We start from the raw sequence: 144179 nt of genomic DNA, 5'->3' as shown, positions 1-144179 counted from the left end.
AAACAGTTCAGGACACAGGATACACTGGACTGGCAAGAACTTTTTAGATAAGGCCTGAAAAGCACAGACAGAAGAAGCAGAAATAGAGAAATGGGATTTCATTAAACTAAAGAGCTCCTACACAGGAGCAGTCAAGAGAGCGAACTTACAGAGTGGGAGAAAAGCATTCGCTGAGAGCCGGTTTGTGGACAGAACTCAACAGCAGGACGTACATGACCCAACTTAGAAACTGGCAAAAGGCCAGGCGGCGGTGGCACACACCTTTAATCCCAGTACTCAGGAGGCAGAGCCAGGTGGATCTCTGTGAGTTCAAGGCCAGCCTGGTCTACAGAGCGAGATCCAGGACAGGCACCAAAACTACATAGAGAAACCCTATCTCGGAAAAAAAAAAAATGGGCAAAAGACTCAGATGACATTTCTCAAAAGAAGATATATAAATGGCCAAGGTGTATACAAAGTGCTCAGCATCATTAATCATCATAGAAATGCAAATCAGAACCACAGTTCGTTATCACCTCACGCCAGTTAGGATGGCTAGAGAACATACTTTCCCAGCATCAAAGCCAGCCTTCCTACTTACCCTGCATACAAACACACCCTCAATCCAAAGGAAGCATCCTAATGCCTTCCTTCCTGGAATTCAGTAAGATAACGTCCATGAGCAAAGCTATATTAACATGGTTTCATAAACTACACTAGTAAGATCCTTCTCTTCAATTCCTGTCAGGTCAGTTCCCATCACAAAGTACGACAACCTTATTCTTTAACACACAACGGTTTCTTTCTCCTGAGTGTAATTCTAATTGACTTCAGTGTTCACTCATTCCAGGGCCTGTGCTAACGTCTGGAGATATAATTATTAGTTCGTGGATATGCTACTGTTTGCATGAAATAGATGGCTGGCCCCACGATAGAGGAAATATTAGAGGGAAAAGAATAAGGAGGGATGGATAAGATCTTGTTCTCAAACAAGGCTGTACTTTGGGTCAGCAAAACAAGATCCACATTTTGTGGAACACAAAGGAGATTAAAAGCAGCATTAGCAAGGGTGGTGGCTTCCAAGTGTGATGCTAGCCTTGGGAAACTGGGGCAGGAAAAGTTTAAGTTTGGGGCCAGTGGTTCTACATAGTGAGATGCTGTCTCAGAAAGAAAGAAAGAAAGAAAGAAAGAAAGAAAGAAAGAAAGAAAGAAAGAAAGAAAGAAAGAAAGAAAGAAAGAAAGAAAGAAAGAAAGAAAGGGAGGAAAGAAAGAGAAAAGGAAAAAAGACAGCAAAAAAAAATTACCAAAGTAAATCAATGAAAAAAAAACAGCAGTCTTTCAACTTGATTTTGATAAAGTCAAGGATAAAATGTTATCATTTTAATTAAGTAATTATTTAGCAAATGTTGAAGAAGGCGCATGGTATGGGTTTCAAATAGTACCAACAGGCAGGACAGGAAAATTCTGCCTCCTGCTGAAAAGTCCTGCCTTTGTAAGTCTCCTTCCTAGGCCATCGCTACCAATCTCTTGTGTCTTCTTCCAGAGATGCGTCACCAACAAAGAGTGTGTTGAAGAACGGTGTCTCCATCTTTCAGAGGCAGCTTTGATACTTTCTTTAGAAATGCCAGTTACTAAATACTTCTATAGACTTATTGACATCTGAAGATGTAATATATCTGAAGACATAATTTGAATAGCATACAGAGATAATTTGGAAACGATGTAAAATCCTTTTCTGGATAGTAGGTATCATTTTACGTTGAAGTAAGCTTTCGCAAAACTTTAGGCATCTTGGTCTACGTGTTTCATAAAGCCCTGAAGAAGTTGCACTAAGACTAACTCATCAGCCATTCTGCGCTGCCTCCAGCCTCCCACCTTCTGTCCCGAGCCCATCTTGTTCCCACTGGTCAGGGAGAAACCTCTTGTCCGGCTCTTTCTCTCTTCTCTCAGTCCCAGCTGCACGGTGCAGAACAATCTTCCATTGTTTTTCTGACAATCCTATTATCCTAGCCCTCAAAGCCAATCTCTTCCAAGTGATCAGTCCTAAAACACTCAATCACTGGAGAAAATTCAGCATGACCTGAGAGTGGTGTGGATTCCTTATCTCTGCTTTATCCTCACCTCCCTTCAGGCCGCAAGTCTGCAAACAGCCTTCCCTCTAAGTTTTGTAGTTAAAGTGACAGTATATTATAGTCAGTGTATGAACTGCCTTGTGTCAAACGGGACTTGAATTAAAAATATATATATGTATATACATACACACATATAAATATACACATACATACACATATATAGTGTGTGTGGTGTGTGTATGTCTGTGTACACACACACACACACACACACACACACACACACACACACACACACACATATATATGTTCTTCCTTCTATCCGGTCCCAAAAGCCAATTTAAAATGTCTTCCTATTTATATTTCCCACTTATAAATGAAGTGATTCTCACTTCCTCTTCTGCAAAGCAGGTGTTCACTTAGAACACAATTGTACCATTGCCCTTCTTAAGTCCGGGTTAAGCACCTTTGATTCCTTCAGTTTTTCTTCAGACAACAAATTCTTCCTCAGTCTTTTGGCTAAGGTCAAATGTATACATGTGGTATATTTTCTAGATATATCTTCATGTTGGTTACCCTCCATTAAAATCTGTCTTAATGAGATTCCTATAACCTAGTAATTACCAAACCTCTTTCCAAATACCTGAAGCCATGGCTTGATGCAATCCAGAAATTTTAGGAGTGGATCTTACTGACATGGGCTTTGGGGTAAAAAGCAGCCACAGTTGATAGCTACTTCTGGTCAGGGTAGTCAAGAGCAATCCAGAAGGTTAGCCAGATTAGGGGAACAATCCGAGGATAAGAAATGGCCCTGAAGCAGAGTTTTAAGAGGTTGAATTGATGTCTTGGAGCCATGGAGATGTCTCAGGGGTAAGAGCATTTGCTGGGAAGCATGTGGTCTGGAGTTCCATCCCAAACACACAGTTAAAAAGCTTTGTGTAGCCCTGGACCTGTAAAACTAGCACTGTGCAGGGCAGAGACAAGAAGGTGACTGCCCCATCCCATCCAAACTAGCTAAAAGGAACCCCAGGTTCAAAGAGAGATCCTATATCAGGGCAATAAAGTGGGGAGTGATAGAGCAGGGCATCTGATGTCCTCTGGCCTGCACGAGGTGAGCGCATGGGCATGCACGTGCGTGCGCAAACACACACAAACACACACACACACACACAGAGAGAGAGAGAGAGAGAGAGAGAGAGAGAGAGAGAGAGAGAGAGAGAGAGAGAGAGAGAGAGATTTAAATGATGTATTTTCTTGCTCTGCCCACTTTCTCTTAGTTCTTAATGGTAATAAAACATGGGATCACAGACACAAGCAGCCAAATGATTAACATTCTGTCCAACATGTTATTCAGGGTGCAAAAGTGAAAGCTGCTGTGAGGGGTTAATAGGACTGTTGCTGCTTTAATATGTTGACTAATGTGACCCCAGGTAATATTAGCTTTTCCAATACTATGGCATACCATGGGCTCAGCGGAGACTGTGGGTAACCAAAGGCATTAGCTGTCTTTCAGATGTGAATGGTGGCCATTAGCCATATGCCATCTTGTATTAGTACAGCCCAGAAATGCTTATTTATGACAATTAGAATTTATTTTCTTTTTTTGTGTATTCTGCCTACTTTAGAAGTTAAAGAGTTCAAGGTTGTCCTCGAACATAGGGAGTTTGAGGCCAGCCTGGGAATGAAACTGTATCAAGCGGTGGGGGAGGGAAGTAAGTTCAGTGCTTTAAAGTCAGATGGGCTTATGACCCAGTTATTCAAAATAATGTATATACATTAAAACTTAATTGTAAAGAACTTGCAAACAAAAGAAAAACACAAACCAAAATCAACAAGACCCAAAGTCTATCTATATCTTGGCAAACTTCTATACAGATAGGATATAAATATTTTCTTGAATAACTTTTTTGTAAAACCAATCGCCTTGACAATTGCCCTTAGTTTAATCACTTGCTATTCATCACTCAACAAATACGTGCCTCCCAGGTACCAGGGTACCATGCTGCACATCCAGCGAATGCCTTTGGGGTCTTCATGAAATCCGCTGGTGAATTTGATTCATAAACTATGCTTGAGAATACACCCTTAAGTACATCTCGTTCTCTGAATGGATAAATAGACAGACATTTACTAATGGAAATAAAATGACTGTTGCCCCTGCTGCAAATAGAATCACGTGACATACATCCTATACTCCAGACATAGCTGCACAATGAGCAAGCTTTTTTTCCTACAGTGCTGGAGACCAAGTGCAGAGACTTGCACTTGCTCTCTTCCATGCTTTACTGCTGAGCTGTATCCATGGCCCACAGCTGTACCACTTTTTATGAATGCCTCACTCTGCTCAGGTATAGTGTACATAAGCTGTTGTCCCAGATGCTTATGAAGCAGAGGCAGGGGGATCACTTGAACTCACGAAATCAAGGCTATCTGAGACAGCCTACAGAGGCTCTACACTAAAGACAGGAATACTTGACACCAAGCAGACAACAGAGCTCAGGGCCCAGTCAATACAGCTAATGAAAGAACAAAAACAGACTCAACATATTCTCCCAAAGAATACACTTTTTTGCCCTGTTGGGCTCCTTTTTAATGTGTGTGTGTGTGTGTGTGTGTGTGTGTGTGGTTTTGTATTTGAGGCAGACCCTCACCGCATAGTCCTGGCTAGCTTGGAACTCACAGAGATCTACGTGCCTCTGCCTCCTGGATGCTGGGATTACCAGGTCCAGCTAAATAACTACTTTTAATAATCTCAAACTGAGAACAACGTAATAATAGAGAAACTAATTGTGGTATGTTAGTTCGCCGAAACAGCAACAAGAAAAGAACTAATTAGTTATATTCGAATGAGTCTCACAAAAGAATGTCAAGAAAGTAAGGAAGCCACACATGAAATAGCACATGTATTATTCTACTTACATGAAACACAAAGCAGGCAAGCGTCATCTGGTCATCTGTGCTGCTAAAACCAGCCTAGTGGTAACTCCTGGAGGAAATAGTGACTGGAAGGAGAGATTTAATCTCTTCTCTTCCTTTTTTTTTCCAGTGCAGGTGCTTGCCCCTGGGGCCTCATTCATACTCGGCAAGTGCACTACTGCTGACGTTTACGTCCAGCCGAGGTTTGGATCTTGGGCTACTTGTCTTCAGAGTAGCAATTCATAAGCCCCAGGCTGTCATCATTCAAACAACTGTCTCATGGCGGCCCAAGCCAGGAATCCCAGCAGTCAGGGCTGAAGCAGGAGCATGTTTAGCGTCACCCTCAACTGCTTAGTGAGTTTGAGGCCTGCTTGGGCTACATGACACCCCATCTCAAAGCAAAAACCAAAGCCCAAGACTTTCTCCTCGAAATACGTTTCTAATCCACAAAACATATTTGGACATATAAAATGAGCTAAAGACAGCAGAAACCTTATCAAATTTATGCTTAAGTTAGAAGTGATGACTTCTTGAATTCCTTAGTCATCACCTTTATAACTTCCTCTGGCCCAATATGCTTCGTGAGATTGGTTGCAAGGCCCAAGCGTCTGGCAGCCTTTCTGTGAGCCCATCTGTCAACGACTGAAAAACAAGCATGTGCTCAGTTGCCCAATGTGTATCAAGTCATGCAGTTCTATAAATGGAATCCTTGATTTGCTCTTTAGTGGCCAGGCTCTGGTGCCCGGAAGGTGATTATACGGTGTCCGGTATTTATATCAACCTCGATCACTCACTGTCTACCAACTGGCTCTAATAAGATGCCCCAAGGCCTATATTTAATTCCCATGAATTACTTGTTGATTATCTACACTGCAGATTCTCTGCCATAAATTTTCTTTGTCCTGAGCCAGCTTCTTGAACTCTTTTAGACTACTTTTCTTCCACCCAGCTGGGGTGTGAAGAGCTGCAAAGCCAAACTCATTTTGATATTGGTATAAATCAGTGGCTTTCAAGGGGGAGGCATTTGGCAGTATCCGCAGATGTATTTGGTTGTCACCGTTGTGGGAGGTGCCTTGTTCATTTATTGACAGAAGCCAGAAATACTGGTTGCATCATTTATAAGATGCCCCCATGATGAAAATTATCCAGTCCAAAGTGAATGTAATATTGAGGTTGAGAAACCCTGGCATAAATAAAGATAAAAATAGGGAAGAGATTTACAATTAACAAATATATCTTACCTAGAAATACACATGCTGTGGGAGTTATCCTCAGTTTTAGACCCTCTGTTCCACAGCTGCCCTCCATTGACAAGGACATGGGACACTACATGTGTGTTTATTAATCTCTGTGCCTGTTTTTTAATGGTTCCTTAAGGATGTGTAACATTCAAAATACGATGATAAACCTTTTCAAATGGGAATGTGCTGGCCATTGTTCAAAGGTTGGAGCTTGCTGATGGACAGTAGACAACCATGTAAAGATCTCAGAAAGAGTCTTGACTAGGTGTGTGGAAAGTATTTTCAGCGTCAGATCATTTGAACTGTAAGAGGGTCAAGCCTGTGGGTTTTTTAAATTTTATTTCGCCCGATTTTTATGTATCCTACGTGTGTTTATGAAAGGCCTGTTTCGTTATCCTCATTTGACGCTGATTAACTGAGTTACTTGCATGCTTGGTTCTGCATGACTGGACAAATTCTTGGCATGAACTTCCCTTTTCGTCCTCATACTAAAAGTCGGTTGATTTTGTTTGTTTGGGTTTTGTTTTGTTGTTGTTTTGAGATAGGGTCTCATATTATTCAGCATTGAACTTGCTATGTAGCTGAGACTGACCTTGAATGCCCGACCTTCCTGTTTCCACCTCCCAAATACGAGAAATACAGAGGTGTGCTGCCACATTCAGCAACTGTAGTTAATACTGGCAAGTTGTGGTGGTGGTGGTTGTTGTTGTTGTTGTTGTTTTATGTAATTTGAGAGAAGGCTCAAGGGTTAAGAGTGTCTACTGCTCTTGTGGAGAACTCAAATTCAATTCCCAGCACCCACATCTGGCAGCTCATAGCTGCCCGTAACTCCAAGTCCAGGGGATCCAACACCCACTTTTGTATTCTGAAAGGACCGTACTCAGGGACACATACCCACACATGGAACGCATATATACAGAATTTTAAAATAATTTTTTTAATCTTTTAAAAATTTAAATTGTATGTATTTACTTATGTAACATATGTGTACATGCATGTGCTACAGCCCCCCTGTAGAGGTCAGAAAATAATTTACATGAGTCAGTTCTCTCCTTCTACCACATGGGTCCTGGGGATCAAACTCAGGCCATGGGGTGTGGCTCATGGGGCGTGGCAACAAGTGCCTTTACTCACTGAGCATCTTGCTGGCCCCTAATACTGTAAATGTTTAATTGTTTTTCACATTTCTTTCAGTGGTGAGCTTTTAGTGCTTCTGAATTTCCCTTTGCTCTGACAGCTCTTAAAACAACATTCTTCAGCCGGGCGGTGGTGGCGCACGCCTTTAATCCCAGCACTCGGGAGGCAGGGCCAGGCGGATCTCTGTGAGTTCGAGGCCAGCCTGGGCTACCAAGTGAGTTCCGGGAAAGGCGCAAAGCTACACAGAGAAACCCTGTCTCGAAAAACCAAAAAAAAAAAAAAACATTCTTCATTTTAAATGAGTTCATTACGGCATTTTATTTAGGAGAATAGCAGCAGCGATCTCCCGCCTTCTGAGCAAGATTCCTGTGTAGCTCCCTCCCAGTGGGAACCTTCAGCTTCTGAAAGGTCAGCTCAAGTGGCTCAAAGAAACAGGCTCCTGTTAATTGTCCTAGGAACAAGACCACAGGTGGGTCAGAATTCAAACTCTTACTGGTGTCTAAAGGAGTGGAGTGGTCCAGGATCTTTGCAGGAACTGTAAACAAAACCAGAAGATGCTAAAGGTCAAAATCCTGACAACATTCAACCGGAACGCACTCCTAGGCAATGCAGAGTTTGAGGAGGAAGAGTGGGTCCTAGATTCAGTCGACAACCAACTATTAATGTACTCCTTTAAGCTTCCAAACAGGTGGTAATGCATGGGACATGCTTCTTAAACATGGCCATAACTCAAACCCCATCTTCACCGCCAGACTCTGAAGTGAGTTCAGGAAGGTAATTGGGTGTCTTTTTTCCTCCAGCATTTCTAGAAAGCTGTTGATTTTACCTTGGAAAACTGTGTTCAAAATGCATCGTAGATTGCTTCTTCATGCTGACTCCATCTCTAACCAAACTAAAGAAGGATCGTTCATATTATTTCACAAGACTGGAAAATTAATAATAACGAGAGTAATTTGCACAAAACCCCTATTAATCAGTCTTTTTTAAAAACAGAGCAGAAACTCAAAAGTTGGAAAGTAAACACAACTGACTTCTTACGTAAACTCATAGCTGGAAAGTTAGCAAAGAATTTTTTATAACCACAGGGTGGTGTGTAAAAATGTCCACATATGGCAGTATAGAGCGGGTGTACTCAAACTCTGGAAAGCAAGGTGGTCAAAGACAGTGGTCTGGCGTCAAACAGACCTCAAGTCAAACCCTGACTTGCCCCTTAGTAGGTGGTCTTTAACTACATAAAACTTTCTTAGTCTCTTTTTTTTCAATAATTTTATTTATTTATATTTTATGTGTGAGTGCTCTGCATGTATGCCCGTGTGCTGGAAGAGGGCATCAAATCTTATTATAGATGGTTGTGAGCCACCATGTGGTTGCTGGGAATTGAACTCAGGACTTCTGGAAGAACAGCCAGTGTTCGCAACCACTGAGCCATCTCTCCAGCCCGGTTTTTTCATATTCAAAAAAAAAAAGAGAGAAAATAACAGGATTTACCCTTAGAAATACTCAGTGATATAGTGTATGTAAAATGCTTATGCAGATCATCAGTTAATATGTTTATATTTAATCTTTTTATTTACCTCTTACTTTTTGGCTTTGGAGATGAAATCCAGGGTCTCACATATGCTAAGTAAGCAATCTACCACTTATATTTATTTTTATTATGTATCAAGCAAGGAATAATGGTTTGGATACTCGGCCAAAGGATATAACTGAACACGGCAAGATCATGGCACTTAATACATTCCACTGAATACTAAGGTTGATCTGTCCTAAGAGTACTCACTACCCTGGGTCAGTTTTCCATCATTGTGATGAAACACGAGACAAGTCAAGTTATAAGAGAAAGGGCTTGCTTTGGCTCATAGTTTTGGAGTTTATCAGTCCATGGTTGGTTGGTCCATTGCTTTCGAGTCTGTAGCAAAACATCATGATGGACAAGTGTAGCAGAAGTGAAGCTCATGGCAGCCAAGAAGCTTAAAAAAAAAAAAAAAAGGACATGGGGACAGAGCTCTAAAATTCCCTCCCAGGGCACATCTAACGTCCTAACTTTTGCCACTAGCCCTATCTCTTCAAGTTTCCACCATATCAGCAGGACTGTAGGCTTGTCGCCAAGCCGGTAACACACGAGCTTTGAAGGGCACTCACTGGAGTACTCCCACATCTATTACTTTTATCGTGGGAAAGTACACATATTCGTTATGACTTCAACCATTTCACCTGTGTGCCTCAGTGACTGTGAGTACATTTACTGTGTTGTAAAAGCTACCACAGTATGCTTTCCGCTGCCATTATTTTTCCATGCCAAACAAAAACCCTGTGTCTATTAAACAATAAAATATTCTAATTTACATCATTTTAAAATGATCCTCTTCTTCCTTCTCATCTTCTCTTCCTTTCCTCCTCCTCTTTTTCTTTTCCTCCCCTCCTCCCTCTTCCTCCTCTTCCTCTTCCTGGTCATGCTGAAGGACATAGGCCTTGAGCATATGAAATCTCTCCTCCTGCCCTGTTTCATCTTCTTTACGTTTCTCTTATTTTTTAGTTACATGTATGGGAAGCGGGGTGTGAGTGCAGGGACCGGGGGAAGGGAGAAGAGGGTGTTGGACCCCAGGGAGCTGGAGGGAGAGCTGGTGCTGAACCACTTGATGTGCGTTCAGGGAACTGAACTTGGGTCCTCTGCAAGAGTAGACAGTACTCTTAACCCCTGAGCCATCTCTCAAGTCCCTAGTCCATCTTTTTACACAAAAGGAAGTATATTTCTAGTTTAAAGTTATCATTTAGAAAATACACGTAAAGATAAAAATTAAATAACCTAAGCAAATAGCATCAACATTTTGCTATATAGTTGTAAAAAACTTTCCTCTTACAAACACATATGTATGCGGGATTATAAATCTAATAATTAGGTTCTCTGTGTACATAGCATTAATTTTTAAATTAATTTTCTTTACTAGCCATTAAAAATTCTTTATTAAGTACGCGTAATTTAGTAAAGTTGATAAAAGGCCACAGAGAACAATCAGAAAACAGCTTCTTGAGTTTAAAAGGCTTCGATGGAGAAGCAGTGTGGGGAGAAAAAAACAGCTTGCTTTTACGAAGACCATCTTATCTTAGGACTAACTCTTCCTCAATCCGTAACTATCAAAAGCCCAACTCCACCCAGTGCCTAAAGCGTCTCAAGTGAACAGAAATAAATACCTCTCCCTTTCTCCCCTCCCCCCCCCGGGGGGGGGGCAGGGTTCCTCCGTGTGACAACCCTGTTTGTGCTGGAACTCACACACAGTAGACCAGACTGACTTGGAACTCACAGAGATCCGCCCGCCTCTGCCTCCGAGTGCTGGGATTAAAGGTGTGGGATGCAGCCACCACCACCTGGCAAATGAAAATCTTTTTTTTTTTTTTTTTTCTTTTTTTTGGTTTTTCGAGACAGGGTTTCTCTGTGTAGCTTTGCGCCTTTCCTGGGACTCACTTGGTAGCCCAGGCTGGCCTCGAACTCACAGAGATCCGCCTGGCTCTGCCTCCCGAGTGCTGGGATTAAAGGCGTGCGCCACCACCGCCCTGCCAAATGAAAATCTTTTAAAGATACAGTATATAAACAAAAACAAGAATGCCTTTCCAGAGGAACAGAATGGGTGGTGGGGAAGGGATGCAGGGAGACCAAATACGTCCTTTATATAGTTTGATCATGTAAATATATACATGTTTCAATACAAATAAAATTTGAAAAAAAAAATCTATGAAATTTTAATGCCAGTGGAAACAAACGAACCACACTGGAGCTGAAGGGAAAGAATTGAGACAAATGGGCCTTATTGCCAAGGTAGTAACATAAAATGATATAACTAAAGAGATATGAAGCAAAGAAGGGAGTATTTTAAGGGTAAATATTAATGGAATATATTCTAGGAACAAACTGAGGTCTGAGGATGTCATCAAGTTTGTCCCGAAGCTTGTTAGAGGTGATCGTGACATCTCAAAACTATTTAAGATATACTTGTGGGCTGGAGAGTTGGCTCAGTGTTTGCCTCACAAGCATGAGTGCCTGAGTTCAGAACCCCAGCACCCATATAAAAGCTGAGTGCCATGGTGTGAATCTGTAAGCCCTGTACTGGGAGGGCAGAACCAGGCAGATCCCAGGGTTGGCTGCACAGCCAGTGTGGCCCAAACAGCGAACTCCAGGTTCACTCAGAGATCCTGTCTCAAACATTAAGAGTGTATGACAGGAAGACACCTAACATTGACTTCTGGCCTCCATGTGCACATTCAACATGCCCATCTGCATACATGTGCATACACACACACACACACACACACACACACACACACACACAAGTTTAATGCACATGAATAATTACATTGTCATTGACAACAAGGCTCTTGAGCATAAAAGATGAAAGTAAAAAGCCAACAAATATAAGTTAAAAAACTCTAAAGGAATTCCCAATTATAATATTAAATTTGTATTAGAAATATCTTTACTGGGCCTGGGGAGATGGCTCAGCGGTTAAGAGCACTGGCCGCTCTTCTAGAGGACCCAGGTTCAATTCCCAGCAACCACTTCACAGCTCACACCTGTCCGTAACTCCAGTTCCAGGGCTTCTGACACCCTCACGCAGATGTACATGCAGGCCAAACAGCAATGATCATAAAATTTAAAAAAAGAAAAAGAAATATCATTCCTGTAGTCATTTCCTTTCTCTATTGAATATAGATGGTCCTAGACTTAATGATGATTTGGCTTCTGCTTTTCAACTTTCCAGGGACATGAAGGTGATATGTATTCAACAGATTCTGAAGGCTGATCTTCTGGCTTTGAGACACGACAGTGCTCTTGTGAGGTCAAGAGCGGCAGTGAGCAAGCTCCCAGTCAGCGTGTGGTCACCCTAGGAAAATCATCAGTTCCTTAGAGTGGATTTTGTTGTCAGTTTATTTTTGTTGTTGTTTTGTTTTTGTTTATGCAGGTATTCAGTAAATAATATGGAATATTCACTGTTTTCTTATAAGCTTTGTAGTAAATGATTTTGCCTAATTGTGTACTCCATAACGTGTTCTAAGCACGCTTAAGGTAGCAAGCGCTAGGGTGAGCTACCATGTTCGGTAGATTAGGTATATTAGATGCATTTGGGCTTGATATTTTCAAGTTCTAATGAGTTTATTTTATTGGCAGCATAATCCACTGTAAATTGAGGAGCATCTACGTATGTATTTCAGCAATCGAAAAGGCAGTGATGAAATCCAACAGTTGCCATTGGATGAAACAGTTGGAAGGCTGATAGGGAGCTGACCAAGAAGGATAAGGCTGTAAGACTATGCCAGTCTCCAGAAGAGGAAAATGAGGATATACAGGTCTCCTGATGGGACGCGTGTACTCTGAGGGGGAAAAGTTGCCTCCAAATCTGGTAAGTGCTCTAAAGATAGCTATCATTTACTCAACACAGGAGATAAGGGAACAAGCTGAATGACGCCACAAGAAAACACACAGTAGACAAAAGTGCCATTTTATTTATCTGTTGTTGTTGTTGTTTGAAATAGGATCTTGCCTTATCCATCAGGCTGGCCACAGACTAAAGTTCCTTCTGCCTCAGTCACCCAAGTGCTTGAATCACAGAGTAATGTTTTATTTATTTTTCCATTTTCATGTGTATGTGGTGTGTGTGGGTCGGGGGGTGGGGGATGGGGAGACGGGTGCATATGTCAACGTCAGGAATCGTCCTTCCCTTGTCTTCCATCATATTCGTCGAGGCAGGGTCTCTCAGTCAAACCCAAAGCTCACAAATATGGTTAATCTTGCTAGCCAGCTTGCTCTGGGAGATCCCCTGCCTCTGCCTTCTGAGGCTGGAGTTATGAGCAGGTCAGCACTCCCACTGGACACTTACGTGGAATCAGGGGACCTGAACTCCAATCCTCACACTTGCAGGAAGCACCTTAGCTCCTTAGCCATCTCCCTAACGCCTATGTGGCTGTTTTAAAAGCAACAGCATTTCCCTTATATGAAGTGTGGGTGAATCATGCCAAAGCTTTTTAGAGAAAGCTAATGAAGCTTGAAATCCAATCTGTTTAAAATTATTTCTGAGGATTAAGCAAAACACACCAGATTTCTGAGTCTGGAGTATTTTGCTGGCCTCAAAGAAACTTTAAATGTTCTTTTGGAACCTTAAAAATCCTTAAATATGTTGTTAGGCACTGTAATTCATTTATAGTATAAAAATTATGTGTCATTTCCCCAAGTTGTAGTGTGAATCAGATAATGCTTAGCCAAGGAAATAAAATCTATATATCAAACTGCAGGTTCCTGCACCAGTGAGTAAACTCAGTGGGTAAAGATGTTTATTGCCAACCTTCATGACCTGAGTCCCATCCCAGCCCCCACAGGGAGGAAGAAGAGAAAGGACCCCTACCATAAAGCTAAGTCATAGCCTTCCAGGGCTTCACTGGTATAAATTGTTGGTCCTTCCAACAATTATATAGATTTCAGTGCCTTCATTTTTCTTACTTAGCAAACTTTACTTACCCAGGGATCTTTGTGGAGCTGAAATTAAAATCCACATATTTTGGTTTAATAGGCTTCAGGATCCTATGTTCCAAATCAGCCAATTGTGATATACTTTAGGGCATAAATGTTAGAGGTTCAAAGGTTGTTGGCTATAAATGCAATTGTGCTTTTTATGTCACAGTTTAAAAAAATAACAATAAACATGGGTGTGGTGATGCACACCTTTAACCCCGGAACTCAGGAGGCAGAGGAAGATGACTCTGTGTGTTTGAAGCCAGTCTGGTCTACAATGAAAGTTCCAGAACAGCCAGGGTTACACAGAGAAACCCCGTCTTGAAAAACAAAACAAAACAAAACAAAATAAATGATAATAAAATAAAAATAAATAAATAAAAATAAAAACTAAAAAATTGCAAGCAGATGAATCTGGAATGGTGCTGAAGCTCTTCCCAATTGCCACTGAACGGTTTATAAGTCATGTCCTGTAGGAAAAAGACTTTTCTGTAAATGGCGTTTTATCGAAATCAAGAATAGATTTATTAAAAAAGAGGAGCATTGCATGTGCTTTCCTTATTACATTCTTTGTGGAATACACCCTGGCCAAATAGAAGGCCTTCCAGAAATCATCTAACTGAGCAAGAAGTCCTACTCTGCACAGAAGCGCCATTGATGCGGATGGGAGTTCTGTGAGTGGAACAAACACTGGACTTGACCCTGTCATGTTTAAACTGCAATCCTCCCCGATCTTGGCAGAGCCTGGCTTCCCACTGAAAGGAGCTGTGGTCTGTGCAGGGATTACATAGCAGCTTAACAAGCTAGCCCTTCGCTCCTTTTGGAGCAACAGATGAGACACAGAATACCTTCTTTCAGGGCTATTATATACTTTTCAGCACAAAGACTTTAAATGAGGTGATGGGAGAAAGATAAAAGGTAGAGTTGGTGAATGGAAGTTTACTTTGGTAATGATTTTAAACTACCTTCTCCACCAGTGCCTGAGACCCATCCATGAGTCCTAAATAAGTGACAGGAAAGTAGACCCAGGATAAAGGCTGTCAGTTTTGAAAGTAAGTATCAACTGAGCTTTGCTTGTGTTACTACATTGCACAAGTATGCAGATTGGTTACTACAAACATCCCAGTACAGTGACGTTTGGTTTCATAAGGTGAAATGATTCAATAAAGTTGAGATAAAATACATATCTTAAAAAAGGAAAAGGACTGTGAGATGACTCAGTGAGTGGACGAAGGTATCTGCTTCCCAAGTCTGGTGACCTGTGGTTGACCCCTGGAATCCACAATAAAAGCAGATGGAAGGGAATTGACTCCACTCAGTTGTTCTCTGACCTCCGAACATGCACTGTGGCCCGTGCATCCCTCATTCCACATGTAATAGGCATACACAACGATAATAAATGAGAATGGGAGTCTTTATTTCAAGATGAGCATGGTCGCTCATTCGGGCAATCCCAGTACTTATGAGGCTGAGGCAGGAAGAGTGCCGTGAACTTGAGGCCAGGCTGGGCTGGGCTATCTGACCTATCTCAAAAGAACAAAAACAAACCATACAAACAAAATAGGTAAACAAGTTGGAATGAGAGAGAGAAAGAGAGAGCAGTGTGTGTGTGTGTGTGTGTGTGTGTGTGTGTGTGTGTGTGTGTGTGTGTGTGTGATCTGGTCTTTGTTGTGGAATATTACATTAACTAGGCAAAGATGTGTTACATTTGCTTATAGTGCATTTGTTTAATGATGTAAAGATGTGCTACCTTTGTTCAACTATGTAAAGATGTGTTGCTTTGCCTGCCTAAGGCACCTGATTGGTCTAATAAAAAGCTGAATGGCCAATAGCTAGGCAGTAAAGGGATAGATGGAGATGGTGGGCAGAGAGAATAAGGAGGAGGAGGAATCTAGGTGAGAGAGAGGCAGAGCAAGAGAGAAAGAGAAGGAGACATGTGGGGCCTGCCAGACAGCTAGATACGAAGTAGGACCTACAGAATAAAAGAAAGGTAAAAAAGCCTTGAGGCAACACGTAGATGAAGAGAAACAGGTTAATATAAGCTATAAGATCTAGTGGGACAAGCATAAGATTAGGCCCAGCATTCATAACTGATAAGTCTCTGTGTCATGATTTGGGAGCTGGCTGATGAGAAAGCTGGCTACAGACCTTAGTTATGAGCTCCTACACTTAGCAATTGCTGCAGTCCAAAAATGAATGCAGTGTTCAGAAAGAAACAGGCCTTGAATCACCGTCTACACAGTTCTACTGAGGCACTTGAATAACACCGTTAATAAGGTCCCATTTGTAGCTGTTTTGGGTGGAATGTTTTGTCCTTTTGTATGCTTCGCAAGCTGCCTGTCTACTACAATTGCTTAACTATCGCCTTTATATCAGGAAGGAAGGAAAGGGACCAGTTTTTGTTTAGAGGGAGCATATGACAAAGGTGAAGACACAGGAAATATTTGAAAATAAAACTGAAACTCCTTTGCTTTCATTTAGCACATTATGAATTATGCAAAAAAAAAAAACCCAACCCTAAACCCAATGTTTAGAAGTGAAATGGTTGCTTCCTTGTAGTGTAGAAAACCTACTGTACCAGAACTAAAAGTAGTTAAAAGGCTACAAGCAGTTTAATAGATGGTGCTCCTGGGCTGATCCCTGGTGGCTTGGGTCCACATCCCAGCCCTGTAGTCTCCGAGCTTCATCATCTTCCGCAGACAGGTTATCTATTAACTGACGTCCTAACTTACTGCTCTAATGAGGATGCATTGAAGAAGAGAGTGGAGGAAAGGGCTTGGGAGAACTGTATAAAGGGCAGGCAGTGCTGCTGTGTCAGCTGGAGACGTAAGTCAGAGACTTCCCGAGAGAGCGGAGAACACAGGGAGCCAGGAACCTGAAAGTCCTTTTTCAGAGAGTCCTTTTGTCTCCTGGTGAAACCTGACAACGTCAGAGCTGTATGGCCTCTAGCAGTTTTCTTTATTTTTCATGAATGCAGAACTGTGTTTGTGTATGAATATGTTTGGCTGGGAATGGGACCCAGGGCTTGGTCCTTGCTAGGCAAGTGTTCTACCAGTGAATTATATCTGTAGCTTTCTTAGGTTTTCTAGTATAGATTAAAAATTGCCATACTTAGGCCGGGCAGCGGTGGCGAACACCTTTGATGCCAGCACTTGGGAGGCAGAGTCAGGCGGATCTCTGTGAGTTCGAGGCCAGCCTGGTCTACAGAGCGAGGTCCAGGACAGCTGGAGCTGTTACACAGGGAAACCTTGTCCCGGAAAAAAAAAAAAAAAAAAAAAAAAGGTAAATAAAAGAACAAAAATTACCATACTTAATGCTATTCCATTCATTTAAAATATATTTTTATTGTTGTTTTGAGACAGGGTCTCATGTAGTCCAGGGACTTGTCTCAAATAGCTATGTTGCTAAAGATAACACTGAACTTCTGATCCCCCTGCCTCAACGTCCCTTGTAATGATGGGATCATAAGCTTGCATCACAAGGACTCTGGGAATTTTTTAAAATTTTAACTCAACTTTCTACCTCATAGATGCAACATAAATAGTTTTTTTGCTTTTTATGGAGAATGTAATACTAAATCCCTCCCCCTTCTGCTTGATTTGTTTAGCAATTTTTAACTCTTTTCCTCCCGCTGCTCATACATTGTTTTTGACAAACTTATTTTCAGTTTTTCAAGAGATTTCATTCTCCTAGAGGTTGATGCCGCTCTTTGGAGGTAGAGGGTCTTTGGAGGGTGAGCAGTCCAAGGCTAATCCTGCCTATGTATTGAGTTCGAGGCAGTCTTGGGAGTTAACAAGTGCTTGCTGGTCTTCTAGAGGACCTGAGTTCGGTTCCAAGCACCCACATTGCGCAGCTCAAAACTGCCCACAGCTTCAGGGGATCTGACACCTTCTTTTAGTCTCCATGGGCACCTGCACATGTGTGACATTCACATAAACACATACATACACATAAATTAAAAAATAAATCTTGTCGGACAGTGCTAGTGCAACACCTTTAATCCCAGCACTCAGGAGGCAGAGGCAAGCAGATTTCTGTGAGTCTGAGGCCAGCCTGGTCTACTGATCGAGTTCCAAGACAGCCAGGGCTACATGGAGAAACACTGTCTCAAAAAACCAAATAAATGAAATAAGAGTAAAGATATTTTTATTTGACTCTCTCATTTTGAGTTTGCTTTAGTTTATTTTAAAATTTGTGGGATTTTAAAAAAGATTTATTTTATATATATGAGTATTTGCTTACATATATGTATGGATACCATGTGTGTGCTGGTGACTGCAGAGGTCAGAAGCAGGCACCGAATTCCCTGGAACTGGAGTTACAGACAGTTGTGAGCTTCCATGTGAGTGCTGGGAACTGAACGTGGGTCCTCTAGAAGAACAAACAGTGCTCTTAACTGCTGAGCCATCTTTCCAGCCCCTTCAGTTTATTTATAAAATGACGTTAAGCCTCACTTTGTTTTCTGTTCGAATCCATCCAGGTACTTTCTCTATTACTTGTCCTTATGACGATCTGCAAGAAGCAAATCCAAGGGTGTGTGGAGAGAAGTGAAAGTCCACATTAGTAACAGCAGAGACTCTCTCCCTCCTCCTGAATCCCTGCGGCAACTCCCACCCTTGTTTCCTTGGATACCCCCACAGGATTCTCCAGGACTCACAGAATTGTGCTCTACCAGTCTGGCAGAGAACTGCGAAGTTATTTCCCTTCGAGGCTCAATCTCATCACGTACTACTCTTCTCGAAGGCTGCTATGTGACCAACTCTTGTGATTTGCTAGAAGTGTTTGCCACCATCTCGTCCTGTTCAGCCCTTATTTAGGAGCACCTCGTACAGTTGTTCCTGTTGGGGATGGGCTCCAGGAATCTCTGCAAATACCAAAGTCCCCTATATGCACAGTATTTGCATGTAACCTACACACACCCTCCTATATACTGTAAAATAAATCTAGGTGAGTCATAGTGAATAATAAAGTGTGCATTCTATGTAAATGATTGGAGTGTACTGTTCAGGGAATGATAAGAAAAAAAAGTCTACAAATGTTCAATACAGATGTAGAGTTTTTCTTCCAGATATTTCCAGTCAGTGACTGGTTGAGTCTGTGTGAAACTCACAGATACTGAGGGCCACTGTATCTTAAAAACCATGCTTTTCAAAGAATATAGCACTGGAATTTGGGTAAACTATGGAAAAGCCATACCCAGAAGCCTGGTAGTCTAGCATGGGGGAACATGCCTGACTCTTGGGACACCACTATCCAACTTCTTTACAGGTCTCCTTCAGAGTGACTCCAGAAAGACCCTGCCTGCATTCTGGGGCCAGGTCTAAAGCGTCTGAACTCCAGTCTGCTTGTCATCAGGTTGGGTTACTTCCCTCTGTGTCCTTGTCAGAGGAGCACCTTTCATTGTAGCTCGGTGCAGTTCTCTTTTTGGCAAGACTGAAAAGCAATAATTATTCCAACTACAGAGCACATAGCAGAAGCCGGCCAGGGTCTTAGTTCTCCTAGTTCTAAATGGGGCTGTTCCACCTGGAATTCTGGTTCCATTACTATGACTATTATTAATATTATTTTAGTGAGACAGGGTCTCAGGTAGCCCAGGCTGGCCTTGAACTCACTATGTAGCTGAGGATGACCTTGAACTTCTGATCCTCCTTCCTTTACTCCTGAGTCCTTGAGTGCTAGGATTACACACCCATTTGTGGTGTGCTGAGATAGAAGCCAACATCTCCAGCCTGCCAGGCCTGCATTGCACAGAATGAGCCACCCTCCTACCCTCCAGCTGGACTTTTAAAGCCTTTACATGTTTTCAAATGTTCATTGTCTCTATATACTTTGTGTGTGTGTGTGTGTGTGTGTGTGTGTGTGTGTGTGTGTGTGTACCACCAGTTTATGTCTTTTATAAATTGTTCAGTTGGACTGTTATTCTCTCCTAGACTTACTTATAAGAGATTTTTGGCCGGGCGGTGGTGGCGCACGCCTTTAATCCCAGCACTCGGGAGGCAGAGCCAGGCGGATCTCTGTGAGTTCGAGGTCAGCCTGGACTACCAAGTGAGTTCCAGGAAAGGCGCAAAGCTACACAGAGAAACCCTGTCTCGAAAAACCAAAAAAAAAAAAAAAAAAAAAAAAAAGAGATTTTTATTACAGATATTAACTGTTTCTTACATCCATTTTTTTTTGGGGGGGGTCTTAGTCTGCTATTGTTTACAATGTCTTTTGCCAACAGGAGTTTGAAAATTTTGAGTGGTTGTGTCTGTCAAACTGGGTTGTTCTGTGTTTGGATTCCTCTGTGGTGGCAACGTGGTGATGGGGGGGGGGGAACTGGGCAAACTGGACTCTTCCTCTCCCTCTTCTTTCCTCTTTCCACCTCCTCCTCCTTTCTCCTTCGTCCCCTGGGTAACACTAAGGATTGAACCCAGGGCCTTACTCACACTGGACAAGCACTCTCTACCCCTGAGCAATATCCCCATCCTCAAAGAACTGGGTTTTAATTAACTAGGAGTGTGACTCAGGGACAGTCATCAACCTATGGGTTTTTTTTGTTTTGTTTTTTTTGTTTTTCGAGACAGGGTTTCTCTGTGTAGCTTTGCGCCTCTCCTGGAACTCACTTGGTAGTCCAGGCTGGCCTCGAACTCACAGAGATCCTCCTGGTTCTGCCTCCCGAGTGCTGGGATTAAAGGCGTGCGCCACCACCGCCCGGCCGGGTTTTTTTTTTTTTTTTCCCACCTGTAAAATTAGTTGAAGTGAGATGACTTCTTCCTGATTATTTGAAAATTACAGGTTCTAGTTCTAAGAGCTTCTTTTCTTCTTTTAAAATTCTTTTATTATTTTTTAATTTTTAATGTTTATCTATTAATTTTTTAAAAACTTTTTTAACATAGCAAAATAAAATATAAGATAAAATAAAAACCACCATATCGAAGTTGGACCAGACAAGCCAAAGGAAAAATAAAAGAGAGGATTTTTCTGAGTAGCCCTGGCTGTCCTAGAACTCACTCCGTAGACCAGGCTGGCCTTGAACTCAGAGATCTGCCTACCTCTGCCTCCCAAGTGCTGGGACTAAAGGTGTGCACCACCACCAGGCTTAAGAGCTTATTTCTTTAAGTAGACCAGACATTCTTCATAAGACAAATATTTATTTGCCTATCAGTGTTTTTAGAATATAATATCTAGCTAGTGCCTAAATTATTAAGACTATTCAATTTTTGGTCTCTGGATTAATAACTTGAATTTTTATATAAAACATGATGAGTTAATACCTTCTATAGGTGACAGACTTTCTTTAAAAAAAAACAAAGACGGCACCACATTTAATATGAAATTGAAAATTTCCATACTCAGTTAGTCACTGAGACAAAATACTTGAGGTGAATAGCTTAAGGGATATAAATCAACTTATTTTACTTTGGAGGTTTCAGTCCACAGTCAGATGTCTCCATTGCTTTGGCCCTGAGGGCAGCCAGAGCATCATGGCAGAGGCATGTGATGGAGGACAGCATCTCCCCTCATGGCTGCTGGGAAGCTGAGACAGACAAGGAAGAGTCCAGAGACTAGTATACCTCTTAAACTCACCCTCTTGGCGGCCTCGTGTTAACCCATTGACATAGCCCTCATGATCCATCACCTCTCAGAAGCCCATCATCTGGCAACCACACTTTTAACACATGAGCCTTCATGGAAGATGTTAAGAGTCAGATCCTAACATATACCATGTAACCGCCAAGTCAATGAATGTTTAATATGGCTTATGCTATTTTAGACATGATAACAATGATAGTTTGCTTATGTAGTGTTTATAATATCCCTAATGTCCACTATTTTATTTAACACTTGAAATAACCATAAACATAACTATATGATAGAGATAAAATAGGCCCTATTTTCCATTTTATAGGTCACACATGGGGAGATTAGATGACTTTTCTATGGTTCTCAACTAGTAAGTGCTGGGGCCAATCCCTGAACTTGGCTGCAAGATGATCATATTGAAAAGAAAGATTTTACTGGTTAGGTTACATTGCTACTGCAGATGAAATAGAAATATCAGTTATCTCTGAAACCAAAGTGGCTAGAAGTTAAGTAAATGAAGTATGAACCATGGAGGAAGTGCTTCTAGGCTAGCAGGTTAAACAAGGATTGAAGGTTTGAGGCCAGCCTGAGCTACACAGAGACCCCATCTAAAATGGAAAAAAGAAATAAAAAAGAAATACTATTTGAAATTTATAAAAAAAAGTATTTTAAAATTTTGAGAACTATTTCTTCTTCACATGTTTGTATTTATATACAGAAGTATAATAGAACATCCAGTGGAAGGAAAGATGTATTTTTACTAGTAGTCTAGTATGCTGTATAGCAGGAAAACAAAGGATATATTATGTAAAGTTATATGTAAGAAAACAAAAACCTCCACGGAAATTCCAAGAGGTAGAAAGAAATTAAGCATCCATCATAGAAGAAAACTGGGAGGAAAAAAATAAGAATAATTAAAAACTAAGAAAGCTGAAATATATGTCTGATGGGATGGTTGACATTAATTTAAAATAAAAATAAAGAGATTGGATGGGAGATTGGCATAAAAATAAAGAGATTGGATTAGAGGAAGCAGGAAGGAGATAGAACATTTAAAATTATGTTGCTATTTGGATCAGCACTGTGGAAGGAAATTTGCAGGCTATTTCCAGAAAATAAATTTATCTGTAAGAGAAGAAATCAGGACTAGTAAAGCATATCCAGAATTATTTTAGAAGACCTAATCGAGGAATATTATTTTCCAAATACTGACTAAACTAGATTTAGATAAGATTTATCCAGTATTACAGTTATGATATGCTGGCCTTTGACAGTATAGAGAGGTGTTAGTCTTTCTGAGAGAGGAATGATACAAGGCTTAACTAGAAAATAGCGGGTTTTTTTTGTAAATTTAGCTGTTATTTTAGACAGGGCATTGTTGGGAATATTATTTTAAGGTATGTTACTTTTGTTTATGTTGCATTTGTTTAACTCTGTGAAGCTGTCTTACTTTGCCTGTCTAAAACACCTGATGGTCTAATAAAGAGCTGAACGGCCAATAGCAAGGCAGGAAAAAGGATGGGCAGGGCTGGCAGGCAGAGAGAAGTTATAGAAGGAGAAATCTGGGAGGAGGGGAAGAAGGAGCCAGGGAAGGAGGAGGACTCCAGGGGCCAGCCATCCAGCTACACAGCAAAACACCATAGACAGGATAATTTAAGTTAAGGAAAGCTGGCTAGAACCAAGCCAAGCTAAGGCCAGGCATTTATAAGCAATAATAAGCCTCCATGTGTGATTTATTTGGGAGCGGGGTGGAGGGTCCCCCAAAGAGTAAAGAGCCAAAAAACAAGCAAAAACAGGGCATTAAGTCACTTACTACACCTCAAATTATTTTTAATGCCTACCCATCCATTTGCTATTTTGCTGATATTTTTTATGCTAAGTACTTTTTTTTAAAGAATAAAATGCTGTAGGAAAACTTTTAATTCATGAAATGTAGACTTGATTAAGTAAGGGAAGAGTAATTTTGTTACCTAAAGAATGACTTATTATTGTTTTTTGCCTCACTTAGAATTGCAAGCCTGCATGGATGGGCAATGCTTATCAGTATTTACATTCTTGTTGATTTAACATTGCTAAAATCTTTCAAAGGAATGTCTACTGTAATATGATAGAAACAGACTATGATTCATGCTAGGGAAAGGAGACCAGAAAGGAAGCAGAGGTGGAAATGAATAGGGTGACTCTTAGAGGCCCAGGACAGTAGTTCAGGTCTCATATTTGTCACTCTGTATAATCATTTGTCTGCTTCCGTTCTCAGAGAGCGATGCTTTGGCTAGTAGACTATGGTGGTCTTAGAAATGGTGGGAACACAGTACGTGTTAGCAGCTTGTTTTTTTTTTGTTGTTTGTTTGTTTTGAGACAGGGTTTCTCTGTGTAGCTTTGCGCCTTTCCTGGAACTCGCTTTGGAGACCAGGCTGGCCTCGAACTCACAGAGATCCATCTGCCTCTGCCTCCCGAGTGCTGGGATTAAAGGCGTGCGCCACCACCGCCCAGCTGTTAGCAGCTTGTTTTAAAGTCACCACTGACCCTAGCTGACACTCCTGAGTCTGCCAAGCACCGCGCAAAGCCCTGGCTAGCTATGGCACTCAGCAATGCCAATCGTCTGTCGTGTAGTTGGTATCATCACAGTCTCCGTTCTGAAGGGGACACTCACATTTACGCTGGCAGCTACTGAGGAACTTGGCCCCAATCACCCAATAACTATGTTTCTGATTCGGTCATGTTTCAGAAGCCACACATACAATCCTTAGGCTTTGTTTATAGTCTCCTCATATTAAAAATACAAAAGATATCATAAATAGAATCTTTAAAGCTCATAAATGGATAGGGTCGGGGGGGGGAATTAAGAAGTATACGTATCAGTCCCCCCCTTATCCATACTTTCACTTTTCCCAGTTTCAGTTACCTATAGTCAAAGATGGTCTGAAAACATTGTATGGAAAATTCTAGAAATGACCACTTCTTACGTTTTTCAACTGTGTGCTGCTCTGCTTTGTCCTGATAGGGATGTCAATCATTCTTCTGCCCAGTGTATTCCCATCATGCCCATTTTCCACCCATTTGTCACTTTAATGATACCACTGATTTTCGTGGCATCTTAGTGTCTGTGTTCAAGGAAGTCTTATGTCATAGACCATCACTGTGTCACGCAATTTATCTCACTTTATCTCATCATGTAGGTTTTATGGGGGTTTTGTTGTTGTCTTTTTGACATAGGATGTCTTATATAGCCCTGACTGGCCTTCATCCTCCTGCTTTTGCCTTGTGGGTTCTGGGGTTATAGGTGTGTTCTATCACACTAGGCTATCATGTAGGAATCACAAGAATGTGAGTGTAACACAGACATTTAGAAAGACTTCATTCACAAAGCTTTAAAAAAAAATTACATTGTGTGCCTTGGCATGTGTACATGTGCTCAAAGAGGCCAGAGGACAACTTTTGAGAGGTAAGTCCTGGGGCCTGAACGTGAGTCATCAACCCAGCTTGAGGACAGGCACTTTGACTGTGGGCCTCACCTGATTTTATTGTTATATATTGTTACAATTATCTTACTATTGCTCCGCACTCTGATCTTCAGGCAAGCTTTGTTTGTTAGAGCACAAACAAAATATCACCACAGATCCCTCAGTGCATTTATAAATCAAACTTTCTCATTAGTATGTACCTGAAAAACAGTATTGTATGCAGTCTTAGGCATTGATAGGATGCCGGGAATGTTTCTGTGCATGAGAGGGAACGGCTGTACTGGTGGAGAAACTCCAAAACTCTTACAGAAACCTTTTCACCAATAGTCTTTCCCTGTAATTCATAAAATATTACTAAACTCTTTTGTCTTTTGTTGTGGGAGGGGTAATTCTATTCCCAAAGTATTATTAAAAAATCCTAGATTTGGTTCCGGTAGGTGCTGAGATGCCTCTTTGGAGTCAGAGGTTTGTTCCCTGACCTTCTGCCCTTGCTCTCTACCAAGGGGCTGAGAGGGAAGTGAAAAGAGGGAAGTGAAATCGCCACTAAAAAAAATGACATGGTACAATTTGACCCAGTTCATCTAAAGTTTCTTGACTTGTTTTTAATCTAACCCCTTGCTAGTAAGAAGGTTCATTCTCCTAAACACTACTGTGATTTAAAAAAAAAGCAAGCAAAGTAAACAGAAAACTTTGGTTTTAGATGACTAATTCTTTTTATTTAAAATTTTTTCTTTTCTTTTACATACCAACCCGTTCCTCCTCCCTCCCCATCTCCCGCTCTCCACCCCCCACCTCCAACCCCCTACCCTCCATCCCCCCACCCCTGTTACCTAACCCCACTCCCATCCTCTCCTCAGAGAGGGTAAGGCTTCCCTTGGGTAGTCAACACAGGCTGGCATACCAAGTTGGGGCCAGATGACTAATTCTTTGTCAAAGGCTTGCCCTTGCACGGCCAATGTCTCCTCCTCGGGGCTTGTGAATTATAACTGCTTGGCTGGCAAGGGGTCTTTTTAAAATCAATCAAACAGCTGGGCGTGGTGGTGGTGGCGTATGCCTTTAATTCCAGCACTCAGGCAGCAGAGGCAGGCAGATCTCTGTGAGTTCGAGGCCAGCCTTGTCTATAGATTGAGTTCCAGGACAGGAAGGCTATACAGAGCAACCCTGTTTCAAAAAAACCAAACCAAACCAACAAACCAGTGCCAATGCCCTCTCTTTGGGTTATTTTTCTGGTGGGTCCTATAAGCATTCTCTGGAATGCTTAATGTTATTTCAGTGAAGTGGCTTCTCTCCATCAGGCAGTGTTCTTCTCAGCCCTGGGTTTGGGAAGGGGAATCACAAGAACCATTCCCTGTGTCTCTCAGGGAATCACAATGGGGACACTGAACAGCTATCAACAGACATTCCTCTTGAAGGCAGTCCTAGAGGCCAGTTTAGCATTATGGAGTCACAGCAAGGCAGCCTTGCTGAAGGCAGGGTTTCAGTTTCCCGTTTAACCATAAAGGAAAAGCTCAGTTCATCTTTAGTTCAAGGTCCTATGAGAGGATCTTCAAAGAAAACTAATCCATAAAGCACAGAACAGGAATGCTTAGAAGAGAGTCCAGACAGAAGATTTGGCTATTTCTGTGTGTGCTGCTCATGTTAGAACTAAACAGTGATGAATAACAAAGATGAGTCATTTGTGATTACCAAATATTGATCACACAGCTGTCATTCACAAATACAGACTTTCTGGGAAACACTGTTTAACGTATAAAGAAACATTTGACCAAGCAGGCAAGTGTATCCTGACTTCAATTCTTATAAAGCTAGTGTTTGGGGGTTCATTTTGTAAGCTCACACATGCATGAACACATAGACTAGTTTAGAATGTTTTCCTTAAAAATTTTTTTTTTTTTGAGCAGTGCTGTCACAGTTCTGTCTCAGTTCTACAGGACACACTAAGAAGTGTGTCACTCTGGGGCTCATTCCTACAGTATAATCAGAACTTCTTTAACAGTCACATGGGGATCATCTTATTGCCTGTCTCCTCTAGTCTCCTTTACTGTTTGAAGAAGTGAGACTCATTGCCCTCTATTTACTCAGCATCAACATAAGCGCTCTTTATTTTCTCCTTCCACTAAAAGCTGCTTCAGAGAACAATCTGACGAATTAGGTATAAATGACTATTAAGGCTTAAAATATTACCGTTCCCAGATTACGGCTTTGCTCTAGAGAAATAAACCCTGAGGGGATAAACGCTACTGTCGGAATTTCAGGTTAGTTGGAGTGGTAGTCAAAACGGTCCCCAGTAGGAGTTTAAATTTAAAAAAGGTTAGGCCCAGGGCAGGTGTTAGCCTAGAGATGGCATCTGGTGTTATTTAGGCTGTAAGTAAGTTTATTTCAATTCACTGTATACTCTCTCACTGAATGGTGCTGGAATCAACCCCAGGGCATGTGTGTGCTAGGTAAATGTTCTACTACTGAACTACATGCAGAACCATATTTAACGGGACCTTCAATCTACCCACAGGATGCAGAACTGCAATCCCAGGATTCAACCAGGAGTTCTCACTGGATGGAAGCTGCTCCATCCAGGATGCTTCAGGAGAGCGACCCTTGGATCACACACAGGCTTTGTAACTGAGTTCTCATCAACACCAAACATTTTTCCAAAGTGGAGTAAGACAAAACTTTCTCATGTCAGCTGAAATAATCTGTACAAATACATTTAAAAAAATATACAATGGTTAAGATTCATATTAGTGTAAAATAGATAGCCACGTTGAAATTACTAGATCTACCTTTCCCAGGGCTGCTAGTGAATGTTCTCATCGGCAGCATTGAAGTACTGGTACCACTGTCCATCTTCAACTTCTGCTCTATGCTAGGAAACTAATGCCTGTGTTAATTCTAGCAGTTTTGGGTGTAGTTAAAATGCTTCCACTTCGACTCAAAATGACTTGAATATCTTTGGAGTTATTCCAAGTATTCGTCTCTGGCGTAGAACTCATTTTAGTAAATAATTCTTTGGTGGACTTTGTGAACTCTTTCCTTTGGATGCAAGCCAAAACTCATCTGTAAGGCATACAGCTTTTTATTCAAACTTGGTGATTAATAATTATCTCTGGGCTACAGACGGAAGAACTGAACCAGTGGCTTTAGGGACCTAGAGGCTAATTACCATCCCTGTGCATTAGAGTTAATACAGCAGAGTGGGGGTGGACCATGGTTTGCCCAGAATCTATTCCATTCCCTCGGGTAAAACAAGGATGTCCTGTCTGCTCACACACTTAAAGCAGTAACTGTAAAAACGGCAATGTTATGGTTGAAGCTTTCTAAGCCATATGTGTTGACAGAATGCTTAAGTCTCTCTCTCTCTCTCTGCAATAAACGCAAACCCTGCCAGGCTCAGAACTACCAGGGCCAGTGCGACGGAGAACGACTTGCAAGCCCGGGGGGTGGGGGGGTTGGGGGGGGGGGGAGAAGCGTAGGGGCTGGAAGGCTGCGCCGCGTTCCGAGTGCACCCACTGTTTCCCCTAACAAAGGCACGGTCTTGAGGCAGTTTCGCGGGGGCCACGTTCCCCTCCGCTCCCAGCACCGGCTTTGTCTCCTCCGAGGGGCCCCCCCAGCCGCGCCCGCCGCTGGCAGCCGAGCTCGACCCCCGGCGTGGGAAGCAGCGGCGGCGGCGGCGGCGGCTGCGAGGAGGCGCGGCGGTGGTTTCCTGCAACCTGAGCGTGCCATTAGAGGACGTCGGAGGGCGGCGGCTGACAAGGGATCCCCGCTGGCTGCCCCGTCCATCGGGGCCCGCGCGTGGAAGCGCCTCTCCGCAAACCCCCTTAGGAAGCGTACAAAGAAACGCGATCGGCCGCCGCCGGCCCAGTCCGCGGGGCTGGGGGGGTGGGGGTAGTAGGGGTGTGTGTTTGGGGGGGGAGTGGGCCCTCCCGCCGCGCGCCCCCCGCCGCCGCCGCCGCCGCCGGCCGCGTCGACCCCGTGCGCGCTGACTGGCTCGCGCCGGCCTGCGCCCGGGCTGTGGGCGGTGGGGGGGCGCCCCCGCGGGAGGCCGCCCCGCCCCCGCTTCCCCCGCCGCCGCCGCCGCCGCCGCCGCAGCCTCGGCCCCCCCCCCACCCCCTCCACCCCCCCCGTAGCCGCCGGGGCGGTGGCGCTGTGGCCGCCCGCGGCCTGTGAGGCAGAAACTCCCTCCACTCCCAGCCCGGCCCGGGTCCGCCTCCTCCTCCTCCTCCTCCTCCTCCTCGTCTCTCCTCAGCCTCGCCTCTCCCGTCTCCGGTCTCCCGCGCGAGGGGAAAGGTGGCGCGGCGGCGCGCGACGCAGCCTCGGTCCCCGGCGCGGGCCCGCGAGCTCCGGAGGAGACCCGCGCCGCCGCCGCCGCCGCCGCTCGGGGGTGGGGAGGGAGGAGGAAGAGGAGGACGGCGGCGGGAAGACGGAGAGGGTCCGAAGCGCGAGTGGGCAAGGGACAGTGCGGGACGGACGGACTCACTCCCCACCATCCCAACTCTCCCCCCCCCCCCCCCCCACCCCGACGGACGGACGGACGGCCGCCTTGGAGCCTGCGCGGCCGGTCGGCTCCGGCTCGGGGCGGCGGGCGCAGGGCGCGGCCCGCGCACTCGAGACAATACCGGCGCGGCGCGGCGCGGCTGTGGGGGCGGCGGCCTAGTGCGGCCCAGGCCCGGGCCGAGCCCCGCGTCCTCGCCGCGCCGCCTCCTCCGCCTCCTCCTCCTCCTCCTCCCCCCCTACCTCCCCCCTCCGCCTCCCGTCGGCCGCGCGTGGTCCCGCGGCTCCGCTCGACTCGGGGCGGGCGCCGTCCCCTCCCCCTCGGAGGCGCGCCGCCCCGGGGTTCCGGGTTCCCGGGCTCGACCCGAGCTGGATCCTGCTGCTTTTTTCACCCAGGCAGGAAGTGAGTTTCGCACGGCAATTCCGGGCGGTGTCACGAGTGAAAAGTTGGGTGGTTTTTTTTCTTTTTTTTTTTTTTTTTTTCCCCCTTCGCCGGAGCACCGAGAGTCCGGGCTGGGACAGTCCTGACAACACAAGTGGCGAGCAGGAAGCCAGCCCGCACCCCAACCCCCACCGGAGCCGCCGCACTGCTGCTGCTGCTGCCGCTGCTGCCGCTGCCGCTGCGGCTGCGGCTGCTGCTGCCGCTGCGGGAGGAGGCAGCTCCACATCCGCCTCGCCCTCCCCGGAGCCTCGGCGGGGCCCGGAGCCACTGAGGAAGGGCAGGAAATCATGTCAAGCCGAGCCTCGAGACGGCTGCCCTGAGACACCCCGAGAGGTAAAAAAAAATTTTTTTTTTTTAAATTTTATGAAAAGCGTCGAGCAGCCGCCAAGTTCGTGGGCCGGAAACGATCCTTGGAGTCGGCTTCGCCTTGCCGGAGTTGCCTCACTTCTTTCTCTCCTGTCGGAGTGGCTTGCTTGGTATTTTAGCAGCTGAATAGTAGAACTGATTTTTTTTTTTTTGCCCCGTCTACCGTCCAGAGGCCTTTCTTTTTAAGATGGGATGGTAAGAATGCGGTGGGACGAAAAGTTTTCAGCCATCGGAAGAAAGAGTGCCTTTGTTTCCGCGGAGTCCAGAAGTTTTAGTGTGCCGGGACGTATACAGTGTATATTAAATTGCTGAGTCTGGCAACTTTTGTTTCGGAAGAAAGTTAAGTCTGGCTGCCCTGGAGAGATTGATTCGCTCCTCCGTGATGGCTGCCACATTTGTTTATGTTGGGGCCGATTGTTTTGGCTTTCGCGTTAATCCTACGTGGAGATCGTTGTGTTAGGACACTTGTGTTTCTTTGGACTTTGGAACCCATCTGTCTGCCATTCTTGGTTGATTTTTCCGGACGGCTCAGGCACTAGTTGTCGTAAGTAATGTGCTCTTTTCAGTCCCGAGTCTACAGTGCTTGTTTGGTTGTTCGATTGGAGACCACGAGCTGCTAGATTTTTTTCTTGAAACTGGTGTTCTAGGAAGCAGAATGAGGTCGTAAAGATTATGGATAAAGACAGAGGAGGATATATGGCTACAAAAACAAAGCAAAACCCCAAACACCTGCAAGTAGTTGATTGGTCAGGACCTGTATGCAGTTCCCACTAAGAACATAGTAAGGGAAGAGAGATAAAACCTTAAGGTTTTCAGGGGAGTCGCGTTGTGAGAAAAAGCGGCGCTGTTTTGCAGTCGTATGGCTCTCATATTTTCGTGTTGGCCCATCTGTTTTTGTTTGGTTCTGCCTAATAAGTGAATAGGTACGGACTGTGCGAGCAGGAATTCGTGAAGCATGGCAGACATTCCACCAGTCAGACTTGGGAACGCTTCTGAACCAATGGGGGTCGTCTTCACGGGGAAAGCTTGCTTTGGTTGCAGTAAGTCCGGCTGCCTTTCCTCCTAGTATTGCAGTTGCATGCCTTTTGAGTTTAGTTGCCCCCCCCCCCCCCAAGTGCTTTTGTGGTAAAGGGAGGTGACAGATAATACTGTATTTTAAAATAAATATTAATTAAAGGTAGATGTAGCGTAAGCTTAAATTGATGTTTAATCACATGCTACCAAAATAATTAACAGAAACCCGGGAAAAAGCGTTGACTTTCTTTAGTTGAAAAAGGAAAGGTAGATTTTAAAGATCAGGAGATCAAATTAGTTCACTGCTTGTTCTTGGCTGTTTCGCTTTTTATTAAATGCATTTCAAAAAGAGAATCATTCCAGTATTTATATTGTTTTGTTATTAGGGCCTGGTCTCTGGAGTTGTTTTCATTTTTATTTTATGGGTAAGACTTGTGAACCATCAAGTCATTCCTGTTAAAAGCTTGACTGCTTTATGAAGGAATTTAAAGTGCATAACTGGTGGACTTTATGATTTGGGGACATATAATTAGGCAGCAAAAGAGGTTATTCTTGAGCATATGAAAGAGGGGAACAAAATACATGACATTGAACTTGGGTTTCCTTTTATGGCTTCTGCTTGGCTTCAGAGCAGCAGCGCCTTAATAGAGCAAGTCTTGGAGAACGAACTGTGCAGAGATGACACTCTGGTAGTTTTGTGTGAAATAGTATGGCTCTTGAAAATGCCTACTTAACACCCCCACCCTTTGAAGAAGTAGTTTTGTTTTTCTTTTTGGAGAGAGTAATATGTTTAGGTTTTGAAATGTTAAAAATGAGGTGTTCCACCTCTGAACCTTTGTTCACCTTTGTTTCCCCCTTTTCCTCAACAAGACATACATTCTGTGGTTTATTGAAAGTTAGGTAAATTTAGCACTAAATTAACTAATGACTTTTAGGTTCTATACTATTCTCAAACCAAATATTTTTGAAGTCTTGTTTAAAATGCAAAAAAAAAAGGTTTGAAAAGAGATTTCTTTTTAAAAAGACAGTGATTTGAATTCTTTCTAAATGGTCTCAAATTTTACATATTTTTAGTGTTGTGCGAGGGAGGTTGTAGTCCCCCGTGTGTGTGGTCTCCCCTGCTCCCCCCCCCCCATTAAATTGTGAGATAAAACATTCAGAGTGTTTGCCTGTATGGCATAGAAAGGCCTGTTAATGAAGGTAATCTTGAACTTTCAACGCTCCACCTGATTCAGTATTATGACGCTTCCTTGCCATTTAAGAGCAAGCTATTTTTGAACTTCACATTCAAGAATGGAAATAGTTTTTATTGTGTACTGTTTATTAACCAAGTGATAACTGTAGAGGCATTTTACATGGTAGTAAATCTATGAAATTTAGTTGTTTTAGATGCTTTTTATATTTTTTATTTTTGGCTTTAAAAATACTTTATAGTGAACACTGTCTACCAAGGAGCATACTTTAAATTTTTAGAAAATTAGGTACTTACTTGGGCATTTATTTGAAATAATTGTTTATTGATAATATGATTTTAGAGTTTAAGCTTCTGTTTGTTGTAGAACAGATTATTGCAATATTTACAAAATATTTAGGATTATACAGAATTCCAGTGATGTTGGAGAACACAATTTCTTTATAATTGCTGTTTATTCAAAGTCTCTTTAAATACACCTACTTTGCTGCTTACATTTGAATCTTGGCTCTTATTCATCCATTTGTGATGTTTTGTTTGTTGTTGAAACATCAACAACACAGGCTGGCTTTCTCTTTTCCTTTTTTTTTTTTTTTTTTTTTTTTTTTGGTTTTTTGAGACAGGGTTTCTCTGTGTAGCTTTGCGCCTTTCCTGGAACTCACTTGGTAGCCCAGGCTGGCCTCGAACTCACAGAGATCCGCCTGGCTCTGCCTCCCGAGTGCTGGGATTAAAGGCGTGCGCCACCACCGCCCGGCTCTCTTTTCCTTTTATGACAGTAGTGTTACACTTCCGTAACTGTTCCTAGTAGATAGCTCTTGAGTGCACATTATTTGTTCTTGCCATAGAAAATGTATCTATGAATTATAGTCTGTAATATCTACTTTTGAGTTAGCTAGGGAAATTCCCCTTCACCTTATATTTCCTCTTCTCTCAGTACCTTTTGTCATTTACTCTTTATAGTACTCCTATTTTTCAGTTATACATTTTATCTTTTCCCTCAGTGTTTGGTTTCCTAATTTTAAAACCTGCTATTATTCAACTTTTTCTTCTGATTTCTTTAATTTTTTTCAATTAATGTTACTTGTTTATCCTGTTTTTCCATGTTTGCCAATTATTTAGTTGTTTTTTTTTCCTTGCCTTTCTTTCCCAAAGGTCCTTAGGCCATGCATATCATTCCTCAAAGTGTTTGACACATGAAACAGAAAAACGATTGGATCAGTCTTTTTAATTCTGACGTTTGCATTCCAGCTGAGTGTTGTGGCAGTATTTGAATGTTAGTGTACTGTTTTGTTTTCATGCCGTTCCATCCGTTCTCTTGTTCTACCTCAGTGTCTGTGCAGTAGTCTTTCCAGGTTGTATATATTTTTGTGTCTTGACGTGCTTTATAAATGATAGTGTGGAAGAGAATAGAAAATAACATCTAAAAATAAACTTAGTAAAATAAAGCTCTGCTCATATGGAATGTATCTATGATGATCTTAAGTATATATAGTGTATTTTTAGAAAACAATAAAAATGACATTTGTGTAATAAAAATAGGTATAATAAAAGCCTGTGAAGTTTATTCATAGGGACACCCTAACTCAGATTTTTGTGCATAGTAAGCTATTTCTTTTTGTTGTGGTAGGATTGAGAAAGGCACATTGACAGCACCATGAAATTATTACTAATGAGTATTACGGTGAGAGAATGGGAAAATGGAAAGAAGATTGAATAACTTAGTAAGTACAGATATTCCTGTACTTAGGATGGGTTTGCATGCTGGACTGATCATAGCTGGAGCTAATCACGAATGTATTCAGTACATCACACCTACCATGTATGATGGCTTAGCCTAGACTACCTTACCCATACTCAGAACACCCATTAATCTTTCAGTTGGGTAAAATCATCTAACACAAAGCTTAGTTTATAACAGTGTTTAATTTCTTAGGTAATTTATTGAGTACCTGTATCGTTATCCTCTATTCTCATGACCTTTTTTTGTGACTCCTGAGAAATGTCATAACCTTGGATTCCTGGTTGAAGTAGTTTCTGCTGAGTGTGTATCACTTTTATGTATTGTAAAGTGAAACAGCTATAAATTGAACCTTGTTATTTCAGAGACCAATTGTAGTCTGAACCACTTACTTTGGGACAGAATGCCTTCTTTACACTTCATTTGCAGGTTGGAGGAGTCACTGTTGTAATGTGGTATGATTATAAGAGATAGAAATAATCCTAAGTTTATATGGTGTTTAGAGCTTAGAATTACCAATACTTCTATAAATTGAGAACTCCTAAGAGTTTGGGCTTGTGCCGGCTATTGATTACTATTCTGTTAGAAATTAAAACAAAATTTAAAAATAACAGTAAACTATTGCATGCTAACATTGTTTGAGCAAAAAGTGCAATTATTTTCCAAAACAAATACAGTTGTGACATGGTATCCATTGTTCCAGTTTTTTCCATAACTCTTTAGGTTCCTTATATAAAATGGCTTGGTAGTTGTATATAGTCTTTAAGTATATCTGTTTAGACATGTTAAAGTAACTTCAGATGACTTGTAATACTAAATCCAGGGTAAATACTAAGTGAAAAATGTAAAGTATGGTTTAGGAAATAATGACAAGAAAGAAAAGTCTGTATGTATTCAGTATGGATGCCATTTTCCCCAATGTGGTTGAAACTAGGGATTTGGAGGACCGACTAATAAAACTTTAAAAAGAGGGGTGTGTTTGCATTTTTGCAAATTACTTATGTTGAGTTTAATGGAAAGGAACTCAAATCTCATATATCAGTTTCTTCCATCTGCTGCAATATGTTGTTTTGATAGATATATGTGAAGAAAATCCACCCTCTATCATAGAGTTGTTTCTAGAAAAGGGAGGACTCTAGATACTTATGGGATGCTCTTTGAGTTATGGAAGAATCTTGAGGCTTAATCTTTCAGCTTGCTCCTTGGTTTTCAATTCTTTTTTTTTTTTTGGAGCTGAGGACCGAACCCAGGGCCTTGTGCTTGCTAGGCAAGTGCTCTACCACTGAGCTAAATCCCCAACCCCTTCAATTCTTAATTTATTTTTGCAGCACAGTTTTTAACACCTACTCCCCCCACCCCCAAAGAAGTTGGTTTTTATTTTTCAGCTGTATTTTGGTCTACATGTAATTTAGAATCTCTGAGATATTACTTAATGATTTTAATATTGGGTTTTGTTTATTTGAAATTTGATGTTGTGTCTGGTAGATCTGTTATGCTTTTGGGTTTTATTCAAATAGTGTATTTTCTTTTTTGTAGTTGCTCAAGTTTTTATTAATGGCCTACCTTGTACCTTATTGGTCATTTAAGCATATTTTTCCCAGCCCAACTGAATCCTTGTTGTTCTTGCTTTGGTAATTGCTTAGGAGAGGAGTGTTGTACTAACATAATTTCCAGCTTTAGGATATGTGTATGGCTCTCTTGGCTTTTTTTTTTTTTAGGTTTTTTCGAGACAGGGTTTCTCTGTGCAGCTTTGCGCCTTTCCTGGATCTCGCTCTCTAGACCAGGCTGGCCTCGAACTCACAAAGATCCGCCTGCCTCTGCCTCCCAAGTGCTGGGATTAAAGGCGTGCGCCACCACCGCCCGGCTCTCTTGGCTTCTTGATACAGGTGTTTCCTGTCCTTCAGTCGATGCCTTCCAATTTCCAGAATCCTGTTGGCTTGTCAGTTTCCCCACAGTACAGATTGCTATATTGGAGCTTCAGCACATTCTACTATAATTTGTCTACAAGCTGACTGACTGCTCAGACACAATTCTCCCGGTCCTTCTTGCTGAGAAAACTCAGTATTTTGGAGATACATCTTACGTTTGTTTCCAGCGCCTGTCCGTCATATGTATAGTAGTAGCTGTACTCGTTTCTCCTCTTCTGTAAAAGGTTCAGGACGGAGTGAGTGCCTGAACCACTGGTAGCCCAGCCCTGTATGTAATTGTATGCCTTTTTTGTCCTGACTGAGCGCCTGCCACATACTGTGGGTGTGACTTCTTTTTTAAGTGGTAAATATTGGCTGTGAGGGTCTCTCCCTGCTAGGTACATAGTCCACCATGTATGTAACTGTAGCCCCAGCTCCAGTGGCTATAACCTTTGCTGTTTTAGGTGGGATAGCAAACTAGTATAAATTTCTTTACAATTTCACAGACTGAAGGAAGAATCCTTGTTGATTTGGAGAGAGGGTCTCATATAGTCTAGGCTATGAACTCACTGTGTAGCTGAGGTTGGCCTTGAACTTCTGATCCTCCTGCCTCTGCTCCTAAAGTGCTTGGGATTATAGGTATGTACCACTACCCCTGGCCAGAAGATGGACTGATTCTTAATGTGGATTTTTAGCAATTTCAGCATATTTTTTCTTTTATTATTGAGAACTTGTACCTTTTTACCAAAAAAGAAATGGCTTTTTGGCTTATTAGCCTATTTTCTTTTGAGTCCATTAAGTAAAATAAGCTTTACATGAACGCAAGCCCCGAAATACCTCTACAGTGTATTCGATAACCTAGATGGCTATTAAGTGACTGACAGGTAGGGAGTGTATACAGTCTGGATGCACTGGAAAGGGGTAGTGTGAGCTTTTACTTAGAATTGTTTATTTTTGGAGTTTTCTATCAAATAGTTTTAGACTAGAGCTGATTTCAGGTCCCGAAACTGTAGTGTAGAACTGGGTAACCTGGACCCTCGTGGTGCACTTGATGTCACCTCCCTCCCCAGTCCTTGGTAGTCACAGATTGCCTTGTAGATAGATATATACTCTTTCCAGGTTTGTAAAATGGCTGCAGACTTCATGAAAGTTTTCCCTGTGTTTGAGGGTTTTGGGGTGTGTATGTGAAAGATAGAGTCTTATGTAGTCCAGACTGACCTCAAACTTAGTCTGTAGCCAAAGATGACCCTGACCTCTGGATTGATCCTCCTGTCTCCATCTCTTGAATGTCATGATTACAGGCACACGTGTCATTGTTTGCTAGCAGGGCTGCTTTTATGTGATGCTCGGAAACCAAATCCAGGGCTTTGAGCATGTTCAGCAAATACTTTCATATAATACCTGAGTTAGATCCCCAGTCCTTGTCTTAATTTTTGAGGCAGTGGCAAGACATAAAAGTTGAATCCATTTATTCTTTAACCTGTTTGAAAATAAATTGACCCTCTGATGCTCTATCATTCTGAAATACTTTCATGTTTATTTCTTATAAGGAAGAATATTTCACATGATCACATCATGTGACGATCATACTTTGAGTTTAACACAAAAACTACCTTCTAAACCCTATCAGTTGTCTTTATGTGTTATAGTTGCTTGTCACTCTGCTCTTGCTATCTGGAACAATTTCTTTCAATTTGAAAACTACAGGCTTCATTATTTTGTAGAATATTCCTTCATTTTCAGTTGTCTGATATTTTTCATACTTAGCTTCCCCCCCCCCCCCCCAGACAGGGTTTCTCTGTGTAGCTTTGCGCCTTTCCTGGAACTCACTCTGTAGGCCAGGCTGGCCTCAAACTCACAGAGATCTGCCTGGCTCTGCCTCCCGAATGCTGGAATTAAAGGCGTGCATCACCATGGCTCATACTTAGTTCTTATATTGGATTTCATAATTAGATTGTTATGATTAGCTCTTCAGCATCCTTATCAGAGATTTACACTCTCCTGTGTTCTCACAGCATCAGGTGCCAGGCAATTTTAGTTTGTCCGCTACTGATACTCCCTTTAAGTGACAAAGGTTGTGACTGCTAGACTTTTTTCAAGGTTTCTTACCCTGTTTATAGCTAGTAATTTGAAGATAGGTGTTTTGAAACATTAAATATTTTTTCTTCATTAGATTTTTAATTCACTTACATTTAAGTAGACTCGTGGTTTCCTGTTATATCCACAGGGCTATAATTCATTTTCATTAATTTTGATGTTCATTATTTTTAATGTAGGGCTGGTGATTGAGCATAGTAGGCTAGTCCACTCCCACTGAGTGGTGCTCCCAGCCCTCACGTTGTTACTGATTTGGCTAGTAAGAACTTCTTCCAGTTGACTTATTTTTTTAATTCATTAATTTAGAATACAATTATGGTTTTTAGATACTCTAAACTGATCTGCTACTTCCTTGGTTGTTAAAGATTTATCTATCTGTGTATGTGGGAGTATGCACATACCTGTGCAGATGCAGAGGCCAGAAGGTATCATTGTTTGGTGTCCTGCTCTTTTTTTTTTTTTTTTTTTTTTTTTTTCCAGAGCTGAGGACCGAACCCAGGGCCTTGCGCTTGCTAGGCAAGCGCTCTACCACTGAGCTAAATCCCCAACCCCAAGGTGTCCTGCTCTTTTATCCTCCACTTATTTCTTTGAGGCAGGGTTTCTCCCTGAACCTGAAGCTTATGTCTTTTTTTTTTTTTTCCTTCTAGGCTGGAATCCAGCAAGCCTTAGCAAGCCTCCTATCTCTGCCTGCCCTAGGATGGGCTCACAGGCTTGTGCAGGATATCCGACTTGTTCTGTGGGTACTGGGATCTGAACTCCAGTCCTCATGATTTATGTTGCAAGTACTTTTAATCCTTAAGACATCTCTCCAGACTCTCCTTGGCTATTTTAAGAGGAAAGTGGTACTTAGGAACCAGTGTCTGGGTACTTGTATTTATTACTCTTAGGGTGCTGCTGCCCCAAGCCTTCCAGTGTATAGAGCAAGGGAATCTTTCTTATGAACACATATTTATTTGTATTTGTATCTATGTGAGAAGACCATGAGTTTACAATAACATTAGTTCTAATCTACACAAACAGACTTTTCAATTATTTAAATTTTCTTTTGCTTTACTGGGGATCAGACTTGGGCCTCTACCTGTATCTCTAGTTCTCTTTTTGCTTTGTATTTCAAAAAATGTTTTACTAAGTTGCCTAGGCTAGTCTTGAACTCACTCTGTAGCAGTATTTCCGCCTCAGCTTCCTCCATGTCCCCCCTACTCAGCAGTGAATTACAGACCTCTGTATCACTAGGCCCTGCTCATTCTTGTCTATCTGTCTTTGTCCAGGAGTAGTTATAACCTCTGACAGTAGAAAGTAGTTTCTCTCTCTCTCTCTCTCTCTCTCTCTCTCTCTCTCTCTGTGTGTGTGTGTGTGTGTGTGTGTGTGTGTGTGTGTGTTGGGGGAGGAGAATGAATTAAGGCAAATCGTTTTTTTTTTTTTTTTGGTTTTTCGAGACAGGGTTTCTCTGTGTAGCTTTGCGCCTTTCCTGGAACTCACTTGGTAGTCCAGGCTGGCCTCGAACTCACAGAGATCCGCCTGACTCTGCCTCCCGAGTGCTGGGATTAAAGGCGTGCGCCACCACCGCCCGGCAAGGCAAATCGTTTTAAAGTGACACTCTGAACTTGAAGTCCCTATAGGCCTTGTGCATGCTTGTACAGGCTAAGTGATCTTTCTAAGCTGTATCCAGCCTGAATTCAGTACTCTTAACTGTTGCCCTTTGACTAGTTCCTTGTAGAGATAATTGTTATATTCTCTGTAAATGCGGTGATTTTGATACATCTATGCTTTTTTTTGGGGGGGGGGTATTAATTGGGCATGTGAGTTGTGTTTGGCGAAGCCAGAGCAGGAAGTCCAGTGTCTATTGATCTCCACCTTATTGACTTGAGATGGGGTCTCTTAATGAACTGGAAACCCACCTTGTTGAATAGACTGGCTTGGCAGGGAGCTTGTAGCATCTGTCTGGTTCCACCCCAGTGCTGGGATATGAACACACATGCTTGCAGAGCAAGTACTTTTCATCCTGGAGCCTTTTCCTAGACCCTGTTGTACCTGTTGAAATCCTAGTGTTTTATGTCATCCCAAAGTTTGGAGCATACCTGATACTGATACCCTTGGCTCTCAAACCATAGGTCAGTTCTAAACTTTGGAATGGAGGTGTTTACATTGGGATCCATATGAGAAACTTGTAATGTAAAAAGGAGTCTTTTTTGTCACACTGTCATCTACCCCAGATTTAATAGATTGGCCTTTCCTGTCCTTGGAGATTTTGGACATGGTTTGAGGGACATAGCAAGATAGCCTTATGTGAGTAGATCTGCTTTTAGACTTGAAGGAAAGGCCCACCAAGCATCCTGAAAGTATCTCATGGACTCTTTAGGTGCCCTGTGATCTCTGGGGACTTAATGAAATGTGCTTTATTGTTTTGGTGTCCTATGTGTTAGGAGGGGGCTATACATAGTAGATACTGTTTGATATGTCATAGGTAAGAGAAAGCCATTTCTAAACCAGAGTCCATACTAGTCACCTTGTCTTTTTTTAAAGGCAAAGAGCAAACAAGCAAACTTTGTTCTCTCTCTCTCTCTCTCTCTCTCTCTCTCCTATTTTTACTATTTGTGTGTGTGTGTGTGTGTGTGTGTGTGTGTATGAGAGAGCGAGAGCGCGCGCGCGCGCGCGCGCGCGCATGTGAAAGGCAGAGGACCACTTGTGGGACTTATTTCTCTCCTTCTACCATGTGGGCTCTGACTTTGCGGCAAGTGCTGCCTACTGAGCCTGTTAACCCACCCCTTAGCAGTCATCTGGAGTTAGCGTCTTTACCGTTGTTCTTAGTTATTGAAATCGTTTCTAGTTTTACCAGTTTTGCCTTTGTGTGTGTGTGGGGGGGGGGGAGATGTTTTTTTTTTTCCTTTTTTTTTTTTTCAAGATAGGCTCTTTTCTGTGTAGCACTGGCTGTCCTATATTCAAGGCATGCACTTTATCAACTGGGCTAGAGATCTGCAAACCCCCACAGGAAGATTTTATTGCTGCCCGGGGGCTTCGATTGACCTGTTTGACACTTGATTTCTCTAGCATCATCAGCTATGAAAATAAGCAAAAGGAAACTTACTAAACTCTGATATTTATAGAGAAACAAAGATCCTTGGGGTGATTCTTTTTTTTTTTTTCTTTTTCTTTTTTGAGACAGGGTTTCTCTGTGTAGTTTTGGTGCCTGTCCTGGATTTCACTCTGTAGCCCAGGCGGGCCTCGAACTCACAGAGATCCACCTGCCTCTGCCTCCCGAGTACTGGGATTAAAGGCGTGTGCCGCCGCCACCGCCACCGCCACCGCCACCGCCACCGCCACCGCCACCGCCACCACCACCACCACTACTTGGCTAGGTTGATTCTTTCAATAAGAGCTGGTTCCTTCTGTCTCAGTATTTGAAGAAATCTTCAGTCATCTGAGAAGGACCTCTTGAACATTGTTTCTGTACTGACTCTTTCTCCAAAAAAAAAAAAGAACACTGCCTCTAAACATTTTCCTTGAACTCCTGGTTTTTTTGATGAACAGAAAAGGAAGCTGTCAGCTCAGTAGAGGAAGCAAAGTTCTGGGGATAATTTAGTTTATCAGTCACATTAAGTAAGATTGGAAATAGAAATCCCGTTTTCCCAACTCCATTGCTTTCACCCTTATATTAATATTTCTTTAGAATAGTACTGTTTCCTAAAGATTTAAATTAGTACTAGAGAGAAAATGACTTATGTTCACATAAGTCAGGGAATTCTGGATAATATACTTTTTTTTGACAAATGTCAATTTGTCATAGATGATAGTTTTAAATTTTAGAAATAACTGGAACACAGTTCAATTTTACAAGAAATGTTAGTATTAACATTTGAGCCAGTAAGTTCCCTAGAGAAGTTTATCTTAAAGCAGTATGTAGTTCTGCAATAATGATTTCAGATTTTTGTTTTTCCAAATACACATAAGCTCTCTGTGTAGTTTCAGGTTTGCAAAAAAATTGCCATAAGATGAAATACCATGCTGTCTTTCCATTTCCCATGTTATTAGCGTCTTGTGTTCATGTGGCACATTCCTTGCAATTGATGAGCTAATACTGATACATTATTACTAACCAGAGTTGATTGTTTATTGTAAACTTTGCTCTGTGTGCTATACTGTGGTTTTTTGACAAATATATAATGACTTTTACTATCATTATTGTTAAGAGTAGCAATAATATATTCAGTGATGTGGCTTAGATGAAAGGATGGCAGCATTTATATTAGGGATGGCCATGAGGAATGGTAATACTTGGTTACAAGACAGTTACTTTACCTGAGATCCAGTGTATTTTACTGACTCATATATGAATAATGTATTACCATTGTGAAAGTAACTTGTAGTTTTGAAGAAATAAAATAATAGACATTTGGTAATTTGTATCTGGAAAGTTGAAATTAAACATTAGCTTGTTTTATTTCTGAGAAGTAGGAAAATGATTCCAGATCAAGTGAAAGATCCATTTAAAAACAATTTGTCAGTTAATCATTGACATAGTCTCACTAAGTAGCTGAAGCTGGACTCATGATCCTGAGTGCTGAGATTTTAGGCTTATGGTCCTATGTCCCGCTGTGAAAGCTCAGTTTGTTTATCTACAACTGTCAGCTTCTAGGTCATTTCTACTTGGTTCAACTCAAGTACCAAAGTTGTCACTGACACATCCTTCCAATACTTACAGAGCGCCCCGCCCCTTGGGATGTTCCTCTTTAGTTTTCTTACACATGAAATTTACTTTGATCTTCCCCTCCCCCAAAGATAGAAAGGAAAATTGATTCAAGCAATAGTGCAGATTAGAAAGGGATACATTGTCAAGATTGACAGCGGGCCACGTGAGTGAAGGGCTGATGTTGGGACTTTTTGAGAAAGTCAAGATAGCTGAGGCTGTCTTTGGACTTGCTGCGTATCTGAGGGCTGACTTTGAATTTCTGGTCGTCTGGCCTCCACCTCTCAAGTGCTAGGATTACAGGCATTCAGCACCATTCCTGGCTCCATCATTTTAGAGTGTACAGTTTAGCCTTACATAATACTGTTGTATGCATTTCTCCATTCATCAATCTCTGATATTCTTGGTCTTACGAAAGTGAAACCTCTAATTAAAAGTAACTATGCTCCCTCAGTCCCTGATAACTACCATTTTACTTTATGTCTGTATTATTTTTGATTATGTGATAGGTATTTTAGTATAATGTCCTTAAGGTTTATCTACAATATACCTGATACTAGAATTTCCTTGACCACGACCAAGGCAGTTTATAGAAGAAAGAGTTTATTCAGGCTTAAGGTCTGTGCTGGTTAGTTGTTGTTAGTTGTTGTCACCTTGACACAAGCTAGGGTCCCTTGGGAAGAGGAAGGCTCAGTTAAGAATATGCGCCATCAGATTGCCTGTAGGCAAGTCTGTGGGTACATTTCTTGAGTAAAGATTGATGTTGGAGGGTCCAGCATACTGAGGGTAGTGCCACCCTTGGGCAGGTGGTTCTGGGTTATATAAAAAAGCAAACTGAGCAAGGCAGCAAGCAGTGTTCCTCAATGGCCATGGCAATTAGAGAAATACAAATAAAACAACTTAAATTTCATCTTACCCAAGTCAGAACAGCTACGATTAAAAAAAAAATCAACTAATGTGGGCAAGGGTTGGGTGAAACTGTCAGTGGGATTGCAAACTGGTGCTGCCAGTTTGAAAATCAAGTATGGAGAATTCTCAAAAAGCTAAAAATAAATTTACCATATAGCCCAACTATACCACTGCTTGCCATATGCCCAGAGGACTCCATAACCTACTCCATAATACTTGCTCAGCCATGTTCATTGTCACTCTATTCACAATAGCTGGGAAATGGAAACAATCTATGTCTGTCAACTAACGAATAGATAAAAATGTGATACATATACGCAATGGAATATGACTCAGCTGTAAAAAATGAAATCATGGAATTTCCATGTAAATAGGTGGAACTAGAAATATTACATTGAGTGAGGTAACCCAGGCCCAGAAAGGCAAATGCTAGATATTCTCTCATCTCTAGTCCTTAGCTCCAAACTTTCAGATGTGAATACAGAACCTGGAGTAACCACAGAAACCAGGAAAAGTCAAAAGAGCTCATGGGAGATAATGGGTGGTGCTAGAGCGGGGAATAGAAAGACACAAAGTATATGAAGGAGGGAATGAGAAAACGGGTCGGGGGAGGCATTGGGAAGGAGACGGGAGGGAGGTCAATACGGAAGGAAAAAGGGGGGGGAGAAACGAACAGCACTAAGGATGTTTGAAAAAGACACAAGGAATCATACCTTATACTTACTTAATACTCCATATGCGTCTTAAATGAAGTTGTGCCATTGGGCTGACGTGCTCCCTCCCAGAACCATAACTGTCTAACAAAACAAAACCCCAGTACCAGGCATCAGAAACCTGATGGTGGTTTGAATGAGAATGCACGCGCCCCCACACCCCCACCCCCCCATCTTGGGCATGTGAACACTTGGTCTCCAGTTGGTGGCGCTGTTGGGGAGGCAGTGTATCACTGGGGATAAACTTTGAGATCACTTGTAGTTCACCCATTGAGTGGTGGTGTGGTTGAGGATGTGCGCGCCCAGTTTTCTACCCCGGCACCATGCCTGCTGGTTGTTGCCTTCTGCCACGAGGGACTCCTGTCCCTCTGGAGCCATCCATGGTTTGTTCGCTTTCTGTCACTGTGAAAAACATTGTGGCCGAAAGCAACTTGGGAAGTAAAGGGTTTATTTCGGTTTGCAGTTGTAGTCCATTGTGAAGGGAAGTCAGATCAGGAACTCATGGTAGGAACTTGGAGACAAGCACTAAAGAAATTTTGCAGTGAGATCCTGTGTACTTTTTACTCACTTTACCTTAGTGGTATACTATATTGTAGAATTACAGTTCCATGGCAGCATTTAGTTTTTAATGGCTGCACAGAGAAACCCTGTCTTGAAACACACACACACACACACACACACACACACACACACACACACACACACACACACACGAGACAGAGCCAGGTGGATCTCCGTGAGTTCGAAGCCAGTCTGGGCTACAGAGTGAGTTCCAGGAAAGGTGCAAAGTTACACAGAGAAACCCTGTGTGTGTGGGGGGGTGTTTGATCTATATAATGTTACTAAGTCCTGAGTTCTTTTTTTTTCCCCACCCTTTTGAAACAGGCTGTCCATGTAGTCCAAGCTTTCCACCAGTTTGCTGAGACAGGGTCTCTTGCTGGGACCTGTGGCTTTTTGATATGGCTAAACTGGCTGGTCAACAAGCTCCAGGGATCCCCCTGTCTACTTCCCCATGGCTGAGGATATGCGTTTCACTGACTGAACTATTTGCTCAGCCTTTCTAGTTAAATATTGTTATTATTTTTCATGTCTGTGTGTGGTTGTATTTTTCGTGTATGTTTGTGTACCACTGAGCATATGCGAGGGTCAAAGGACAATCCATGGGAGTTGGGTTCTCTGCTTTGATCATGTGGGTTCTGTGGATTGAACTCAGTCCGCAGGTTTGGCCTCAGGTGCCTGTACCTGCTGAGCCATTTCACCGGCTTAGTGAGCAGAGATTTCATCATGGCTGTGTGACATGCATGTGCTGTTCATGCCTTGTGATAATTCTCCTGTGCTATAAATTTTGGATGACGTAGCACCGTAGATGTAATTTGTAGTTGTGAATCTGCATTTCTTTCTATCTTTTCTACTTACGTGTATCCTGTCACTTGGATTTCAGCATTCAAAACCATGAGATTAGCCATGTGTGGTAGTACATTCCTGTAATCTCAACATTCAAGAGGCTGAGACAGGAATACTCCAAGTTTGAGACTATCTGGACTACATAGTGAGAATTTCTGTCCGTCTGCTTCTCAGCTACATTGTGGGTCTCTCCTTCTGTCTCTATCTCTGTCTCTGTGTGTCTGTCAGTCACACACACACACACACACACACATACACACACACACACACAAAGTGCACATGCCAGATAAACCTACCTTGGAGCTAAGTAAACCGCTTTTCATTAAAAAGTACCAATTTTAGACATTTTGTAGCAGTGGAAAATCGACTAATATACTTTATTTATTTGAAATGAAAATCCTAGGTAGTTTAATCTTCCAAACTACATCCAAGGTTTAAAAGGGGGAGGGTAACCTATTTTTCTACTAACTAGAACATAAATAGACAGCAGTACTATTGTTATAACCATATACAAAACATGGTTTTTCTGGTAGCCCTGGCTGTCCCGAAACTCACTCTGTAGACCAGCCTGGCCTCGAACTCAGAGATCCCAGAGATCTACCTGCCTCTGCCTCCCAAGTTCTGGGATAGAAGGCATGCGCCAGTCACCTCCCAGCTGTCATGAAGTAGTTTAAAGGTGCATGTTAGTATTCTGTAGAGAACTTGAAAAAATTGATGCCCACTCCTTCTAAAATTAAATAGATACCTACTTCAGTTCCACTCCCATCTGCCTAAGAGAACTGAAAACATGCAGTTAAAATATGTTGGGAGTAGCTTTATAGTCCCTGAGTGACTGAATTCAAATGTTTAATTAAAAGATGGATAAACAAATTGGAGGAGATGACACTCTGCAGTTAGAAAGAGCTAATTATTGACTAAACACAGCTGACTCTCAAAAACATTGTATAATGAAAGAAGCCAGACACAGGAGTATGTGTTATATGATTCTATTCATTATGAAATGTTAAAACCCATCTCTAATGTTAGATGTGAAGAGTGATCGCCTCTGGATAGTAGGGGTGTTAACCGTATGGAGGGTATTTTTGGGGTAATGAAAATGTCCTGAAACCCCAATATAATTGTTCATTTCATTGTATAGAAACTTTGCCAAAAAAAATGGCAGGTGAAATGACTCAGTAGGTAAGGCATTAGCCGCCAAGCCTGACAACATGAGTTTTATCTCTGCAGGTTTTCCTTTGACCTCTGTGTGTCATGGCATGTGTTCTTCCACCAGTTAATGAATGAATATAGTAAGAATTACAAAGAAACAAAAATGTGCACATCTAGATCCTACATGCCAGAGATTCTAATGTCATTTGTTTAGGGTGATGGCGTGAGCATTGGGTTCTAAATTATAATCATAATTAAGAACTTTGAGTTCAGCTGGCACATGCCTTTAATCCCAGGACTCAGGAGGCAGAAGCAGAAGGCTCTTTGAACTGAAGGTCAGCCTGTGTTTTTTTTTTTTTTTTAAATACTCTTTACTCTTTTGGCTCATTCTTCTTTGGGGAGGCAGGGCTCGCCACCAAACTTCCAAATAAATCACATGGAGGCTTATTCTTTCTTATGAATGCCCAGCCTTATCTTGGCTTCAGTTGTCCCATCTATATTTTGCCTCTGGACTTTATCTTTCTCTATTGTGTGTATCTTTCTTTACCTCTTACTCGGTGGCTTGCGGTGTAGTTGGGTGGCTGGCTCCTGGTGTCCTCCTCTCCTTCTCCTTCTGTTCCTCCATCTTCTCCTGTCTATTCCCTCTGCCTGCCAGCCCCACCTATTTCTCTCTCCTGCCTCGCTATTGGCCATACAGTTCTTTATTAGACCATCAAGTGTTTTAGACACGCAAAGTAACACAGCTTCACAGAGTTAAACAAATGCAACATAAAAGAATACAACACATCTTTGCACCATTAAACAAATATTCCACAGCATAAACAAATGTAACACATCTTTAATATTCTACAGAGAGCCTGATCTACAGAGCGAGTTCCAGGAAAGCCAGGGCCACACAGAGAAACTCCGTTGAGTTCAATTTTAGGAATCATTGGTTACAGATAACTTGCCTTTAGATGTAGTCCTATCACGAATGCACTTGTTACACATGTAGATTGACACAGGTATGTTATATTGTCAACTAAACTACAGTTAGAAGAGACATTGCTGTTTGTAATAAGATTTGATGACAAAAATTTTGATAAATTTTAAATAAATCTTAATATTCTCTTAATTTCCTGGCTATTATACACCTTATTAAAATACTGTGCAAAAAGCAAAACAATCTACTCACTCCAAATACAGTACAAACACTGTATTGATTCCTTCATTACAGGACACCAATCATCCCTGGCCTCTGACTAATCCATTGACTATCATGTCTGTGAGAACCACTGACAGATGCAGTGTTTTACTGTGTCAGTTCCTTATTCTGTAAGGAATTGTACTTTTCCATGTGAGTCAGATAATGTGTAAAGATGAGTTTTAGGTATCTTTGTTGGGGAGGGCACTTTAAAACTTTTAAAATTGTGTGTGTGTGTGTGTGTGTGTGTGTGTGTGTCTGTGTCTGTGTCTGTGTAGAGCAGTGTTATTTTCCTAATACTGTGACCCTTTAATACAGTTCTACATGTTGTGGTGACCCCCAACTATAAAATTATTTTCATTGCTACTTCATAACTGTAATTTTACTACTGTTATGAACCATAATGTAATATCTGTGTGTTCTGCTGGTCTTAGGCGACCCCTATGAAAGGGTTGTTCGACCCCAAAGGATTGAGAACCACTGGTATAGAGGTCAGTGCACATGTGAGTGTAGGTGCCCCCAGAGTGCAGAAGGAGGGGGTCAGATTCCTTGGAGCTGGAGTTGTGGGCCACCAGATGACAGTGCTGAGAACTAAAATCTGGTCCTTTGAAGACCAGCAATTGCTCTTTAACCTCTGAGCCAACGTGTACATGTCAATATTAAGAACAACCAACCAATTTGGTATCAGGAGTGGTAATGCAGATGAGTGGTAAGGTCTGTTGAGTGTCAATGTTTTATTGTGTTGCAAAAAGTTAATGATCTAGCATTTGACTAGAAAAGACTTGTAAAAGATAGCTTGTAAGTTACCCATATTTAAAGTAATACCTCAGTGAAATGCTAGAGTAATTACTAAAGTTCTGAGACAAGTCACTTTTTTTTTTTGGCCTTTCGAGACAGGGTTTCTCTGTGTAGCTTTGCGCCTTTCCTGGAACTCACTTGGTAGTCCAGGCTGGCCTCGAACTCACAGAGATCCGCCTGGCTCTGCCTCCCGAGTGCTGGGATTAAAGCTGTGCGCCACCACGGCCCGGCGAGACAAGTCACTTTTTTATTTTAAAGTCATGTGGATGGAAGAACAGTTATTTTGTAATGTATAGTATACCAAAATGATAATGAAGAAACAACTGATTTTTCCATTTGTGTGAAAAATCGGTGACTTCCTCACTTGTCTCTATTTGGATAAAATTTGATTAGAGCATAGATCCTGTGTTCTGAGTTAATTACTACTTGGAGAATTTTACTGGGAGAGTGGAGAAATTAAGCTACTAGAAAAAGTGTCATGCCCACCTATAAAGCTTCAGAGTTTAAAATACAGTTTATAGATGTATTTGTGTGTTTCCATTGTAGGCAATTTGTTTGTGGACAACTTACTGCAGAGAGTAGAACTTCAGCAATATAACAGAGGAAAGAGCACACTTGCTTACTTGATTCTGCTTAAGCTTCCATAATGTTAATGTAGCATAATACATGAAGTTATATCTATATGCCCACATTTTATAAATGTTTCTTACTCATAGTTTTAGATTTAATACTATTAATTATTCCCCCCCCCCCATTAGTTGATTTAACTACGGGTTCATGCATTCTACTCCAGACTATACTCTTAATCTCTATTTTAGTAATTGTCATCAAATTCTATAATTTTCTTAAAAAACAATACTGAGATTAAGAATGTAGCTTGAGTTTCTCTCCGGGTCCCGCCAAGCCCCTGCAGTTCCGTAGCCCACTTATAAAATAAACACACAGATGCTTATATTATTTAAACTGTTTGGCCTAATGACTCAGGCTTCTTGCTAACTTTTTATATCTTAAATTAACCCATTTTTATAAATCTATACTTTGTCACATGGCTCGTGGCTTACCAGTATCTTACATATTGGTATTCATGGCGGCAGCTGACAGTGTCTCTCTGCCTCAGCCTTTTATTTCCTGGAATTTTCTTCTCTCCTTGTCCTGTCTATACTTCCTGTCTGGCTACTGGCCAATCAGTGTTTTATTCATTCATTTATTTATTTATTTATTTATTTATTTATTTATTTATTTATTTATATTTTAAGATTTATTTATGTATTATGTATGCAGTGTTCTGCCTGCATGACAGAAGAGGGTCCCAGATCTCATTACAGATGGTTGTAAGCCATCATGTGATTGCTGGGAATTGAACTCAGGACCTCTAGAAGAACAGCCAGTGCTCTTAACCGCTGAGCCATCTCTCTAGCCCCAGTGTTTTATTTATTAATCAATCAGAGCAACACATTTAACATACAGAACATCCCACAGCATAAGAATATAATACTGAATTGGCAAAATTACTACTACCTGACTCTTAAGAGATCTCTTATTTGCTACATTGTAGTTGTAGAATTTCTCTCCAGCTCCCACTAAGTCCCGCCAGTCCCAGAGCCCACTTATAAAATAAACACACAGACTCTTACATTATTTAAACTGCTTGGCCATTAGTTCAGGCCTATCATTGTCTAGCTCTCACTCTTATATTCAGCCCATTTCTATTAATCTTTACTTTGCCACGTGGCTCGTGGCTTACCGGTACCTTACATCTTCCTTGTCCTGGCGGCAGCTCCAGGCAAACTCCCCTTCCCTTCCTGTTTCCTCAATTCTCCTCTCTGTTAATCCCGCCTATACTTCCTGTCTGGCTAATCTTATCTTTTTTGAAAGAGTTCTGCCAGAAATGCAAATCATTTATAAATAAAATATATCTGCTTTGAAATTTTGTTACTAAATGCAATTTAACATAAATATTATTCACCTGTAAAGTAGCATAATATATTTCTTTTTTAAAAAGAATTTCATGCAAAGATATTTTTAAAGCTTTTGATTAAACTGTAGAAATGGTGGCAACTTCCATTTACTCAATTGAGTCACACTTCTGAGATGCCTATGTTAATATTACTCAGTTAATAAAGTTTTTTAGTAATGGCAATCAATGCATATAAAAAACTATTTCAGGGCCGGTGTGATGGCTTAGCAGACAAAAGCACTTGCTATGCAAACTTGGAACCCCTGGTGAAGGAGAGAACCGCTCTTGAAAGTTAATCTCTGACCTCCACTGTGTGCCATTGCATGTACTGCACACACACGGGAGTGGGGAGATCAAATGGGGCCTATTTTAGAAGATTGTAAAAATACAATTTATTTCAGTAAAGGACAGCCTAAAACAGTTCTTTTTGTTTTTGAACATGCATGTGGTGTATATGTGTGTCCAGGTGTGTACCCTTTCATGTACAGGTGAAGGCAGAAGTTGGTTTAGATATCTTCCTCTGTTCTCCATTTTATTTATTTATTTATTTTTTTTGGTTTTTCGAGACAGGGTTTCTCTGTGTAGCTTTGCGCCTTTCCTGGAACTCACTTGGTAGCCCAGGCTGGCCTCGAACTCACAGAGATCCGCCTGGCTCTGCCTCCCGAGTGCTGGGATTAAAGGCGTGCGCCACCACTGCCCAGCTCCATTTTATTTTTAAACATTTAATGTCTTCTGTCACTCTCTGTCTGTTCCTTTGGAGCAGGGTATTTCCCTGAACCCGGAGCTCATGTTTTCTAGGTTAAAATGGAAGCCCCAAAGCCACAGTAATTCTCCTGTTTGTGTTCTGCACCCCTTGAGCTGGAGTTACAGGCATTCAGGTAACACCCAACTTGATACCTAGGTGCTAGGATCTAAGCTCTGGTTCTCATGATTGCACAGCTCTCTAACTCCTTTCCTGATTTTTTCATGTTTATTTGTGTGGAATGTGTGCATCTATATGCATTCATATGTATGTGGGTGCACATAGGTGCATGTGCGTGGAGAGGCCCAAGGTTGATATCTGTAATTTTAACTTGATTATTTCCAACCTTATTCATTGAGCTGAACAATAAGGCGTGTAGATAGCCAGCTAGCTCCAGGGGTCTCCTGTTTGTACTTTCTGAGCACTGAAATTAAAAGCCGGCTGCTACACCCACTTGACATTTACATGGGTTCTGGTACAAAGCTTAGGGTGTTGAGACCTTTAGTGTGGATGGAAGGATAGAGACGGTGGTTTACAAAATAATTGAGGATACTTACATAGATCTTTTTCATATATTTGAGTTTTTATTTTTTCTAAATTTTAGTTCAGAAGCTTTGGTATAAAGCTATCAATGTGACTGACCCTTTATATGAAATAAGCAGAAACTAGAAAAATGGGATTGTATGAAGGATGTAATTGGTCTTGTGGATGCTCGAGGCCTAGAAGGGGGTTAGTTTCAGGAAGAAGAAATTAAAACAAATAATTAGAAAGTGTTCAGGAATTCAGGTGCATCTCTGTCTGATATTTTTCTTCAATGAGAGTGTTCTGATTCTTTACAGCTCCTTCCATGGGAACTGTCTTTTGGTCTTAACATATTATGGAGAGAGAAGATGGTGGGTTTGCTTCTGTTACTGCTACCTGGTTGGTTCTACAGTGGATTTGGGAAACACCCTTTCAATGGGAGAACAGCCTTGAAAGCAAGGGCTGATCTATTGGGCAGGATGCTTGTTATACATATCTACTTCCCAAGCCACATACTCTGCCTTACTATTTGCACAGAGGCATAAAATGGGTTTGTGGTGACTATTTTTAGAGAAAGGTGAAGTCACTGGAGTGAGAAGCTGTTCTAAAGAGGTCTGATGTGTTTTCTTGAACACAGCGTGATGCTTCCAGGGTTTATCCCTGCTGTATCATATGCCAGTTACAATATCTTTTTCTAAAATAGCTAACTGATACTCCACTTTATGCACATGACATTTTGTTTAATCTGTTAATTGGTAAGTCTTTGGGCTGCTTCAACATTTTGCTCACTGAATAATGCTGCTATAGGTTTTTGTTTTTTAGAGTATTTGTTTTTAGCCCTTTTGTTTCATATCTAGCAGTGAAATTGTTAAATTGTTGTCATATAATAACTGTGTTTTTGGTTTTTTGAAAGAGGATCTCTACATAACCCTGGTTGTCCTGGAACTCACTCTGTAGACCAAGCTGGCCTAGAATTCAGAGATCCACCAGCCTCTGCCTCCCAAGTATTGGGAATAAGGGCATGTGCCACCATGCTCGACAGTAACTGTGTTTAACGTTGTGGATCTGCTAATCTATTTTCAAAGTGGCTGTGCCATTTTTATATCACCATCAGTAAAGTACAAGAGTTCTAGTTTCTCCACATCCTCCTTGGCATTTATTTCTGTCTTGAGGATAATCCCTCTACTTGCATAATGGTGAGTTACTGGAGTTTTTATTTGTGTTTTCCTGACTAAAGATGCTAGCATCTTTATGTGCTTTGGGTTTTTGTTCACCTTGGAGAAAACCCTGTTCAATTTTTTTTTTTTTTTTGAGACAGGAGTTCTAACTACTGGTCAGTATCCTTTTGTAGCCAAGGATTGTTCTAATCTACCCACTCCCGCTTCCCAACATTGGGATCACAGGCATGTGCCACCATGTTCAGTTTATGTTGTGTTGAGAATTAAAACCAGGGCTTTATGCTAGACAAATATTTTATTAATAGAACTGTATCTCTGCTCATGTTGTGATTTCTTGTTGTTGCATTTTAAGAGTTCTTTTAATATAGATACAAATCCACTATCAGATATATTATTTAAAGGTACATCTTCCATTCTATGGGGTGTCTTTTCAACTTTTTTGTAGTAATAATATTCTTTTACATTATTGACAGTGTCTCTGGTGTTTGTTTTATTCTTGGAGGTGACACTCATGGTTAAGTTAGTTTCTTAACTGAGGATATAGTCCTGTTTCTAATTTACTAAAATTTTTGTCAAGAATGAATGTTGTATTTTGTTTATGTAGACATGATTTGATATTTAGGGAGAAAGCTGATTTTCCTTCTTTGCTATCTGACTTTGTTACCTATAGATAATGGCTTTCCATTCATTTTGGCACTTCTTAGTTATAGTTTACTGTTGTTTAATATAATGTAGGGTTTTGCATTAGTTAGGGTTTCTGTTGCTGTGAAGAGACACCATGACTACAGCAACTCTTATAAAGGAAGACATTTAATTGGGGTGGTTCGCTTACAGTTCAGAGGTTCAGTCCATTATCATCATGGTGGGGAGAATGGCAGTGTGCAGGCAGACATGGTGCTGTGTTGTGGAATATTAGTTGAAGATGTGTTACATTTGTTTATGCTGTGAAACATTAGTTAATGATGCAAAGATGTGTTGCATTCTTTTATGTTGCATTTGTTTAACTCTGTGAAGCTGTGTTATTTTGCCTGTCTAAAACATCTGATGTTTTAGAGCTGAACGGCCAATAGCAAGGCGGGAGAGAGAAATAGGTGGGGCTGGTGGGCAGAGAGAATAAACAGAAGAACAAGGAGAGGGAGGAGCGAGAGAATGAGAGGAGGACGCCAGGGCCAGTCATCCAGCCACACAGCCAGCCACAGAGTAAGAGTAAAGAAAGACATGTGCAATAGAGAAAAGTAAAAGCCCAGAGGCAAACGGTAGACGGGAATAATTTAAGAAAAGCCAAGCCAAGAACTGGGCATTCATATGTAAGAATTAAGTCTCCGTGTATTTACTTGGGAGTGTCGGGTGGTGGGCCCCCAAACAGCAAAGAGGAAAAAACCAAACAAGTACGGTGCTGGCAAAGTAGCTGAGAGTCCCACATCTGGCAGGCAACAGGAAAATGGTCTGTGACACTGGGCGGTGTCCTGAGCATAGGAGACCTCAAAGCCCGTCCCCACAGTGACGCACTTCCTCCAGCAAAGCCACACCTCCTGATAGTGCCACTCCTTATGAGATTATGGGGGCCAGTTACATTCAAACTCCACAGGTTTAAAACAAAAAACAAGTAATGATAACTACAGGTTCTTATGTTGTTCAGGCTGGCTTTGATCATCTGACCTCAAATGATCCTCTTGGTTGTGCCTCTTGATAGCTGGGATATGTATCAGGGCAGGCTCTAGTATTTATTTATTATTTGTTTGTTTATTTATTTAAAATAAAAGGCTTCCCTGAATAATCCTGGTTGGCTTTGAACTTGACATTCTCCTGTCTCAGCCTTTTTTTTTTTTTAAAGTATTCTTGAGTCTGTACATTAAATAGTTAATTTATGCTAACTTGGAAGATATCACTATCAAAGTTATATTAAACTTATAATAATGAATTGGGAAATGACATTTAATTTTATAACATTTTTATAAAAAGCTATGCATATTTTAAAACATAACCACTATTGTTATTTTAGTAATTTAAAAATATTAAAAATTCAAAATCAATATATTGATGACTTTAGCAATTTTAAACTTACTATCTGTACTACTAAATGCCCATTGTCATTTCTGTTTTCACATTTTGTATCTTTGAGTCTTCTGAGATATTGTCTATCTTTTTAAATTTGCAAGATATCCCAAGCTGGCTCAAACTCAAAATTTTCCTGCTTTGGCCTCCCTTGGTTTACAGGTACATGCTACCACTTCTTGCCCCACCCCCACCCCCCAAAAGTATTTGTGTGCATGTGTGTTGGGGAGAGTGTTGTTGGAGTAAGCATTCTACTCCTGATTTACATCCCTAGCCCTCCTCCCTCCCTCTCTCTCTCTCTCTCTCTCTCTCTCTCCTCTCTCTCTTTCACTCTCTCTATGTTATTAATAATTATAATAATTAAAAATATTATATATGTGTTGTGTTTAACAAAACCTCAGTGGTTTGATTTTTTTGTTTTTGTTTTGTTTTTTTCGAGACAGGGTTTCTCTGTGTAGCTTTGTGCCTTTTCCTGGAACTCACTTGGTAGCCCAGGCTGGCCTCGAACTCACAGAGATCTGCCTGGCTCTGCCTCCCGAGTGCTGGGATTAAAGGCGTGCGCCACCACCGTCCGGCAGTTTTTACCAATAAAGTCTTGGGAGCCAGATGCTGGGGTAAAAAAAACCCTGCTAGCTCAGAGAGGCAGAGAAAGCACCCAGCTGACCATCCTCCTCCACTGACATCCCAGAACCTCTTCCTCCTCCTCTGCCATCTCAAACAAAGCTCCTTTAACTGAGTGTCCCTCCCTTCTACTCCTGTGTGTCTCCATCTTCATCCTCCTGGTTTTTTCTTAATCATTCTATGTCCACTTCCTGTCAACTGGTTGCTTGCTCTGCCTCTTGACCTATGGTTGACTTTATTTAATCCTTTTACAATATTCAGGCAGAAAGCTCTTGGATTAAAGGTGTGTGCTAGGACTGAGCCACACCATGACTAGAAATAGGTTTTTCCCAGTAAATATCACAATGTCGGGGTTCATAATGTGATCAAATATTCTGCAAAACACACACACACACACACACACACACACACACACACACCTACACAAGTTTTTAAATTTTATTTTTGTGAGCATGGTGTCTCTTTTATTTTTGTGAGCTTGTGTGATTGGTGGGGAGGGGGAGTTCATGAGACCAGAGGAAGATGTTGGGTGTCCTGTTGTATCACTCTGCTTATTCCCTTGAGCCTCAGTGATCTTCCTGTTTCCTCCTTGTGCAGCACCAGGGTTAAGTTGTGCATGGCCCCCTGTCTTTTTACATGGATGCTGGACTCAGAACTCAGGTCCCCCTCATGCTTGTGCAGCCATGCTTGTACCTACTGAAACTCTTCAGAATCCCCTCTTCTAGTCTTACTGCTTATATTCGCCCATAAAACCAGACCGTCCATTTAATCTTTCCTCCTCTATGATTCCCACTCTTTTCCCTTCTCTTTCCAGCAGCCCTGGGAACTGAATGTAGGGCTTCACATATGCTAGGCAAGTGCTCTAAGCTGTGTTCCTGGATCTTTTGAAGATTTTTGCTTTAGACAGTACTGTTAACTTACATCTTGACCCCATACTTGTTTTGTAGCCCAGGCAGCTCTTGAACTTGGGTTCTTCCTGCTTCTGTTTCCTGAGCACCTGAACCTGTGCCTAGTACTCTTTCTCTTAATCATTTTTGTCCCCTTATTAAATGGGGCTATTGGATGGAGAGTTAGATGTGCAAGTTTGAGTCTAGAAAAGGACTCACTTCAGTGCAACTGGCATTGCTTATGGATTGCATTGTATTCTCTTAGCTCACCCTTGACTTTTAGCTTCAGGCATGGGAATTGGTACTATGAAGAATTAGGCTTACCTGAGGCTGGACTTGTGTCTCCAACAGTCTTCCTTTTTTTACCTCAATGACTTCTTAGCTGTGGGAGGTCTAGATTAGAGAGCAAGGCATTGGTGGTAAGGAAGAGGTTAAGTCCCTAGATGCAGCTCTGCTCATGTCTCCCACTGAGAGGAGCAGTGGATAAAAGCTTCTCATTCATCCTCTAGGTAGAGAGTTCTGAGTAACCTTTTGTGTTTTTCTCAGCAGGTTGAAGGGAAACAAGCTCCTGTTCCATCATATGGAAGACTGTGATAATATATCATTCCTTGTATTGGGATTCGCTCTGTCCCTGTCTTACTCTTCTTGCTCCTCTAGCTAGTTTCTCAAACACCTATCTTTAATCATGCCCTAGCTTCAGCCAATTTGAGGGACAAGTTGGAACCCAAAGATAGCATTCACTTATATTGTGTTTATTAGATTTTGAAAAATTTCAATTAAATTACTTTTGACTGGTACACAAAAGCATACAGTTTTACATATTAATGGAGTACTATGATATTCTGATGTGGATGCACTGTATAATCTTTAAGTCAGGTTAAACATATCTATCTCCAAACATTTATAATTTCATTAGGGTAAAAACTTTAAAAAATATTTCTTCTAGCTTCATGAGTACTTAGTATTTGGAAAATAGATAATACTTCAAAGATTGAAATTGAGTGATTACTCGGGGTAGGTTACTGGGGGTAGGTTTGAGTATATGTAAACGAGGAATAAGGTGTATGTTGTGTGTTAAGAGGTTGGTTTAAAGAGGATCAACAAGCAAAGAGACTTGGCATGCCCAGGCGGGCGCCATGACAGAACTAGGTGGGTGGGAAGTTTTCGTTGGACTGGCAGGACAGATGGGGCTGAGGTTGGAGGAAGAACAGTTGGGGACTAGAGAGATGGCTCAGTGGCAAAGAGTGTTTACTGCTGTTCTAGAGGATGGGAGTTCCGTTCTCAGCATCCACATTGGGTGCTCACAACTGCCTATAATTCCAGCTACAGGAGATCTGACACCATCTTTGGACTTATACAGGCACGCATACGTACATACATACGTAAACACACGCACACAAACATAAATTTAAAAAATAAATCTTAAAGTACAACAGGAAGAATAAATGAAGACAGTAAACATGGACAGCTTGTTTAAGGGATTTTGCTGTAAAGGGGAGCAGGATAAAGGTCTGATGATAATTGAACAGAGACACTCTTCAAAGAGAGTTTTTTTAAGATGAGAGGCAAAAATATGTCTTGTTTATGCAGCATATGGTCAAACTTTTTGTCCATTACATTTAATCAGTTAATTGATTTAAATATGGTGCTCAAACTCAATTCAGGGTCTTGTAGATGCTAAGCCTAAGCTTTGAACCTGAGCTAATTTCTCCTGACTCTCTTTTTAAAAGTATTTCCAGTTGTCTCTGTAATGATAGTCTTAATATTATTGCTCATGATTTTAATATAGTCATCTAGATTTATTCTCATTGACTCTTCCTAAATCATGTTTGATGAATCTTAGAAGTGAAAACAGTTCTTACATATTACTAACAGAAACAAAGATTAGGAATTATTTTAGCGTAGATTTAAACACTCAAAAGTAAAGAAAATTGAAGGCATTTACATAAAGAAGTTAATCTTGCCACAGGATTCTTTTTGGTTTTTTTGAGACAGGATTTCTCTGTGTAGCTTTGCGCCTTTCCTGGAACTCACTCTGTAGCCCAGGCTGGCCTCGAACTCATAGAGATCCACCTGGCTCTGCCTCCCGAGTGCTGGGATTAAAGGCGTGCGCCACCACTGTCCGGCGCCACAGGATTCTTATTTATGGAGAACAAAATCCTGTCAAGACTGTATGAGAAGGCGGTGGATTTGAAATAGTGCCATGATTGAACTTCCTTCCTTGTGAATACACGTTTGTGGTGACATTGGATAAAATGTTTCTTTGCCCAGTTTTTATCAACCTGCTGCCGAAAATCCAGTCAACTCTGTGATAGGAACAGGTGAAATTCACCCACAGACTTTCTTTTCTGTATTGTCCCTCCCTCCCAAGTTTGAGCTGTTTTCTTTCTTCACTCCCCTTTCTTCCTTGGGATTGTAGAATCCTCTGACACAACTCTTTACTAGCTTTCTCTTTGGGATAGTCAGTATAGTGATTGTAGAATGAAAGACTTTGGAAAGTCATTTGAAGGCCTTTGTGCCTTAAATTGTGTCAGTCCTCCTAGATTAAGGTGGAGAATTCCACAGATTCTTCTATTATTCGTGAAGTTTCCTCAGCAGAAGAGTAAGCCAAATGGTATTTCTTCCATTAGAGTATTTTTTCTGTAAATTCGACGCTTTCATTTATACTGAAAATGTATATGGAGATTTCCACTTCTAATTAGGCTATAGGAAGATACAAAAGAGCTTTAGTTACTAATATTAAGAAAAACCCAAAAATATAAATCACAAGTACTAGAAGTAGATCTAGCAAAAATCAGTGGACTGAGGGCTGGAGGGATGGCCTAGTGGGTGAGAGGACTGGCTGCTATTCCAGACAACCTGGAGACTGAGCCCAGGGCCTCCCGTGTGCTAAGCAAGCTCTTCCTTGAGCAGTATGCACCCCTCACTCTGGGTGAATTTTAGCCAGCTAGTCGTAAGGTTCCATCCAGGGATGATGATGATGATGATGATGAGCAGTATGCACCCCTCACTCTGGGTGAATTTTAGCCAGCTAGTCATAAGGTTCCACCCAGGGATGATGATGATGATGATGTTCTTCTTCTTGTCATTCTTCTCCTCCCTTCTTCCTCCTCCTTTCTCCTCCTCCTTCCTCTTCCTCTTCTTCCTCTTTTCCTCTTCCTCATCTTCTTCCTCTTCCTCTCCTTCCTCTTTCTCCCTCCTACTCCTCCTTTCTCCTTCGTCTCCTCCTCCTCCTCCTCATCTTCCTCTTCCCCTCCTTCCTCTTCCTTTTTTTCTTCTTCATGACAGGTTTTACTAGTGCAGTCTATGGATGGTTACCCATATCCTATTTATAAAGTTTATAAGGGGCTAGAGAGATGGCTCAACAGTTAAGAGTGTGTCCTGCTTTTTCAGAGGACCAGGTTCTGTTTATAGCATACACATGGGACAACTCATGAGCACCTATGACTCCAGTTCTTGGGGGATCCAACACCCTCTTGCATCCATGGGCACCTGCATGTATGTGGTACACATAAACTTACTCAGGTGCACACTCTCATATACTCAACAAAAAGTAAATAAATCAAAAGTCTTTCTCATTCTTAAAAACAGACTTTATAGTTGGCTTCCTTTGTCTGGAGGATGTATCTATTTGAATGTGATACAGTGACACTCATTGCTTTGTACCACTCAGTTGTGCTCATTCAACTAGATTTTTCTTCTCTGCCTCCAGGCACAGTTGTGTATCTTTTGATGCATATTCTCTTCTGGCAACTGGTTGCTGTTGTTGTTTTTTAATATCCTGTTAAATAAAACTGCCTGGTTGTGTTTAGAATGTCCAGTTTTGCCCCCCCCCCCTTTTTTTCCTTCTTTGGTCCTAGAAGGTTAAGCAGCCAGGACAAGTATAATCATTGGTTTTAAAAGTCCACTTAGTGTATACCAGTGGCCCAGTCGTGTTCTGGGAGTTCTTTTTGGCTGGCCATAGCTGGTGACTTGAATGTGGTCTTGAGGAGTACTAAGTGTCCTGTCAGTAAAAGGAAAGAGGGAGCAGCAGACCAGGGTGGTTACCTGTTTGGGAAGGCTGCCCTGTCCACTACATATATGTTGGTTTGCTTAGTTGATTATATTTGCAGTTTACAGTGATCAGTGTTTTAAAGTTCAGTTTAGCTTTTGTTTTAATTTAGGAATTAGAGATGTCCCTTAGTTATAAAGATTTTTTTGTTGTTGTTAATTTTGGTTTTCTTTTGCTTTTTATAGAATGTTGGCTCAATTAAGAAACATCAGGGAGATAAATTCAACCCAGTGGTAAGTAGATTTATTTCTCTTTTGTTTGTTTGATTTGATTCTTTTCTTTTTTTTTTTTTCTTATCCACCTCTGGCTGGCCTGGAACTCACTATGTAAGCCAGGCTGGCCTCAACGAGATGTGTCTGCTTCTACTTCCCAAGTGCTGGAATTAAAGACATGAACTACCATGCTTGGCTAGATTTAATTTTGTTAGAAAGTTGTCAGTTTATTACGCTCCTTTTTGGGTTGACTGCTTTTCTTCCATTGTGATTGGAGGACTCTTAACTCCAGTGTCACCTCTGGTTCATGTAGTAGCTTTTCCTAAAATTCTACTTAGCAGTCCATTGATTTGATTGTGCATCACTTTCTATTCAGATTGGCTTAGTTGTCTCCTGTGGGTAAACTGTCTTTATTATTATGTATGGGAAGATTTTGCTTTAGGTAATTTTCCTTTTCCTTTTCCTTTATACCCTCCTCTCAAGGATTAAGGTCCTTTTAGTTTTTCTTTTCAATCAGTTAGCAGCTGTCATTCCATACTGTATTATCTGCAGACCTATGTAGAATTCAGATCTATTTTTGTATTGGCTCTGGGGCCACTCGTTCATTTTGAAAACTAAGACCCTGACGGGATGGCACATGCTTGTAACCCTAACCTCTAAGGCTGAGGCAGGAGCTCACTTGACTCCGAGAGGCCAGCCTGAGCCAGCATGAGACCTTGTCTCAAACAAAACAAAAAAGATAGAAAAGACTGTCTGAATTTAGTCTGATGTTTGAATTGCTCTCTTTGTAGCTTCCTAGAGCAAAGCACACGTTCACTTTTCCTTTTCTGAATTAACTGTCCTGCTGTAATTTTGTATTCATTTGCTTTATGAAGAAAAGTCTTGGGGACTTTCAGTTTAACAGTTACTTTACTCTATAAATTACCTTGTACCTCAAATGCCTTACATCATATCCAAAACAAATATGCTGTCTTCCGATTACATACATTATTTCATGCCATTCATTTATTATATTCCTACATCTTGAATGGTTTCTGGAAATGAATTTTTTAAGCCATATTATTGAAGTTCTTACACATTGTCAATTCTGTGTTTGTTAGTATATGGTTTGTGAGAATCACAGTTTGAATCATGGAAGTAGTTCTGTGCAGTTGAACTTTCTGTCATGGTAGAAATGTTCCATAACTGATCCACTTTGGTAACCCTAGTAAGATGTGGCATTTGAACGTTTGGACTAAAATGGAATAAGGAAACGGCATTTTAAATTTTATTTGATTTAATACTAAATTTCAATAGCACATGTGTCTACTGGCTATCATCCTAGACAGAACAGATAGCAGGTTCTTAAATGGCCTAACTCAATATCAATTTAAATGAGAGATTTTATATCTTAATTGGGGGTTTAAATTTTTTTAATTTAACATAATTTCTTTATTGATTCTTTGGGAATTTCAAATCATGCACCCCAATTCCACTCATTTCCCAGTCTCTCCATATCTGTCCTTCACCCTTGCAGCACCCCCCCCCAAGAAAATTTTTTAAAAATTTAAAACAAAACAAATAAAAAACCACTTTGCTCTTCCATCTTTCTTGCCTTTCCAACACCTCTTTATTCATCTTAGTGGCATTGGAAACCACAGTGTGTCGGGCAGTATATTTTTGTTCTATCAACTTAACTTGTGAAAATTCATTTTAGTAATGAGGTCTGGTTCAAGGCCTCTGGTTTCTGGTACATCATCATCACTGGACCCTCACCAAAACTCCCCTCAGATATTGTACAGCCTCCCCGAGTCATAGAGATCTCTACGGGTAATTGTTCCACAGGACTGGTTCCTTCACATGCTCCAGTAGGTCATAGATGGAGTAGATGTTAGGGTGGGCCAACCTGAAGCCCTGGATATGGGCCTAAGTGGTAGCTGAGCTGGTCAGAAACTGGCTGCTGGGGCCGTCCCCCTCAGGCACAGGGCAAAGTCCACTCTCCTATGCCTACACCATTAGGGCCAACTTTCCCATGCCCATGGTGAGGATTGGGGCCAGCTCTCCTGTTCAGGGCAGGCCAGTGAAGGGCAGGGCCAGCTCATCATGGCCCTCGAATTTCATCATGCATGGTTCTTATGCCCCCCTTGGTGACATGGGCCGTAGACATCAACACAGACCCTAGCTGGCCCTTGGCAGCAGCTCGGGCTCGGACATCACCGTGGCCCTGGTGGCAGCACAGACCACTCAGATGAGCATGGCTTCAGTGGCAGCATGGCCCTCAGATACTGACAAGGCCACAGGTTGAGGCCCAGACCCTGGGCATCTGTGAGGCCTTTGTGGCAACCTGGGCCACAGATTTCAACACAAATCATGGTTGTGGTAGGACCACAGACCCAGATATGGTCCTCAGCAGCAGCCGGGCCTGGATGTCACCATAGCCCCAGGTGGCAGCGCAGGCCACTGAGATCAGCACGGCCCCTCAGACACCAACATAGCCCCAGGTGGTGGCCCAGACCCCCGGGGCATCCACATAGCCTTTGACGGTAACAGGAGCTATGGACATCAACACAGACCCTGGCTACTGCTGCAGGGCCACAGACCCAGACATGGCCCTTGGCAGCAGCTCAGGCCCGGATATCATCACAGCCCTAGCTGGTACTACAGGCCCACTTAACCAGATCAGTATGGCCCAGAGGTGGCAGGGCCCTCAGACACCAACATGGCCACGGATGGCAGCCCAGACCCAGGTATCCGAGAGGCCTTTGGCAACATGGGCCATGGATGTCAGCACAGACCCTGGCTGTAGTAGGACCACGGACCCAGACATGGCCCTTGGTAGCAGCCCAGGCCCAGAGGTCACCATGGCCCAGAGTGGCAAGCAGGCCACCGATACTGTCCTGCTCCTCACCATCTTTACTTCGTCCATTCTTCCTTTTTCCACAGCAAGGGAACCATTTTGCTTCTCTTCCTCTCTTATCTCTCCACCACACATTTGCTCATCATGATGGCACCCTCCCATCTAGCACCACAAGGTGCCAGGCAGGCCCAAGAATATCTTCAGCCAGCCTAGGTCTGGAGGACCCAGAGACTAGCCTGTAGATGGCTTCCACCTGTTTGAGCCAACTGGCATCCAGCAGGTCTGTGGATGTCTTCCCACCAGGATTTTAAAATTTCTCTTAATAGTATATAACTGTATGTTTAATCCTATTTGAACTGTTCAATTCTTTATTGAATGAACTGTTATTCCTGTTGGTAAAATGTACATATCTATAAACATAGAATTGTTAGTAAGAATTCAGTATGCTTTTTTTGAGGGGAGGTGTATATTTCTTCTAGACATAGATTTTAGATGTAAACCTAGGTGTGTGATGCTGGGGTTCTAAACCAGGGTGAGCCTTGCATGGTTGATAAGCAAGCACTTTATCATTGTACTGTTCCATCAACCTCAGGTGAAAACGTCTGATGCTTGACCTACTAGATTTTCTTAAAAATCTTTTTAAGTAGTGTGTAAATAGACCTATTGATACTGGGTTTTGAGGATCTAGTTCAAATGTATATTACATGCTTTTAACAAAAATCTAGCTTGTGAGTCTTTGTAGTTCTGAAAAAGAAACATTAACTACCATGTTAAAGATCTTTAATTTCTGGTGTTGTTTCCTAGTTAAGAAACTCTGTTTCTTTATGGAAACAATAGGACATTCCCTAGAAAATTGTAATGAAGACAAAGAAAATATTTACATACTTTATCCAAAGCATTTCAGCATAGTGCCTGGTGATTCAGTAAAGTCAGAGTGTGGGAATGAGTGTAGGGACCCTGTCTGTGGTCAGACATTCAGGTATCATGAAGTGGGAAGTAGTGCCTTGAGGAGCCATGGTGGATCCCAAGTCAAGGAAAAAATAATACTGATTATGTTTTGATTTAAACATTGACATTTTATTCATAGATTATTTTTCAGTAATTAAAATATTTAAAATATTTGTCTTTCTTACTGAGTTTTCTATACTGTTATATTTTGTGCCTGAGAGGTCTTAGTGACTTTACCTCAGGCTGGTGCTAGTTGAAAGTACTGTGTCTGTGCTTCAGGCAAGAATTGTATTTATGGACAGAGAATTGCTTACTAATTGACAGTCATTCTCATTTTATTAAATTAGTACTCTGCTAGTTTGGAATTTATACACAAGTTCTTTAAAATGACCTGGTGAGTTTTACTAATTCAAAACTGGCTTTTTCTCTCTGTTAACTGAAAGACTGTATTTTAAGTGAGTTTACTCACATGTAATCTTAAACAATTTAGAATCTTTAAGCTCTTTTAAAAACTATAGGCTAGGGGCTGGAGAGATGGCTCAGTGATTAAGAGCACTGACTGCTCTTTCAGAGGCTCTGAGTTCAATTCCCAGCAACCACATGGTGGCTCACAACCACTTGTAATGAGATCTGGTGCCCTCTTCTGGCCTGCAGGGACACATGTAGGCAGAATACTGTATACATAATAAATAAATAAATCTTAAAAAAACAAACAAACAAACAAAAAAACTATGGGCTAGTATTTGATTGAAACAAAATTATACTTGAAGTAGATGGGTGTTTTCATGTAGGAGACTCATAGTGTCTTAGGGTTTTTATTGCTGTGAAGAGACATCATGACCACAGAAGCTCTATAAAGAAAACATTTAATTGGGGTGGCTTGCTTACAGTTTCAGAGGTTCAGTCCATTATCATCATGGTGGGGAGCATGGCAGCATGCAGGCAGACCTGGTGCTGGAGCTGAGAGTGCTACATCTTGCTGGCAACAGGAAGTTGACTGACAGTCACACTGAGGGAAGCTTGAGCAAAAGAGACCTCAAAGCCTGCCCCCACAACGAGACATATTTCCTCCAACAAGGCCACACCTCCTAATAGTGCCACTCCATTTGGGGGCCATTTTCTTTCAAACCACCATAGGAAAGTTAAACCATAGGAAACTTAAATGGTGATTGATCCCTAATGGATGGTTAAGAAGACCTGAACATGTCTGTGCAGTCATTTCCTATTCAGAAATGTGTATAGTCGAGTTCTTCACTAAGAAACAATTCTTAGAGCCAGAAATTAGAGAGAAATCTTTTATTATGGTTTTTGAGAGTTAAGCAGACTTCTCAAAGCATGGTTTTGTAAAAACATATGAATGGTTACTTCTTGGATTGTTTTGTAAAGCACCGAAGTGCTTGAGTTTAACTTGAAGTCCTAATTTGAAGCCCACTAGATATATAAATATAGATATTAAAACAATCTTAAGTAGGCTCCATTGGGTGTGTGTGGTGGTCAGGAGGTATTTTGTCTGTAGCATATTGAGTTGTGCTATGTGGATGGTAGTAATTTGTTGGAAAAGTTGTTATATTGTATACAGTTTGATTTGTTTTTATCTACATGCTGCAGCTGTTAAAAATGACTACAAAGCGAAGTTTGTTTGTGCGGTTGGTGCCGTGTCGCTGTCTGCGGGGAGAAGAGGAAACAGTCACCACGCTCGATTATTCTCATTGCAGCTTGGAACAAGTTCCCAAAGAGATTTTCACCTTTGAAAAAACCTTAGAGGAGCTCTATTTAGATGCTAATCAGATCGAAGAGCTCCCCAAGGTATGTTAATACTGTCAAGAATTACATGTTTATTATGTCTGTTCATAGACGTTTACATCCTTATATTCTTGTACATGTGTTGCCATTCATTGGTTTAGTCTTACTGTAAGCACAATTCAAAATGATACAGATTTTTAAACCTCTGTTAAAGTTGTTTCAGTCCTTGTGTGAATAACTTAAAATTTTATTTTTACTTGAAGCATATTATAACCATCAAAATAGATAATGCATCTATACAACTTCTGGAGCCATTAAATTTAACTGTCTTATTGTAAATTCTATAAGCCCTTTATATGCAGTGGTATAATGGGGCTAATTGTCATTTCAGCTACCACATCATGCTTTCATGGGTCTATAAGTTTTAGAGGTGGGATTCTGCTTTCTTCCATTTTGTCTGGAATTGGTTTGGAGAACGTGCATCTCTGAAATCTAATAACAACTGGCAGAAAAAGATGGCTGTTGTGGAGTTCTTTCTCAGATTATCACTTTATTAATTTTTTTAGTATGCTCCTAGTTTCCTCTTATTATTTGTATGTTTTCATGTTTTTTGAAAAAGCTGCAGTAGCTTTAAATTGTTTATTAGGGTTTATAGCCATCTGAATGGCTGTTTGTGTTTTTTTTCCGAGACAGGGTCTCACCTTGTAGACTAGACTGTCCTCAACTCTCAGAGCTCTGTCTGCCCTTGCCTTCCAAGGCCTGTGATTGAAGGTGTGCACCACCATGCCCCTTGAAGCTGTAAATGGAGACTTGAAATTGGTGGCTTAAAAACCTGGCTAGAGCTGGGTATGTTGGTGCCTAAGGGAGGAAGATCTCCAGTTCAAGGCCAATTTGAGCTACACAGTGAGTTCTGCTTTGGCCTGGATCATGTGTGTAGTGAGACCTTGTTTCAAAACCAGCCAACCATGGCCACCAAAGAACCATCTAATATGTATTATCAGAATTCTGAAAAACTGTAATTTGGACTGTGAGATTTAGAAAATAAAGTTACAGGAGACTTAAATAAGAATTTTGGATGAACAAGAAATAATTAGTATAAGTATACAGTATGTAGGATATTGTTATACTAAAAAATAGTTTATCTGAAATTTCAATTTAATCGGGTATCCTGTATTTAATCCAGCAACCCTAACTGTAATATAACAGTAAATAAAGCATGTTGCATATAGACTTTGTTTCATGAAATAGTTGTTTTAGATATTTGTATGTTTGTGAACATCCTGGATGACAGTATACAAAGGCTTTTAATTGTGATGACCAATACTAAATGCATTTGAAAGCCAGTTCTATCCTAGGTAATTAATTTTTAAATATTTCATTGAGATAGAATCTCACTTTCTAGTCTAGGCTTCAAACTTCACTGCAATCCTCCTGCATCAGCTTCCCAGATCTGGGGATTATAGGTTTGAGCCACTAAGCCCAGTTTATTCTTGATAATTTTGTAGAGAAGTCTTTAATAGCTGTGGAAAAATGTTAAAGGTCTCCAGTTACATGATTGTGAAATCACACCTGCACTGTGATTGTAGTGTATTTTGTAATTTACTGTGTACTCCAACAAATCCATTACTTTTCATGACTAGTCCCTCTGACAGAATATGGAAAACCTAGGTTAGTCATGAATTAGGGTCTCAGTGTGGAGGCATGTACAAGAGAGATGCTGACTGTAACAGTGTAAGTAACTGAACATGTCCCTACCACAGACCTAACACTTGTACATTTTTCAAGGGATGCTCTTCAGATGGCTTTTTGGAATAAGCTTGGTTGAAAGACAAGCTCTAGAACTTAAAATCTGTAACAGCCACTTATCCTTTGACAGCTTCAAACAAAAATATAGCCATATATGTTTTATATCCTGGTTCTCACTGGGTGCAGGTTAGAAGTATAAATCATTCAAAGTGAGTCAAGTTGATTCAGATCCACAGTAGCATAGTCAGAACAATGTGAGGCATTGTTCTGTATGTTAATGTATTTCCTAGTGTTAAAGTAGGCCTAAATCATTTAGCTTTAGTATGGATATTAATTGTATAAAAATTAGTTCACAAAATACCTAAAGAAATGTAAAAGGTAATCAGAATCCTTTCTCTCTTTTTCTTTAGCAACTTTTTAACTGTCAGTCTCTACATAAACTAAGTTTGCCAGACAATGATTTAACAACATTACCAGCATCCATTGCAAATCTTATTAATCTCAGGGAACTGGATGTCAGCAAAAATGGTAAGTCCTCCAGATTCTTGTCCTGTGATACATATTTCATTGTTAGAATTTCTGTTTTCCAAATGTTTAAAAGTATGTTGTAATGTATTAACTTCATCTACAATCTATTTTACATAAATACAATAACATTTTTCCCATTTCAAAAGTTTTGTAACCTGTTTTGTGTCAAATGCAATAAAATTTAGTGTCATATTCTTGGTTTATAATTGTTTATAAATATAAAGTCTGTGATACCTCAAAACAACTGGAAAATAAGTACATATATCATTATAGTTCATCTTGTACAATGGGCCTCTCAAATGTATTCCTCCTAACTGAAAGCTTTGACTTGGATCAACATTTATCATCCTACTCCCTCACTCTGCTTTGCTTCTGCTAACTACCATTTCACTTTCTGCTTCTGTGAGGTTGCCCTTTTAATATCAGTATTGGAGATCACGGGATGTTCATCTTCTTATTCCTGATTTATTTTACTTAACATGACAGCGTTTAGGTTCATCCATCCTGTTGACAGTGACTAGGTCTCCTCTTTTAATGACTGAAGAGTGTTTCACTGTACATACATACATATAATGTTTCCTTTATTGAGTCATTTATTCATGGACGCTCAGGTTGATTCCACATCTTAGTTAATTGTGAGTAATACTGCAGTGAGCGTAGAAGTGTAGACCTTTCTTCTCTCTTTCCCTCAGAAGTTGTGTGGCTTGCAAACCATTTTCTCCCACTCAGACAACTGTATTTTCACTGTATCCTGGACTTGTTTGGTTGTGCACAGCTTTCTAGTTTTATGTAACCAGTTTATTTTTGTATTTGTTGTCTATCTTTTTGGTGTCGTATTTTTACAAAACCATTTTCTAGGTGGCTTTTTTTTGATGATTTATTTTTATCTTATGTGCATTGGTGTTTGGCATGCATGTATGTCTGTGTGAATGTGTCAGATCCCCTGGAACTGGAGTTACAGCAGTTGTGAGCTGCCATGTGGGTGCCAGGTCCTCTGGAAGAGCAGTATACTCTTAGCCGCTGAGCCTTCTCACCAGCTCCAGCTGCTGCTGCTGCTGCTGCTTCTTCTTCTTCTTCTTCTTCTTCTTCTTCTTCTTCTTCTTCTTCTTCTTCTTCTTCTTCTTCTTCTTCTCCTTCTTCTTCTTTTCTTGTTCTTCTTCAGTAGTTTTACAGTAGTATCTGGTCTTGTGCCTTGAATCCTTTGGTCTACTGTGGGAGACCCACTCCTACTTTTTCCCCAGGGTACTCTTGAGGAGGGAGAAGTGAGAAATATTTAGATAGGAGGATAGACGAGAGAGAGACAGATAGAAACACAGGATAGCCTCGGGAGGGCCTGGATCCTTATCCACCAGCCCCTTCTGTCTCTTCTAAAGGGCTATTTATAGGTGTGCCAAGAGGTGAACCAAAGACCTCCCCCTGTGGCTGGCAACTCTGCCTTTCTTCTTCCCAGCACAGCCAAGTGCAGACCCTTCCAATCACCTGGTAACTGTGCACGTGGTCAAGCAATCCTCTAATGCAGCTCTTCTGGGTAAAGCAAGCTCAACTCTCACTAGGAAAACTTTGTGGGCCTCCACAGTCCACACAGGGACATCTGCTTTCCCCAGTCCCACTGAAGAGATCCTCCTTGCCTTGTGATGTGTGTAGGCAGATTTTTCTTTGCATTGCCAGCTCACAAAAAATGACACAAAAAGTTATTAATTGTGAAAGCTCAGCATTAGCTTAGGCTTGTTTCTAACTAGCTGTTATTACTTAACCCATATTTTTTTTTGTTTCAGTTCCAAAAATCCATTTAATATATTGTCCTCGGATAGAGGACGTATCAGATATTAAACTGATAAGAACAGATACTACACTTGATCTTAGCCAAAAGGCCGAGAAGCGATTAACCCATATTTTTTAATCTACGTTCTTCCACGCACTTGTTACCTCGTCTCCATTATACCTATCCTGGTTATTCTGCATCTGGCTGGCAACTCTGCCTTTCTTCTTCCCAGAGCTCTCTCTGTCCAGAAGTCCCTGCTCTACCCCCTGCCTGTCTATTGGCCGTTTAGGTTTTTATTTAACCAATCACAGCGACGTATCTTTACAAAGTGTAATCAAATATCTCTCAGCAGATGTGTTCTTGGTACCTTTGTTGTTTCTGACCTTCTGTTCTGTTCCATTGGCATTTTTCTGTTATACCTGCACCATATTCTTTCGTTGTTAGAGCTTGCAGGTGAATTTTGAAGTTAAATGGTGTGAGGCCTGTAGCTTTGTTCCTTTTACTCAAGATTACTTTTGCTTCAGAGTCTTTTGTGCTACTCTGCTAGGATTATTTTCTTCTGTTTTTGTGGAAAATGTCGTTAGAATTTTGATAGTACATTGGATCAACAGGACACTGGGTAGTTTGGACATTTTAACAGTTCTGTTCCTTCTCATCTGGAAACATGGGGTATCCTTTCCTTTTATTTACAGTTCTAGCTTCTTTCATCATAGCTTTGTTGTTTTCTGTGTAGTTTTTTTTTGTTATTAGCTATTATAAATGGGATTTTGCTTTAAAAGAAAAATTTTGGATAGATTATTCTTAGCATATAGAAGTGTGACATCTGTATGTTCCATTTTAATGTTGACCCTTTTCATTTCTTTCTGTTGCCCACTTGCTCTGGTTAGGACTTAATACGGCTATACATAGCTTAATGACCATACATTTACAAGTTTCTCTGAGAAATACAGCACAGGTCATTTTTTTTTGGGGGGGGGGGGTAAATATCATAGAATATGGTCTTTTTAAAATCATCTTTTATATTTTGAAATTACGTAATTTCCCCCCTCCAGCTTCCTCCCATGTAACCCTACCTTCTCAAATTCATGGCCTTTTTTAAAAAAATTGTTCTTACCTAAATATAAATACAAACTTCTTAGCCTATATGTTATTTGTACGTATATGACTTCAGGACTGATCATTTAATATTAGATAACCAATTTGGGGAGCTCTTCCCTGAGGAAGACTATCTCTCCCATTCTCCATATTCCTTAGTTGCCTCTAAGCTTTTTGTGTATGTGTATTGGGGAGATGGTATTGAGAAAGAGTCATTTTGCAAAGCCCTGGCTGTCCTGGAACTCACTATGTAGACCAGACTGGTCAATGAGACCAGACTCACAGGTCTGCTGTCTCTGCCTCCCAATTGCTAGGATGAAAGGCCTGTGCTACACACCTGATCCCTGTAGTTCTTTGTCTAGGGTTGAGGTCTTGTGGGGTTCCCCACTTTCATGTTAGCATATCTATTGGTGGTGGTGTTCAGGTCCTGTTTAGGCAGCCGTATTGAGGAGACTATGGGTGTAGCTTCTCTGACGTTCCTGGGAGTCAGAATCTCACAACAAACTCCCTGTTCCTCTTAAAGTCATTCCGCCCTGTCTTCTGAGATGATCCCCGAGCCTTAGGCGCAGGAGTTATGTTGTAGACAGATCAGTCAGTACTGGGCACCACATGATCCCTTTTTCTCTCCATTTTGACTGGTTGTGGTTTACTGTAATGACCTCTGTTGCAAAGAAAAGCTACTTTTATGAGGGGTGAGAACTGTACTTATCTATATGCATAAGGATAAATATTTAGAGTGTAGTTTGAGATCATGCTGGTTTATTAAAGTGGCAGGTGTAGGTTCTCCTTCAAGATCCATGATTTAACTAGCTCTGGGTAGTTGGCTGGCTTTCCATTATCAGGCATGATGTCCCTCTTGTGGAGTGGGTCTTAAGTCCATGAGAGAGTCCATACCACTAAGATAGGAGTGCTGCTGCTGCACCCTTAGGGTTATTTGCCATGCTGGTTGCTTATGTGGTCTCAATCTAATCAAGCAATGGTAGGCATGGGGTGTATGAGAAAGTGACTTGGATTATAATACAGTGAATGTTTCCTTAATAAGTAGGAAGGAGTTCTGTGCTCAGTCTTGCACTGCTCTGACAAGATACCTGAGAAAATAATGAAAGGAGCAAAGATTTTTATTGACTCCCAATTCTGCAGTTTGAGATGTACATGGCTTCTGGCCTCATTGCTCTCAGCTGGTGGCACAGAGCATCATAGCAGGAACATGTGTTGGGGTCTAATCATCCCATGGCAGCCAGCAAGCAAACAGAGAATGGAGGACTGGTGTTACAGTATTTTCTTCAAAATGTGCCCTGACTACCTGAATTCCTTTTACCATGCCCTACCTATCTGAAGGTCTCACTATCTCCTAACAACCTTAGAGGTTGTCAGTAAAACCATTGGAAATATTTAAGGCCCAAATTGTAACAAATATTCTTTAAAATTATTACAAAAAGTAATAGTATATAACAGTAAGTATATCAACCAGTAACGTTAATTTGGCAATTTATGCTGTTTATAATTGTCAGGCTTTACTGGCTATGAGTGGGTTAGGACTTGTGTTGGTCTTTTCTGTGTTGAACACACAGATTGCAAGCCCAGCGCCACTTTGAAATCTTTGGCAGCAGTTAACTCTGCAGCACACACACACACACACACACACACACACACACACACACACACACACACACACACACGATTGAGCCTGTATGATAATGAGTATTCAGAAATGGGTAATGCCTGGGGGTCGCTCACCAACCTAAGACAGAGCGCCTGTGTGGCCTGGGCAGGCATCTCCTGACAGGTAAGGTGACCTGCTGACATCCCACGCAACCTAAGTCAGAAGCTCATTTTTTAGTGAAAGGGGCACCTGTAGGGCCCTGGCCCCCGTTTTGGGTAACTGTTGCCTTGCTTGCTGACCTTGACCTTGATATCCTCCCTATGCTAATTCCCTGCCGGATTCCACCCTCCTGAATGTTTAAGGGAAGTTCCTTGTCTGTGTATCCTGCATAATGGGCGTTAACAGCTTAGATGCAAGATTGTAAAACATCAGTAGAACTTCTGTCCTCCGGGGTTCTCCCATTGTGCTATAAGCCTGTATTTAAGACCTCCTCCCTCCTTCAATAAACAGCATTTGGCATTAAAAAAAAAAAAAAAAAAAGGAGTGAAAGCAGGAGACGGGGGGGGGGGGGGGGGGGGGGGGGGAGGGTGGAGGGGTGGGGGTGGGGAGGGTGGAATGAGGGATGAGAGGGGGATTTGTGGTTGTTATGTAAAATGAATAAAAAAAATTAAAAAAATAATTGTCAGGCTAGAGTTTTATCTGACTGACAGCACAGGTTTGTTTACACCAGTATCACCACATATACCTGAGTAATATATTGTACTTGGACACTGGAGCCTACTACAAGAGCATTTGACAGTAGGGATTTTTCAACTACGTGGTGATAGATTGCTGTTGCTTGTGTGATTGATAGTTGACTGAAACATTTTGTGGTGAATGGCTGCACTATGCTGAATGGATATAGTGACAGTCGGGATCTTTGTCTTGTTCCTGATTGTAGAAGGAAAGCCTTGAACTTTCGTTGTTGAATATGATGTTAGTTGTGAATTTATATTAGGTCTTTATTATGTGGAGAAATAGAACTATTTCTAATTTGTGTGACTTTTTAAAAAGTTATTAAAAGATGTTAATTTTGTTTGCATTTGAAAGATTTTCTTTCCACATTCAACTGAGGCATACATAGATTCCTGAATAATGAATTATTAACAAATAAGGAATTTTGTTTAGCTTTCTATACCTAGCATAGAAGATAATATTTTAAACTTTTAAACCTTTCAGAGAGTCAGGGAGAGAAGAAAAGGTGAGCCCTTAATTTTTTTAAATGAACATGTATTTTAGAATTACAAAAAAGAATGACTCACACGAGGATAACTTTTTAATGCCCTACCCTAAAATGCAGCTTTTAATAAGCACTAAATAAGATAGGGGTTTGAAATGGTGGCGTGGGGTGCATGAGAATGTTTTCTTTTTAATGTTTGGAAAAAAATATTTAGAAACAAATCCTACCAAATTAGTACAGCAGCCTCCTCAGACAGTGCATAATAATCCTGCCTTATGGCCTAGTTCCCAGCTCACTCTGTGTTCTGATATGAGCATGTAGATATGGATAGAGCGTAAATTCCAGGACTCACTATGCCCCATTTTAGGACGAATTAGAGTAGTCATGGTCCTTTTGTATTCACAGATTATAGTTAACTTTGTCGAGTCAGTAACTATGCATTTACCTACACCCCCAAAAAATCTTAAGTTAAAAAAAATATGCATTTCTTTACTAAATGCAGGCTGTATAAAGCATTCCATATGGACAGTCCATATAAAGCATTTAGGTCACATGTTATAGCAAAAATGATTACCTTGATATTGTTAATTACATTATTTTAAAGACCAAATCCATTTTAAGGCTTTGATTTATTTATTTACAGTAGGTTTAGATTTAGTGGTTAGTGTTCTGCAGTGTAGCCAGTGTCTTAGCTGTATCTTAGTTACTGTTTTGTTGCTGTAAGGAGACGTCATGACCAAGGCAACTTATAAAAGAAAGCATTTAACTGGAGGTTAGCTTACAGTTGTAGAGGGTTAGTCCATGACGATCATGGTGGGGAACTTGGAGACACACAGGCAAGCAGGGCTCTGGAGCAGTAGCTGAGAACTTCACATGCTGATCCTCAGGCAACAGGCAAAGAGAACAACACTGGACCTGCAGTGGGCCTTTGAAACATCAAAGCCCACCCCCAGGAACACACCTCCTCCAAAAAGACTTCACCTAATCCTTCCACCAACTGGGGACCAATCCATCAAACATAGGATGTGTCTATGTGGGCCGTTTTCATTCCAACTACTACGAGCTGTCAAGGAACAGCACAGTCAGTAAAGTGCTTGCTGCACAAACATTTGAAGACCTGATTCCATCCCCGGCACCTATGTAAAAAAGCCTGGTATTGTGGTGTGAGCATGTGATCTCAACACCGGAGAGGTCAAGACACATGGATCCCTGGTGCTCACTGGCTAGCATACCTAGTGGCAAGCTCCAGGTTCCAGAGGGAGACTTTGTCAAAACAAAACAAAACAACAACAACAAAAACAACCCACAAACAAAACAAAAAAATAAGGCAACATATCCACACCCAGAGTTGGGGCTATTTTAATTTTTGCTATGGAATCATTTAACATTATTGTCCAGACTTTAATGTTTCATCTTTAAAAAAAAATGTGTCTTAAATTGATTTATAGTTTTTGTTGGATTGGATTAATTCATAGGATATCTTGTTTTGTTTTTTCTTTATTTTAAAATTTTCATACCCAGGGGCTATAAGAATGTTACAACAGTTAGAATACTTTCTTCTCTTACAGAGAACCTGAGTTCAGTTCCCAGCACCCATGTGGTTGTTCGTAACCACTCATAGCCCCAGTCCCAGGGGATCTGATGCCGTCATCTCCATGGCACCAGGCACACACATGGTGCACGTACTTAAATGCAGGCAGAATACTCATACACATAATAAAAAAAAAATAAGTAAATTAAAAAAAATCCTACCCAATAAAAATCCTTCTTAAGACTTGAAGAAATACAGATTCACCAGTTGTTAGCATTTTGCTACCTTTTTTAATTCTTATGTTCACATATTTAAATGCATTTTTAAAAAGTATTTATATTTTTTGTTGCTTGCAGATCTTCAGCACTCAATAAAAGGGGTTGTGTTAGGCACTGAAGCATCATTCAGCTAGTGCCCTCGACTTTGATGCAACTTCATAAAGGCCGATATACTAATGTAGTCATGGCAGACTAGTAGCCTGTAGAGAGTCTGTCTTACCAGTTGTAGAAGTTTCTTTTTGCTAATACCAAACACTTCCTTAAATGATTCTTTGAGCTCATGAGTATTTTTGATGATTTAGAAAAACATTTCAAGTAATTAAAATATTAGAGTAAGTGTTTAAACAGTATTTTTCCTTGAGAATTGACATTAATACTGACAGTAAACTGTTGTAAGTTATATTAACTGAAATATTAAATTGACCTCCTCTTTCTTTTCTCTTTGAGTACTCTTATTTTACTCATTCTTTATATTTTCTTTTTTACTTCATTTTTAAAATATATTTTTATTTATTTGTGTATTTATTTTGAGTCAGGGTCTTGTATAGCCCAGACTGTCCTGGAGCTGACCATGTAGACCAGAATGACTTCAAGCATGTGGCAGTCCTACCTCTTCCTTCTGAGACCAGGGTCACTGATGTCTGGCACCATTCCCATCCCTCTCCTTTTTATCTTTAACTGATGCTTGAATGAAGCTCCAGTGTATTGTTGGTGAATAAAGCTGAGGAAGAGATGGAACTGTGATAATGTCAGAGCTGTTACCTTGCTTAATAAATTCTAGTCTTTCTAATTCCTTATGCTCATCATTGTAATTAACCAATTTACATACCGAGAGCAGAGGTGATTTTGATAGGCCTGTAATATTTAACCCTAATGTATATATCTTTACAAGTCCACTTTATTGAAGAGATGATTTAAAAAAAAAACCAAACAAACCATTCATTTGGGGGTAAACCAATGTGTCTAGTTGTGAGAAATTTGAATATTTTAGTTGGGTTTTTGATTTTGATTTACATGATATTCTATGTAAATAAAAGGTTAGTATGTATCCTAGTTCACTTGCTGTTGCTATGATAAACACCATGACCAAAAGCAGCTTGGGAAGGAAATGGTTTGTTTTAGCTTACAGTTAGAGTCCGTCATTGAAGGAAACCAATGCCGAAACTCAGGAGCCTGGAGACAGGAATTGAAGCAAAGGCCACGGAAGATGGCCGTTTACTGGCTTGCTTCCCATAACTCACTCAGCCTGCTGTCTTACACAACCCAGGACTAGACCACCTGTGCAGGGGTGGCACTGCCCACAGTGGGCTAGGTCCTCCCATGTCAATCCTTAGTCAAGAAAATGCCTGCCCTACAGACGTGCTAGTCGGCCAGTATGATGGAGGTTGCTTTCAGTTGTGAGGATCCCTCTTCCCAGATGACTCTAGTTTGTGTAACATTGATAAACACTAATGAGCACATTAGGTTAAGTGAATATGGTCTGTATTATATCTTAAAGCTACTAAAATGTTACTTAGTGTTTACTTGACCACCACGATAGAAGTAGATGCATTTTATATTCTGAGAAGAGTTTCTGTTAACATTTGATCACATTAATCTTGAATAAGAAGCTCTAAACTTTTCTATCTAAGATACAGTTTTTTTTAAGGCTTTATATCAGTTAAGTTTAATATTTGAATAGCTTAACATATCAGATACCATTTTGAGGTTGTTAGCTCTTATTCCCTATTTGGAAGGATTCAGGAAACATTGCGGGTACTTTATTATTAATAGCTCCAGCAAGTTGTATTTATTTAAAAAGCTGAAAGAGTTGAACATTTATTGTCTTAGATTGTCGATCTTTTACATAGTTCTTCTGTGTGTTCAGTTAGCCAGGCAGTACGGTTTATGACTGAAGTACTTGGGAGTGTGGTTGGGGAGATGGTTTAGTTGGGTAAAGTGCTTGCTCTGCAGACATGACGACTGCCAATTTGAGAAGAACACATTTAAACTAGAAATAGGAACTCAAGTAATTGAAGAATTGGGCTTTCAGTGAGCAAAATCCGGAACATAAGCGTTCAGTTGGATCTCAGTATATTAAGACTTACAGGATTTGAGCTTTAGATTTCAGTTTACCTGGTAATTTTAGGGAAGGTTTAAGTTTTCTTAAACTTAAAAAAGAGACAAAACTCTGTCTTCAGAGAGGTTCTCCGGGGAAATGCCATTGGGTAATTCTGTGATTGGCTATCTTAAACTTTGTCTGAAGCCTTGCTGTAGGACAGACTATAGCAATGGTCAAGCTACCATTAGTTAACACACAGTAATCACGTCTTAACTGGAGTAAGGGATGCTTGGTATTTCTTAGTTTGGACAACAGTCGTGTTTTGGTTTTGTTCATGTATATGTGTTTGTTGTTGTTTTGGTTTGTTTCTGTCTTGTTACGTCATGGTCACAGAGTGGCCTAGTCCGATACTGATGTCCTGTGAAGTACTTCAGCAGAACGTTACTTCTCCTTCTGAATGCCTGGCCAGCTTTTACTAGGACAACTATCTGTTGATGGTTAAACCATCACAGACTTATGTAGGTTCTAACAAAATTCCAATTATTTTGTATTTATAAGAACAGAATGAGCTGACTTTGTATGCCATTTCACTGGCTTCTGAAGTTTTACCTCAAAAGGTTACTGAAAGACCTTTTCCCCCCTCTTATTTTATTGTGCGTTTATATATGTATGTTAATGTGCATGTGTAATAGAACCAGAGATCAATGTCATATATCTTCTTCAATCATTTTATTTTATATTATTGAGACAGGGTCTCTTTCTGTAGTCTTGGCTGCATGGAACTTATTATGTAGACCAAGCTAGCCTAGAACTCAGAGATCTGCCTACCTCTGCCCTCTGCCTCCTGGGAGTAAAGGTGTGCATCACCACACTTGGGCTCTGTCTTTCCAATTTTTTGAGACACCATCTCTAACTGAACCTGGAGGTTATTGATTTGGCTAGACTGGCTGGCCAACAAACCCCAGGGGCCTTCTTATCTCCTCCTCCCCAGCATGGGATTAGAGGTGTTCATAGTTTTGTTTTGTTTTTCCTGTGTAGCCCTGGCTGTCCTGGAACTCACTGTGTAGACCAGGCTGGCCTTGAACTCACAGATCTTTCTGCCTCTGCCTCCCGAGGGCTGGAATTAAAGGCGTATACCACCAGTGCCCAGCAATGTACAGCTTTTTTTTAATGTGGGTTTTGAGGATCTGAACTCAGAACGTCATGCTTCTGTGGCAAATGAATCATCTTTCCATTCTCCTTGTACTTTTTGGTATGTGAGATTCCGGGGTGGTTTCTGAAGTGCCTTGGATAGAATAATCTGATCAGGTAAAACCATGGGACAGAAAGATTGCACAAGGGGGTTAAGACATGTCTTTTAAGTGGGGTACGGTCCCTCATGCCTGTAATCCCAGCATTTGGAAAGCTGACACACAAGGAGTGCATGGTTTCTAAGCCAGTCTGGGCTGCACAGTGAGTTCAGGGCACCTTCAACTACAGAGTGGACCATTCCATAAAAACAAAACACACACACAGAAAGGACACATCTTTTACTATAGATGGAGTTTCTTGTGAGATTATAAATTTCTTTTTAGGTTTATAGCTGTGAAAGGACAAAGGCCATAGTTGGTTATACCTGTTTAGGCTATAAGCATGATTCATTGATATTTTAATATTGTTACTTAAAATGTCTTTATAAAAGAAACATTGACTATATAGGTAACCATTACAGCAAAGCTTCTTAATTTTGTTGGAACTTTTGACTCTGGGCTGGTTATCTTAAATTTTGTCTATAGGAATCGCAAAACAAAAGTTATTACTGTCTAAAGTCCTTGAGAAAGGATCTAAGAGTTTGGGGTTTCTTTCCTTTGTCCCCTTAATTTTCCCTGTCTTTCTCTTCTGCCTCCGACTAGATAACACTTGTACTTTGAGAGTAAGCTTCTTTGGGAATATGACTTGAGAAAGTAAGGAGTGCACCAGAAAGAGAAAATAGCTAGCACATTAATTTTTATAAGGCTCTAGTATCCATAGCATGTGTGATAAACACAGGGACAGGGTAGTAAAAACAGAGTAATAAGCTAAATGAAATTATATTAGGAATAAAGACAGGTTGGGATTTATAGAAGCAGATAATGTAAGGCCTTGTAGGCATTTGTATGAACATTGATATTTAGGTTTAGCTATGTATATGAAGAGTCTGTGAGAACATGGGTAGAAAAACAACCAATTCAAATACAGTTTTAATTCTTGGAGATAATAGTGGTAGAGATGGGTGTGGGTAGACTGGATATCCTTGAAGGTAGAATCAGTGTTTTGTGATGGATTGCATGTGAACATGAGAAGAGAGTTACAAATAACCTTGTTGATTTTATCATGCAACTGGAAAGACAAGATTGCTATCAGCTGAGATGGAGGAATTGGTAGGCACTGCCATTTCAAGGGGCAACTCAGGAATAGTTTTCAATTAAATTACTAAATAGCAGGTTTCCTTGTAACATTTTTAAATTGTGGTTGATCCTTCCGCCTCCGAGATCCTTCCCTCTCCTTGCCCCTCCTTTTCCATACCTGTATTCTATTGCCCACAGTATTCCCCCTTCCACATTAATATCTCATGTTCTGTTGTCTTCTCCCCTTCCTAGGCAAGGGCCCCTTTCTAGTTTCTTGCCCTGTGGCCATATTTGCTTCCCCTAGATGCACAGGTTTAGCAGTTAGAAGCCAAGCTAGGACTTGACAGATTGTAGCACCTCACACTGGTAGAATATGCTGAAGAAGAGGAAGCAGGAGGCCTCACAAGTTAGAGGCCAGCCTGGGCCCTTTGGGACTGGAGAGAGACTCATCTGTTAACAGCATTGGCTCCTCTTCCAGAGGACCTGAAGCAGTCCTCACAACTGCTTTAACTGCAGTCTCAGGGAATCTGAGGCTCTTCTCTGGCCTCTAGATATTAGGCATGCATGTGGTATACAGATATACAGGCAGGGGGAAGAAACACCCACACACATAAAATAAAAAGAACGGTTAAAGCTGACATTGGAATATGAAAGAGAACAGATGGTGCTTGTCCTCTTGAGCCTGCAGATTTCATAACTTTGGTGTGTGTGTGTAAAATACCTTTGTGTTTATATCTCATGTTGTCATTATTCATTTGTCCAATTGCTGGTGGATATCTGGGTGGATTCTATTTCCTTGCTATTGTAAAAATCAGTGATAAATATGAATATGCAAGTATCTCTGAGTATGGTATAGCCCTTTGAGTATATGCCATGGCGTTGTTAGGTAGTTCTGATTTGAGTGTTTGAAGAAGCCTCTACACTGATTTCTGTAGTGACTATATCAGTTAATAAATTTAGTATTCCTTTTCCCCCATACCCTCACCCACATTTATTTTTCTTGATTGTAGTCATTCTGACTGGAATGAGGTAGATCTCAAAGTATTTGTAATGTACGTGCTTTGATGGACATTTGTATTTCCTTTGAGAACTGTCTGTTTAGCTCGTTGACCTACTTAACTTTTCTGATTGCAGGTTTGTGTATGTGTGTATGTGTTTAATTTTTGCAATTCTTTATATATTCAGGATATTAAGCCCTTGCCTGAAGTATAGCTGACAAAGATTTTCTTCCATTGTCTAGGCTGTCTTAGGAACTCAGGCTTTTCGTTTATTTATTTGCTTGCTTGCTTTCTTGTTTGAGACACTAACATCTCATCTAGTTATTTGTAAGAGTGTCGAGTTAAGTCAAAAAACAGTTCTGGAGCCAGGTGGTGGTGGCGCGCACCTTTAATCCCAGCACTTGGGAGGCAGAGGCAGGTGAATCTCAGTGAATTCGAGGCCAGCCTCATTGATTTACAAAGTGAATTCCAGGACAGTTAGGACTGTTATAAAGAGAAACCCTGTCTTAGAAAAAAGAGAGAGAGAAACAACAATAACAACAACAAACCCAGTTCTGGAGGTGTACATTTGGAAGTTGTCACTATAGAGATGATGTGTAATGACTAAGGGTAGGTGTATTCACTAAGTTCGTAAGTCCAGGAGAAAAGCCCAGGAATGAGGCCTGGTTATACCTTACAACCTTAAGAGATCTGGAAGAGTAGGAGAAAGGACAAAAGACAATGAGAAAGAACTTTACTAGGGTAGGAAATAACAGTGTGGGAAGATAATTTTCTTTACTACATCATGTGTGTGTGTGTGTGTGTGTGTGTGTGTGTGTGCATATGCCGACTTGCCTGCCTGTCTTGTCTGTCTTTGTACACGTGTGCTTGTGTGGAGGTCATAGGTTGAAGTCAGGTATCTTTCTCAGTTGCTTGCCACCTTACTTCTTTGAGACAAGGTCTTTAACTGACTGATTTGGCTAGAATAGCTAGTTATCAAGCCCTTGGCTTCTTCCTGTCCCCACCGTCCCAGAGCTGGGGTTCCAGGCCTGTGGTTCCATGCCCGGCTTCTCTGCACGAGTGCTGGAGACCTAAACTCACTCCCTCAGTCTTGTTTGTCCTGCGAGCACTTCACTGCCTGAGCCATCCCCCAGCCCACTTACTGCAGTGCAGCTCTGATAAAGTCCTAGTATGTGTAGTTCATGTCTTCCACTTTGTAGTTGGAACGTATTTGCTGAGTAATAAAATAAAGATGTCTTTGAATTTGAGGTACCTGAACAAACTTAGTATTTAAAAAGTGTTATGTAAAGTTCAGACAAGGTTAGGAATTATAGATAATATATAGATATTGAAATAATATAGATATTGAAAACTAAAGAATCTCTTACATTATACATTTTGGTAGAGTTTAGCACATTTTCAATTTTATTTCACCATTACCAGTACCTATATAGAATGTTTTCATCATCCTATAAAGAATTGCTGTTCCCTTGCCTAGCATCTCCTAGGCTCTGGTGTTTGGTGACTTTTTCCTATGGAGATGTGGGCAAACGTTTTTTTTTTTTTGGTCACCTCAGATAGTGCACCACGGACAGACCAAAGAAATTGTTCCAAGGTCTAGTGTTCTGAGCCCAGTGAGTTTACTGGGGTTACTTACAGAAGTATGGGTGCTTCTTGGGCAGCTGGATCACCAAAAAGCAGGTGACAGTGCGTGAAAGGTTCATCAGCTGGCTTCCTGCCCAGTTTGTAGGGAAGCTGAACTGCAGCCTCCTCTTCCCCAGATTGTTTACTATTTATATATAGTCTTGGGGAGAGCCTGAGTGACTCTTCCAAAGTTTGCTGAGCCTTCTAAGTCTATGAACTTCAGTTGAAAGTTTCAATTTGTAGGAAATAGCTACACAACACCAGGTAACCTCATATCTGCTTAGTTTCCACAAAGATTTGTTTATTGTGGACTTTTCAAATAAATAAAACTATATGACCTTTTGTGTCTGGCTTCTTTCCCTTAGCATATTTTCAGGACTCATCCTTGTTGTACCATATGTTGATATTCCATAGTGTGAACATGCTATATTCTGTTCATTATGCTTATACATTCATTTGTTACTGATGGAATCTGGGCTCTTTTAAATAATATGAGTATTCATTTATAACGTTTTATTTGAACGTATGTTTTACATGCTCTTACATATATACCTAGTAGTGGAATTACTGGGCCATTTGTAATTTTATATGTAACATTTTGAGGAACCACCAAATTCTTTTCTACAGTTGGCTATGTCTTACCAGCAGTATATATTCTCAGCATCCATATTGGAATTGGTTGCTTTCATGTGTTACATTTAGTCAGCTCTCTTAAGACAGATTCCTCCTCCTAGTTCCTCAGGTTTCCTTTTCTTTTTGATAATTTTTATCACACTGGCATTTCTTTAATAGTTCGCTTAATAGAAGGTTTTTATTTTTATTTTTTGATGCTTCCCATCATTAAATTCAAGTTGTATGCTTTTGCATTTTTTCTCTGTTGCCACATGATAAAGCTAACTGGTAACTGCTAATAAGTCTAAAACATTTCATTTTGGTGGTACTCATCAGATTCAGTTACTCTTTGTTCTTCTATAAGTTTCTTATAGGAGGAATCTTTTTCACAATATTACTATTATACTTTTAATCTAATTTTGGCATCTGTTGGTGACTCTTTTTCTTTGATGATGCTGGGGATTAAACCCAGGACCTTGCATATGTTAAGCACACCTTCTACCACACCCAGTTCATTGGTGAGTTTTGACCAAAATAATATACTAGTTGTGGATTTTGCATCATTTATTTTATCATGTGGAACTCTGCACTTAGTGTTACAGTAAGTTGGTTGTTGTTGTTTTAAACATAGAATCTTCTTGTGATGAAATTGATGTGATCTTAAATAACCCTAAAGTGACAACCCTTTGAGATAATCATTGTGTTAATGAAGGAGACTATATAAAATTTATTTAAGGGATGCTTTTCAAAAGTCCATAATTAGTGTTCATTTAGAGTAGAGTGATACTAGAACTTAAAATTGGGCTGTGATCTGCTGCCAATTCACAAATTATTTGTTCCTATATTTTTGGTATGATAAGTTAAGGAAATGAGTATATGCTTAGAATCTTTTACCAAAATTTAAGCCGGGCAGTGGTGGCACACGTTTTTAATTCCATTACTTTGGAGGCAGAGGCAGGCAGATCTCAGTGAGTTTGAGGCCAGCCTGGGCTACAGAGTGAATGCCAGGAGAGCCAGGACTATTACACAGAAAACTCTTATCTTGGGGGTGGGGGTGAGGAGAGAATCTTTTACTAAAATAATTTAAAAGTCTATTTCTAATATGCAGGTCTATAACAGATTGGGAGTTAAAAAATTCTTTACCTCACTTGGTCTGAAGAACATGCAGAACCAAAATGTCCAGTAGGTCCTGAGAAACATGCACAACCAAAATGTCCAGTAGGTCCTGTGAAACATGCACATGATAGTGTGAGGAATCACTATGGCCCTTAAATAGTTACATTGTGAGTGTACTGGATTATATGAAGTAAGAAGGTTGAAGAGAGGAGAGTGAAGACATGGGAAGATACTGGAGAATGTTTATTACTGAGTGGACAGTACTGCCCAAGGCACAGTTTAGGGTGTGTCTCATCCCTGGTTTCCATCCTTCCCTTCTGCAGGTCTGTTTGCAGCTTGTTCTTTATTTACGTAGGACCAGCCCAGTCTGGAGTCCACCATTTTAAATGCAGTTGTCTTTTTACCTGAGGGAAAAAATAGAATGTTACATGTTGTGCATTTTATCATTAACTAGTTCATAGAAGAGGTACTGATTTCCAGAAGTGCTAAGAAAAGGCAGGAAAACTAATCAATTTAGCAGCTATAAGGTGACAAATGAAAGAGAGCTAAAAGGAGATAGACAGATGGTTGTGGAAGTGGCCTGATCTGCACTGATGTTAGTTCTTCATTAGTTGGTAATTAGTTTCTGAGTCTCCACAATGTCTTTATTATTATTATGGCCTTTGTAATACCCCTGTTCCCCAAGACTGAAATATCTGTAATATATTCTATTAATTTGGTTGTTTGTTTTCTAGGAATCCAAGAGTTTCCAGAAAATATTAAAAATTGTAAAGTTTTGACAATTGTGGAGGCCAGTGTAAACCCTATTTCTAAGTAAGTCTTTCAGTTGAATTATGAGCTGCTTTCTTGACTCTAACAATTATAGAACAGTAGTAGAATGTAGATTGTATCAATCTTAGTTATACAGAGATTCAGTTTTTTGTTTGTTTGGTGTGTGTGTGTGTGTGTCTGTTTTACCTGAATATATGTGTACCATGTGTGTGCCCCCCTGTGTGTGTGTGTGTGTGTGTGTGTGTGTGTGTGTGTGTGTGTGTGAGAGAGAGAGAGAATGAATGAATGAATGAATGAATGAATGAATGAATGAATGAATGAATATGAGTGTGTGTGAAAGTGTTTTGTCTGCATGGTCTGTGTACCGTGTGTTTGCCTGGTACCTGAGGAGGCCAGAAGAGGGCCTTGAATCCCCTGGAACTGAAGTAACAGATAGTAATGAGCCACCTTTGATTCTGGAAATCAAACCTGGATTCTCTGGAAGAGAAGCCCATGCTCTTAAACTTTCAAGTCATCTTTCCAGCTTCATGGAGATTCAGTTTTAGATACCTCCTAATAATCTTCCTAACCCACATAATACAGATAGAAATTTGAGATCTAAAAGAGACAGTGAGTGTGTTCTAGATCTCATAGTCAAAGTAAAAAGTGAGACTAATATATGCACGTGTCATGCAGCCAGATGGGGCACTTTGAAAACAAACTAAAAGAAAACTGAGGAAAAATACAGGTGATTGGTTACAACATATACCTGAGATTATGTGTTCTTTTATCATAGTAATGTCTGTAAACAAAGTTTTCCTTCTACCAAAGCTGTTTAATTTCGCAAAATCGAGTTGTTAATGATGCTAAAAGGTAAACAGAATGAAATACAGCTTGCTATAACCATGTTGAAAGAATAACCAGAATATTCATTCCATGGTAAGTTTTACCAAAAATAGAGTTGCTTTACTTGGTATTGAAGATGGTGGAATATTGTGAGGTAAAGGAAAAATGAACAAGTCAAAGTCTGATATGTCATGGGATTTTATGCTTGTAACAATCTAAGACAAAAAAAAAAAATCCAAAAAAAAAAAAAACAATCTAAGACAAATGTCTAAAGATGAAATAAATACTCATTTGAAAATATTTTTTCTAGCATCAAGTTGTACATGTGTAACTTGTTTTATATGCATATGTAAATAGAAGTATAAAGAACATGTGTTCTTATCTGGCCTTAATCTGTCATTCATCTGTTCCAATTTCTTCTTTGCTCATTATAAAGCTCTAAAGCCTTGGTCATTTACAGACCAAAAGTTGAAACTGAAAATAATATAAACCCAGTGGTTCTTTACTATTGGCTCTTTAATACTAGGGGACATTTGGGCATGTGAGTGTGTGTGTGTGTGTGTGTGTGTGTGTGTGTGTGTGTGTGTGTGTGTGTGTGTATTTACACTACTGGCTTCTAAATTTGTAGAGTCTTAAGTTTATAGCTTAACAGCCTGCAGGACCAGTCCTCACAACCAAGAATCATTCATCTTGCTACATTATTAGTGTTTAGAAATTCTTTATATAGTCCTGTTAGTTTATGCTGGATAAGATATATTTGAAAGGTACCTGATGATTCATAGTTATGTCCTACATATAATTCTGTTTATGGCTCATTCAAAATGTACTATTTTGTGCACATTTTATGATACTAAGACAAATTTTATCTTCTTTTGTACAAAAACATACAGTTACTGATTTTACAACAAGTTGCTAAAAAAAGAGCTTAATTTAAAGATCGCTAATAAAAGTGAAGAGGTAACTATTATTTATTAAGAAGATATCTTTATTATACAGATTCTGAGTGAAATGTTTGGCAAGAGATTGACATTTTAAATATGCACTTAATTTAATTCTTTTACATTTTATATAGGCTCCCTGATGGGTTTTCTCAGCTGCTAAACCTGACCCAGTTATATCTGAATGATGCTTTCCTTGAATTCTTACCAGCTAATTTTGGCAGGTAAATTATAGATTACTCTAAAGACATTTATATTGTTAGCTTCTGAAAAGTTCACACAACTGCAAAGTACTTTAGTAATACTTATTAATTACATTTCATAGGCTTTTCTAATTATTTCCAAGCATTTTGCAATTCTTGTAGTTCCTTTGAATTATTTCCACTTGGATTTACTGTCTCAAATAAACAGTAAATGCAGATTTAAAAGGGAAAAAATGTTCTTAAGGCTGACAAAACCAGATGTTTTAATGGGAGCAATGCCTGTGTATTTAAGATACTGAATGCTGTGTTAGCATTTATGAAATTCTAAAGTGACTTAACAGTTGATTTAGCTGTTTTCCCTGTAGAAATCAAAGTTCTTAAGAAAGGGGAATGTGTTTCTGAGGTCTCTCTTATCTTTCTGTACCCACCCTCAGGTGTCAGGAGAGTTTTTCTTCATGGTTCTCAATGTTCTCTTACTTATTTATTCTTACAGATGGGCATTATTGTCCTATAATCCTAGAATGGTAAGCAGTTTTGTAGGTATTTTCAGTAAAAGGCATAGAATTCGTTCCAGAATTAAAAAATTAGGGATAATCACTTTGTCCCTTTGAAAATGTATTAAAGTGGCTTACCTGTGGCCAGTGAGACGTCTGGCTCCGAAGATAAAGGCACATGCTGTACAAGCCCTGCACTTTGAGCTAGACCCCTGGAACCTTTATAAAGGTGGGAAGAAAGGACTGACGGCATAAAATTGTCCTTTGACCTTTGCATGTGTGCTGTGGCACCTGAACACACACACATATGCAGAACACACATACAGTAATAAGAAGAAATAAAAAATGTTTTTTAAATTGTGGGTTTTTTTCCTCTTGATTTTGAGGATCAGAGTCTATTTGTTGTTGTCTTGTTTTAATCAAGATCTTACTATGTAATCCCTGATGCCCTGGAACTTTCTATGTAGATCAAGCTGGCCTTGAGTTCACAGAGATCCAGCCTCTGCCTCTAGAGTGCTGGAATTAAAGGCTGCACCACCATGCCTAGCTCTATTAAAATTCTTTTTTTTCTTCTTTCACATTTAATATTACACTATGTAGTAACTATGTAGTTAATGCTGCTTTACTTTATAATATGGCATAAGTTAATTCAATTCCTTATATTTGATTCTTTTGTCTTGATTTATTCTTTGTTTTACAGATTAACTAAACTCCAGATACTAGAACTTAGAGAAAACCAGTTGAAAATGTTGCCTAAGTAAGTCTATACTACTCTTTTTAAATCCAGTTTAGAATTTTTAATCTTAGGCCCTAAAACACAGTTTATTTAAAATATGAGCATACGTTATTTTGAAAGTCATGTTTTGATGTAATTGTTGCTATTAAGTATAAAAATGTATGGATCTGTTTTTGGGTGTCAGTATGGTAGTATCGTTATGCTAATTTCATTCTCCTTTGAACCACAATCTTGTATGGGACACAGAAGTAAAAATACTAAGTAAATCTGAGTCTCAGATAGAGAGATCCTATATGAGAGCTCATACACATCATTCATAGTGGTTGTGAGATCTTCATGTTAAGTTTTTTTATCTACAGAACTTTATTGTATGGCTTTATAGTCTGTTGTAAAACTAGAAATGAGTGATTTGTTCTCTAATATAAGCTAACACACAATGGCTTTGTAAGAGCAAATAGTGATGTAAGAGTATTTAAAAGACAGAACTTCTGATTCAAAATAGACTGTAGTCTTTGGCCATTTACTGAACAAATAGAGAACCTTGAATGCATTACTGTATAGTTTAGTAGTTAGTCTATGGTCAAATATGATCTACTATTTATATTTAGAAATAAAATTTCAGTGAAACATAAGCACAATCATTCAATTTTCTCTGGTTGTTTTTGCTTTATGGTGGGTAATAACTAATTTTAATGTATCTTTATTTTCTGTTTTACTCTTCTCTGGTTAGCATGTACACACATCATGCATATATACCCCTCCCCCACATGATTATATGTTTTTGAGGACAGAGACTATATTTGATTTTCATTACAAGTGACTCTGTTAAGCCTAGTGGTTGGCTTTATTCTGTGAATGAAGTTTGCAGTAGTGCTAGTAAGTGTAAATTAGACAATCATTTATTTTATGATTTTATAAGGTATATATTACTGATTTGGTACTGGGCTAGTTCAAAGCTTTACTGGGTATGAAGAGATGTGAAAAAGCTAAATAAAAATTACTTATTGTAATAGCTAATGACAAAAGGCTTTCTGTCCCTGTGACAAATTGCCTGATAAAAACTTTTTTGCTTTATTCAAGTATTTTGTCACACTAATGAGAAAAGTAACTAATATAGACACTTTCCACCCAAAAACTGACAGAAAACAGTTGTACAGTTTCTATTTATTGTGTTTTCTCGCTTTCTCTCTCTTGCTTCCTCCCTCCCTCCCCTTTCCCTTTCCCCCTCTCTCTCTCTACCCCTCCCTCCCTCCCTCCCTCCCTCCCTCCTTCCCTCCCTCCCTCCCTCCTCTCTCTCTCTACCCTTCCCTTCCTCCCTCCCTCCCTCCCTCCCTCCTCTCTCCTCTCTCCTCTCCCCCCCCCCCCATCTCTCTGTGTGTCCGTGTGTCTGTGTGTGTCATTTATGCCATTGTTGATTGTGCTGGAAGTCAGAGGAAGATTTCCCAGAGTCTGTTCTTCTCTTCCGCCGTGTGGGCTGTGAGAGTCAATCTCAAATTGTCCAGCTTGGTGTCAGGTGTCTACCTGCTAAGCCATCTTGCTCCTCCGATACAAACTTTTACCAAGCGTTTATTTTAGCTCATAATGTACTGTGTTTCTTGTAGTTGGTTGAGCCCTGGATTTTGGCCTTGTGGAGAAGCAGCACACTTTGGTGAAGAGTCCTAGGTGGAAAAAAAAATGTGCTTACCTTGTGACATTTTGGAAGTAAAGAGAAAAACAGGAGTCGAGTGCCTGGGTCCCTATGACCTCTTTTTTGCCCCCACCCTGTCTAACTTTCTTCCACTAAACCCCTTTTTTGAAGATTCCACCACTTCTGAGTATACTGCATGCTAGGGACCAAACCTGCAGCATAAGAGCCTGTAGGGGTACGTAGAAGATGTGAGCTGTAGCCTGTGGGTCATCTGATACCATAGGCAATTCAATGAATTTTAACTCTTTAGAGATTCAGGGTATATAAATGAATTTGAAATATATTTCTTTTTTTTAAATTTGAAGCTATATGATTAAAATCTTTGTAACTTTCTAAACTATAAATACAGAGGCCATAGTTTTAAATACTAAGATACTCATGTACATTTAGATCATGTGACCAGACTTGAAATTTAAAAAAAAAAAATGCAAAACGTGGTGGTGCATTCCTTTAATCTCAGCACCCAGGAAGCAGAGGCAGGCGGATCTCTGTGAGTTCTAGGCCAGCTTGTCTACATAGTGAGTTCTAGGACAGCCAGGGATACACAAAGAAACCTTATTTTGAAAAAAAAAAATGTGAGTGTGTGTGTATGTGCGTATATGTATGTGTGTGTGTATATGTGTGTGTGTATGTGTGTGTGTGAGTGTGTGTATATGTGTGTGTGTGTGTGTATGTGTGTGTGTATATGTGTGTGTGTGTGTGTGTGTGTGTGTGTGTGTGTGTGTGTGTGTGTACGTACAGAGTGAGAGGGACCCAGTCCTCCTTTCACTGGCTGGGACCTGGGAATAGAAGTAAGGTTGTCAGACTCAGTAGCAAATGTTTTTACCCACTGAGCCGTCTTGCAGATGCTAGACTTTTTTGTCATTCAAACAGTGCGAAAACTTGTTTGATATATACAGTTATGTGAAACTTAAAATATTGCATAAAGGATTCTGAAGGGCACTGACAAGTTTTGAGGGGCAGTCTAATTTCTCCCTGAATTAGAAAGCATGTTCTTATTCTAGTATGCTTTTTTTTTGTTTCTGAAGTGTACAAATAGAACCAAAGTTGCTAATAGCAACCGACTTAAGTAGAGATTACTTGTGATGGATTTCCTCCATTTGTCACACATCTGTATTACTCACCATTCTTAAATCTGCTTTAAACCTTTCCCAGACAGTGCCTGTCATTGAGCTTTTCCAATGCTCTGCTTTTCATCTTTGTACCCTGGACTGAGAGTAATAGGTTCATTTTCTTCAGACAGCCCTACTGTTTATTATGGATCCTGATGCTACAAGTAAATCTGTCACCTTGTCAGTTTGACAGTGTCAGAACAAGAAGCTGTCTGTGTTCTTTCGGCTCTCCCCTCTAAGAGCCCTGTTCACTTTTCTCAAATCACCGCATGGCATAGTAGTGTGAAGATATCAACTTGATAACAGAGCGCGTAGTTTTATACATTCCATAAAACCCCTGGAAATTGTGCTATTTTATGAAGGAAACTAGATCTTGTAGGCTTTATTGTCAAAGGTAGACATGAAAAGGGAAATAGAACTGTAGTCCAGAGGATAGACACTCAGTTTTCTCATGTTAAGGTGACTTTAATAAAGATAAGTGTTGTGAAGTGAGTTAAAGAGGTGTTGAGTTTATTAAAGAATGTTATGTTAAAATGTATGGATTGGAAAAAGTAGCTTTTTTCAGTTTAGGCCCGTAACATTGTTCCGTTACAGTATGATATATATTCTTTTACTGAAAAGCTGAAAAACGTTTTAATCGAGTTTTACTTTAAATTTTTATACATTTGAACATTCAGAGAACATAAAATTCTGTGATCTTTTACCATATTTTAAAATCTCCTTGTTTTTTAAGCTTTCATTTCCAATATAACATTTGAATTATTATACTAATGGTAGCTCAGTATACATTTTATTATTTTGTCTTATGCTATGAAGTCAGTGTGTAAGAAACACAAGTTTTTCTTATCTAGATAGTTGATAGTGCCTCGGTGTATATAAAGAGATGTTATCTCTAAGCATTTCAGGAGCATAAATACATATTTGAATGAATTGCCTGCATGTGCCTGGTGCCTCCAGAGGTTAGAAAAGAGCGGCAGATCCCCTGGAACTGGAGTTAGGTATGGTTGCGAGCCACCGTGTGGATGCTGGGAACTGACTGTGGATTCTCTGAACCAACTTCCCTGTTCCTTTTTCAAATTTTATTTTTCTTGCTGAGAGGTATTAACGTTTAGGGGAGAAGTTGAACATGATATGTTATTGCATTGACTTAAAATTTTCTTACTAGTGTCACTCACTTTGTGTGAGTGTTTTTCTGCATGCCTGTACATGCACCACATGTACGCGAGGTGCCCATGGTGCTCAGAAGAGAGCTTGGATCCCCTGGAACTGCAGTTGTGGATGGTGTGGGTGCTGGGAATTGAACCCAAGTCTTCTGCGTGAAGAACGAGTGCTTGTAATGACCGCGCCATCTCTACAGCCCTGTTGCTTTAATCTAACTTAATATCTGATTTTGTTGTATTCTCAACAAATCCTTACTTTGAATTGCGTTGATTTGCCTTGAACATGTGAGGAACAATTCAACATTTGAAAATTATTGTTCAGAGTTAAAATTGTCTTGAAGTTTTAGAAATGGATAAGCAGCCCAGAAAAAAGACTTCTTGAAATTGTGGTAGAAATGATTATGCATCTGCCAAATAGTCTCATTATATGAAATTTTGTTCTGTGAGAAGCCAAAATTAAAGAGACCAATTGACAGTTTTTCTTTTGTAGAAATTAAATGACTTTTTTCTTTGAAAATAGTATGTCGAAAATACTATACATTATAAAAGTATATTTTAAACCATGAGATTTGAAAGTTTTTCTGTCATTTATGTTTTTGTGTAGTTAATTTTTTGTTCCTCCATTGTCCATAGAACCATGAATAGACTGACCCAGCTGGAAAGACTGGATTTGGGGAGTAATGAATTCACAGAAGTGGTAAGTCCTCACAGTTTCACTAGCCATCAGTCTTGGCATTTGTTCAGGGGCACGATGTGGAAATGGAAGTATTTCTCTTAAAAATCAGGAGAAACTGCACATGATTTTAAAGAAAACTCTTCACCTGAACCTTCCCGTCCAGTAGAAAAGTTAACCAAGGGGAAATCTGACAAATGATTAGGAAAATAGGGAATTAATTTTGAGTTTGCATTGAGGTGTCAGATGAGTTTGTTCTCTGTATTCTAAGTGAGCTGTATTGCTGAGTTTATAAGGAATGGAGTCTGTATGCAGTTTTTGTATTTAAGTATGTTTTGAAAAATAGCTCAGGAAGTAAGCCAGATAATTTTTTAAAGAGGTATTCATTAACTGTAAACATCATATTTAAAATTTATGTTCACAAGTCTGTTATTCAAAATTATAGCAGCTTTCTAATGATAGTGTTAGGAATAAGAATTTGTGTGGTGGGTTTGTGTGTTTCAGTTGCGGTCAGTAGAGCACTGTGGTGTTTGAGGATATCTTACACTTCTTCTAAAGTACTTTTGCATATTCTTTTTTAAAAATTAATTTTAAGTTTTAATTGTATATGTATGAGTGTTTTGCCTTCATGTGTGTCTCCGTACCACTTGCGTGCCTGGTGCCTGAGGAGGTTGAAAGAGGGTACTGGATCCCCTGGAACTGGAGTTACATACAGACAGTTGTGAGCCAGCATGTTCTGGAAATGAAACTCGGGTCCTCTGAAGAGCAGTCAGTGTTCTTAACCACTGATCCATCTCTCCAGCCTACTCTTTCATACTCTAATTTAAGATGACTTTTGGATTTATTTCACTGTATTTGCAAAGTTTAACTTACTATGAAAAAGTACATGCTTTGCTTCCTAAGTTATCCTTTATGACCTTATCTTTTGTTTTTAAATATGTTAACTTTAATATAAGTAATGCGAATGAATCTTGTTTTATTAGTTTTGTGAATCCTATTAGCTTTTAAAATCATCTTTTTTCCTACCAATATATAAATATAAAAATATGAAAAGAATAGAAAGCCAGATGATATATGCCTGTAATCCCACCATTTGGGAGGTAGAATCCAGGAGGATCAATTTAAGGTCATCCTCTGTTACAAAGGGACTCCAAGCTGGGCAGTGGTGGCGCACGCCTTTAATCCCAGCACTCGGGAGGCAGAGCCAGGCGGATCTCTGTGAGTTCGAGGCCAGCCTGGGCTACCAAGTGAGTTCCAGGAAAGGCGCAAAGCTACACAGAGAAACCCTGTCTCAAAAAATCAAAAAAAAAAAAAAAAAAAAACAAAAAAAAAACAAAAAAACAAAGGGACTCCAGTCTGTCTCAAAAAAAAAGGAGGGCAGCCAAACAAACCCATAAACCTTACGACTGGAATTATAATAGTAAAGACCTATAAAAGAAAGTTTCTCTTAATTCAAGTAACCCCTGGAAATCTTACTATATATATTAGCAATAGATCTGAATGCCTGACTTGCTGTGGTGGGTGGCAATGATAGTATCCTTTGCCACTGTGTACTTATTGATTGCCATGGCTCTTTGGACTGAGAGCAATAACAACTTCTAGGAAACATTCAAACTTTCAGCTCCAATGGCCAGTGCCCAAGAGCAAGTTATCTGAATACCAAGGTTCACAGCAACATAAGGGGGTTAGTGAGTTTAGCTTTTCAGCATCATATATAATGTCCCATTACATAATTCTGGTTTTTCTACTAGTTTACTTAATAATATTTTCTTGTCATGTCATGGTCCTCTTTCAGTCAGAGGACTGGTGTTTGGTTCCCAGCATCCCCATTGGATAGCTCATGGCCACCTGAAGCTGTAGCTCTGGGGAATCCGACTTCTAGCTTCCTGTATGCGCGCGCGCGCGCGCGCGCACACACACACACACACACACACACACAGAGTAAATCATATATTGCCTTTTTTACTTTCAAGCTTTTTTGTAAGGTTTTCTGAAGGGCTGTGTCTGTATTGATAATGAACAAGAATATTTTTATTATACACTTGAAAACAACAGGTCCTATTTTATTTTTTTACTAATTATATAAATATTTGACCCAATTGAGTAATCCAGAAGATTTAACAAATCTTATATAATCTACTTTTGTGGAATTCCCATTGGTAACGGTGATGCCGGACAGAAGTGCACACCTTGTGGTACTTCTCTCTCCTCTCTCCTTTAGTGTTTTGGTTAAAAGATTACCTTGGAAATTCCTGGACTTCTTTAGCCAGATACAGATAATCGTGTAATTAATTGAATTCTTCCCCTTCTGTCCAAACAGCCTGAAGTACTTGAACAACTAAGTGGATTGAAAGAGTTTTGGATGGATGGTAACAGACTGACTTTTATTCCAGGGGTATGTATATAAAAGTTTCAGTGGCTCTTCATTTATTACTGTCTCTCCTTTTCAGTATTTGAAATGCACATTTTAAAGTTATTTTTAGTCATTTAAATAGTGAATTTTTTCTTAATTTGTTATTAAGTAGTTTGAAACAAATTATACTTTTTAAAAACCATGCACACATTCTCGATTGAAATCTGAAAACTCACATAACAAATTTTATTAAAAATAGTATTTTTACTACTGAAGAACGTATACATTCTGTTAGTACCAATCAGATTTCTAGTAAATTCAGTCTTTCCAGAAATAGTTAAATTAAAATTTCTGCTTTATCACTGAGAAACAATATGCTTCCATATCTAAAGAAGACATGAGCATCCCCATTCTATAGGAGGTGATGAGTATTTCCCCAAGAAAACTATCATGCTACTTGACTAAAATTAATCCATATTTTCAGTATTAAATATGAATGGTTATTAATTAAAACTTGGTATTATGCTTATTACCTAAATTTTAAAAAATTTTTGAGCGAGACCATAGTGGCACATGCCTTTAATCCCAGCACTCAGGACACAGAACAGGCAGATCTCTAAATTCAAAGCCGGGCTGGTCTACAGAGCGAGTTCCAGAAAAGCCAGGGCTACCCAGAGAAACTCTGTCTTAAAAACAAACAAAACAGAATTACTTGATACAATAATGGTATTTTCTGTCTTTTACTTATAGTTTATTGGTAGTTTGAGACAGCTAACATATTTGGATGTTTCTAAAAATAATATTGAAATGGTTGAAGAAGGGATTTCAACATGTGAGAACCTCCAAGACTTCCTCTTATCAAGTAACTCCCTTCAGCATCTGCCAGAGACTATTGGTCTGTATTGCTTTCAAAACAATTTCTTTTTAATTATTAGAGACTTTTACTCAAGACTTTCCATAGAAACTCAAAATCTTATTAATGTTTTATTGTACTACCACATTCAAATATTACTTGAAGTTTTCCTGATGTGCCCCATTGTACAATTTACTACTTTACTGTTGTTACTATTTTTATTTATCCTAAGGAAATTCTATTTTTATAACTTTAATAAATTCTCTACAAAGAAGCTAGCCTACTCTTTTTTTTTTTTTTTTTGATTCCTAGCCCTTATTTGGAAACTATTTTAAGTTTCTTCACGATTGATTGATAAGAAAACAATGACTTTTAAAAATTTATGGCATATCTACAACTCTTGCTCACTTTGTTTTGAAGTTGCTTGTTTGATAAAGTATGAGCTGTTGTTTGTTTTTACTCTTAGGGGGGGCCCACTACCCAGCGCGCGTGCGCGCTCTCTTTCTCTTACACACACACACACACACACACACACACACACACACACACACACACACACACACGGAGGCTTATTATTAATTATAAACGCCTGGCCTTAGCTTGGCTTATTTCTAGCCAGCTTTTCTTCATTTAAAGTGTTCCAGCTACCTTTTACCTCTGGGCTTTTTCCTTTTCTTACTTCTGTGATCTTAACTTTCACTCTTACTCCATGACTGACTCTGTGGCTGGCCCCTGATGTCCTCCTCCTTTTCTGGCTACTCTTTCCTCTCCCAGATTTCATTTTCTACTTATTCTTTCTACCTGCCAGTCCCACCTATCCTTTCTCCTGCCTTGCTATTGGCCGTTCTTTATTAGACCATCAGGTGTTTTAGTCAGGCAAAGTAACAGCCTCACAGAGTTAAACAAATGCAACATGAACAAGAGTAACACATGTGGTGATATTTTATTTATGCTGTAACAAATAAAGCTTGCCTAGGGATCAAAGGAAAAAGCCAGCCACTATATTAAACATAGAGGTCAGGCAATGGTAGCACACGCCTTTAATCCTAGCATTCAGGAGGCAGAGATTCATCTGGATATGAGTTCAAGGCCACACTGGGAACAATGCCAGGCATGGTGGCACATGCCTTTAATCCCAGCACTAGTTAACCATAGAGGTCTGGAGATCTGGACAGACAGACAGGAAGTGATAGAGCTGGGTGGAAAGAGGAAGTGTTGTAGCTGTGCAGAGAGAGGAAGTAAGATGGCAGGGCACAGAAAGATATGTAAGGCATGGGTATATAGGAAGTAGCTCTCTTGGGCTGAGGATTTCCTAGCGGTAAGAACTTGTGGCTGTCTTGTTCTATCCCTCTGATCTTTCAGCTTTCACCCCAATATCTGGCTCCAGGTTTTTTATTTTTTTATTTATTTATTATGTGTACAGAAGAGGGCACCGGATCTCATTACAGGTAGTTGTGAGCCACCATGTGGTTGCTGGGAATTGAACTCAGGACCTCTGGAAGAACAGTTGGTGCTCTTAACCTCTGAGCCATCTCTCCAGTCCCGGGTTTTTTATTAATAAGACCATTTAGCAATTCTTGTTACAAACACACACTTAAATCTTCAGGGTAATATAATAGAAAAACTTGTTATTTTACATATGTCTTAGTTGAATTATACTAGTTTTAAAGGTAAGGTACATTTTAGGATTGTATTCTAATTTAATCAGTACTCTTAATATTTGAATTGAAATGTATTTATTTACATATACTGTTTTGTTATGTAGTGACAAACAGCCTTCACACTGCTGTTTTTTATATATTTAACAAATATATAAATTCTCTATGCCATGACATTGTTTTTAAGAACAAGGTTAGAGTAGTGAACAATCGAGACAAAATGTCTGTCTTCTTGGGGAGCTTATATTTTTTTAGGGTTGGATAGAAAACTAGTTATTATTCAGGTCAGTTAAACAGTGCCCTGGAGGCTGAAGAGATAGTAAAATCTTGCCTGCCAAGTTACGGACTTGAGTTTGATTCCAAACACTGATGTTAAGAGCCAGTCTTAGTGGTGTGTGCACTTTGTTCCCAGCATTGAGGAGGCGGATCCCAGGGGCTTCCTAGCTTGCCATCCTAACCTAGTAGATGAGCCCTAGGTCCTAGTATGAGACTTGCCTCAAAAACAAGGATGGATCCTGGGGAAGGACACCCAAACACACTCATACACCTGTACATGCACACGCATTCAGGCACACACACACAGACACCTATACAAAGGTAAGGTGGGTGAAAATAGAAATGTTGGGTGAGTAAGAGTGGATGACGTTAGGGTTTAGTTTCTCTTGTAGGTATGTGTATTGATAATGTTTTCTAATTCTTGTCAAATCTAATGTGTTTCACATTGACTATTGATAGACTTGCTTTCTCATTTAAGCTGAAAATGATTTATTATTTCTTCTCAATAGGTTCATTGAAAAATGTCACAACTCTTAAAATAGATGAAAACCAGTTAATGTATCTACCAGACTCAATAGGAGGGTGAGTTGTGTGTGAATGTGTAGACAAGAAAAATGTTACTGTTAACTCAGCATGTATCTCAGCATCATTTTAGATATTTACATAAGGAACATCTAAAGCAGAGTCCACAAACATTTAAAACAAGTGATGTGCATATAATTTAGTTATTTTATAATAAAAATAGGCTCATTTATTGTTGATAAAATAGAGCTTTATTAAATTTCATTGTTTAGTAAAGTTCATGTTGATATGTTCTTAAATTTTGGTTACAGTATAGATTTTAAAAACCGTGTATTTCCTATTTAATTATAGGCTAAGGTCAATAGAAGAACTGGATTGCAGTTTCAATGAAATGGAAGCTTTACCTCCATCAATTGGACAGCTCATAAACATGAGAACATTTGCCGCAGATCACAATTACTTACAACAGTTACCCCCAGAGGTACAGTATTTTGATTTATTTCAGATTTTGGTCTGCTTTGAAAACATACTCTTTAAGTTTGTTGTTTTATTTTCTTTCTAAAGTGGTTTATTAATTTATGTATTATCTAAATAATAACAGCTATGCAATTTTGAAGATGTTCTTAAACAGTTTGCGTTTTAAAGGAAAGGTAATAATTTAAGAAGAATAATTAAAGCTGGGTGGTAGAGGTACATGCCTTTAATCCCAGCACTTGGGAGGCAGAGGCAGGCGGATCTCTGAGTTCAAGGCCAGCGTGGTTTACACAGCGAGTTCCAGGACAGCCAGAGCTACACACAAACCCTGTCTCAAATAAATAAATAAATAAATAAATAAATGAATAAATGAATGAATGAATAAATAAATAAATAAATGATTAATTAAAAATTAAGTTACTACAAAAGTAATATTTCATAAATGTAAAGAATATTTTTCACAACTTTCATATATATTAATTTTCTTTTGTTTATTAACCTATAGACCAGGTTTGTGATCTCCAGTTTGTTTTTCTCTTTCAGATTGGAAACTGGAAAAATATAACTGTGCTGTTTCTCCATTCTAATAAACTAGAGACACTTCCAGAGGAAATGGGTGATATGCAAAAATTAAAAGTCATTAATTTAAGTGATAATAGGTTTGTAATCTTCAGTTGGCTTATAAAATACATTGAATGAAGTTCAAGTTTGATATAAAATGTACTGTGCTAGCTGTTGTTTATTCCTCTTTATATATATTTAAATTTTTTAATTGAAAGATGAACAAACTTTATCTGATGTTACTTATATTGTGATTGTCATGGTTCATTTTGAGGAAACATAACTATACAACCTTTATTTTCTCATTATTATACAACCTTTTAATTCCTATAGTCCCAAATTCACCTTTGTACTGCTGCTGAACAAAGCAACTTTTTAATCTAATCTTTGCTTGAGTTTTTCTGGGCAGAGATTCACTCACACAGCATAGGCCACAAAAGCCAAATTGCAGAGCAAGTTGATTGCCTTCTGGGATTGCTAGACTGGAGTAGTGATTACTGGGTGGAGGCGGTTTCAACAACAGTGTGGAATGTCTTAGATTTGATTTTGTAGTGCTTTACAAAATATGAAGGCCATCCCTTTGCAGTAGTACAGTAGGTGTTTCTCTTTTATGTAGGAGAAATTTGAGGCTCACATCGTTTGCAAAGTAGAGCTTTAAGTGCAGTATTCTGACTGACTTGTCAGTGTCCTAACAGCAGCATTTTATTTAAGGAGAACCTCTGCCTCTGTAGTAAACTTTGTTTGTTCTCACAATTTCCCTTTCCAAACGAGAGCAGAGGATAAAGGTTGTATAGTTATGTTGGCTCAAAATGAACGGTGACAATCACAATACGATAAGTAACACCAGATAAGGTTTGTTCATTCTTTCAATGAACAAGTATAGAAGCTCATCTTGGACAGTTAATGTGTCTGTCCTAGACTAAAGTTACGTCTGGAGGCCGGGCGGTGGTGGCGCACGCCTTTAATCCCAGCACTCGGGAGGCAGAGCCAGGCGGATCTCTGTGAGTTCGAGGCCAGCCTGGACTACCGAGTGAGTTCCAGGAAAGGCGCAAAGCTACACAGAGAAACCCTGTCTCGAAAAACCAAAAAAAAAAAAAAAAAAAAAAGTTACGTCTGGAGGGTTTTTATACTGATGTTGGAGATTGCTCTTCAAGTCTACATTGTTGAAAATCCTCAGGAAATACAGCCTTTTTCCAGGCTGGTGCATATAATGTGTTTGGGGTTTATTTGTTGGATTATTCTTTTTCTTATCTGCTGAATTAAATCAGTTAAAGAATTCTTTTTAAAACTAGATAATGTTTTTGTCCTTTCTCTTATATAAAAGTTTGCATTTGGCTTTACTTTTTTTTTGTCATCTTCTCTGCATATATCAATACATAGCGTTGTTCAGATGACTTAAGTTTTCATTTGAATTCTTTTTGTGGTACTAGGAGGTGGGAAGATAGGGTCCATGCTAGGTAAGTGCTATACCACTGAGCTGCAGTTCTAATGCCATCTCTTAGTCATTTGACGTATTCTTGTTTTTAAGTATAATCTTTGTTTGTCTTTTTCCATTTAGGTTAAAGAATTTGCCTTTTAGCTTTACAAAGCTACAACAGTTGACTGCTATGTGGCTCTCAGATAATCAGGTGGGCATTCTGACCTAGTAAATTTGGCTGGAATTCCAATTGTGTTATATAATAATACTCCTTAATTTATATAGTGCCACTTAAGAGCAGTTATACCTTGGTTCACATGAAAAAAATGTATTTTTGTATATATGAAGAAATATCATATTTGGAAACAATTTTTAACACAGATATAGATATATAAGTAATAAATTTTGTTGTATTTTTGCAAGTTTCCAAACCCATAAAAATATAGAGAGATCAGGAAATGAGACCCAGTCCCACCTAACTTCATATCATTACTTCCTATCATTGTCACTTCTTTCTAATGCACATAAAATCTATTCTCTCAGCAATTTTGAATGATACACTGTTTCTGACTAAAATTACCATAGTTTACAGTAGAGCTCTTGAGTTTATTCTGCTTATCAGTTTTGTGTACGTGAACCAGCATACCCCAATCCACTCCCAACCCAAGCCCATTACCACTACATCATTTGATAGTTATCTTTCTGTGTCTGGGTTATTTCAGTTATTCCAGATTCACTAATGTTGTTTCAAATCACAAGATATCCTTTCCTTTCCTTTAAAGGCTGACTTGTATTTTATATGTGTATGTGTTACACTATCATTAGCCAGTCATTCACTGATGGACACTTAGGCTGATTTCTGCTTTCTTAAAGATTTATTTATGTCTTTAAGTGTTTTGGTGCGTGTATGTATGTGTTCCTGGTGCCTGGAGGTCAGAAGAGGGCATAGGATTCCCTAGGACTGGAGTTACAGGTGGTTGTAAGCTGCCATGTAGGAGCTGGGAACCAAACCCAGATCCTCTGTATGAGCTATTAACCTTGAACTATCTTTCCAGCCACACTAGACTTGTAGATTTGTAGTGATGGAAGTAAGCAAAAATCTGTAAAAGTAATGGAAAAAGGAAATAATACTTTGATGATTAATTTTGAGAAAGTCCTAAAGGTCATAGGTGGAGTGATGCTACTTTGCTCAGTTTTGTGATACAGATATTTTTTTCTTGGGGTTTTGAGACAGGGTCTCACTATGTAGCCGTGGCTAGACTGGAACTTGCTATGTAGACCAAGCTGGTATCAAATTCATAGAGATCCTCCTGCCTCTGCCTCTGCCTCTGCCTTCTGAGTGCTGGGATTAAAGATGTGCACCATCACGCCTAGCCTGTGAATATAACTGCCACTCCAGGTGTAGGAGAGGACAGCATAGGAAGGAGATCTTGGTTATTGGGAAGAAAGTAGTTTGAAATTAAATGTTACCATGTAGTGGAAAAGGAGCCAATGACAGCGAGTTGAAAGGTGAAGAAGTGAGCAGTTTTAGTAAGGTGAAAACGATAGGTTTGGAGAGTGGCTTGCTGCACTTCCCTGGCTCTGCTGCTCACCTGATGGTTCTGCAGTCTGCTTTCCAGGCCTGGGTCTTCTCTCTGTGACTTACATAATGACGTTCTTGTCTTCTATTTCTGTAAACTGCCCTTCACATTACTTTCCGTAGCCTCATTATTCCTAACAATATCTTTAGCCTGGTACCTGTTCCTTGATCATACATTTGGCCCAGTATCTGTCCAACATTGACACTTCAATACCTCAGAATTGGCTCCCCCTAAAACAGCATACCACCTTCTGCCCCTGGGATCCTTAGCTCAGTGAGAAATGTTTTATGGAGTGACATACACAGGAGTATAACCTTTAACTACTAATATCTCCATACTGCCAGTCCAGTTCATCCCCAAGTCCTCAGGAATATTGAATACCTCATGTGTGTGTTTCATGTAGACCTGCCCTGTCCAGTACTGAACCCATAGTGTCATAGGCAGTTAATCCAAAGTCAGATGCCTTATAATTAACTATATACTGAAGTTTTTGCCCTAGTATGAGCCTAAAAATGTGAATTTTGCACTCAAAATTTTTATTTTGGATTTTATGCTAAAAATTTTAATTTTTAAAATAAGGTTAAATTGAATGCATTATTGAAATTATTTTCATTTCTTTTGAGGTCCTCTCTTCCCATTTTTACTCCTGAGATAAAGTCTTCCTATGTAGCCCAGGCTGGCCTTGAACTCAAAAATCATGTCTCAGTCTATAAAGTGCCAGGATTACAGGCATATGCTACCATGCTCATCTTCAACCCACTTCCTAATACTAGGATTCAGACTCAAGCCTCCTGTATGTAGCCAAGCACTTTATTATCTTTTTGCCCTCGAAGAAAAGTATAACTACTAGACAATTACAAATTGGACAGTTCTGATTCAGATTGTTGACATAACTTTGTACTTGGTCTCTGCCTCCTGTGTTACTGTTTAGATGAATTTCTAAACAGTCTTATTAAATAAGAAACACAGAGCCAAATATAGGGGTGAAAGCCCAGAGATCGAGCAGCAGCCAAGAGCCAAGACCACCTTATCTTATCACTCGCTGCTGTCGCTTCCCCTGAGAGAGAGACCTTCTTCCTGTGTGTCTGTCTTTTTATTGCCTTTCTGTTCTGCCTTCTCATTGGCTCTGAGCCCAGCCACATCACTTCCTCATCACTGCCTGTCTATACAGACCTCCAGGTCTCTATGGTTGGTACTGGGATTAAAGGCGTGTGTCCTTGAAAGCACAGAGACTCTACCTGCCATGTGGTCGGATTAAGGGCGTGTGTTACCACCACCTGACTTTTGTTTATGGCTGGCTATGACCTCTGATCTCCAGGCAAACTTTATTTATTAACATACAAATAAAATATCACCACATTATTGCTTGCTCCTGCTGGCTCTCTATCACCTTCATACTGTACCTCACAAGATCTCTCAATTTTTTTTTTGTTTGTTTGTTTTTTTGTTTTGTTTTTCGGGGTTTCTCTGTGTAGCTTTGCACCTTTCCGGGATCTCACTCTGTAGCCCGGGCTGGCCTTGAACTCACAGAGATCCGCCTGCCTCTGCCTCCCGAGTGCTGGGATTAAAGGCATGCGCCACCACTGCCCGGCGATCTCTCGATATTAAACTTTTACACTAACCTCCTTGAAATAATGCTGATGGGTTTTCTGCATGTCATAGGCCTCAAGGTCTCATTCATGCCTCTACCTCTTACACGTTCATTCTTTCTACCAAGTGAGTTCTCGTTGAGTACAGTCTTTGCCCTACCAGCCTGTTCTTTTCCTCTCCTCACCTTAAACCTCTCAGAAATGTTGTCCTGTTTGAGACAGTAGTAAGTGAATGCCGCTGTGCTCTCTAGTACTCTACACCTTGTCACCTTTGTGGTTGTGTCGTAATAGCCAGTTTTGTTAGGTGTTTCATCGCTCTTATATACTTCAGAAGTCAGTGTAGATACCTGTAATACGTTAGTAATTGACGAGTAAGTGATTTAAGTTTCAGAGAAAGAGTACCGGCAGGTGACATCCTGATTCTTATAACAAGAGAACTGAATGAGTATCTGAAATTAAATGGGATTATAGATCAGTAGTTAGGCATTCAAGGTATGGGAAAAGCTTGATAAACTAATTCTTTTCTCCATGTGTGTACTCCATAAGTAGCAATGGTTATAAATTTTATGAAGTATAATTCATATACCATTCAATTCACCCATTTTAAAATACGTTGATTTTGACATATGTAGTGGGTTGTTTAAAGGAGACTAGCAGAGTACTTTCAGGGAAAAAGTACTTTCTGCTCCCCCCCCCCCCAGTCTGCCCCCCATCCTCTCCTCCAAAAAGGTATGGCCTCCCATGGGGAGTCAGCAAAGCCCAGCACTTTCAGCTGAGGCAGGACCAAGCCCCTTCCCTTGCACCAAGGCTGTGCACGGTGTCCCACCATAGGCAATGGGCTCCAGAAAGCCAGTTCATGAACCAGGGATGGATCCTATTCCCACTGTCAGGGGCCCCTCAAACAGATCAAGCTACACAAATTGTCTCACCCATGCAGAGGGCCTAGTCCAGTCCCATGCAGGCTCCACAGCTGTCAGTCTAGAGTCATGAGTTCCCACTGGCTTGGTTCAGTTGTATCTGTAAGTTTCCCCATCTTGATGTTGCCATTTAAAGGGGGCTTTACATAGTAAGAAACTGGTGGGCCAAAAGTGTATCTATGTTATTTATCTGTTGAATTACCTATGACTATGGAAATATTTGATGGAAGAGAGGTGGGTATGCAGATTGAATATCCCTCATGTGATATGCCTAGGATAAGATATTTTGGAGATTTTTGGATTTTATTTTTGCTGTTGTTGTTTTGGTTTTTTGAGACAAGGTTTCTCTGTGTAGCCCTGGCTGTCCTGGAACTTGCTCTGTAGACCAGGCTGACCTCGAACTCACAGAGATCCACCTGCCTCTACCTCCCAGAATTTTCTTTTAATATTCACAATTAAATAATGAAATAGGAAACAAAATCTAAATTTAAACTTTATTAATGTTTCATATATTTCTTAACATATCCTGAAAATAATTTCATGTAGCATTTAAAAATTAATTTTTTGTATTTTTAGCATTAACTGTCTTTTTTTTAAAAAAAAAAACAAACACTTTTTTTTAAAGATTTATTTATTATGTATACAGTGTTCTGCCTGCACGTATGCCTGCAAGCCAGAAGAGGGCACCAGACCTCATTACAGATGGTTGTGAGCCACCATGAGGTTGCTGGGAATTGAACTCAGGACCTCTGGAAGAGCAGTCAGTGCTCTTCACCACTGAGCCATCTCTCCAGCCCTTAGCATTAACTTTCTCTTGAGGTCAAATGTGTCTTGTTCTACTTGTGACAGTCATGTCAGTGCTCAGTGTTTTCAGATTTTGGACTATTTTGGAACTTTTGGTTTTTCGAGACAGGGTTTCTCTGTGTAGCTTTGCGCCTTTCCTGGAACTCGCTTGGTAGTCCAGGCTGGCCTCGAACTCATAGAGATCCACCTGGCTCTGCCTCCCGAGTGCTGGGATTAAAGGCGTGCGCCACCACCGCCCGGCTATTTTGGAACTTTTAATTAGCTATGCTCCACCTGTAGTTGAGGGGCTTGGTGGATAATAAGGAGATTGAATTAGAACCCGGGATGATGTGCAGGAGGGGGAGTTTACATTTGAAGATAGACCAGGGTGGGCTCTCAGAGCATTGTAAATACTGTCATCTGGGTCCTGACTGTGGAAAACAGTGTGAAGAAAGACTCAACCTGTAGCTGAGATTTTAGGAAAGAGTATCAGTCTATTCTATTATTTGAGGAAGTCAAGTAAAATGGTTAGAATATTTGAGAACATAGGACAGTTTAGTTTTTAACCAGGGGAAGGTCACAAAATTTTAAATATTTGGGAGTAAGATTTCAGGATGGAGTTAGGTTTTCCCAAGAGTTTGTCCGAAGAATGAACTGAAAGTTAATATAGAAGAGAAGACTGGCCCCTACCTACCTGGGGTCATTTAAGCCTCTTAATGGTAGAATTTTAGGTGAGGATATTGATAATAAGAGTTAGTTGTATTAGGAAGGAGATTGATTACTATTTGTTAACCCTGAGAACAAAGATACTAAGAAAAGAACGTAGTCTAAAATACCTGGGGGCTCCCCCAAGTGTCTTGTTGGTGCCATTGATGCAGCTAGGAGAGAAGCAGTTTTCAACTTACTAATTACTTTTAATCTCTATCTATCTAGTAACTAACTGGAATAAATGTTCAGATAACTAGTTTAAACCTTCTAAATGTTTTTTTCCTTAAAAGCATTTTTTGCAAAAGGAAATACTAGAATCGGCAAAATAACATAAAATAGGAAAAGGTTTTATAACATTGTTAGTAAAGTCACTGTGTAGTAAATAATTCATAGATATTCTTGGCATATTGAAATATTTTATAATTATTTCAGTGGTAATTATATTGAATTTGTATTTTATTAAAATTTAAATTTCATTTTTTAGATTTCTTTGTGGTTTCAAATGAATGTTCAAAGTGCTATTTTGTATATATACAAATTTGTTTTTGTAACCTGCACCTTGATACTTTGTAAAATTGGTGGGTGGTTATTCATAGGGATCGTTAGATATATATTTCCTTTAGGTTTATTGAAAATTAACCATTTATTTTTTTTTTCCTAGTCCAAACCTCTGATACCTCTTCAAAAAGAAACTGATTCAGAGGCTCAGAAAACAGTGCTTACTAACTACATGTTCCCTCAGCAACCAAGGACTGAAGATGGTAGGAATTGAAGACTTCCTCCTCCCCTTCCCCTTAATCAAGTGCCAAGAGAATTTTTAGCTCCAAAAGTTTTTATTACTTCATTGAGAGTTTGGAAAATTGATCAGAAAGTTTTGAGAAAATAGTTGGATAAGTAACATCTTTGAGTTGAATTTAGAGGTGTGGAAATGTATTGTGTGTTTTCTTTATTTAAGTTACATTGATAATTGTAGCTAGAGTTTTCCTGCCTGGCCCACAGTTAGGACAAACTCTCTCACCTGCCAGTCCCACAGCCTCTCAGACCCGACCAAGTAAACACAGAGACTTATATTGGTTACAAACTGTATGGCCGTGGCAGGCTTCTTGCTAACTGTTCTTACAGCTTAAATTAATCCATTTCCATTAATCTATTCCTTGCCACGTGGCTCGTGGTTTCTCATCATGGCGGCTGGCAGTGTCTCCCTCACTTAGCCTTCCACTTCCCAGCTTTATTCTCCTCCTTGTCCCGCCTACACTTCCTGCCTAGCCAATGGCCAATCAGTGTTTTATTTATTGACCAATCAGAGCAACACGTTTGCCATACAGACCATCCCACAGCAGATAATGTTATCAATTGTAGCACTCCTTCACATCACACTTTACTAAATGTTAGGAATGCTTGGGAAGCATTGTGTGATTAGAAGTATTAGGGTATGGTTTGTTCTATTGTGTATAATACCTTTGGAGTCCACACACTAGATGAAGGTCATCTATTAAGCTACAATCTATAATTTATAGTCACTACTAAATTACTTCCTGTGTTTCGCTCAGCAAGAGAGAATATATTCTTTTAATTATGGCCACTAGTGTGTACTTGTGGATTATTGTGTGAAGACAGGACCAAATTATTTTTAGTATATGTTGTTGTTGTTGTGTGTGTGTGTGAGACATTTTAAAAAATACACTTAAAATGTCTTTATGTATGTGTGAATCTTTCTGAAGATGGTAAAAATATCTATAGTCTGAAGTTACTTAGAGATTAACTCAATATGTAACATTAAAGAAAAGTGTAAATTCATCGTTAGTCTTAACACATAAACTATTCCATGAGGGGGCTGGAGAGGTTGCTCGATGGTTAAGAGCATTTTCTATTCTTCCAGAGGACCCAGATTCTATTCTCAGCACCCAGTTGGCAGCTTATAATTGTCTGTAACTCCAGTTATAGGGTATCTGATGCCCTCTTGTGGACTCTGTGGGCCCCAAGCATGCATGTAGTACACAGACATGCACATAAAATAAAAATAAAATATGTCATGGCAGCTTAAGTCGGTAAGTCTCCATTTCCTCTTCTTTAAATGACTTCAGCAGTTCCATTTGAACCAGTCAGTTCCTTACATCCTCTCTGACTACTAGTCCATGCTTGAGTGCTAGCAGTAGAAATATTTTATTGTCTGGCCCGTTACTGAAATAGTGTGTCATTTCGTAGTATGTCATAAAACATTAAATGTTTTCTTCTCTGAACTAAAAAATCATTTCATGTCTTTCCTTACAAATGTTTTGAGTTCTAAACTAACATTCTTTACTAACAAAAGGATAGTTACTTGACCATATTGTGTAGCTGATAGTATTTATGGGACTCTCACCTTCTTACTGTACTAACCAAGGTTTTACATTGTTAGTACCCCAGAACAGGAGACACAGCGGAAGAAAGATTACTCTTAGTTCATAGCTTCAGAGGTCTCATTTGGTCTTAGTAAGAAGATGGAATAGATCCAGAGCAGTTCCTGTCAAGGCATCAAGCAGAGGAAGAGGTTGGGAACCTGGTGTTGCCCTTAGAGGCATGCTTCCTCCAGCACAACCCCAGCCCTAAGGTTTCCACAGACTCCCAAAATAGTACCAAAATGTGAGCCTCTGGGAGACATTTCATATTCAGATCAATACTTAGTACTATTTCCTGTCTTCATAAATCTTTAGAAATAAGGAAAAATGAAAAATTGAGACAAGTTCTGATGAACAAGAGCAGACAAGCAGATGTCTTGTTACATATTCAAATATTTGCTATCGTTTTTCCCTACTGCTCTATTAGTACCACAATCAGTAGTTGCCCATTTATCCTTTCTGTCTGTCTGTTTTGTGGGCTGGTGATTAGACCTAGGACCTTGCCAATGGGAAGCAAGCACTGTACCACTGAGCTGTATACTCCCAGTGTTGTGAAGGTAAACAGTCATGTGAAAGAAGTTTGCTTCTGATGGTTGAGAAAGGACATCTGAAGGAAGTGGTAGTGTGTCATGAAATGGAAACTTCATTCATGAAGGAAGTAAAACCTAGAGTGGTTTTGCAGGTTGGAAAAGAAAGATGGCTAAATACCTGAGCATTTGCCAACAATCAGGATGTGACTTACTATTTAGAAGGAGGGCACAGTGACAAAGGTCGGAACACTGTATGAGCATGGTTATGAATCCCTTAGTTGACATGAAGATTCACATTGGGATTGAAGATGTCTAGGAACTATAAAATTACAGAGTAGGGTGGCATCATCCGACGTTTGCATTATTTAGGATATGGCAAGTCTTGAAAAGGAAGACCTGTAGTCAGATACTAGAGTGTTGAATGAATGTGCCTCAGCATTCAGATTTGTTAGACTCTGAAGTAAGTAAGGGTAGGAAATATATTACCTAGTACCCTGAACCTTCAAGGTAAGGAATTTATTCAAAATACTTAGAAATGTAATTAACCAGTAGCTATTGAGAATGAGAGCCATAGTCAGAGTTACAAACTCTGGGATTCTGAATACATTCTTGTATAAAATTGCTTTAACTCTTAAGCATTTGGAGTCTGGCTGATGATTGCAGTTGCTCCCCAAGGGCTGTCAGCATGGCTCAGCGAATCAAAGTACTTGCCAGCCAAGCATGGTAATCAAAGCTTCATCCTCAGAATCCACGTAAAGGTGGAAGAAGGGAAATAACCCTCAAAATTGCCTTTACACACACACATACACATACACGCGTGTGCGCACGTGCACACGCGCACACACACACACTCTAATGATAGTAGAAGTTTTTAAAAATTACTACCAAACCTAAATGAGTTACGTACATGAATCCTAAAAATCGGCTGTTGAAAACTGCCTTGCTGCCATTGCCTCTTTCTGTCTTCTGGGCCAGGGTCTTCCTAGACCTGGTTGACATCCAGCCTGCTCTGTGTGTGAGAGTGAGCTTGAACGTCAGGTGTTTTGCCTCTCCTTCCCAGTGCTTTGATTGCAGGCCTAGTGCTAATCTGCCTGGCATATGGGCTCATTTAGTGCTAGAGATTGGGAGTCATTGTACCAACTAAAGTACATCTCTTACCTTTCTAATACCATGGAGAGTTCAGCAATTTGAACCATATTCCACATTTGTTTAAACAGAAATAGTCTGTTAAGTAAATACTAAACAACTCACCAAAACAGGTAAAATAAAAATCTTGAACTGAGTCCAGAAAATAAAAACATGTATAATCCCAATACTCAGAAAACCAAAGCGCAGAGCATTGCAAGTTAGAGAGGCCAACACAGGCTGTATTACGAGACCCTGTTTTAAAACGAGCACTCAGTGGTCTGGGGATGCGACTCAGTTGTAGAGTGCTTGTCTAGCATACAAGAAACCCTGCATTAAACCCTCAGCCTGTAATTTCGGCACTTGGGGAGTAGAGATGGGAGGATCAGGAATTAAGGTCATCCTCAGCTACATACTGAATTGGGGGCCCAGTCTTTAAAACAAAACATATAACAAGAAATAAAACGACACACACACACAATGTCGTTCCTATTGTTCCTATTTGTTTTGTGGCATTTTTAGTATGAACTTGTAATTAACAAAGAAAACCCAAACAAGGATTTGGTATAAGTCATAATTTGGAATTTTGAGTATTATGCTGTCTTGCACACATATTTGCATTGGCTGTATTTGGGTGATTGAGGATCTCCAGGGTTAGTTTTTTGGTTTTTGTTGTTGTTGTGTGGGTGGATATGTTTGTTTGTTTGGTGTTTTGTGTGTGTGTGTGTGTGTGTGTGTGTGTATGTGTGTGTGTTAGAACATATTTGCTTTTACTCTCCTGTTTTGAGTAAGATTCATCGTTTTTTATGGGCAAAAGTCTTGACTTTGTTTTGCATTGTATAACTTTTGTATAATTGTTGAATGAATCTTGTTGGTTGGTTGGTTGGTTGAGTTTCTCTATATAACAGCCCAGGCTGTCCTGGAACTCACAGAGATCCACCTGCCTCTGTTTCCCAAGTGTTGGGATTAAAGGTGTGAGCACTGTACCCAGCTTGAAAGAATTATTTTAAGCTATTCCAGAAAACCTATGTATGTCTTTGAAGTTTTTTTTTTGTTTGTTTGTTTTTTTTTTTTTTTTTTTTGGTTTTTCGAGACAGGGTTTCTCTGTGTAGCTTTGCACCTTTCCTGGAACTCGCTTTGGAGACCAGGCTGGCCTCGAACTCACAGAGATCCACCTGGCTCTGCCTCCCGAGTGCTGGGATTAAAGGCGTGCGCCACCACCGCCCGGCCGTCTTTGAAGTTTTAACATTATATCTGATTGGGTAGAGAAAGATTGAGTTTGTGTTAAATGTAAATTTTCCTTACATTTTTGTGTGGAAAGTGTATTTTTATTTACTTGGTGTAATTGATATTGTTTATAATGCATGATACAAAGATATCACCAAAGTAATACATTTTTTAAATTTATTTTTATTTTACGTACATTGGTAGTATTCTGCCTGAATATCTATGTGAGGGAGTCAGATCCGGGGACAGGAGTTACAGACAGTTGTGAGCTGCCATGTGGGTGCTCGGAATTGAACCTGGGTCCTCTGGAAGAGCAGCCAGTGCTCTTAACAGCTGAGCCATCTCTCCAGTTCATTTTATTTTTTTAGCAAAATAACTTTACTCTGCCATTGAACTCTTTTATTCCTCCATGCTTATTGGACTATTAATGTTAAAAAGAATTCTAAAATTGGAAGATGTGATAGCCTTACTATCTTAAAATTTTTAGGGTCCTACACAAAACCTATGTATTTGTAGTGTTTAAATTAACAACTTCATGAATCCTTCTAGTAACAAAAACCTAATTGGCTTCTGGGAAATAAAGTTGCAGTGGTTGTGGTAAAGAAATCTTAAAACCAAAACCTGTTAGAACCAAAGCCTGGAATTTGTTGCTGTTATCCTAGACCAGTTTTAACTGCCACAGACTTGTTTTTATAAGGCAGGTTATGAGTAAGTAATAGTTTTCTGTGATTATTGTAAAATATAGTCGTTTTTCTTCTACTTTCCTCTAGTTATGTTCATATCAGATAATGAAAGTTTTAATCCTGCATTGTGGGAAGAACAGAGGAAGCAGCGGGCCCAAGTGGCATTCGAATGTGATGAAGACAAAGATGAAAGAGAGGCGCCCCCCAGGGTGAGTCTGTCAGGTTTTTTTCCGGGTGTGCTGACTGAAGTTTGTGCTGTATACCTATAGTATGCTGTTTGTGGCTACAAAAGAGGACTGAATTCATTGCGTACCCTCAAAGCACTTACTAAACCAAATTGTTTCACCTATGAAAAAATTTGAGAGCATTACAAAAGTGCCATTAAAAGGTACATTTTGATGAGAAATATAACTCACTGGTGGAGCTCTTGTCTATCATATAAAGGCCCAGAGTTTGATCCCCAGCACTGAGAGAAAAAGAAAACCAAACAACTGAATTTGAAAATTTTATATATATATATGAAAACAGAATTTCTATAAATCCATAATCTCTTCACTGTTCCTGTGAGCTGAGCATGAACTTCAGATGGGTTATACAGATGGGTTATACGTTTAGTTCTGAGATTGATGTTAGAAATACTAATACTTCGTGTTTCTCTATTTCTCTAGGAGGGAAACTTAAAGAGATATCCAACACCATACCCAGATGAGCTTAAGAACATGGTCAAGACTGTTCAAACCATTGTACATAGATTAAAAGATGAAGAGACTAATGATGAGTCTGGGAGAGATATGAAACATGAAGATCAGCAAGTTGTAAATCAGGATATGGGTGTGAAGGTTAGAAACTCAACTCCAAGTAATGATGTAAAATGTTTGAAGTTACCCCAGAATTGAGACAATTGATGCGATGACCTGAATTATATATTACTTAATTTGTAGTTTTGTTCTCAGATGCCTAAACTGTAAATTAACTTTTTGAATTTCCCAGTTCCTCATCTTCTGGTTCTCTGACTACAGAAGGTCTAGCTTATCCAGATAGTGTCAAGACAGCCTTTGGAGAGTCATTACCTGAACAAATAATAAGATATAATGATTGTCAGAGAGCTATTCTGGAAATACTCCTCCCTCCTAGTTTGATGATACTGATCCACTTTATTCTAATTTTCAATTAATTGCTATTGCAGACATTTGACATTTCCTTGGAACGTTTCAGAATTTTCTCAGTGCTACCCACCCCCCAAATAAAAGTTTTGGGATGTCATTAGAGTCACTGTGAATTCCACAGAAGGCAAAAATAATTTATTAACTGACTCACTTGACACCGGTCTTCTAGAGGAAAAGTAACTTTTGCTAAATTATGTATTTTAATATAATCATGGCTCTCTATGGGCCATCTGCCCTCCAAATAGACATTTTATCTGTGATTCTAATTTACATGTTCACACTTCATCCTTCCCTCCTTCCTCCCTTTCTTCCTTCCTTCTTTCTTTCCTTTCTTTCTTTCTTTCTTTCTTTTTTTTTTTTTTCTCTTTTGGTTTTTCAAGAAAAGTTTCCTCTGTGAGACAGTCCTGCCTGTCCTGGAACTCACTCTGTAGTCCAGGCTGGTCTCAAGCTCAGAGATCCGCCTCCCTCTGCCTCCTGAGTGCTGGGATTAAAGGCATGCGCCACCACTGCTTGGCCACAGTTTCTTTAATATTAATTTAGAATTGGAAGCTGATGTATTGCGTAAATTTTATGTAATACTTAAAACGTATGAGGTCTTTATCTTTTATGTAGGCTTCAGAAAGTACGACAGTGAGAAGCAAACTTGATGAAAGAGAAAAGTATATGAATTCTGTACAGAAGCTGAGTGAGCCTGAGGCTGAGACCAGTCCTGGAAACGTACCCGTGACTGCAAACATGAAAGTCTCCGGGAACCTGAAGCATGTTGTCAACCATGATGATGTGTTTGAGGTACGACTTTATGATGACATAATCATGAGAGTTTCCAATTTAATAGTTCATTGATGTTAACAATAGAAGCCTAATAGTGTGATTACAGAAAATACTGCAATCCTTGAAAATTTTCACACTGCTGAAATATCACTTATCACTTTAAACTTAAAATTTTTGTACTTGTGAGTAAATGACTTGTAGGTAAATTAGATTATGATGTGTTCTATAAAATGAATAATTACAATTGCTTTTATTTCTTTATTTTTGTGATAATGGGTATCAAGCTCAAGTTCATTGTCTATAACAGGCCCATGTTCTACCTCTCATCTACCTTCCCAGACCTTGCTTTTGTTTCTGTAACATCAAAATGACAAGTTAAAGTCGTAGGTCAGTAACAGAGCACTTTCCTAGCTTGCGTACAGCCCTGGAATCCATCCCTAGGATGTGCAAAAAAAAAAACCAAACAGACAAAAACCCAAACAACAGAAAGTGGCTGTTATATCTATCCTCAGTCATTTAGCTTATGTAAGCATTCATCATTGAATGTGTTACTCTTGTTCAGTGTCTGAGAATGTAGATATAATTTCTCATATTGAATAAGTAAAAGCTATAGAACTTTTTTTTAAAGGTTTTATTGAGAGATATCAAACCCTACACAGTTTACTGATTCAAAGCATATAATTCAGTGGCTTAAACAATTTACAAAGTTTTAAAGCCAGTCCACAGTTCCTAGCAGAATATTTTTACAACCACAGGAAGAAAAAGAAATCTCATACTTTTGTCCCTCATGAGGCTCTGCATCCCCCTCAACTTTAAGCAACTAATACCTACTTTGCTTGTCCTTGGTATTTTGTATAAATGAAATCATACACTTAATAGGTTTTTGTTTTTGTTTTGTATTGTTTAATACGGGCAAGTGCCCACTGAGCCATCTCAATGGTCTAATATGTGGTCTTTTATAATTTCTGTCACTTAGCATATTATCTTGAATTTCATTGTGATATCTCTCTGTGGTGGTATTGTGTTCCCCAAAATATTGTGTACCTTAATAAACTTATCTGGAGTCAGAGAACAGAAAAGCCACAAGATACTTAGGCTAGAAAATGTTAGCACACGCCTTTAATCCTAGCATTCCAGAGACAGAAATCCCTCTGGATCTCTGAGTTCAAGGCCGCATTGGAAACAGCCAGGCATGGTGACTAACGTCTTTAATCCCAGAAAGCAGCCTTTAATCCCAGGGAGTGGTGGTAGAAAGCAGAAAGGTTTATAAGGCATTGAGGACCAGAAACTAGAAGCATTTGGCTGGTTAAGCATTTGGCTGGTTAAGCTTTCAGGCTTTCTAGCAGCAGTTCAGCTGAGAGCCATTCAGATATGAGGACACAGAGGCTTCCAGTCTGAGGAAACAAGACCAGCCGAGAAGTTGGCCAGGTGATATAGCTGTGGCTTGTTCTGTCTCTCTGATCTACCAGCATTGACCCCAATAACTGGCATCGGGTTTGATTTTATTAATAAGACTCTCTAAGATTCCTGCTACATCTCTCAGTAATGCATCTTATCCCTGTGACTGAATAATATCCTATTGAATGTGTACATCTCAGGTGTAAATGAGATTGCTAAACATATATGGAACTCTAAACTTTTTGAGATTGATCTCAGTTTGTCACCCCAGATGGTGTGGAGCACACTGTGCAGCCCATGTCGGTATAACTTGTGGTATTACTTCTATATCAGCCTCTTACATGCTGGGTTTATAGATGTGAATGACCATGCCTAGCTGGAACTCCATGGTGACTCTGGTTTTCTCTAAACTCCAGTTCCAGAAGCTCCAACACCCTCTTCTGGCCTCCCTGGGTTTTGCACACACATGGTACACAGACATACAAACAGGCAAAAACACCCATACATACACAATAAAAATAAGAACATCTGGGGCTGGAGAGATGGCTCAGAGGTTAAGAGCACTGACTGCTCTTCCAGAGGTCCTGAGTTCAATTCCCAGCAACCACATGGTGGCTCACAACCATCTGTAATGAGATCTGGTGCCCTCTTCTGGTCTGCAGTCATATATGCTGTATACATAATAAATAAATAAATCTTTAAAAAAAAAAAAAATAAAAATAAAAATAAAAAAAAAAAAAATAAGAACATCTTTAAAGATATGAATAGAGATTGGCAAACTATTTCATTACAATAGACAGTATTTTTGTGTGCCAAGAACTGGAGCTGCCGTATGAGTGCTGGAAAATAAACCTGTGTCCTTTGTAAGAGCAGCAAGTGCTCTTAATTGCTGCACCGTCTCCACTATTCATACCTTTATTATGGCACTTACAAAGACATAAAAGTCCTTAGTACTGTTTGGTGTTTTTCTTTTTCAGGGGAACAAGTTTTGTAAAGAATTTGCTTTAGTCTCATGTTAGTACCTAGGAATGATTTAGCCAGCAAGAGATCTGATTTCATGCATACCATATGATATCAAAATCTTTCTACTAATAGTTGTTAGCAAGTTATTTTCTTTGCTGATACTACTCAGTAGTAGGTAATCTGGAACAATTGGTGGTATATTGGTTGTAATAAACATGGACAGTAACAATCCCGCTTTCAAATTCATATTGATAGCAGTCCATCCTAGAAGATACCTTAGAAGCTAAGTATACTTAAGAGACTAAACTTGCCGGGCGGTGGTGGCGCACGCCTTTAATCCCAGCACTCAGGAGGCAGAGGCAGGCGTATCTTTGTGAGTTCGAGGCCAGCCTGGTCTACAGAGCGAGATCCAGGAACGGTGCAAAGCTACACAGAGAAACCCTGTCTCGAAAAACAAAAAAAAAAAAAAAAAAAAAAAAAGAGACTAAACTTGACAATTAGGGAGAGACTCTGGTGAGGGACTCTGTAAACTGACTCTTTCAAAGACAGGACTGTGTTTTGCTCATGTTTGCCTGCCTGTAACCTCACATAACTCTGACACACAGTAACTTTTATAGCTTCAAAAATGATACCGTAAATATGTTAATATGTTGTTAATAACTGCTGTAGTTTATTGTTGTTCTTGAAAAAGTGAAGTCATGCAGATTTTTGTCCACTATTACCATTAAAAAGCAGTCTCATACATGTTCTTAGCGATGTACTTTTTTTTCCTTGTGGTTTTTATGGTGTATTTATTCATTTAAAAAGTCCCAAGTTTAATGTTTCTATTTTCCCCTTTCCTTTATACTAGGAATCTGAAGAACTTTCTTCTGATGAAGAAATGAAAATGGCAGAGATGCGACCCCCGTTAATTGAAACCTCGATTAACCAGCCCAAAGTTGTAGCACTCAGTAATAACACAAAAGGTCAGACGTTGAAGGGGAAGCATTAGCACTAGAAGGGCCGTAAATAAGATGTATTCATCCTGTGGGAATACATTGTATTGAATGTCACCTCATTGAAGCATTTGAAAACAAGATTTAAAACTGCCATTCCAAAATGTTCTTCTTATTTCCCGTTTTTAAAGAAAGATATCAGTAGGTCCTCCCTACCCCCATGCAGACTTTGTTTGTAAGGGCATGGACATTAAAAGGAAATAATTATAGATTATAATTACATTTCTGTTGCTTATCTTCTAAATATGTTATCCTTGTGTGCTTAATTTTATCCCATATATACATGACAAATTTGAATTACAATGAGGCTCATGAAGGATTTTACATAAAATACATAGCATAGTACCTGATATGTATTAGATGCATATTATTTTATTCTTACCTATTCCAGAATGGTATTAAGCCCTCTTCCCCAGTTTTTGCCAACTAATTTTCATGTAAGAAAATACTAGACTCTTAGAAATGAAGTAATTTATAGTGAACACCTATCTTGTCACACACACACACCTCTTAACAACTAGTGCCTGATTAGCTTTGTATTATCTCTACCAAGTGCTTATCCAGGCTGTTGCCTTCATAGCACTAATGATATTACCATGATGCTTTATAATGATACTTAGAAACTACTGAATACTTTATTTACTAGTTGCTTAGGTACTACTGTGCTAAACAGTTGAGTGGCATAATAACCCCATAAAAAGGACTTCAAAGGCAATCTAATGGTATATTTATAAATTAAGAAACCAAGACTTGAGCCGGGCAGTGGCAGCGCACGCCTTTACTTTAATCCCAGCACTCAGGAGGCAGAGGCAGGCGGATCTCTGAGTTCGAGGCCAGCCTGAGCTACAGAGTGAGTTCCAGGAAAGGTGCAAAGCTACACAGAAAAACCCTGTCTCAAAAAACCCAAAAAAAAAAAAAAAAAGAAACCAAGACTCGGGTACCTTGAGGTTGGGATTACTAGACCATTTGAGCCATGCTTGTAAGAAAAACATACCTTCAATTCATTTGCTGCTCTATGGCTATGTCTGGGTATACTAATTCCTTGACTTTCCTAGAATTGAGTTTTTTAAAAAGAGCTTTTTTATGACTGTTTTCAAAACTGCTTTTTACACTTATGCCTTAGTGGAATGTAAATACTGGTTTGTTTTGTTTTTTTCATTGTTAGGTAAACCACCTCACATACTGAGAGATTACCACTTTATAAGCAGTTCTTTGAGGTTGGAGAAATACAGACCCATGTTTGGTTCCCAGCACTCATGTTGGGTGGCTTACTTTGTAACTTCAGCTCCAGGGGAAATGATACCTCTGACCTCTGTGGATATTTCACTCAAATGAACATACATACATAGATATAAATACAAAAATTAATCTTTAAACATTCATAAGACATAAGGGAGCTGACCTGTGAAAATCATTCATTTTGTTTATGTATTGATTACATTGCTCAATTTTATTATCAAAATAAATTGAAGAAATTCCATGTACATATGTCTTACCCAGATAAACTATAGGGAGGTTGTGAACGATTAAGTATATTTTTATTACAAGTTCTTAAAATAGGAAGAATGTTCACCAAGATGAATAAGTAGCCTTTGAAAACTGTCCATCATTTTATCAGTAAGCTAAATCAAATCTTAGGTACCCTTAACTTTGATTGCATTAAAAAAATGATACCACTACTTTAAAACTTTAATTTTTGTATATATTTATGATTTAATTTTCAGAGATGCCTCTGATTATCTTTCTACTTATCACCTTGTACATAGACTCAATACAAAAACTTTCCATTAATTCTTAGTAAATTTATTATTGCTCTTAAATATTCTGTTGTTGTTTCAGATGATGCAAAGGATACAGATTCTTTATCAGATGAAGTCACACACAATAGCAATCAGAATAACAGCAATTGTTCTTCTCCATCTCGGATGTCTGATTCAGTTTCTCTGAATACTGACAGTAGTCAAGACACCTCACTCTGTTCTCCAGTAAAACAAACACCTATCGATAGTAACTCCAAAATCAGGTTTGTGAACATTTAATAAGATTATTTACTTACATAATAAATAGAAATAATAATACAAATAATAAATATAGGGCTAAACATAAGTGTTTTCACAAATATTATGCAAGTGACTTAGGTAATATATTTCTTCCATTTTGAAACTGATTGATTAGTGGTTATACAGTTCTATTTTAAAGTATCTTTTTTTAGTTAGAAATCATGTGAATTACATTCTGTTGCTGTGATCAAATGCCATGACCAAAAGCAACTTATGGAAGAAATAGTTTATTTTGGCTTACAGTTCCAGAGGGAGAGTCTATAACGGTTAGGGAAGCATGGCAGTAGGCAGCTGGAGTAGGAAGCTGAGAGATCATACCTCCAAACATATGCAGAAAGCAGAGAGGTCAAACTGGAAGCAGGGTGAAGCTATAAATTCTCAAGCCCACTCCTAGTGATCCATCAATGCTCCATTCCCTGTCCGCCATAGGCTCATGGCCATATCATAATGTAGAGTGCATTTAAGTCAATCTTTAACATTCTCATGGTCTTTAACAGTCTTAACACAATTCAAAAGTCTGAATTCTCTTTGGAGACTCAACACAATCTCTTAACTGTGACATTCCAACCTTTAAAGTTAAAAAAAAAAAAAAATTATTCCAGCATACTATGGCATGGAATATACAATACCATTCTAAAAGGGAGGAATGAGGACATAGTGAGGGAATACTGAACCAAAGCAAGACCAAAACTCAGCAGAGCAAACTCCAAATCCTACAACTCCGTGTCCAGTGTCAAGTTCTGCCTGCTAGCTTTGTGACCTGTGCATACATCTTTCTGTGTACATCTCTCTGTAATCAGCTCTTGGCAGATGTCTCATGATTCTGGTGTGTCTAACAGTTTGGAGTTTCTACTGCAACCCAGGCTTTGCTTTCAAAGTTTCATACAATGGCCTCTCATGGCCCTTTCACAGCAACTCCAGCCTTGCCAAACTTTGCCTGTCCTCAGTGGCTCTCTGGAACTATATAGGAGGAATCTATGGTCACCTGACTCTTACATTTTCATGCCATAGATGGCATTGGCAAGTTAAATTGACAGCTTGAGATGGGCCCTTGATGCCTCTTTCCACATTAGTAGCATCTTTTATATGTTAAGCAGTTGCTTTCTGGGAGCAGAAAACCTCTCAGGTTTCTCTCCTGAGTTGGAAGCCTAGCTGAGTGGGGTCTTGCCCTGAAGGCACCCTTCTCATTATTCTAGTTCCGAGTGGGGCACTGTCCTTAATGGTGGTATCTCTAGAACAATTACATTCCCTTTTCTAGCACTTGCATTGGCTGTAATATTAAGTTTTCTGGTGTTCTCTTCTCTGCAAACAGTACATTTTTCATTTCTTCTATTTGCTGTTTTTCATTGTAGATTTGTATAAAGATTAATCAATAGTAACTATGCCAGAGACTGAACATCATACTATCTTGAAATTTCATGCCCCAAAGAAATTAGTTCATTACTTTTGTTTTGTTTTTAGATAGAATCTTACCACATAACCCTGGCTAGCCTTGAACTCGCAGAGATCTTCTGCTTCAGCCTCCCTTGTACTGGAATAAGAGGTATACATAGCCATAGCTGGATATTACTTAGTTTAGCATCAGTCAAGTTCTTAGGACAGAGAAGGCAGCCAAATCCTTTGCCAACATGCCAACGGATGGCCAGTAGCACAGTTGCTAAGACGGTTCTTGAGCAGGGCCTCCCCCATACTCTTTCCAATACTCCCATACTCGGCACTTTCAGCATTGCTGTCTCCAGGTTTCTGCTAGAATGACCTGTTAAACTCTGCTTCATTTTTAGTACAGCCTTCAACAGTTCTCCACAGTCCTCCAGTAACAACCTGGTCAGATTCTTTACAACGACCAACTCCCTGGTGCCATCTTCTTTTTGTTGCTGTGATAAAATACCATGACCAAACAGGATGTATGGGAAAAAGTTTATTTGTGTTTATGGTTCCTAAGGGAGAGTCTTTAATGGTGGGGGATAGTCATGGCAGCAGGCAGCTGAGAGATCACATCTCTAACCAGAGCTAGAAAGCAGAGAGCAAATTGGAAATGAGGCAAGGCTATAAACTCTTAAAGCTGGTCCTAATAACATGCTTCTTTTGGCAAGACCTCACGCCCTAAAGTTCCCCCAAATAGCATCATCGACCAGAGACCAAGTGCCCCCCACACCTGAGCCTATGTGGGGCATGTCTCATTCAGACACTATGGAAATGCTGGACCATTCTGAGGAGGTGCCATTGAGGATTCATTCAGATACTCTTGTGTGGTGCTATATATTGTCCTCAATTTTGTTAGGAAAACTCTTTTGAAAGAAAGCTGTATGTAAACTTAAAGTCTTTTACCCTGGGTTCAATAGAAGTTTAAAAGTCATTTTATTATTTAAGCTTTCAAGAAACTTGGTCATCTTTAGTCCAGACACTTGGGAGGCAGAGGCAGGAGGATCTCTGTGAGTTCAAGGGCAGGATGGTCTACAGAGCTAAGCTACACAGAGAAACCTTGTCTTGGAAAAAAAAGGGAGCGGGGAGAAACTTGGTTATGAGAGTTAGATCAAAACAAGACAATGCCGTTCAACTGTGGATTCAGTCTGTAAGCTAGAAGTCTACTTGAGGGAAAGATTTAGGCTGCTACTGAACCACATTCTGGTTTTACAGATATTTTAAACCATGACTAGAGTTAAACTGTTCCTAACTTGCAGACATATTTAAGTAAAAACTGTTCTTGACTTACTGTAAAAAGAATATGAATATTCTGCCTGAATATGATTTCAAATATTACATAATCTGTTCTCTTAATTTTATATTATAGACTTAGTAGAATGCCGATTTTATAATCCCTTCCATGTTAAAGAAAATGCTTAATTTGTTGAAATATAAAACTTTGCTAATGTTATTGTTGGAAAGTAGTATGGTATAAATCATCCTTTTATATAACAAAAGTATTAAACAAGGAGTATAGGGGTACCTTTTATATGCTTTTTTAATAACAAACTGCAATTTTAATGTAGTGCCAAGGACTAGATATTTCTGTTCTGTACCACCCAGTAGAAATAAAATATTTTCTATAGTTTTAGAATGACACATTTATGAAATATTTGCCAAATAACATTGTACCACTGAGTAATGATTATATAGTTTCTCTTTTGATCCCTTTATGAACTTAGGTGTTTATGTAGTTATTTGTTTTAGTTTAACTTTATTGTTTATATATTTGGATTTAGTTTAACTTAATTGTTTATATATTTGGATTTAATAACCACTTGTTAAGAATGGTAGCCTATTATTAATGCAGTTAATGTAAAGCTTCAGAATTACTTGTGAAATAGTTCTATGCCATTTACTTAATCACTCAAGTTACTGTTGGACTCTCAATGTAGCTTTCCTACATTTGTAAAACAAGACAGAAGATATACCATTCTGTTCGTGTTCTTAGCTTAGCCCTAGTAACCTATTTTGTAAGAAGTTTGATTGAACATTGTGATGAAAATTAATCTGTTGGCGGAGTTTTCCTGTGTCCCTGAGGTTGCTTCCCAAATAACCAGCACAGAGACTTAATATTATAAATGCTCGGCCAACAGTTCAGGCTTGTTACTAGCTGACTCTTACATTTTAAACTAACTCATATTTCTTTCTACCCTCTGCCATGTGGCTCATGGCTTGTTACCTTATTTTCTACACATCCTGCTTCCTCTGCATCTGCTGGCATCTCCTCTGACTCTGCCCTTCTTCATCCCATCATCCTTTGTTTGGTTGTTCCATCTATACTTTCTGCCTGGCTACCGGCAAATGAGCTTTTTATTAAACCAGTTCGAGTGACAAATCTGTACAGTACAAAGGGATTACTCCACAGCATTAATCTTGATACTGTTGATGACTTTTAGCTGTTTTACTTCTTTTTCTAACTTAATATAATTCTCTACTACTTGACAAAGTTCTTTATTTAACTGTAATTTTAACTGATATAAAAACACAAAACTTGTACATATCAGTAGGTTATAGTGATGTTTTAATATTTGTATATTATAATTAAGGTCTTCATCTGGCACTCCATCAATTATTTAACTTGTGTTCACTACATATCAAATAGTTATTAATGACTCTGTTACCAAGAAAACTTGTCTTTATTACTTTCTCATAAAATTATTTTATTTTAGGCAAGAAGATGAAAATTTTAACAGCCTTTTACAAAATGGGGATATTTTGAACAGTTCACCAGAAGAAAAATTCAAAGTTAATGATAAAAAGGATTTTAAGTTGCCTGAATATGATTTGAATATTGAAGAGCGATTAGTTCTGATTGAAAAAGATGACTCAAAAGTCACATCTGATGAATCTCACCAGTTAGACCATATCAACATGAATCTTAATAATAAGATTGTGACAAATAATACTTACCAGCCAGAAATAAAGGAAAGATCAAAGACACAGGATATAGGCTTTTTAAGTAGTCATTCTCAAAGTGATGCTCAGCACACAGAAAATGGAAATAAGTATCCAAATTTGGAATCCATAAATAAGATAAATGGGCTTTCTGAGGAAGTTGCACAGTCTGCCGGTGGGATTGAACCACAGAACTCCAGTTCTGCTGACGTGAGTATTTCTAAAAGCACTGAAGATCTCTCCCCTCAGAGAAGTGGTCCAGTCGGATCTGTCGTGAAATCTCATAGTATAACGAACATGGAGACTGGAGGCTTAAAGATCTATGACATTCTTAGTGATGATGATCCTCAGGCACCAAGTACAGCAGTTAAAATCACCTCTGCCGTGGATGGGAAAAACATAGTGAGGAGCAAGTCTGCTACACTGCTGTATGACCAGCCCCTGCAGGTGTTCACTGCTTCTTCCTCGTCTTCTGACCTAATGGCAGGTACAAAGGCGCTTTTCAAGTTTGATTCAAATCACAACCCTGAAGAACCAGATATGATAAGAGCCCCCACAGTAACTGGCCCGCAGTCTACACCTCAACTCTATGGTCCTCCGCAGTATAATGTCCAGTACAGTGGTACTGCTGTAGTCAAAGACAGTTTGTGGCACCCTAAACAGAATTCACAACTAGATCCTGTCAGTTTTCCTCCTCAGCGCCTTCCTAGATCAGAGAGCGCAGAAAATCACAGTTACGCAAAGCATTCTGCCAATATGAATTTCTCTAACCATAACAATGTTAGAGCCAACACTGCATACCATTTACATCAGAGACTTGCTCCAGCCAGACATGGAGAAATGTGGGCTATCTCCCCAAATGACCGGCTAGTTCCAACAGGAACTCGGACAGCAGTTCAGCGACAGAGTAGTATGTCTTCAACAGCTTCTATAAATCTTGGTGATCCTGGTCTCACGAGGCGTACTCAGATTTCTGAAGGAGATTATTTATCATACAGAGAGTTACATTCAGTGGGAAGAACACCAATGATGTCAGGATCGCAGAGACCTCTTTCTGCACGAGCATACAGCATTGATGGCCCAAATACGTCGAGGCCTCAGAGTGCCCGCCCCTCTGTTAACGAAATACCAGAGAGAACTATGTCAGTTAGTGATTTCAATTACTCACGGACTAGTCCTTCAAAAAGACCAAATGCAAGGGTTGGTTCTGAACATTCTTTGTTAGATCCTCCAGGAAAAAGTAAAGTTCCTCATGACTGGCGAGAACAAGTACTTCGACATATTGAGGCCAAAAAGTTAGAAAAGGTAATTGATGATGTTTTTTTTTACTCCCTTTCTGAATTTATTTATTTTTCCTTAGAAATGGTTCATCCTTTGTTGTAATCAGTGAAATAAGACAGTCTGAATTTTATCTACTTACAATCTAGGTGTTTTTCCCTGTTGCTGGAACAGAGCTCTATATTTAACCTTAAGCTAGGACAAGTGAGATGGGTATGCACGCTGCTTTCTTACTCCTCAAAGTCTCTGGTGGTCATGTTGTCTCCTTACGCTTGTGTGTCTCTTTTAGCCTGTACATGCATACTAGATACAATACATACACACAACCATGTTCAGCATTTTCTGAACTGATAACTACGTGATGATTATGTAAATATCATAATATCAGTTTACTGTATAATTACTAAAAATACAGGAAATACATTTACACGGGTAAATATTTCATCAGAAACCTTTTTCTACAGTCTCTATTAAATAAACTAACATCATCACTGACACAGATGCCTCTGGCATGGCATTTATTCTTGACTTTGCTGGATTGCATTTCTGATGTACTTGAACAACTCACTTGAGTGTTTTTGGGGCTGTAATGTAACTTGGAAGTGTTGGTAAAATAGCGGATGCCTGTGTTCATCTCATAACCTTATTTGTAAATCGGTGTCTTTGGGAAGGTACATTGATAGTGGCCCAAATGTTAAAATATAATCTTTAAGCCAGGCATGCTGTCATACACCTGTAACTGTAGTACTTAGGCATCTGCAGGAGGATTACCAGTTTGAAGCCAGCCTGGGATACATAGACCTTGTTTCCCTTCCCACTCCCACCCAAAGATTTTTTGTTCAGACTCAGCTTTATATATCTCTGTAGCTAGAGTTTTCCTGCCTGGCCCACAGTCAGGGCAAATCTCTCTGACCTGTCAGTCCCACAGCCGCTCAGACCTGACCAAGTAAACACAGAGACTTATATTGGTTACAAACTGTATGGCTGTGGCAGGCTTCTTGCTGACTGTTCTTACAGCTTAAATTAATCCATTTCCATAAATCTATAAGTTGCCACGTGGCTCGTGGCTTACCGGCTTCTTCACATGCTGTTTGTCATTGTGGCGGCTGGCAGTGTCTCTCTGACTCAGCCTTCCACTTCCCAGCTTTATTCTCCTCCTTGTCCCGCCTATACTTCCTGCCTGGCCAATGGCCAATCAGTGTTTTATTTATTGACCAATCAGAGCAACACATTTGCCATACAGAACATCCCACAGCATATCTCTCTGGGTTTTATTTTAAAAGTTACCATTTCTCTATTTATTAAATATATAATGTTTTTAAATACAGCTGAACATATCTAGTCTATTGTTTTCTAAATTCTTTAATTTTTTAAGAAAAAATGCATAAAGTATGATTTTTACCTTCTATCCAATTGTATTAAATCTCAGCCTGTAATTGTTAGTTTTTTAGCTAACATCTGTCAGCTGTAGCTACTTCATCTTTCCTGTTTGCTGTAACTCTAACACGTTGTTGAGGCTGTTTGAATTTGTATTCATTTTGCTGGGAATTTGAAAATTCTTAATCTGAGACGAGGAGGAACATGGCTCTAATTTATAATAAACTTGTGTTGTACATGTAGAAGTGGATTTTAGAAGAAAAAACTCTTTGTCAAAGAGGCTGTTTCAGAGACTCGGGTGAGAATGCATGAGGTGTTTATCAGTAGGACTGAGATACAGGAATGTATTCAAGAGACTTTGGAAGTAGACATCCACAAGGTTTGTTTCTAGTTGAATATTCCTGTAATTAGTCACTGTGGATAAGGAACAAAACGTGAAGGCTTGTGCTTTGCCAGAGTGGGCTATTGGGAATTCCACTATTACTGGAAATGAAGGAGGGGATGCGGGTACAGAGGAAGGTTTTTATTTGGTGTAGTTTACATCATAATTGGCTGATTCTCCCACTGTTCTGTTTGATGGGGGTGTGTCTGGACTTCAGTAAATAGGAAGCAAGTAGCATCTAGCTCATTGTTGAATGTGCCTTTTAACTTCTTTGTTTTCTCTTGTGTAAAATATGTGTTTAGAAATTTGATACACAGTTTCTTAGAAAATATATGACAGTTGTTTTATAGTTGTGTCCTGAAAGCCAACAGTTAATTCAGCGGATTAATGAAATAGAAGACTTGTAAGAAAGGAATCTGGAAGACTGGATCTAAATCCATAGCTGACTAAAGGGAGCGAGGGAGGGAGAGATATTAAATTTTCTCATCAGCTGTGCACCTCTGTAATCATAGCACTTGGTGGGTAGAGACAGGAATTCAGGGTCTGCCCCGAGTTACATGATACCCTGTCTCAAAAACAACAGTTTTTCTCAGGTAAGAAAGCTGAGAACAGGGAGAGAGACAAGGCCTTCACTTTGGCTGAATTAGGGACTTACTTATTTTTGAGAAAATTTGATAATGTGTGGGTTGAGTTATAGAAACAGAATGTCCTAACAGTTAAGTTTACTAGTGCTCACACAGTGCCAAGAGGCATAGTATATCTTGTGTAAAATAGTTCTAAACTTACACAGAACCTTAATATACTGTTATCACCACATTAAAAATTGTTTTTGAGATTATGATATATATAATATAATGATAATTTTCCCCTTCCTGTTCCTCCCTTCCAACCCTCTCATATGCTCCTCCCACTCTTTCAAATTTATGTCCTCTTTTTTAATTTGTTATTGTAAGCATCTATGTATACACATGTTTATTCTTGAATAGAACCTGCTCATGTCCTGATAATGTTACTTGTAGGTATGTCTTCAGGTCTGACTATTTGGTACTGGACAATCAGTTGGTGTGCTCTTCCCTGGGGAAGACTCCCCCTCCAACTCCCCACTTTCCTTAGTTACCTATTCTTTATATCACCACATTTTATGAAGGAAATTGAGGGTCAGAACAGCTAAGTAACTAGCCCAGGATAACCTATGTTATGTCGCAGAAAGGGAATCATTTTAAAGGCCCAGGAGGAAATTGTCAGTATAATACAGTGAATTATAGGAGGCTATTTTTTGTAATGAACTGACAATTGATAATGATAGAAGAGGCATTTTAGGACTTCCCAGGCAAATGTGTTCAGCATGAATTGATGATTCATACCTCACTGAGGATTATGGCTTTTGTAGAGATGAACTTGAAAGACATGTTAATGTAATTTTTAAAAATGTTTTAATTACATTTTGTGTGTGTGTGTGTGTGTGTGTGTGTGTGTGTGTGTGTGTGTGTGTGTGTGTATGTGTGTATGTGTGTGTACACCTACATGTCATCAGAGGAAACCTTGCAGGGTTCCCAGGGGTCAGGCTCGGTGGTACAAGCTCCTCTACCCTCACTGACCTAAAATACCCTTTAGTCTTGGATGAAAGAAAGAAATTTAAAAACTGTACTTGATATCAACTTTTTTTTAAATCCTAATAGTTTTGAGAATGGAGTTTTTAAATCATTATGATGCAGTGTGGAGATTTGGCAAGTTATAGCTTACTTGGTTTTGCGTTAATTGAATTTGATGTGATAATATGACTTGCAATTATTTCTAGCCTTTATTATAGTACAGAGACGTACTTTATTTTCTTGTGTTCAAAATGTTCTAAAAGCATTACATAAGATTCTGAAAGTTGCCTTTTTTATTTGTAAAATAAAAAATGCTGTACTCTGGCGGTTTTTTATTAGTGAGAATAGTAGCATACGTAAGCAGTATAAGTACTTCATAATGGTGCTACTAATTAGCTACTTTAATAGCAACAAGATTTAGACTGTAAACTTCAAAGAATTGGTTCAAGATGTTGGAGGATAGTAAAGGACCCCTGTTCCTTCCTTACACATATGGTAATTCAAGATGGTAGAGAAGGCGGCATGGGAAAATGCTTCCCTTAGCTTTTGAAGTATTAGAATTTTTTGCTTTGCACAGAAGATGATAGTTTATTGAAGTATATGGGTTTATGACTTTTTAGTTATAACCCTCTCCTTTATCCATTTAAAAAAAACTGTACTAGGAATTCAAACACATAAGACAGATTTTACTCTGAAGATTTCACCACTGACTTAATTAAACTAACAAGGAAAATTTAAAAGGAATTAAACTGGGTGGTGGTGACATACCTTTAATCCCAGCACTCTGAAGGCAGAGGCAGATGGATCACTGTGAGTTCAAGGCTAGCTAACACTTTTTCTGTCAGAGTTGAATTATCACTAATACTAGTATTTGCTGATATTCCTTCCTGTATAAAAAATCAGATATGAAGTACTCCAAACCATATTATATTAAAACAAAGTGGTAATTGTCTAATTTACTTATTCTTGTTAGATGATAGGCATCCATCTAGGACAGTGGTTCTCAACCTGTGGTTACAACCCCTTGTTGCATATCAGATATTTACATTATGATTCATAACAGTAGCAATATTACTGTTATGAAGTAGCAGTGGAAATAATTTTATGGATGAGGAACTGTATTAAGAGTTGCAGCATTAGGAAAGTTGAGCACCACTCTTCTCAGTCTTGGCTAACACTGAAGTTGTACTCAGCCCTGTTTTCTTGCTGTTAGATAACCATCAGCAATATTGAACAACAGTGTCTAGGACATTGTGCCTAGCATTTAATCAAGTTAACATGTTTAAATCAATACCTTAGAATACACAAAATAAACAAGGAGTAGTAATTTTATAGATCTTTTTTCCTTTTGGAAGCTTGTGTTATTTCTTGGTAGTAGTTATCACCCTCAAAATCTAGAGAAGGTATTTATTTCCTAAGAGTAATATGTAAATGCTTGTTATTATTACATTTCTCTATTTTAATAGCAGTCCATGTCTAAAATACAGTTTCATTATTTTAGCCATCAAGCCCCATCCACATTGAAAAACAGCAGCTAATAATAAGTCTAGGAATGATGAAAATCAGAAGTGTATTTATTAAGGTGCATCTTAAATTCTTGGGTCAAATACAAGGGTTTTCATAAAAACCCAGACTGAGGAAGGGTACTATCATTGGACCACCACTAACTCCAGGATGCAATAACTATTTGTTTGAATGGGAAATTTTTGTTAACACATGCCTAGAATTGTTTTGATAATTGTAGAATGACAGACACTCTACAGAGAACTCAAGTTTTGTTCCCAGCACCTATGTGAAGTGGTTCATACCTTTTATAACTCCAACTCCAGGTGATCTGATGCCCTCTTCTGGTCTCTATGGGCATTCACATACTGGGCATACATATATGTGTGCATGAACACATGTACATAAGTAAAAATAAAAAAAAATTTTTTAAAGTTACATCACATCCAACAATTTAAGATGTTTTTCAAAATGTGGAAAATAAGTTTCTGAAAGAATGAAAATGATAACCAGGTTTTTATCACAAAGACATTTCGCTGTAGCACATATGTTTAAATGTTAATATTATTTAATAAGAGAATTCCTGTAGAATTAAATAAATCCTTTAGAAATTCATTTGACTTAGAATTACTAGTTGCTGGTAAATTCATCTGATGGTGAGAAATTTGCTTATATACTTTATATAAATAAACACACACCTGGGTATGTGCTCAGTTTCTATTTCAGACATACATTAGGCATAAAGGAAATGATAGTGTCTAATAAAAGCAACTGTATGTTTGTACTTCTTTGGCTCTTAAGCATGTGATTAAACATTATGATTATACATGTTCTTTATGTGTATGTGTGTTGTTATATAGCTGTATGTATGTATCAGTTTCTTTCTGGCTCTGAATTCAGTGTTGCATGATACTCGTTCGTGGTATGGGTGGGGTTACTTGTACATAAATCTGTGTACATAACATGTCTTGTGGATTTTGCATGCTACACTAATCTTCTGTGAATCTACCCTTTCTTTACTCAGAGTATGCTGTCAAGGTCCTTTAACTCCACTCTTGCTGCTGTCAGCAGTTCTCACTGTGGCAGCTCTAGGGATCTGCATGGCAGCCAGGGCAGCCTTGCCCTGAGTGTTGCAGACGGAAGAGGTTCTGGTGGGCACATTTTTCGAGTGAGTACCGACAGTAGGCTAGTACTTTTAGCACACACTTGAGAAAATTCAGGTCTTAAGTGTTTCGACCTTTCTAGAAAAAGTTCTGTGAGTTAGAAATCTTGGTATTTTCTGGGTTATTTATGGCTGAGTTCTACAACTTCTGTCTCCAACGTCTTTAGTCATAAGTTAATGATTTAGCCAGGGGTTATTTATGTCTAGTAATTAAGAACCAGCTAATAAAAAACACTATATGCACCAAAGTATAATCATATTTCACTGAATATAGCTAAATATGAGACTGCAAAAGTTGTAAAAGTTCCACAGAAAGGAAAAATCCAAATCTTAATTAAACACATTTCATCATGGTCGTTAGTGGTAAAAGATTTATTATATAGTGAAAGTTTAAGAGTAAGTTAATAAGGACTGCCACGAATGAACAACACAAGTCTGTCGTGGCTCAGTAAGGACTTACAGTGGTAGCACAGCCTCTAAGACCTTTCTTCTCTACAGCCTTATTTTATTCGTCTTGTAGTTTATTTCCATTTTGACTCTTTGATTGTTCTAGGTGCTTCACTTGTATCTCAGAAAGCTTCTGCCTTCCTCCTTGGCTCTTCTCTGTTACATTCTAGAGCAGGAGCAGTTTCCGGGACTCAGTTTGCTGTGGCTGCTCTGAGCTGGTCTTGCCCTGTGTTCCGCCATCTGCCATTACTTGGGGTTTTTTTGCTATGTAGCCATTGAGCTTCTTAGTGTAAAAGATGAAGAAAAGGCTGATGACTGCTGAGCCAGCCTTTCATTTCAGCAGACCATGAGTGGCCTTTATTAACTCAGGAATCTTTGCCGTTCATAGTCATCTGGAACAATTGTTCTTCCCAGATTTGTTTTACAATAATATTTTGCCCTTATTTTTCTTAGATTTAAAGTCTATACAGACTTTGAATTTTAGTTTTTCATTCATGATATGCTTGCTCTTTTTAAAGAGTGCATAAGCATAGTTGTCTATTCAGGCTTGAGTTTAAGTTTCTAGCTTTGAGCTATGTTGATGATTATATATTCTAAATATATATCACAAGAAAAGAAAAATGAAATACATACTGTTAGTAGACAAAATTAGTTCAAATCACACCCCAAAAATGCTAAGCCATACTTTGAACTAGCAACTAACTGGACATGATAGGTTTGTTGCACATATTATTTTTTAAGATTAAATTATAAATCCTCAAAATTGTATGTGTTCCATGGTATATTATAATGGAGTATATTTTGAGTTATGTTTAGTATAAAATTTGTATTTCTTTGCTGCTAAGCATATACTGTTTTGAAAGATTGAAAGTAACAGTAAAACATACTATGCTTTATTTTCTAAATTAAGTGTGCTTAGAATTAATTTAATGTGAATATAGATGTTTTATTCCTATCATATTTATAATAATAAATAATCAAGGATAATGACATTTAGCATTTTTCCTCTAAGGTTATCATTAAGTTAAACTGTAATGAGCAAATATTTAGCATATGGAGATATGAATTAGTTAATTTTAAAGCATTTCTTTAAAACAGTGCCTTTAAAATATTGAGCCAGTGTTAATGTGACAGAATTATGGCACAGCAAGTTTTATACAGTAGGTTTATTGGTTTTGCACATTATTGTAATCAAGAGGAGTTCTGAGTAGTATCATGAGATCAAATCAATACCAATTCATTTTCTTTTAATCAAAAACACTTTCTTTAGTGCTTAACAATAATATATTTGTTGCTCTTAAAATTGGAGAGAATTAGCTTTAACCACTGGCTACACTTACTGACTAAAAATATTAAGTTACGAGTATAAGTGCAACTAAAAGGAAAAAACATAAAATGGCATGTATTATAAAGGTTAACAATGTCTGTCTTTTAAATTTTTTAAACATTACAGGAACAAATGTCTTGCCAGGTACCTTTGAAGGAAGCTAAAGGAACTGATGGCAGTGATTACAGTATCTGACTTGAGTCTTCCTTATTCTGTAATCTAGCAGTATCTCTTTCTTAATCTTCTTTCATGCATCATCATCGTTTTGTTTCACATCTTAAAGTATATTATTTGTTTACTTTTTTTCCTTCCTCATTTGAAGCATCCTCAGACATCCAGTCCAGGAGATTCTTGCCAAGATGATAGATTGATTTCAGGAGAACAGAACTACTCATCAGGTGCACTTAGTCACAGAGACCTTCCAGACAGCTTGATGAAAGTAGGTGCTCACAGCAGATGAACAGAGCAGTGTCTTTGACCTTACTATGCTTTTCAGTGTTTGAATTTGAATTCGCGTATGTACTTTGAAAATACTTTTATACGGCCTTTCTTGCTTTGATTATGTAGGATTATTTTTAAATGATTCATAAATACAAGATAAAATTTGACTCTGCTGTTTCTCAGTTTATTCCATGATTTTTCACACTAGAGAATCAATTTATAGTTACATTGCTTGCTGTAGTTCCACCTGCTTATTTTAGCATTTGAATCAAGGACTTTTTGGCATTCTTGATAATAAACCTATTTGGAGAGTTAGACAATGACTTTGTCTTAAATTATGCATTCTAGAATATTTTACTGCTAATTAAAAATATTTGAAAATCTTTAGATAGAATTAGCAATCATCTTGAAAGACCTTTTTGTATATAGTTGAAGTGATCATTGTGTTTTTTAGTATTTTGTAGGAAAAAAATTACAGATAGATTATTTGTGGCAGTGTCAGAGGTAATTCTTATTCTCTCCCAGCTATTTTTGTTTTAACCAATTACATTCCTCTAGTGTACCAGGTAAAATAATTAGAGTTATGTTTAATTATCTACAACTCTTAAGTTGCTCTTGAGGGTAGGCATCCAGCCATCTGTTATACAAGCTCATACATGCTTATTTATTTTATCCCTTGCCTTTTAATTCAAAGCTATCTCTCAATTTCTTTTTCTTTTTAACATGTACCTTACAGCTTAGTTCTTAACGCTTTTTTTTTTATTTCATGAGGCACTGCTAAACATAGCTTAATATATTTCTTATGTTTAATACTGATTTAAACAAAACCAAATACCAGGTGTCAGCAGCTTTTAAGAATAGGATAGGCTCACGCCTTTAATGCCAGCACTCAGGAGGCAGAGGCAGGTGGATCTCTGTGAGTTTGAGGCCAGCCTGGTCTACAGAGCAAGTTCCAGGACAGCCAAGGCTATAACACAGAGAAACGCTGTCTCAAAAAAACAAAGAAGCATAGGCTAGGTTCAGTGTAGTGGCATGTCTGTGTCCTGGCACTTGAAACCCACTGCTGGAAGATCAAGAGTTTGAGGCCAGTGCGGGCTACAAGGTCCGGGAGGGTGCCATGAGAAGGAGGGCTCAGTGGAAAGGCAGCTGCCGTGGAGTCTGGCCTGAGGCCAGTCTCTAGAGCCTGCACGGGGCAAGAGAGCAGAGCCCCGTGGGTTGTTGTCCGACCTTCACTCATGGCCTGGCATCCATGCCCCTGCTTTTTAGAGTAAGGTTTTCTTCCTGAACACCAAACCTTTTTTTATCTTTAGCAAAATGCAAGTTCACAGCATACAGTTCTGGAACTTTTGCCAAACTTCTATTTTTGGATAATTTTTAAGGAAATTTTGGTTTTCTACTAATTGACTCGTGGACAGAAATTCTTTTCTGTTACCCAACAAGGAAATTTAAATGATTGAATAATGGAAGCATTTATATCCTCTTAAATGATTGAATAACAGAAACATTTATTTCCTCTTCTGTGTAAAAGTTTTTTTACATGTGAACATTTATAATATGAATTTTGGTTCTTTTTAGCTAGATTCTTTATAGAATAGAATAAGCTGTTCACTACAAATGTAATCCTAAGTCTAAAATTCAGGTTAAGTTTCTTAATACATGGTGGGGGGTATTAAAGATAGTTTGTTAGCAGCAAACTAATAATCTCAAAAAAATTGTGGGTTTTTTAAATGAGAAATAAAGTAGAACATCTGTTTTAACTCTTACGTTTTTAATATTCCATAGAATTAATATTTAAAAAGCTTTAAAATTACTGATAATGCACACATGCATTAGGAATAAATCACTTAATGTCTGTGTAGATAGCCGAATTGACTTGTTACTTCTGTAAAGGAAGAAATAAAGTTAGAAAATATAGTCAAATTAAGAAACAATAATACTCCTCAATTTGTTTTTTTCCCCTCGAGGAAAAGCATAATTGCATACACCTGTGTGTATGTATGTTATGATTTGGTATGAGAAAAGGATGCCCTTCTAATAGGCTAACTTAAGTTTTTTTTAGTATATAGAATTTGTTTTATGTATATCAATAGTTAAAAGTTTTTCAGTCTACTTGTTTCCTACTTTAACATTGGTAAGTGTAACAGTAGATTTTTATACCTAACAGAAAAGCAATTAATTTAAAACATAGATTAGACCTTCATTTAAAAGTTTGCTGATAGATTCAATCAGTAAACATTCAAGCAAGTTTAGAATTAAGGCATAATAACTTTGTTTCTTTTGGAAGGATTAAAGTTAGAAGAATATAGTGAATAACTCAGTATATTTAATGGTGTATAATGTTAAAACTAGTGCATTTGTATTGCTCCAAGAATATCCAAGTACTTGTAATAAGACATTATTACTGGTCATTTTAAAGATAACTCATGTTTTTCTTAGATGCCTTTGAGTAATGGACAGATGGGCCAGCCTCTCAGGCCTCAGGCAAATTATAGTCAAATACATCATCCCCCTCAGGCATCTGTGGCAAGGCATCCCTCTAGAGAACAACTCATTGATTATCTGATGCTGAAAGTGGCCCACCAGCCTCCATATACACATCCCCATTGTTCTCCTAGACAAGGCCATGAGCTGGCAAAGCAAGAGGTAAGAATTATCAAGACTGTTTGAAATATGAAATTAAACTTCCCATATAGTCTTACAGGTTAATAGCAATATATCCATATAGAATTTTAACAGTAGTTTTTACCATTTTGTTTTAAGTTTATAATGTTTAGTTTTCTGAAATGTTAAACTTTGTAGTTTTTAACTTGGCTTTATGATCATGCAACATAGGATTTAGTGTTGGGGTGTTGTTTTTTGTTTTTGTTTTTGTTTTTTTAATAATTCTAAGGCAGCTGCTTGTCCAAAATGGATTGATGGTGCTCTGCTAGTTTTTCTTCTAATATTGTTACTAGTAGACCGTTAAACTGAAATGGTCCTGTTCTTCCAGCACAGTCTCAGCTTTCAGATTTGGAAATTCAGCTGTAGTCTCCAGACCATGTTGAGGGTTTGATCTTCAAGTTGTATACGTCATAATTTCATATGCCTTAGTGGTTTACTTATGAAGTGATAACATTGAAACCCTTGGTATTGATCACATTTTGTTTTGACTGAGCCTGTGGTAAACAGGAACATTCTGTAACAGAAATTTAGCTTCTATAACCTGCTATACCAGCACCTTGAAGGCTGAGACTGGCGGATAGTGTAGTCAAGGCCAGCTTGGATAGGTCAGATAATCCAGGCTAGCCTAGCTGTTTAGTGAGACCCTGTGTAAACAAACAAACCAGCACTTAGGAGCCAGAGGCAGGAGGAACTCTGTGAGTTCAAGTGCTCCTGGTCTACACAGCAGATTCCAGGCCAGCCAGGGCTACATGATGAGACCCTGTCTCAAGAAAAGAAAATGTTTCTGCATCTCTTATTTATAGTAGTTTATAAAAACTGCTGTTATGTTAGTTGATCTAATCTTAAAATCCTAATTCCCTTGAAGCATATAAACAGATAGAAGGAATCAAGAGTAGATTTCCTAAAACCAGCTCTGAATGTTAAGTGTCTTATGACACAAGACAGTAGGCAAAGACAGCATGTAATTTAAACGGTCTGTGAGTGAATGCTGATGGCAATATGCATACATGTTCTGTAGGTATGCACCATGCTGTTAAAATTCATGCTGGCTAAAAAGTAAAAGAGAGCCAATGTCAGGTGGTTGACTGAAGTCATCAGTGAAGTTAGGAGCCGCACTCTGTAACCCCACCGCGCCTCTAACTCACTAACGCATTAACAGTAGTAGTGATGTTCTGTGCTGTCGTGTCCCTCATCTGCCTGAACGTGTGGTTTTGATAAGTCCGTGCATATTCTGCTTGAACTTAACTCACCAGTGTTTAGATGTGGATATTATTGTATACGGTTTTCTATTATAGTGATACTTCCTTTATTTTCCTATTAAATCAGATTCGAGTAAGAGTAGAAAAGGACCCAGAACTTGGATTCAGCATATCAGGAGGTGTCGGGGGTAGAGGAAACCCTTTCAGACCTGATGATGATGTAAGTTGTTTTTTATTGATTTTTTTTTTTTTTTTTTTTGATTTTTCGAGACAGGGTTTCTCTGTGTAGCTTTGCACCTTTCCTGGATCTCTCTCTGTAGACCAGGCTGGCCTCGAACTCACAAAGATCCGCCTGCCTCTGCCTCCCAAGTGCTGGGATTAAAGGCGTGCGCCACCACCGCCCTGCTCGTAAGTTGTTTTTTAAATGTCCTTGAACATTCATAAGGTCTCATTCATTAATCCCATACTTATTAGGTGAAAATCTCATGTAAATCTGTGTCTTTCATTTCTTTTCCTTATCTTTGTTTTTTGAAATTTGCTTGTTCCACATTGTTTGAAGGAAAGAATTTAACCAAAAATGTGAATATTGATGATATTACCAAGTGATTTTTAGTGTGGGTACTGCTTCTCCAAAAGTCCATAGAAGTGATTTCATTGCTTTGCTAAAGTCAGGATTCCTAGAGGCAGAAATGATGTTGACCTGTTAGGTACTCTGAAAAGTCAGGAGACGGCTTTCACTATGGTCAAGTATTGCATGGTATTGAGAAAGGTTCCCTTGTTCCTGAGTCATGCTTTCAGTTTGTAGTTTGGCCTTCAATAATTATTTTTTGTGATTGTCATTAAAGGGTATATTTGTAACAAGGGTACAGCCTGAAGGACCAGCATCAAAATTACTACAGCCAGGTGATAAAATTATTCAGGTAATAAAGTTAACCTTTTCATTATTTTCTTTCATTTTATAATAATTTTATTTACTTTCTAATGTTTTAGATATTTCTACTTTACACTTTGAAAAATCATGCTTATATGTTTGACAGATCACTTTAAGTTTAGAAATGTTAATTTTTACTAATTTAGAGGATTTACTTGGATTGGAAGCAAGTTGTCATTATATCAAATAATAAAATTTCAAAATCTGAGAAACTGTTTTTGCATTTTCAGTCCTTTCCTATGTTACTTCAGTAACTTATTTTACCTAAGTACATGCAGTGTGGCATTCTCTGAGTGCACAAGGTAGTCTACTTCCTCTCTCCTATTTTAACTATCGTTAGTTCAGATAACAATGAGAAGTAACCTTCAAACCAAAAATGATAGAGACATTAGAGTTTAGTAGCTAAAAGTACAGGCCACCTCAGGTGGAATCCTCGTCCAACCATTTCTCATGTTAACCAGTGCCTGCTTCAGCAGTACATACACTACAATTGGAGTGACTGAAAGGATGACATGCAAATTCATGATGATACCATTTTTAACTCACAGGAACTGTGTAACAGACGTGATCACACTTTGCCACACTCTCTTTAGTATCCATTTTCTTGTATTTTGTAACAAGCTTTCTTTTGGGCCACCAACCAGCTCCTAAATCATGACACAGTGGAGACTTATTAGTTATGAATGATCATCCTTAGCTTACGCTTGTTTCTTGCTAGTCCTTATAACTTAAGTTAACCTGTTTCTCTCTTCATCTATATTTTGCCTCAGAACTTTTTACCTTTCTTTAATTCTGCATGTCTGGCTGGTCCCAGGCCTCTCCCTTTTTTTTTCCTCCCTTGTTTTCTGTCCTCCCTGGAGCCTAGATTCCTCCTACTACTTAGTCTCTTTGCCTGCCAGCCCTGCCTTCCCTCTACTGCTTAGCTATTGGCTGTTAGCTTTTTATTAGACCAATCAGGTGCCTTAGGCAGGCACGGTGAATCAGCAACACATCTTTACATAGTTGAACAAATGCAACATAAATAAATGTAACACGTTTGCCTAGTTAAACAAATATTCCACAACATTATTTTCCCTCCATAAGTACCTCCCCACATTCACACACATATTTTTCTGAATAGCAGGGAATCTGCTTTCAGTTTTGTGACGGAGTTACTCTTCCTGTCCAGACATTCCTGGGTTTTCAATCCTCTGAAATAAGATGAAAGAATCTATAGTATTTTCTTCAGTCTGTAGTGTTCTCTTTAAGAATTAAAGGATTTAATTCATAGGAAGCACTTTGACATGTATGTCTGTCTGGTACAGAGTAAGAACTCAATAAAAGCTAGCTAGCCTTTATATAACCTGTATGCTGGTCTTGAACTAATGGCGCCAATGAATGAGAAGTGTAGACGTTGCCTTCAGTTACTCTTGCAGTTTGGTAAACCTGGGCATACCTTAACCCATACATACAACACCCTATGGATCCTGTCTTGACAGGGCTTCCCAACCATGGACCACTATGTTAGTATTATCTGAGGATTTGAAGAGATGGCTCAGTGATTAAGAGTAGTTGGCTATTCTTCCAGAGGATCTAGGTGGGTTCCCAGAATCAGTGTGTAACTAGTTCCAGGGCATCCAACACCCTCTTTGGTACCAGGCACGGACATACATGCAGGCAAAGCATCCATACACATAACTTTAATAAAATAAAATTTTAAAAAGAATGATCTGATAACATGAACAAAATGCAAGTTCCTGGGTCATTTGTGTAGAGATTTTATTTCCATAAGTGTGGAATATAGGACCATTAGTTTGTATGTGCTTTTAATTTTATGTATGTATGTGCACACATATGCTGCATTTCATGAGTTTAGAGATTAGAAAACAACTTGAAGGGGTCAGTTTTCTCCTGATTTCTCCTTCAGAATCAAACTCAGGGCTTCCAACGTAGAGTCAAATGGACTTACTCTCCAAGCCATCTCCTCAGCCAGTGTGTTGTTTTAAATTGCTAGACTGGTTCTTCTTTTGACAGGTTGTGAACTGACTGTCAGAAATTTACAACTAGAAATGCAAATATATTTCTAAGATTTTTCCTAAAAGTTGTTTTCTCTTTCTTCTAGGCTAATGGCTACAGTTTTATCAACATTGAACATGGACAAGCCGTGTCCTTGTTAAAAACTTTCCAGAATACAGTAGAACTCATCATTGTACGAGAAGTTTCTTCATAAGCACTATAGACAAAAAAAAAGGGGGTGGGTGGGAAATAGCAAGATTTATTGGAAGACACTTGGAGGGGAAATGACTATTTTGCCTATTTTTATATATAAAGAACTCATAGACGGTTGGCTTGGAACTTGTACATTACTGAAATAATGGAGTTTGTGGTTAGAGGGAAGAACCACTGTACAGAAGATAAAAGAGACTGTTGAATTCATATCATCTGAAATTTGTTGTTAGGTTTTTAAACTTAGCAAATCAAGGCTACAAAAACAAAGTTCTGTTGTTTTTGTATAGATTGTAGGTTTATTTTTGGATTTCATACACATGACTGACTGTATGCAAGGCAATAGTTAGCCTTGATTGTAGCCCAGAGACAGATGGCAGAGCTATCTATCTCATAGCTTTTGTGCCCTTATTTTTATCCAACTGGTATTAATGTTTTTTCTGCCGAACTACTTTTTTCCATGTGGGTAAGAGATTTGAAGTGTTGGCTTTTGCTATGTGCATATTGAAGAGTGGCTAGATGAAGTTGGTGCTGGTGGGTTCACTTTCCGAGGCCAGATTAAAACATTATTTCCTATAAAAATCTGAGGCTAACAGTGGAAAAAAAAAAGTTATCTGATAATGTATTTTTATTAATAGAATAATGCAATAAAATACATAATGTCTTTTTAAAAGACAATAATTGCATTTTATGAGCTCTACAAGATCAATTCTTGTCATAGCTGTTGACTATACATTTGCTACTGGTGATTCAATTTTTAATTTTTCTAGTTACTGAAGTTTTTAACTCTAATGTAGATGCATGTCCATGCATTTCCCATTCTACGAAGTTCCCTGATATTTTTTTCTTTAGCAGATGGTGGTACTTGCAATCTAATTTTTATAATTAGTATTCCATCATAACCTAATTTATAATTTTTGTTTTGAGAAGCAAATGAAACTAAAAGGCCAGTTTTAGGATTATGTCTGTTGGCTGTAATACAAAGTGTCAGAAGGGTTAGGAAAGCCTCTTGATTTTGTTTGGCCTGGCACTGCCTTGGTAAAGTGAAAGGAAATGTGGAGTGCGCATGGAGCTAGGAAACCAAAGTGAGTCTGTGAGATTGGCACAGTGATGGAGAACTGCTGTGGGCATTGTAGAGCAGAGGGATGGTCCGCGAGGCTTACCAGTGTGTAAAGTGTTCAAATAAAGGGCTGTTCCTACAGATAACAGGAAATGTGAACTCCACACTTCAGATCAGTGTAATAGTGTTCCACCACCAATTGCCTTTGTTCCTAATTACTGTAACGAGTATTTGATGATAGAGGTTATTAATTTTGTTTATCCAAACCATTAATTTTATTTGCTTTGTTTTATGTAATCAAATGAAATTTGAATGACATGCGGGGGTAAAAAGTAATTCATGGTTATTTGGACCAGAGGAAAGTGCCATAAGGAGACCAGCAACTGTTTTTAGTTGAGGCTAGTCTGAAAACTTTTATTAGAGCAATATTCAGTTCTCAAATTCATTTTTTAATTTCTGAGATGCATAATTTGGGTATTTTTAATGTGACATGCTTTTTTCTTCAACTTTGACTTAGTTGAGATTCTTACAGGACTAGCTGAAACACCACTTGCATTATTTTTACAAAATGAGTTGGAAACATTTCCATTTCTAGTCAGAATAGTCAGCACTTTTAAAAATATTTGAACTCAAATGTTGCACTTCTTTCAAGCTGTTATCAATTGGGTATTGTACTGTATAGTTCTAATAATTTTGATTGAAACCCTTTAACAACTCTTTGTAAATTTTAACTCATTTAGTTGATTTTTTCAGTACTATTTACATAGGAATTGATTTTTATGAATATAGTAGAAGAAATGTGCTGTATTTTGATAAACTTCACTTGTATGTGTTGTAATCTCTAAAACAAAGAATGACAAAGAGCTTCTTTAATCGAAGTCTTGGTGTTCCCTTTCTTCCTGCTTTAGGTCGGCATTGTAAAATAGTCCCACTCTCCCTTTAGTGACTTCACATCTTCACACTTTTAGTTAGGAATAATTAGATAGAATTGCACGGTTCTCAATGATCTTACCTTGAACCAGAATTGTTGATTTTAATTTTGCAAAAGGAATTAGGCTTCACAGAATCAGGGCTTCTTCAGTAATATACTCTTCATATTCCATTGAAGTATGAGTACAACAGATGTTATATGCACTATCATTTTATTCCACTGTGGTTTCTTTTAATTTGGGAGTATTCTTGAAAGTTGAGTAAGAAAGTTCATTTGCAAAGTTTGGAATAGCATATAATATAGAGAAAAAAATTTTTAAATAGTAAAATTTTGCACTTAAACTAATATCCAAAGTTTTCTTGCAGAATATGGGGGGTAGATGGGGCTTAAAATGACTCTTTGTGAGAATTTTGTTATGATAACAGAATTATAGAGTTTGAATAATAACCTGTATCTTTTGAAGAAATGCAGAAGCCGTTTATAGCTTATATTGTTTACAAAATTGTAGTGATG

General features: G+C 39.3%; 1 protein-coding gene and 1 pseudogene across 11 annotated transcripts; one reads left to right on the top strand and one right to left on the bottom strand.

The window, feature by feature from the left end:
* Positions 1 to 29541: 29541 nt before the first annotated feature.
* Positions 29542 to 143608, top strand: Erbin (erbb2 interacting protein). Of its 11 annotated transcripts, none has more exons than XM_052743404.1 (27): positions 29542 to 30131; positions 61151 to 61198; positions 66570 to 66767; positions 68861 to 68978; positions 85957 to 86035; positions 87891 to 87980; positions 89154 to 89210; positions 93782 to 93845; positions 96142 to 96216; positions 96925 to 97069; positions 99471 to 99543; positions 99835 to 99964; positions 100501 to 100616; positions 102077 to 102146; positions 108174 to 108273; positions 113543 to 113664; positions 114124 to 114294; positions 115234 to 115410; positions 118604 to 118718; positions 120588 to 120771; positions 124945 to 126475; positions 132327 to 132470; positions 134561 to 134677; positions 137194 to 137322; positions 138667 to 138759; positions 139385 to 139459; positions 141572 to 143608. In XM_052743404.1, exons 3-27 carry the CDS (start codon positions 66579 to 66581, stop codon positions 141677 to 141679), a joined length of 4272 nt encoding a protein of 1423 aa, XP_052599364.1. In that variant the 5' UTR covers positions 29542 to 30131; positions 61151 to 61198; positions 66570 to 66578; the 3' UTR covers positions 141680 to 143608. The 11 variants fall into 11 exon arrangements, with proteins under 11 accessions (XP_052599364.1, XP_052599361.1, XP_052599362.1 ...); XM_052743401.1 differs by having other exon boundaries at positions 137116 to 137322; XM_052743403.1 differs by lacking the exon at positions 29542 to 30131 and adding an exon at positions 30177 to 30708 and having other exon boundaries at positions 137116 to 137322.
* Positions 70743 to 70861, bottom strand: LOC128113863 (uncharacterized; annotated as a pseudogene).
* Positions 143609 to 144179: the final 571 nt, after the last annotated feature.

Source organism: Peromyscus californicus, unplaced genomic scaffold, assembly GCF_007827085.1.
Source record: "Peromyscus californicus insignis strain IS unplaced genomic scaffold, ASM782708v3 Scaffold_18__1_contigs__length_77618521, whole genome shotgun sequence".
Classification (NCBI taxonomy): Eukaryota; Metazoa; Chordata; class Mammalia; order Rodentia; family Cricetidae; genus Peromyscus; species Peromyscus californicus.
Note: the sequence above shows the minus strand (reverse complement) of the source record. Positions and strands in the feature narration are given on the sequence as shown.

Bases quoted from the DNA above. Each gene is read 5' to 3' on its own strand.
- Erbin (XM_052743402.1), top strand. From the start codon at position 66,579: ATGACTACAAAGCGAAGTTTGTTTGTGCGGTTGGTGCCGTGTCGCTGT. The intron at 132,471-134,560 runs GTGAGTACCGAC...CCTCATTTGAAG, and splicing joins CTGGTGGGCACATTTTTCGA to CATCCTCAGACATCCAGTCC. The intron at 139,460-141,571 runs GTAATAAAGTTA...TCTTTCTTCTAG, and splicing joins CAGGTGATAAAATTATTCAG to GCTAATGGCTACAGTTTTAT.